The sequence below is a fragment of the Chiloscyllium plagiosum genome, unplaced genomic scaffold (genome assembly GCF_037043375.1).
Source record: "Chiloscyllium plagiosum isolate Xiang-an unplaced genomic scaffold, Cpla_swu_hap1 HiC_scaffold_53X, whole genome shotgun sequence".
In the NCBI taxonomy this organism is placed as follows: Eukaryota; Metazoa; Chordata; class Chondrichthyes; order Orectolobiformes; family Hemiscylliidae; genus Chiloscyllium; species Chiloscyllium plagiosum.
In genome coordinates, this window is record NW_028270191.1 from 15,521,803 (window position 1) to 15,665,981 (window position 144,179).

Consider the following 144,179-nt stretch of genomic DNA (forward strand, 5'->3'; position numbering starts at 1 on the left):
CACTTGGCCCATATCCCTCTAAACCTTCCAGATGCCTTTTAAATGTTGCAATTGTACCAGCCTACACCACTTCCTAATTAAGAAAAGTCTTGTAACAAAGGCAATACAATAATCATAGGGCACTTTAATCTTCACATAGGCTCAACAACAATAGTTAACAATGTAAATTTATGAAATATATTTAAAGAAGTTTCATAGAACTTCAAATGTATATTCTGTTAAGAAATAATGGCTCATGGGAAAAGGGATCCATTTGGAGTTAACTAAAAAGGTTAAGAATAATATTAGATTAAAAGAACAGACTTATATATTGCCCATAAGAGCTGAAAGCCTGAGAATTAGAAGAGCTTTAGAAACCAGCAAAGAATGACCAAAAAATTGATAGTGGGACAAAATAGAATAGAAAAGAAACCAGCAAAAGAAATATAAAGACATGTTGTAAGAATTTCCATAAGTATGCACAAAGGAAAAGAATAGTGAGAGTAAATACAAGACACATAAAGGTTGTGTTATAAAAAATTATTAAACATACATATGTATTTTACATTAAAAATCTTACATAGTACCTCTCTTCACAGTAGAAGACACAAAAAACATACCAGGAGAAAGTGAGGACTGCAGATGCTGGAGATCAGAGTCGAGGGTGTGGTGCTGGAAAAGCACAGTGGGTCAGGCAGCATCCAAGGAGCAGGAGTGTTGATGTTTTGGGCATAAGCCCTTCATCAAGAACATACTAGAAACAGTGGGGAACAAAGGGTCTAAGGAAAGTGAAGAACTGAAACCATTTAGCAGGTAGTTAGGTAATTAGCCATAATCCATGAGGGACTTCACTTTCATTGCATTATTGATACAGAAATTAATTTTTGTACCTTGCTTGTTCATTAGAAAGTTACATATAAGTAAATAATAACAATAGAGAAAAAAATGTTACTGTATCACAAAAATATAGTTTTAATTAAATATGTATTAAAACTATTCCGGTGCAATTAAAATAATCAGTCAATGACTCCACTCTGATTTTATATTCTCATCCATAAATTAGCTCCTATTAAAAGTCAATACGGAAAAAAAGCAAAATAAGGTCAGGAACATCTGAGAGATTGTAACCTTTCCCCTGAATGCATACAAAAGTAATATTGACATAAGGGCTGATCTGCATTGCTCATGAGATTCTACTTTTGCAAAAAATGCTTCAAGAACAGCAGATTTCATCAAGGACGATTAGTTCATCAAATACCCTTCTATAAATATCTATTAGAGAGAGACAATTAACTATATCGCTTGAAGGCACCATTCAGCAACAAGCTTGTGGCAAGATGAGGTGGCAGGTCCCAAGCCTACCTCAGTCAGAACAGATATTGAACCCTTGTTGTTGGCAGTATTCATAATCACACGCTACCCATCTAGCCACCTGAACTAATTGGCCAAAGTAATTAATGTTAGTGAAAAAAAAGTATGAGAGAAATTCATTTTCATTCCATGCGTACATTGCCTGAAGGTAGGTCCTGAGCTCATTATCTACATGTCAAGTTGTTTTCCTTGATAGTTTCTGTCAATTATGGTTTCCCATTGTCTTCCATTCTTAAGGACAGGGTGAGGAGACCGGCCTCAGGTCTATCTTAGCTGCAACAGGAATTGAAGTTGCAATATTGATATTATTCTGAACTACAGTGCTAGCCATCTAATCAACTGAGCTAATCAACTGGGTGGATGCCACAATATCATTTGTGTCAATTTTTCTGCATCTGACATATTTTTGTGCCAACTTTGTGATGATCAGATTCATGTTCTTTTTGTTTGACTCCAATGTCTTTTTTGAAAACAATTAAAATTTGTAGTTACTGAAGAAAATTTGCACTTCTTGCCAAAGCATCAAAATAATAAAGGTTTCACAAACTTCATTGTTTGGGCTTTGAAACTTTGTATTCCAAAAACAATTCTTATTTCTTTGATATTTTCTTATTCTTGATTTCTTTTCAACTGATTGGTGTGTCTTAGTCTGTTACTGACAGATTTTCTTAATTTGCTTGTTGATAAATTTTCTGAATAGATAAATAGTCTAAACCTGATAAAAGAAGTGCCAGAAATCTTAACTCTGCCTCCCAGCCTAGTTTTTTGTTGTTTTTCTATGAGGGATCAAATAGGCTCTGGATGTCTGGTAATCAAACTGTTCTTGTAGGGGTTCTATCTGGACATATACTCTTGCCTGCTATTGGTTTTTATTGCTCTCATTGTTTGTTCTTTTTCCTTAAATGTCTGTTACCCCTTTTATTGGCTGTAAAAGCCTATCTTTGAATGTCTTGGTGATTTTTCTGTCGGGGTTTTTGTTCAGAGATTGTTCCTTCACAGCATCTGTTCAGCTTTGTTGCTGTGCTGGCTGCTTTTTGGTCTTAAAGCTGTACTAATTACTTTCTGGAAAATTGATTTTGTTGAGTTCTTTTCTCTAGATGATTTTGGATTTGTTTCTTCATCTTTACTACTCTACAATGTTTTAGGCATTGTGGTGTATTGCTGCCACCATCTTTTGTTTTGTGGTTTTAGGACCACAGCTGAGAGTTTGAATTCAAGACAGAGGGGTCAAGGAGAAGGGAAGATTAAAAGTTGTTTTTAAACCTAAGCTTCTTAGACTCTATTTTAACCCGAAATACAATCATGCATGGTAATCTAAGATATACCAAGTTCAGACCTTATTAAGAGGTCTGAATCTTGCATTATTAAGAGACTGTGTTATCTACATTCTATTGAACTTCCATCTTCACTCTGCCCACACTGTGCTATTTATGTGCTGTTGGATGACATCATTATTTGGTTGTTTCAGGGTCCTAAAACCCTTCCATAGCTGTTAACTAATGGATGTGGCAAGAATCCATGCTGGATCCTCAGTTATAATCCATATTAATGACTTATATTATTCTTAGTCCCTTCATATATCTACCATATATACCTAAGTAATAGTTGATCTCATGTCAAAGTCAACCCCCTATTTTTGGCCCAAAAATCTGGAATTTTCATGTAAAAGTCGACCCTAGTTCTTCACAGATAACAGATCAACATTTATGATTTGGAGGTGCTGGTGTTGGACTGGGGTGTACAAAGTTAATGATCGCATGACACCAGGTTATAGTCCAACAGGTTTATTTGGAAACACTAGCTATTGGAGCGCTGCTCCTTCATCAGGTGGTTGTCCTGATGACCTGATGAAAGGGCAGCACTCTGAAAGCTCGTGTTTCCAATTAAATCTGTTGGACTATACCCAGGTGTTGTGTGATTTTCAACATTTATGAGTCAGTGCGCCAGCCATTGCACTTCACTCCGGGTTTTCAGAATGACCATGATCCATGATTTATTTTTTTTCCTTATTGGTTGAGACTTCAGTTGGCCTTCTGCTAATGATATGGTATGAATTTTGGCGGGCATGAATTTCAGCCCCTCCACAGTAGTATCCATGTAATAGTCAATTCTATAAATTTAACCTTAAAAAGTAGTCAAAATACTTTGACTATTACTTGAGTATATACAGTAACTTTTCTGATGATACAAAACTAGGCAGGAAAACTATGAGGAGGACACAAATGGTCCATAAGTGAATTTAGACAGTAAGTGGGCAAGAAGATTGCAGATGAAGTTTAATGTGGGAAAACATGAGGTTATTCACTTTGAAAGGAAGAATGAAAAGGCTGGATAGATTTTAAATGGTGAGGAGCTAGTAAAAGTTGGCGTGTAGAGGGATTCGGAAGTTCCTGTACACCAGACTCAAAGTTAACATACAGCTACACCAAACAATTAGGAAAGGAAAGGTTATTGGTCTTTTGGAATTGGAGTGCTGGTGTAATTAAGTCATTCAGCAATCATACATGGCTTGGTCAAGACCAAACAGGGAGTACTGTGCACAGTTTTGCATCCCCATACCTAAAGAAGAATATAACTTGCCTTTGAAGGGGTGTAGTGGAGATGCATGAGAAGGATTCCTGAAATGAGGGTCATTTAAAAGGAGAGATTGAGTAGAGTGGGCCTGTTTCTGGCATTTAAAAGAATGAGTGGTAAACTCTTGAAAGCTTCTGAGTGAGCTGACAAGATAGATGCTGAGACACTGTTTCCCCCTGGCTCGAGAGTCTCAAACTTGGAGTCAGTCTCAGAATAAGCGGTTGGTCATTTTGGACTCTGGTAAAGAGAAAATGTTTGGAATTTGGTATCCCGTGGAAGAGCGAATACACAATCATTAATATATTCAAAGTTGAGATTGCTTGACTTTTAAACTTTAAGGGAATCAAGAGATATGGGATCGGATAGGAAATTGGTTGAATATCAACACTGGTCTTATTGAACACCCGAGCAAGCTCAAGGGAAAGGATGGCATACTTCTGCTCTGATTTACTATATTCCCATGTATAATATAATCCAGCCTGTTGTTATTGTTTGTTTGCCACAGGCTTGTCTGGGTGATGTGTGACACTGGGAAGAAGGGGGCTTTCACAGGAGGCTAATATCGGAGTTAGAGAGAGTTTTATGAGTGGGGAGCGTGTTGGGCTTTTAGGGAAGGGGGTGTTGCAGAGCTAGGAAAGGGTAAGATCACTCTTCCCTGGGATACCGAATTCCAGAGATCTACAACCCTCTTGAGTGAAGAACTTTCTCTTCGGCAGAGTCCAAAATGACCAACCACTTACTCTGAGACTGTGACCCCCTAATTCTGGACTCTCCAGCCAGGGGGAAACAGTATCTCAGCATCTATCCTGTCATCCCATTCAGCAGCTTTCTAGAGTTCACCATTAATTCTTCTAAATGCCAGAAACAGACCCACTCTACTCAAGCCCTTCTTTTAGGATGACCTTCATTTCAGGAATCCATCTAGTTCAAAGGCAAGTTATATTCTTCTCTAGGTTTGGGTATGCAAGAATGTGCACAGAACTCACAGCCCAAGCTGTGTATGATTGCTGAATGACTTAATCACCCTAGCACTCCAGATCCAAAGGCTAAATCACCTTGTTTGGTGGAGCTGTATGTTAACTTTATTTATTTAAGCACGAGAAGATGATTTTTTAGCTAAGGCATTGAGGGTCCACAATCCAATCTAGATCATCAGGGCTGAGTGATGGATTAGCTGGCTGCAGTGTAGGATAGAATATAGGGAATGGATTGTACCGTTGTGCAAATGGAATTAGATGGTCTTTGTGATGAAGAGGATATAGGGTTGAAAGCCCAGCTAAGGGGGTTAGTGGGCAGCATGGTGGCTCAGTGGTTAGCACTGCTACCTCACAGCGCCAGGGACCTGCGTTTGATTCCACCCTCGGACGACTGTCTGTGTGGAGTTTGCATATTCTCCCCATGTCTGCGTGGGTTTATTCCTGTTTCCTCCCACAATCCAAAGATGTGCAGCTCAGGTGAATTGGTCATGCGAAATTGTCCATAGTGTTAGGTGCATTAGTCAAAGGTAAATATAGGGTACTGGAATGGATCTGGGTGGGTTACTCTTTGGAGGGTCAATGTGGACTTGTTGGGCCAAATGGCCTGTTTCCTCTGTAGGCAATCTAATCTAATCTAAAATTGTTTACTTCATATCCTGCACTCATTTTCACTATGAGGGAGAAGTGTTGGAAGGATTAGCTGGCTGTTTATTAATCTGTTGAGTCATGCCATGAGCAAACCTTCCATGGCCAACAAATCCTGGAGTGGACTTAAGTCTAGAACATCTTAGGCATAGATGCTATCAACTGAGCCATCTCATCTCCCTGGTGGGCGAATAGAAGGCTGAAATTGCAAACAGTCTGGTACAGCCTGAGTGTGTGCGAGTTATTAGCAAGAAAAAGAGCTTGTGGTCATGGTGCGCAATACTTCTGATCTTCCAGTTTCCTCCACTAAACATTGGGAAGGGAAGCCATTGCTTTGTTGTCATGGTTACGATGTATAAGTATAAATGCAGCTGCATAGGTAGGGGTAGTTCTCTGGAACAATAAAATGATGAGGTGTTTTTGGAGGAAAATGGTCAGGTCAACTGTTCCAAAGGCTGCATAGAATTTGAGACGGATAAGGAGAAATAATGTGCTATTGTCATAGAGACTTGTTTCTAACTGTAATTAGAGCAGCTTGAGCAGTTGATTAGCCAGTACGTCTTAGAAATATGCAGTAGAATGCTGTTCCTAACTGCAGAAATTTATTTGTAGACAGGCCCCAAGATGTCCAAATACCAAGGCTGAACAGTTGCAGGGGTCCTCAAGCTGACCCCTTTGGATGGCAGTTGGTGCTGCCTCAAATTCCACCTACAGTTGCAATTCTTCATTCATGCCATGTACCTAAATGTGTTCCTTTCTGTGATCCATCATAGTTCCTATTATTTTAAATTCAATCTTGAATCTACTGATTACCACTATAAACTAAAAGTATTGTGAGGTGCTTGGTTAAGGTTGACCATTGTATTCTGGCACTAACACCTCTTGAACACCTAGAGGAAAAGAACAAAAGCATATTTATGAGTGTTGGCAATAAGATATCAGTAAAACTCGAGTAAAATATAGCTTTACATGGCAAAGCAACATTATGATTTTTGATGCATTGCGTGCCTTTGAGTGAATGCATGCATGCAAAATGTCCTGATATAATTGTAATACTGTGACGTTAAAGCTAAGTCACTGATTTGCACCTTTGTTAATCTCCTCTTATCTTCATTCAGCCGTGCTGGTTAAGTGCATCATTCTCCTGTAAGCAGATGGAACAGGGACAGATGCTAGGATAAGAAGAACCTGTTCTTATGTGACAGTCATGCCCTCCAGATAACCCAAAACACTTCACAGGCAATGGATTACTTTTGTAGTAAACAATGTTCTTTTGTAAGCAATATGCACCAAGCAAGAATCCAGCTCCAGCAAATGAGTAAATGACCAGTTAATCTGTTTTTGGGGCATTTGGTTGAAGGAGAATGTTGGACAAGACACAAAGGGCACTCTTTGTTCTTCTTCAAATAGTAAAGTGGACTCTTTTGCACCTGCATAGTTGGATATCTGACATCACATTTGAAATATAGAACCCCTGAAAAATCAATGTGTTAATATCGTTAGAATATTAATCATATAAACAATAACATTTATATATCTGCTGAGTTTCTCCAGCATTTACTGTGTTTATTGTTAATATCGTTGATATTCAGGTTGTACGTTTGCTCGCTGAGCTGGAAGATTTATTCTCAGACGTTTTGCCACCATGCTAGGTAACATCATCAGTGAGCCTTGGTTGAAGCGCTGGTGTACTGTCCTGCTTTTTATTCATGTATCTGGTCTGTTGTGGTGGGTGATATCACTTCCAGTTCTTTTTCTGAGAGATTGGTAAATAAGGTCCAAATCCATGTGTTTATTGATGGAGTTCCGGTTTGAATGCCAGGCCTGTATGCATAGACTCCCCTTCTTAGATGTCACAGTAGAATGAAAAGCCAATGGAGAGCTGCAGACCAGCGTCGACAGGAAAGTGACACACACTGACCAGGTACTCAACTACAGGAGCAATCACCCCAACATCCACAAATGGAGCTGCATCAGGACGTTATTTAAACGAGCTACAACACACTGCAGCACCCAGGAACTACGTGATGCCAAAGAAAAACACCTATACAACGTATTCAAGAACATCGGGTGCCTGATAAGCACAGTCTGCCAATTCCTACATAACTAACCTAAACAGGAAGACACAACACACCTAAACATCGATTCTCCTGCTCCTTGGATGCTGCCTGACCTGCTGCGCTTTTCCAGCAACACATTTTTCAGCTCTGATCTCCAGCATCTGCAGTCCTCACTTTCTCCTAGAGACTCTAGCCACACTATCATACATTAAAGGCATCACGGAGATGACAACCAGACTACTCCAGCCCCTCGGCATCATGGTAGCCCACAAACCTACCAACACACTGAAGCAATTCTTGATGAATCTAAAGGACCCTGTACCAACAACCCGTAGAATGAATGTCAAGTACAAAATACCCCACAGGACTGCATCAAACATTACATTGGAGAGACTAGCAGGAAACTAGTCACCAGCATATACAAGTACCAACTAGTCATCAAAAGACATGATCAACTATCACTAGTATCCTTACACACAGACAATGAGGGACACCAGTTCGACTGGGACAATACATCCATCCTGGGACAGGCTAAACAAAGACATGCATGGGAATTCCTAGAGGCCTGGCATTCAAACTGGAACACCATCAATAAACACAATGATTTGGACCCCATTTACCAAAATCTCAGAAAAAGAACTGGAAGTGATATCACCCACCACAACAGACCAGATACATAAATAGAAAGCGGGACAGTACACCAGCACTTCAACAAAGGCTCACTGATGATGTTACCTAGCATGGTGACGAAACATCTGAGAACAAATCTTTTGGCTCAGCAAGCAAACTTACAACCTGAACCTCAACCTGAGCTACAAATCTTCACAAAAAACTCAAATAGTTGATATTCTTAAATCAAGGAAACATAATGTGTGTGTGACCCAAGTGTTCAGAGGCAACACTTTCTTGTGAGTGGAATCTTTAGAGTTTGTGGGTGTCTTGTGTGCTGCCCGAAAAAGTGGTGAGACGCCCACACTGACTTTCAGGATGTAGGCTCAGCACATCTTTTGCCGATTAAGCTCTTAAGATGTTAGAAATGAGAATTTTCTTGGTGATGCTTACAGTGAAATTTTATTAACATGCTTGGAAGACAATTATTTTTTCTTTGCAAATTGTCAGCAAACTTTGGCAGCCTTGCATATACCAAATACTACCTTGTGTTGGGCCACAGTTCAGATAGCAGTGACTCACTTAGTGATCTTCATCCAGACTACCCTGGCAGGATTCTTGACTGAGAATATCTTTTTTCACCAAAAAGATTTGTCCTTATAATTAGTACTTATAAAGCACCATTTTTGAATAGTATTGTACTGCCTTTGTGCTTTGCTTTTGCCATGTTTTAAATTTGCAGCCAGTTCCCTTTTAAAGATCAGCAGTCTTTTAAGAGCTGTTGCTGAATAGCCTGCAACCCCTACCCATGCATGTTTCAGGCATACCATGTGCTATGTGCCAAGAGTACAGAACAACTGTATATAGAACTTAAATTAAGATTGCATAATGTCAGCACAGTGCAGCACAACATCTGAAGCCCGATAATCCCACCCACACCTGTTGCAACTAGTCCACAGAATAAGCCAGAAAAAACATTCATTTTGAGAAGCATTTTGATTTAAATGTACTTTATTGATGGAAATTTATTGATACATATAGCAAAGCTCCAGATCTCAGATATGAATAACTGCCCTTCAATGATCAACCTTTAGTGATGACCTGAAAAATAAAACATGATTTACGTGATTATTAAAGACATGTTCATTGTTTCTGCAACCTTTGTCCTTTCAACTGTGTTTGATTAAATTGACTGCCACTCATAACTTTGCCTCACATTGGCTTTAATGATATGTGCAATGTGATTAATTTAAATACAATTTCTGCAGGCCCTCTACCCATTTGCTTCTGACTTGTCAGTTTTGAATTATCAGGCCTGCTTCACTTTTGGAAACAGTCTCTAACCTATAAATTTTATGTGACTTTTAGAAATTCATGAAATAAGTTTAAATTATGCTGATTTTACCCATTTGATCTCATTATCAGAATACCATCCATTATGGTTCCCTACTACTACAGCCCATTTGTAAATTAGCCCATTGCCCTGGCCTTAACACTCTTTCTTGTATCCCCACTCTGGCTGTTTATTGATCTCTGTGTGACCGTAAGCTTTTTTATAAATAGTAATGTGGCAGGCACTGTCATTAGGACTGCACACTATTAAGTGCTCCCCATTGTTGAACTGTTCGAGATAGTGGTCCATTGAAGTGAGTCTAGCCTCCAGAAAATTGTCTGGGTTTGCTAATTCACTCCTGCCTAGCATTGCTGTGTGGTCCAAATAGTTTTAAAGTGTAATGGAGATAAAAAAGAATCGACTGATTTTAACTGAATAGTGATAGATATTGGTGACTTAAATCTCAATTGGATAATTTTTAAAGCAAATCTATATATTTAGAGAGTATTGTTGTATGTTGATATATTATTACAAGAATTAAAAATCTTAACTCACCTCATTGATCCAATCTATCTCAGCTGAGACACGGGTCCAGACTGTTGGTTTCATGTAGAACCTGCATCCTCCTGCATAGATGAAGCTGGTCACTCCATGAACATAGAACTTCCCATCTTTCTCACAGTTCAGAGGACCACCAGAATCTCCCTGTGTGAGAAAGAAGAGAAATTCCGTTGCCATTCTATTCTTCTAAATTCTATTCTCGCTGTTCAAATATAGGGAGAGAAAGCATGGTACAGCTTGAGTCAATGAATCATCGAATCCACATGGTATGTGTAATTTATCCGGACAGAAGTTGTATCCTGCCCATTTCATTTCCTGAGAGAAGCTTCTCTTGAACTACTCCCTCAATCTGTGGAGAATGCAACAGTGTTAACTTTTCAGGTCAATGATCTTTACAATGATGATATTCAGACAGAGTTACAGCCCTGAAATGTTTCTCTCGCAATAGATGTTGCCACCTACTGAGTATTTTCAGCATTGTTTGTTTTCATTGTTGAGTTCAGGTTTAGCAACAATACAGATTAGCATTAGTCAGGATGTGCAGGCTTCTGTTTGTTTATCCGCTTTTGCTCAGTGCTTAATATACCGTTTTTGTTGTGCTCAGATAGCGCCTGAGTATTCCAAAAATATATTTTTGTATTTATAGTTATATGGAGCTTGTGCGTATGAGCAGCAATGCGACCAGATGATTCTTGCACTGTATCTCAAGCCATTTGATGCATCAAACAAGTATTGGCAAAGGAACCATTGTCCCAGTATTTTAACAGTTGAACAGTTGAACCAGCTTTTTGAGCAAGGCAGAGTTAGCGACAGTTGTTTTTAAAAAAAATGTGCAGCAAGTTTCCCAACAGGCCACCATCAGCAATTCACACTGAGAGCTTTTATTTATTTAGGCTACATATTAGCGCTTACCGACACATAACATGCCTGCGAGTCATTGCCCCAAGGCCATCCCCTTGAATGCAGCAGAAATATCACTGCACACCGTATAGTATTTATGCAGCTGTGTAAATTTTGTGCTTGCCTATTTGGCAATTCTGTGTGGACAGCACCTGTGTTAACGTGCGTTGAAGTCTGTTACCCAAAGGTATGCAAGTGCTTCAATTCTTTAGATGGGATAATCTACCATCACCCACCATAGAAATTATGCATGTTAATTGAACTGTATATATACAGAGTACTAGATACTGAAAATTATAAAATCAAATCAAGCAAGGATATGCAACAAACTTGTATACTGGAGGGACTAATGCAAAAATACTGGAGAAAATGATGCAAATTGTGAGACAGTCATATAAAATGTACATTCCAGAAGACATTGCATCAGATACCACTGTCAGTGTTTGACTTCTGCACTACAGAGGCAGTGGGGATGGTTGGGAGAGGGGAGGTTATTGCAGATTAGCAAGGAGAACAGTACCAAGCTCTCCTTTCCTAAGATTGATGAGTAGGATTTAGTTTCAGTCACATAGACTCTCAGAGTTCCAGAGTGCCGTTGCAGTCTTTATCCTGGCAAGAGGAATATGTGTGAGCCCCAAAGCTCCTAGAATCTTATGTAGCTTTTACTTTTATCACAATATACATATGAGAAACTCTAGAGGTCCATAGAGTAGGGAGATGAGAAGGAATTTCTTCTCTCAGAGAGTAGTGAATCTGTGGAATTCTTTACCACAGAGGGCTGTTGAGGCTGGATCATTACATTCAAAGTAGACAAACAGGAGGCTGGAAGAACACAGCAAGTCAGGCAGCATCAGGAGGTGGAGAAGTCAGCGTTTCAGGCAAAACACTTCTTCACACATCTGTCTCTAACTCCTGTTAAGGATATTCAGGATGAGATAGACAGATGTTTATTCATTAAGGGAATCAAGGGTTATATGGAAAAGATAGGAAAGTGAAATTGAGGATTATCAGATCAGACATGACTTCATTGAATGGCAGAGCAGACTCGATGACCGTAAGACCATAATCTCTAGGAGAGAATTAGGCCATTCAGCACATGGAGTCTGCTCCAGCATTTGATCATGGCGGATATGTTTCTCAACCCCATTCTCCTTCCTTCTCCCCATAAACTTTAATCCACTTACTAATCAAGAGACAATGGCCTAGTGGTATTTTTACTGGACTGTTAATCCAGAGACTCAGGTAATGTTTGGTTAAATTCCTGCCTTGGCAGATGGTGGAATTTGAATTCAATAAAAATCTGAATTAATGATGACCGTGAAACCATTATTGATTGTTGGGAAAAAAATTTGGCTCCCACAGCAGATGACTCTTAACTGCCCTCTGGGCAATTAGGGATAGCCTAGCCAGTGACACCCTCATCCCATTATTGGATTAAGAAAAAAGAACCTATCACTCAATGACTTGGCCTCCACAGCCTTCTGCAACAATGAGTTCCACTGTCTTTCCGGTGAGGTTCCCCTTCAAATCAACTCTGGCCAGTGCTCCCTCATGCCCTTGTAGTCATTGCATCTGATTACAATTTCTTCCTCTCAAATTGCAGGGTGAATTCCAACATATCATGGTCACTGCCCCCAAGGGGTTCCTTCACCTTTAGCTCCCTAATCAAGTCTGCCACATTACACATTACCAATCCAGAATTGCCTGTTCCCTAATGGGCTCTACCACAAGCTGCTCCAGAAAACCATCTCATATACATTCTTTTTCTTGGGATCCACGACCAAACTGATATTCTCAGTCCACCGAAATATTGAAGTCCCTTATGATTATTGTAACAGTACCTTTCTCACATGTCTTTACTATTTCCTGATTGATTTTCTGCCCTACATCCTGACTACAGTTAGGAGGCCTGTGCACAACTCCCATCAGAGTCTAAAAACCAAAAGAACTGTGGATGCTGTAAATCAGAAACAAAAACAGAAATTGCTGGAAAAGCTCAGCTGATCTGGCAGCATCTGTGGAGAGAAATCGGAGCTAATATTTCGGGTTGACTGACCCTTCCTCATAACTTCCCATCAGGGTCTTTTTTCCTTTGCGATTCCTCAACCCTACCCACACAGATTCTATGCCTTCCAACTCTTTATCATTTTTTGCTATTGATTTTAATTTCATATCTTATAAACAAGGCAACTGCACCCCGCTGCCTGTTTCTTCAATAGGACGTGTATCGTCAGATATTTAGTTGCCAGTCCTGATCCCCATGCAGCCACATCTTTGTGGTGACATCACTGGGCTGAATGGCCTACTTGTGCTCCAGTGTTGATAGGCAATAGAGATAGAGACTCCCTGCGCCTAGCTTTTGCCTATAGAAAATTCAGCTCAGGTTGTCTGTTGTGTCACACCCCAGGTGGTCCTAGAATGCCTTTACTGTGCATTTCTGAAAATATTGTAGCACATCTTTTTTCAATTTAAATTGCATTATTGCTGGACTCACTGTGGGATCTAGTATACTGAATTCACCATTTTTTGGCTGCAATAGCAGAACTATAGAGTCTTTAAAATGCTGGAAAATGCGCCAAAGAAATATTTTAAAATATAGTATTTATCAGGAAGAGCCAAGGAAATAAATCTCCATCTTCAGTTCTCACATTTCCCATCAGAAATTTCCAGGTCTGTCATTCCAAACAGTCCTTTTTTGTATACTAATGGCTCCCCCATCACACCCTCCAATACATACAAGTGAACCTTGCATTTATACCTGCTGTTTACATTGCAAGTTCATGTTCCACTGCACCCTCATTTGAACTTTTCATCTGTCAGAGATGCCTACATTAGGTTTTGGTTTTCTGCAAAAGGCAAATCAAATTTCATAAAGTGATTCTGAAAATATTGGGAAATGACCAAATCCTGTGCAGCAGAATGACGTTTAATTAATCCAATTTCAGTAAAGCACTAGCATTGGTCACAGGGGTCTATATTCAGAGCTGTTTATGAGCTATCAGTAGTTTTATCTACTGTGTCTGTTGCTCCCGATGTGGTCTCCTCTACATTGGGGCGACAGGACGCCAACTTGCGGAATGGTTCAGGGAACATTTCCGGGACACACGCACCCAACAGCCCCACCGCCTTGTGGCCGACCACTTCAACTCCCCCTTCCACTCCTCCAAGGACATGCAAGTCCTGGGCCTCCTCCACAACCAAATCCAAGCCATCCAATGCCTGGAGGAGAAACATCTCATCTTCTGCCTTGGGAGCCTTGAACCCCAGGGCATCAATGTCGATTTCACCAGTTTCCTCATCTCCCCTCCCCCCACCTTATTCCAGATCCAACTCTCCAACTCGGCACCGCCCTCTTGAACTGTCCTACCTGTCCATCTTCCTTCCCACCTATCTGCTCCAGCCTCTGCTCCGATCTATCACATCTTCATCTACATATTGCCTTCCCAGCTACCTTTCCCCCAGCCCCACCCCTTCCTCCCATTTATCTCAGTCCCCTTGTCTCCCCCTCTCCCCCCGCCATTAAGAGCTTATGCCCGAAATGTCAACTCTCCTGCTCCTTGGATGTTGTCTGACCTGCTGTGCTTTTCTAGCACCACACCTTTTGACTATGATCTCCAGCATCTGCAGTCCTCACTTTCTCCTTATTTTGAAGTGTGTCAGTTTTTTTGTCTCGTGTTTTAGATTGGTAGATATGGGTGTTGTTAAAACCAGATTCCTGAATTATCTTAATGTGCCTTTCAATAAACTTCAAAATAGCCACAAGAGTACTACTGAACATTTGTTTGTCACAGTAGTCTGAGTGAGACAGGTCATTTAGTTCAGACCACCCAAATGTCTTTCTCATTTACACTTTTATAACAGGCACACAGAAAGAAGAACTTTTCCATGTAGATCAGGGCTGGATTCAAATCCAGGTTCTTGGTGTGAACGGCCAGCCTACAGATTAATTTCACCATATCATCTCCTTACAACTTTTATTTGTGATTTGTGAATGAATGATGATCGGAAATCCAAAAATGCTGGTTGACATTTTCACTACTGTTTTCCCCATTGCATTCTCATAACCAGCTGACAATATAGCTCTGGGTTCTGTGAGTCAGTTGTACTGATCAAGCATTTATTTCACATTTACTGCAGTTTCCTCTGGCATTGTCTATAAAAGGCTGTATACCTTAATATCAACTGTTATAGATTACTATTTTGTCCTGTGGAAGGAAAACATCCGACACCATTACCTGACAGCCTGAGACGAAACCATCTCCGCCTGCACACACCATGATGTCATTGACATAGTAGCCCCAAAGGTCAGGTCTGGAACAGGTTTTGTAGTCCACAATCCGAATGGGAACCTGCTGAAGAGTAGAACTAACTTCCCCACCATCTATATCAGAGAAAAAACATCCAATGAATCCTATGTTTCCTCTTTTCAATTTATCTTGGTTTAGTCTATATTTTTCTCTGATCATCTCACTCTGAATTTGTCATTCTTGTTTTCTCTGAGCTTCATACATTATCCTAAGCTCCCTTGCCTGAACCTGCAACCTCTTGGTGTTGATTCAACAAACAGATCAACGGGCATTTGCTGGGGTTCAGCTGCTGGATCTGCATCTGAATTTCTGGATCATATTGATGACCTGTGAATGTTGGTTAGTCTGAAATAGGGCAGTTTTGTGATGTGAAATGATCAACATTGCCTCAATATCATTTTATTTATGACCCTTATAACCAGGGTTAATTTTGATGCAAAGTCATAGGGAGGAAAGGAGAAAGTAGAAATCTATTGCAGCAACTGGCAATTATTTATTTTAATCTTTTGCTCAACTTTGGTTCAACACGAAGTATGTTAAAAATAAGATCCTGTTTGCTTTGTTTTCTTGTTTCTTTCCAATTCCCAGATGAGTAATAAATTTAAGAATTTTATCCAGGCAAAATACTGTTGCTTTTCTTCAATTGAGCATTTTTATGAAGCTCATGTTTTGCCAGCGAGCTAACACAATTAGCTCAATTTAAAGAGCCAATCTCCAATACAAATGAAAGATAAATTATCTCCTTATAATTTCTATAATAGAATAATATTCAAGCATAAATCCAAAAGCACTTACTAAATTTGTAACCCCATCCAGTGGCAAAGCACAGGTAGTCATTTGGCAGAATCTCTCCCTTTTGTGGCAGTAATGCAAGCTGGACTTTGTCATTGAGAATTGCCTCTTCAGCAAGGCGAACCATTGCAATGTCATGTCTACATGGCATAAAATAGTTTTTCAGTGTTTTAATTAATTACAGAATTTGACATATCTCATTATCTAGCTAATGAAACACGCCATTAGGTGCTCTATAAAGTAAACCAAGAATGCTGAGCTTTTTGTTGTGTCAATCATTTCCTTTTTAAGATCAGCATATGTAACTGGAGTAAAATGCACAATTACTCTGTTGTGATGATCTTGTTTGTGGCCTGATATTATACTTAACTGCCTTTATTCTGCTTCAGATTGAACAAAGCTGTGTCCACCTATATTATTTTTGATATAACTGCACAACAAGATGGATACCTATGGCTATTGACTACACTTCACTTGTGACTTAAATTATCAGATTAATGAGGAGGCATTTCCTAATTCCGAAGCAGAACTATTGTATATCTTCAGTCTCCATGAGACATTTTAAATATTATTCCATTGCTCAAAGATAAATAATTTGCCTTATGTTGTACTTACCCAACAGAAAGGTCTCCAGTCCACTTCTTATTCAGCACAACTTTATCAACTAATATGTACTGTTCAGGGCCTTCTGTCTCATAAATGTTGTGGTCACCCAATGCAACACGGTATACCAAACCTGGCCTGTTTATGAACAAAAGAAATTGACTGTATTATTTTAAAATGGATCACAATGAAGGGTGAGATTCTAACTCACTCAAAACTGATTTGTTTAGCATCACAAACTGGAACCCCTTGGTTAGTGGCCATACATTTCCAAATAATTTTGAGATCTTCATCATGATAAACAAAGACAAAAAAAAAATGAGATTTGCACAAAGGACAATAATATAAAAGACTAAGCAGATACAGTACACAATGATTGATATTTTCCATCTTGTAAAATCAGAGCGCATGAAAGAAATATGACCCTGCTATTGGAAGGATATTATTAAATTGGAGGGGGTTTAGAAATGATTTACCAGGATGTTGCTGGGAATGGAGGGTTTGAGTTATAAAAATAGGTTGGATAGGCTGGGACCTTTTTCACTAGAGCGGAGTAAGTTGAGGGGTGACTTTATAGAAATTTATAAAATCATGAGGGACATGATAAGGTAAGTAGTAAGGGTCTTTTCCCTAGGGTGGAGGACTTCAAAACTAAGGGAAATCTTTTTAAGGTGAGAGGAGAAAGTTTTAAAAAGGACATGATGGACAGCATTATAAACACAGAGAGTGGTTCAAGTGTGGAATGAACTGCCAGAGGAAGTGGTGGATGCAGGTACAGTTACAATGTTGAAAAGACATTTCGATAAGTACATGAATAGGAAAGGTTTGGACGGATATGGGCTCAACACAGGCAAGTGGGACGATTTGGGAACATGGTCAGTGTGGACTAGTTGGACTGAAGGGTCTGTTTCCATGCTGTATGACTCTGTGACTCCATGAGCCCCACCAAGGTGATGGGAAGGCAAGCAAAGCATACCTAGTGATAACTACTGTTCGGTTATTCTTTGCATCAAATTATTTTCTGAGTAATTGGCTATGTGAATGAGTGGATTGACAATTTTCTTTCAGGGTTTTGTCAGATCTGTGTACCCAGAGATGCAATAAAGTGACCCAGGGTTGACTGGCTCACTGATCTTTGCTCTTCGTGGGGAAATAGCTTCCCTATGCTTAGTGTATTTCCATGATATCACAAGGACATTGGGTATGTCCTTGGGCAACTCTTGAGCTAGATAACGCACCTTATACCATTCCAGGCTTTAAGCAATGAAGATTCATGCAACTCCCTTTCATTTATTTTATACAGCCGCCTATCATCTGTGCAAATTTAAAATGTTTCTAATGGACAGATTCAGTCTGAAGAGAGAAAACAATAAGTAAGGTCCACAAAGCCCTAAAAAGACATTACAAATCTTGTTTGAGTTCCAATAAAATTCCATTAGACTTTTGGTAAAAGATAGATACAGCAAATGCTCAGGAAGGAGAAAGAATATGAAGTAAAGGTGACAGAACAGAGTTATAGAAAAGAGAAAGGAAATAGGCCTCAAAAGGACGGCAGGGAGTTTGTAAATGTTGCAGTAGGATTCACAAATGATGTGGGGCAGGCTATAAGCTACAACACTTGTAAGAGTCAAAGAGTGAAATGAGAATTAAAATAATTACATGTCTACACAGTGACCGGCAGTCATCACCCATCTGGGATGAACCAGACTGCCTCCGCATGTATGATACCAGTAACTAGATAAGCCTTGAAGTGAAACCTGTTTAAAAAAAAATGGATTATTAGTCTAGCACATTTAATTTTGAAATATTTCTTTCATGTTCATTGAGAAAATACTTAAAAAGATCTGAAAATTATTTCATAAAAATATAAGAAATAGTTCTTTAATTGATATAAGCTTGTGACACACAGATTCCTATTTGTCTGACAGAATTGGCTTCCTCTTCTAAATCAAGTAATTCAGAGAATCATACAGTGCAGATATTGTTAAATTATTAGTTGTTAAATGTCATTATTGCAGAAAGAAAAAAAACAGTAAACATTTCATACCTGCCATGGCCAAGCATTGGGCTGAGATTCAACTCCTCCAATGATACGTGGCGTTTCAAAGCACTGCCCTACATTATAAAATTAAAACACCATTTTATGAATAAATCTGTTGTGCATGTGTCAAATCTTGCCACTTCATCTAAAGTGTATGTCACTCATACAGTGACTAAGGATGGATTATATTCTTGAGAGTCAGTCATTGCTCAGTGGAGTTTAAATTTTTATGCAACTGAATAATGAGACAGTGGAATATGTAGTTATGTGCTCGACAATGAGTATTTCAGGAATAACACTAAAATATAGGATATGGTAATATTGGTCTTGAGTACGCTTCACTGCCTTCAGGTGGGACACATGCACAGTTGAGTCACTTAACTGTTGACAGCTGTTCTGGTGTGCATTATTTCCCCATTTGATAAAAAGTCAAAACTTGTATTTAAATCATGCCTTTCACACCCTCAGGATGTTCAAAAACACCTCACAGCAAATGAAATACTGTACTTCTGAAATGTAGTCACTGTTAATTTGTAGGTAAATATGACAGCTAATGTGTGCATAACACATTCCCACAAACAGCGTTGAGATAACAATCCAATTCATCTATGCTTTAGCTATGTTGGTTGAAGAATAAATGTTGGTCAGGACTCTGGAAAATCTCCCTTCTCAGTTTCCAATAGTGGAGTGGATCTTTAAATCTCCACCCGAAAGGGCCTCGGTTTAACAACTCATCTGAAAGATGGGCAACTTTGGCAATAAAGTATTCCCCCAACTATTCCACTGTAATGACAGTGTGCATCATGTGCTCATGTCTGAGGAGGGGTGCTTCAGATCATTATTCCCAAAAGGTTTTCTCTATTAGATAATGAGAGAAAATACAATCTTTTGGTCTGACTGGACCAGCTATATCCCTGCATAGCAGGGAAGTGATCTATACAATACCTTCTCTTGGAGTTACTTCATAGGATATTCTCTGAAGTGGAAAGAAAACCTCCATGTCCTCAATGTGAACATAGAAGTGATTGTAAAGTTCATATAAAATGAAGCTGAGGAATCTCAATCACACTGAACCAATTTCGGCCCATGTTGACCAAATTAATGTTACTCAACATCAGTTATACTGTAAGATGCAAATGTTTCTACTCACCAAGCAAGGCAAGGCTCACCAAGATTACCAATCTCAACATTTTGGTAGCTCTGCTGGCTGTGTGCAGCGACTGATCTCGCACTGTGCCTTCGCTTTAATACTGTTTTCTAATCTAAAGAATTGGCAGTAGTGTGTCAATTAATCTATTAATTGTGGGAAAGGTAGTGACTGTAGTGAGATACATTTGTAATATGCATCATTAGTTTTTGTAATATCACTGTTAATATGTGAAGGATTCCAGCTGATTTCAATTCAAACAACAAATAAATTAATAATTTATTTTATCTCCCCTAGCACTTCTTGCTTGGGTACAAGTTTAAAGCTGCCTGTCACCATCTTGTACATTGTTCAGGTGGCTGTTATTTACATGTGAATCTGTACACCTAATGGCATAAACTATTTGATGCAGGGTGCATTACAATTTTGTCCAGACCTTCCACCCAGTACTGGATAATACAGGGGAGTGGGATGATGGGATGGGGAATGATGCCTAGATGACTTTCCCTTCCTCAGGGCCATTGAAGTCATTACAGTGCTGCTATTCTGATTAACGTGACCCAATTAGCGGGTCAGCCATGGTTTTGTGGTAGCATTTTTATCCCTTACAAGGCACACTTGAGGAGTTGAATATATAGTCTAAGCCAACAGTCCAGTGCAATATTGAGGGAGTGCAGTCCTTTCACAGGTGCTACCTTTTGGATGTAAACTCCTCTGTGCCTTTTTAGATGGCATCATTTCAAATAAATTGGATCATTGTCCCAATTTTCTGAGTAACATTTATCTTGCAACCAATATCACTAAAAACAGACAATCTGGTCAATTATCTTATTTCTGTTCTGAGGGGTTCTCATGCGCAAATTGGCATTTTTGTCCACAGGACGTAAACAGTGCTATACAATTGGAAGTTCCTTCTTTCTGATAATGTGTACATAGTTTCCCTGTTAATTGCAATTTTTTAGTTGATGCAAATTGCAAATAGAATCATGTTGTTTAGCTTGCTAAACTGTGAAATGAATACAGCATTTTAAAAAATGAGAGCAACTGAAATGAGCAATAAAGCAAGGAGCTATTAACACTGCTAACATACAATACAATTAATAAGGGAAAGGGCTCTTGTGGTGCAGTGGCAATGTCCTTACCTTTGGATCAAAAGGCCTGGATTCAAATCCCACCTGCTGCAGAGGTGTGTCATAGCATCTCTGAGCAGATTGATTAAATAAAATCTCCAAATAACAAGATCCCTCCTTTTCGAGTACATTGATGATTGTATTGGCACCATTTCAAACTGTTACCCCAGACTGCAAGATTTAATTAGCTTTACTTTTAATTTCCACCCTTTCAATGGTCCACCTCAGACTTTGTTGTTCCTTCACCCTCTAGTTCCATTTTCGTTAGTAGCCTATCAACCAATATCCATTATCTCCTACAACTATGTTGACTCTACCTTCTCCCACCTGTTGCCTGCAAGGGTTCTATTTCACTCTGTCTGTTTCTTTGTCTGTCACAGGTGTTCTGACAATATCACTATTCTTTTCCTCTACCCACCATCTCATCTTCAATCACATTTGTTCCATTTTATACTCTTCTGCTCTTAACTCTTTCCTCTCCTTCTCAGAATCACAACAAAATTCCCCTTGTCCTTATTTTCACCCGACCAGCCTCCACATTCAACAGATCATACTCTGCCGCCTCAACTTGACATCGCTACCAAACACATCCTTGTATTCCCTTTCAGCATTCCAGAGACCATTCCCTACATGGCGACCTCGGCCATTCTTCTTCATTCTTAATGGCTCTCCCCTTCCAGTACCATCTACCCATTAAAATGCACAAGCTGCAACACCTACCTTTCCTCTTTCTCCCTTCCCACTGTCCAAGTCTCTAGACACTGCTTTCAGATGGAATGATTTACTCGTACTTTCAATTTAGTACACCGGTAGTCACAATGAAGTCTCTCCACATTGAGGAGACCAAATAGAGATTGGATGATCACTTTGTAGAACATCTTGGTTTAAATCACGAGTCAAGCTTCCGGTTGCCTGTTATTTTCACTCTCCACTCTGCTTTGCTGAACTTGCTTGTTGAGATTCAATACACCAGCACCCAGGTTTGGAGGTGGAGACGTTCAGTGGTGACAGAAAGCTCCCCAAATTGAGCTCCAATCACCTAGTCATGAGATAATTAGTGAGATTTGGGTCTTGATATTGATGTTCTGCCTTATCAGAAGTTGTCAGAAGCTGGCAACATCTTAGTTCTAGAGATGATTGCTCGAGGCTTAGTTTCCAAGGGGTCACTTGAGGATATCCAACAGTGAGAAGCTAGATATTTTTCTTTCAGGTCTTGCAAGGTAAAGTTCATTGGGAGAGGAGAATTTTTTTTGGGTTGGGGGCAAACAGTTTGGAGGCAAGGGCAGGGTGATGACTTTAAGTAGCCACCCCCTTGCCTACCCCTCCCTGTCCCAATTGCCAGGAAACCTGGTAGTTGAGCTGGTGCCAAGTGGAGGCTCTTGAAAGGCCACAAATTGACTACTAAAGGGTCTTAACTATTGGAGGAGTTAAATGTCCCAAATGGACCTGCTCACCTGGCATCTAATTGTTGATGTGGAAAGAATGGGACATATAACTCTCCAAGGCCAAATTGCCTAATTATTTGCCCTTCTTCACTACCTCAAGGAAGGAGAAATATTGCACTGTCTCTCCTTAACATCCTGCAGTAATCTAATGAAGCCTAAGGAACAGCACGTCATCTTTCAGTTGGACACGTTACAGCCTTCTGTAGTTCAACAACTTTAACTCATAATGACCATTCTCATTTTTTCCCTAATGGTAATTGTTGATTGAGCTTTTTTATTCACATCTCTTGTAAATCCAACTTTTGTTTCATAATTTGCAATATTGGCATTTCATTTTTCCTTGCACTTTTTTTTTGTCATTTACTCACTCCTGCCTTTCACCTTTCACAGGCCTTCCCTTTTGCTTATTCTCCTTCCTCACTTTGTTTACTCAAAACCTGTTTTTTTTTAAACATTTCCTCTATTTTGATGAACACTGATCTTGAAACATCAAGTGTTTCTCTGTAATAACTCAGGAAACCCGACTGGAAAGGAACAGCATTTATTGTTGAACATCAAAATAGAGCGACTACTTGTGGCATGCATAGGCTAGTTCCAGCCCAGAACAGAGTTCTGCCGACTCATCCCTGGGTCTGCTCTATAAAGGACTTAGGTGATGAGTTCTGGCTAGGCAGACCATTGCCTGTTATCAAAGGAACTCAGACACAAAGAGCTCCAGAGGGAGATTAATTAGTGGCTCCCATGGGCCTTAAAAAGCGTTATCACACTCTCTTGCTCTCTCTTTCACGTATACTATGACACCCGCTAAGCTTTTCCAGCGTTTTGTTGTTATTTCAAATGACACGCATGACAGGGTATTTGTGATAATGGAGAAACCCTGAAAATGCCTGCAAAAAGTGTTTTAACTTCCGTCAATGATCTCGTTGTATTACAGCCTGAGAAGAGTTCTTCATTCTATTCACATTCAATGGAGTAATTCAGGATGGCACGGTGGTTCAGTGATTAGCACTGCTGTCTCACAGCACCAGGGACCCGGCTTCAATTCCAGCTTCGGGTGACTATCTGTGTGGAGTTTGTATGTTCTCCCTGTGTCTGTGTGGGTTTCCTCTGGGGTGCTCCGGTTTCCTCCCACAATCCAAAGATGCGCGTTAGGTGAATTGGCCATGCTAAATTGCCCATAGTGTTCAGAGATGTGTAGACTAGGTGAACAGGTCTGGTTGGGATACTCTTCAGAGGGTCAGTGTGGACTTGTTGGGCCAGATTTCCTGTTTCCGCACGGTTAGGAATTCTATGAAACATAATGCACAAACCTATAACTTGTTTGTGTCCATGCTCTGATATCCATACTATTCATTCCTGTATTTTATAGGAAAAGAGTCATATGTATTGGATATTAGAGGCAGCTAAGCTAAATCAGCAAGGTTTTGAGGTTGTTTTTTCCAATGAGCTTCACAATGAGTGCCTCACATGGAATTCAAAAGGAAAAACAAAGCTAGGGATACAACTCAGAGAAGAAATTGGCAAAGCACACAAGTTGTAAACAGTGCTTTAACACTTTAAAAGTCAAATAAAGATTTTATTATCTGATGAGCATCTGTGTGTAGGTCAACATAGCCATAAGATCCGCAATTTACAGAACAACTGCAGGAACAGACTGTAGGTTTAAAAAAATGACCTAGGAACACCATGTAGATTACACATGGCCCTTTTTCTATAATTTCCATCTGTTTTGACTAATGTTGAAGGAAAACTCATGGGAGATGCTGTTCGCGCCTTGTTAAAGTGCCATATCTTGCTGGGGTACAGTTCTACAGCACCTGCTGCATCCTAGGAGCTCACCAAGTGATACTTCATGGTGAGGCCAGACAGTGAGTGTGAGAGCAGGTTGCTGAGTACATTGTGTCAGAGACCAATCCGGTATTTGTTTGACACCCGTCAGCTTTGTGGCAACAGTTACAGAATAACACTCAGAAGAGGAATCTTATTGATTTTTTTAACCCCTTCAGTAACCTAATACAGAGGAACCTCAATTATCTGAACGAAATGGGCAGGCCCTATTTCATTCGGATAATTGATTATTTGGTTAACTGATTCAATGCCTTTCCTCTGGGGGCTCAGTTTTCTGTTAGGCCCGCTCCCTGTCCAGGAGATGAGACAGCAGCACACCGTGCGCAGCTCTCCACCCCTGATCACTCCCCCTCCCGCACCAGGGCAGCCGGACCAGACATCAACAGTAAGACTGCTGCTGCCTTTTTTTTGGGGGGGGGGGGGCGGTCGGAAAGAGTCTCCAAATAGTGCGCACACAAAGTTTTACTGCAACTTTTTGACAGGTTTTACCTTTACCCTGTACAGGACAATGTTGGAGAGATTATCTGGGGAAGGGAGGTTTAGGGTACACCCCTGTGTTGAACTCCAGGGAAAGTGTGTGGGTGGAGAGAGAGAGTGAGAGTGAGAGCGTGGGAGGTCAGTCACTTGGAGACGGCGTCTGGGCTCCCATCGATGTCCAGGACTGTTCTCAGTAACATTTCAGTAAGCAGAGTTCACTTTTAATCACTGTAAACAAAAGACACGATCAGTGTTGGAAACATGTCTTTGATGTAATGTTTCTACCGGGACCTCGAGATCTCCTTCGGATAATCCAAAATTCAGATAATTGATATTCAGATAATCGATGTTCCTCTGTACAAAAACATGTAGCATCCAATCACACCCATTAAGATTAGCATAGATAGGTGATCAAATGTGTAATCTTCTGGATGATATGCAGTATTTACATACTATATCATCTGATGAGCTCCACCAGGACATTCTATATCCAACGTATGCAATAATCTATTCCCTTTCCCCAAATTATCCCAAAGACTAGCTACAAGTTGTTAGACGGTGCCTGTTCCTCAACTCACTTTGCCCTAATGTATTTATTCCTCAGCAAGAGCAGGTTTGATAGCAAAACACTTTTGGCTTTGGAAGAGGCCAGGAAGCTCTCAAGTACTTATTTTGCTCCACATTTAAGCACATCTGTGAGAGTCATTGCACCATTTGTATCAAACTAATAGATTAAGAAAAGGGAATAATCAACAACACTCCCACAATTAGAACATTGATTTTATTATACAGTAAGTTTTGTTCAAAATTAGATAAGACAAAAACAATATTCAGAGGTGCTGGATAGTAGGAAACAGCATTTATTAGAAAGAGTTTCAACTGCTAGTAAAGAAGCCTTTAGGGAAAGTTCAGTGCCAGCTCAGTGTGACTTCTTCATCCAGTTTTTTCCCCTTAGCTCATTAATAACTGATCCAAATTCCAGCATCGAAAAAAAACAGAAATTGCTGGAGAATCTCAGCAGGTCTGGCAGCAGCTGTAGAGAGAAATTAGAGTTAACGTTTCGTATCCAGTGACCCTTCAGAACGCTTTTTGTTTCAGATTTCCAGCATCTGTAGTGATTTCAGTTTTTTTGTCTGGAATTTGGATCAATGGATGCCAATGGGCATACTTGCTCTGGACCAAGTACCTTTTGTTCTCTTCAATGTAGCATCTTTCACGGTGTCAGGGCATTGCAACATGCTTTACTGTCAATTAAATTTTTTTTTACTTTGGACTATTGTTGGAATTTAGGAAATGCACACAGCAAGGTCCCACTAGCCACAATGTGGTGTATGACCACAGTATCTATTTTTGATGTTACAAGCAGTAAGTATTTGTCAGAACATCAGGCATCCTGACTAATTTTCCCTCCTTTTCCCCATCAAAACTGATCATAGTACCCTGGCTGTTGCTCAGCTAATGAAGCACAAGATGGAAATGAACTTAAGCCTTCCCTGACCTTCATGACTTAGTAGTGCAGAGGAAGGTGTACTTATTCACTGAGCTAACAGGGAGTAACCCTGCATCTTTAAAGAGGGATTTCTTAACACAGCAAGTTGCACTGGCAATATTCACTGGTAGTTACTCAATTTTCCAATTATTTTACCAGATTCCCTGCATTTCTGAAAGAACAGTCTAGCCTTGCTGCAGATAGTAGTCTGTATAACAGACATACAATAGGAAACACGTACACAACATAGCAGCCTTCAGATCTACAAACATTGAGGGTGAAGTTCTTCAGAATTAGACATCACATTTAAAAATTATTATAACACCCTGAAAGTCAATTTTCAAAAATAAAAATCAGTATTCAATTGAAAATCAGCATAGTGATGATAGTAGTTGGGGAAGAGGAGAGGTGAAGATTGCAATAGCAACATTCTACCCTTTGGAGATCATTCTAGTTTCTAAGTCAGTCTCTAGTAATGAATACAACTGGCACCTAACACCAGTTACAATTATGTTGTATGAAACAAGCTCAAAGTCCAAAACAGAATAACAACAACCCATTAGGCAGATGAATGTTGAATTGTTTGCAGCCTTGTTGGCTAAATTATAAATTTATCTGGGAAGAGCAAGTTTAGGCTCACTGTAGTACAGGATGATCACCCCCATGATTTATTATCAGAATGATGTTGTGAGGAGAAGATAGAGGTTCTTTGGTGCTTGCTTACCAGTGGGATTTCAATTCCACATTTGCAGAAGTGCAATCACAAATCAGAGCATTTTACAAGTCAATATTCTAAAAAGATTAGAAAAATATAGTTTTCATTTCAATTAAAATATGAAACATTAAATTAGGAAATCACTAACCCACAGTCAAAATAGCCTCATGCAGTTCAGTGGGCTCAGCACGGCTACCTCTGTGAAGCAATTGTTTAGGGATTTAGATTAGCCAAAATGACCTGAAACCCTTTTCAACTGTGCTGTTAATACACACATACATATCGAACAATGTGCAAATTGGTTTGTAAGCATTTAAATTAACACAAGTTATACAACTCTCATATACAGATTCCACTTTTTCTGATCGCGCTCATCTCTAGAAATGCAGCTGTGTGCATTCTACCTAAAGGGGAAAAAAAAAGTGTCCATGTTTACCCGTAAAGTTGGTTCAGATGCTTTCTCCCGCAGATAGAACAGTTTTGACAATTCCAGAACTCTGCTCAGTGATCGAATGGCTGGACAGTCCAGAGCAGTATTGCAGCTTACAAACAAGCCACTGTTTGTAATATACCTACTATGATTTAATGTGATAGCTTCTTCACACCTGGGTTATATTCATGGTACAATGTCAACTTCACTTAAGCACAAATCCAAACCCAATTGCAACAGCAATTGCTCATGCTCCATTCTGCTCATTTGTTGGTTACTCCATTGTCACTGAGCAGAAATTTTAAATGCACACTTTTGATTTTAATTTTCCCTTGTCAATTTCTTCTTCTGTCCTTCTGTGGGTTTTCCTTGCTGACATGGTTCCACAGGCACCAGCCTCACTGTTATCTAAGTGGGAATAATGCCTAAGCCTGCATGGTGAGTGTTAGCAGACCATTTCAGTGTTAATCCTGATTCTGCATATCACTTTGTAAGAATTAGAAGAGGGAATTGCAGCCAACTATTTCAACTCAGAGACATTCAACTCAATTGTAGTGCTCCATTGCCATCTCAACTGGAACCAGCTAATTCCATACTAATGAGCTGCAAACCTGGAACTGTTCACTGACTCAGCAAGTGAATCCAAACAGTGCGGGAAACACACATCCTACAGTTTGGTGAGAACAAGGCACAGGTGCATCAGTTTAATCTTCCTGATGTGGTGATGTAAACATGGGCTACAATTGTGTGTTACAAGCATTTTAGGTTAACTACACAATGGAAAAGGTACTGGACTAAGAAAGCTCCCTCCAGGATGGAATCTCCCTTCAGGAAGGAATATAGTACTTCGGAATAACAATAATGCAGCTTGCATAGTTTAAGGGCAGCAGTGATCTACAGGCGAATTTCCACACCAGCAACATTACCAGTGCCAGTACCAGAGGAAGCTTCACATTTGCAGAGCTTGGAATAGGAATGACTCAACCATTGATTAGGGTTACACTTTCCCTTTAATATTAGTTTCCCATTTGATACAATATTCTTTTGGAGATTCGTAATTTGTACTAATTGAAGAATATCAAAAACCAGAACACATTTGTCCCCAGATTTCTGCTGGAAAAGTCTCACTTGAATGATTCAAGGAGCTTCAGTGGTTTTTTTTCTGGTCCATTTCAACATGATCCTTGTGCTGTCTCCAGCCCACGTACCCTTCTCTTATTTAAAATGTTAACTTTGAGGTAACACACTTTACCATCCCACTACCTTCAGGAGAAATGTCTTTCCTATCTACATCTTTCCCTGGTGAATAGTTGAGAGGGGGTTTATAACTTCATAGGAAAACAACTATCTCTTGCCATCTCTGACTAGAGCCCTGATACATGGTGTGCCAAAATATACAATAACTTATATTAAGACATTGATGACTCATCATAGTTAAACTCCAAACTGAGTTAACAAACCTGCATTTATGTACCATGGGAGCAGATGGAGTTATAGTTCAACATCTCATCCAAAGAAACAATCCTATTGAATGAGTGCTGTACTGTCAAAGTAGATGGCAGGGTTGAATCCACAACCTTTTCAGCCGAACTGGTTTTAAATTCAGCACTGTTTCAATTGAGAAAGTGTATCATTCTAAACCAAGGATAGAGAGACTGGACCAAGATCCAAGCCCAAACTTTTCAGTAAGTACTATGTTCCAACATGCAATAACATTATTGCAGATTTTCTGAATAGACTTGTCCTCCCATTTTTTTTTTCTCTGTTGAAAAATCCCTTCCTTGCATTTGTCATTTTGACAGCCTGGCTTAGGTTGAGCATTTACCATTCAGAGAACTGCCTTGTCTGTTTCCCAATTACCGGCTTAATTAACAGCTTGCAACAGGAATCCCATATAATTGTATTTCTGGTGCTGCACCTAGGGTTTCATGGTGTTTAAGGAATTTGTTGAGATGCTAGACTGCATGGAATGGTGGAGACTATCAAAGCGAATGTCATCAAATTTGAAATGATTTGTTTCCCAACCCAAAATTTGAGGAATTTCAACAGGAATTCTCAGCCACATTTGGACAAAGAAAATATCAAAACACTAGTTCAGACAACAATCTCCCCACTCCCTTTCTTCCATTAACAGGAAGTAAACGACAGCACAATTCATTCCCATTTACTTCCTGCTGCATAATGCATGAAATGCATAAGATGGTATCACATTTTGTTACTGCCTTGCTTTGGGTCACAGTGCTGAATTGATATACCTGTAAATTGAATCTAATCCAAATCCACCTAAATCTGACACATAAATCTTCTGGAACATGCAGAGGTTCCTAAAAACAAATGTATTCTCTTTCTCAGTGCAAATCATATTCATTTTTAAATGTGGAATATTCAATGATGGGGAGGTGGGGTAAGATAACATTAAATATATAAAATAATTAGAAGGGGATAACTTCAATTCCAGAGCAAATGGGACACAGAAAAAATATTGTGGAAATCCACAATCCACGAGATTTCTTTGCTCTCCATGCTTAGAGGCAAAATCCACAGTCACGAAAAGGTTCAATGGTGAAAGGCTGGCTTTTAAATCAGGCCACTTCAATGTTGTCCACTTTTAATCCAATTCTGATGCTTCCTTGGAGCAGCTCCTCCCTCTGGCTAGATAAAAGACCACTGCTGATACGGGTCTGCAGAGTTGCACGAGGCCATGGTTGGGTTCTGTCCTGATGCAGTCAAGCACTGATTTGTGGCAGAATTTTTTAGGTTGTCCTGGGAAAAAAAAAGTACAAGTTAATAACCTGTGCTTCACCCCCACCTGTCTCCCCAGTTTGGGGATTTGCTATCGCCTTTATATAAAGCTTATTGCTTATAAGCCAATGAATCTGGCAATACAATGTCAAGTCCAGAATATGTAGTATTTTAAAATTAATATTTTCAATGTCACAGGTCTGGATATGAATAAAGGATGATACACTAAGGGGGTGGTCTATCAGACTATAGATAACATAGCTGAAAATGTGTTGCTGGAAAAGCGCAGCAGGTCAGGCAGCATCCAGGGAACAGGAGAATCGACGTTTCGGGCATAAGCCCTTCTTCTTATAGATAACATACCAGAGTGATTCAACTCACATCAGGTTACTACATCTCTTTATTTGGAATTCGAAGGTTTCTCCCATCTATTTTCACCGAAATTCACTCTCCTCATTTCCTGGGACATGTGCTTACAATTTGCCCTGCATCATTTCAATGCTCATTTGTGAGGTATAATCACAGACAATGAGTGAGTCTGAGCATTCTGTTCAATATTATGCCATGGTGGACAGGAGTTTGGGCAGAGGAAATTTAAAAAAAAATCAAGATCACAGCAAGTCAATTACTGGGTACAAACAGAATAAATCTGGCTGATCTTGCCCTTTCCTAGTGCAGAGACAGAGATCAAATGCAAGAACTATGGCATTTATATAACACCTTTATAGAGCTCAGGGTGTCCCAAAGCACACTACAGCCAATTAAGTACTGCTGGAGGGTAGCAGACAATTTGCAAAAATTCAGGCTGTTTTCTCTTGAGCATTGGAGGCTGAGGGGAGACTTGATAGAAGTCTATAAAATTATGAGATGCATTAATAGGGTTGACGGTTCAAATCTTTTTCCCAGAGGTGAAATGTCTAAAACTAGGGGCAATGTATTTAAGGGGGTGGGGGTTGCAGAAGGAGAGTTCAAGTGAGACATGAGAGGCAAGTTTTTTTTTTAAAAAACAAGCAGAGTGGTAGGTGTCTGGAACCCACTGCCAGGCATAGTGGTGTCAGCAGACTTGACAAGGGCATTTATGGGACTCTTAGATAAGCACATGAATATGCAAGGAATGGAGGGCTCTGGACGGAGGGCACGCAGAAGGGATTAGTTTCATTTGGCGTCATCGTGGGCCGAAGGGCTATTCCTATGCTGTACTGTTCTATGTTGTATGACAAGATGATCTGTTAATACAATAAAATGTAATCTCCCCATCTCTTTCCTGTCCAAAATCAACACACTTTGTTTTATAAATGAGAAGCAAGGTTATTGATCAAGACCTGCAAAACAGGACACGATCAAAGCTGAAAAATACAATACGATGGGAAGGGAACCTAAGTAGTTGAGGTTCAGCAGCGTCATGCTTAGCTTTCAAAATCCTAAGGATCACAGGACAATGGGAAATAGAGAATGATAAAGAATTCTATAGTTCTGGACTCTGGAAAAGAATAAACTTGAGTCAGAACCTATTGAGCGAGTCTCGCTAATCAATCTAGCGAAGACACAGGTCAATACATTTGTAGTTTAAAGGAGTAAGAGAAGGTTAAGAGAGCAACTATCAATAGAGAAAGATTAGTTACAGAAATGGCTACTAAGTCAAAAAAAAAACTGATTTTTAAAAATCAGCCAGTTCAGACATGTCATGCTGCACTCTGAGTTAATTGGGATGCTGCTATAAGCTACAAGATCCCTTGGCTATTTGGTTAATGTTTACAAGTTTCCCTTATTTCAGGTGCAATCCATTTCAAGTTCTTTGATGGGTCTGTAGGTTTTATTCAGTGAACAGCAAAACCAGTTGGGAAAGCCCTAGGTTTGATTCTCTGTATGTGGCAAGTTAACAGATATTAATCCCAGGTGCCAGAGGAAGACAGTACAATCAATCTTGCTACTTTTGGGCTACAGAAAGAAAAGTAAACCCATCTCCCCATTCTGTATTTTAGTCAGTAGATTCCAGGTACAGGTTTGTTTGCAAAGATTTGGATGAGTAAAGGATCAGTAGTGGATACCAAAACTCTCAATCAAGAATTGCATTAAGAATGATCACGAGTAAAAGCAAAGGCAGAGTAGCCAAACTCTCACCCGCTCCCACAGAACACTCTTCCCATCTATATGCAACACTTACGTGTAAAATTTCCCAGCGTTCCTCTCCTGGCACTCTTGTATCCTTTCCTTTGTATTTACATAGCTCTAATCGAACTGGGCCGTACACAGCATGAAGACACAGTTGCTTCCCGATGTTGTGGCGGATTTCAGACCGAGATGTGTATTCGAAATACTGAAAATTTCAATGGAAAATGGGTGTTAAATTGAAACATCAGACATGTCAGATATCTCTCTGCCTCTCCAAGGCCAAAACAGTAGCGTTTATTACAAGCCAGCTTATATAAAAAGGGAGACTTTTGTCTCGTGAACATACAAGATAGCAGATGTAGACTTTTTGTCCCTTCAAGCCTGCTGTGCCATTTAATAACTTCATTGCTATTCAGATGGGAAGTTGGAATTCAGAACAGAAACTATCTATATTAACCTTAGATTCTTGTTAGACAAGGGAATCGACCAGCTTGTGTCTTAAAAATGACCCACCTCCACCACCTTCTGAGGCAGGGAGTTCCAATATCTCATAACCCCAAGAGTAAATATTTCTCCTCGTCTGTCCTAAAAGAGCAAAACCCCAATTTTCAAACAGTACCCCCTAGATGTGGACAGACCCACAAGAGGAGACATTCTTTTCACATACACTTTGTGATGACCATTCATGATCATATTCAATTTGAAAAATGAGCTGGATCGAGAGTTGATCAATTTCTTGGACCAGATGAGCTTCATCCCAAAATATTGAAGGAAGTAGTTTAGAGATAGTGGGTGCATTGGTGGCTATCTTTTGAAATTCTATATATTCTGGGAAACTTTCTACTGATTGGAAGGTAGCTAATATAATGCCACTATTTAAGAATGGAAGAAGAGGGAGAATGGTTAGCTACAAACCAGTTGAATTATAACATTTTCCTGCTGATGACATCAAGCTATTTTAGAAATGATGTGATAACTAAACAATTAAACAAAAATGCAAACATTGAGTAGAGTTAACATGGATTTATGATAGGGAAGTCATGTTTAACAGACAATTCTTTTTTGAGGATCTTAGTTTTAGCATAGATAAGGGAAAACCAGTGGATGTGGTACATTTGGATTTTCAGGAAGCTTTTGATACAGTCTCACAGAGGCTAAGTAAACAATACGACAGCACAAGGATTGGGGAGATTATGCTAGTATGGGTTGAGAATTGATCAACAGACAGAGAGTAGGGATAAATGGATAATTTTTAGGATGGCAGACTACTCGTGAGGTACCACAAAAGTCAGAACTAGATCCTCAGCTGTTCACAATTTACAAAAGGACTTGGCTGTGGGAATCAATTGTAATATTTCCACATTTGCAGGTAACATCAAACTCGGTGGGAATGGAATGCAAGTTGTGAGAAGGCTGCATGGAGACTTCAAAATGACTTAGACAGGCTGTATAAATGGGCAAAAACATGGCAGATGGAATAAAGTTATCCACTTTGATAGAAAAAAAAACAAAAAGACAGCATATTTCTTAAATGATGAGAAGTTAGGGAATATGCATGACCAAAGGGACTTGGGTGTCCTTATTCATAGTCACGAAAGCTGGCATGCAGATGTAGCAAACAGTTTGGAGAGCAAATAGTCTGCTCGCAGTCAGTTCAAGGGGATTTGAGGACAAAAATAAAGTTGTCTTGCTGCATTTGTGTAGAGCCGTGGTGAGACAGTACTGTGTACAGTTTTGGTGTCCGAAGGAAGAATACACTTGCCATAGAGAGAATTCATCACATGTTCACCAGATTAGTCCCTTGGAGGGCAGCATTTTCTTATGAGCAGAGATTGAGGAAACTGGATCTGTATTCCCTGGAGTTTCAAACAATGAGAGGTGATCTCATTGAAACTTAAAAAAATTCTTCCAGGACATGGCAGGGTGGATGTAGGTAAGATGTTTCCACTGGCTGGTAACTCTAGAACCATGGACATAGTCTTAAAAGCTCACACTTTTTCCTGAGATTGAGATGAAGAGGAATGACTTTACTCAGAGGGTGTTGAATCTTTGGGATTCTCTGTTCCAGGAGACCGTGGAAGTTCAATCACTGAACATGTTCAAGACAGAAATCAATAGGTTTCTGGAAACTAATGACATGAAGGGATGCAGAGGTAGTGTGAGAAAATGGCATTGAGCTAGAAAATCAAATTTAGTTGAATAGCGGGGTAGACTTGATAGACTGAACAATCTACTCCAGGTCTTATGTTTCCATTACGCTAAAGAGGAAAAAACGTCATATTCAAGCCCAAGACTGGACCCACACTTAATTCTAAGGGGATCATATGATAAGAAACAGACTCTGATTTTCCTAAAAAGAGGTTAAATTTAGCAATTTCCTGGTCTGTATGACTCATCTACTCCCTCTCGAGAGTGGGATGCTGCAAAAGCACAGCAGGTCAGGCAGCATCTGAGGAGCAGGAGAATCGACGTTTCAGAAATTCCTGATGCAGGGCTCTTGCCCAAAACATCGATTCTCCTGCTCCTCAGATGCTGCCTGACCTGCTGTGTTTTTCCAGCACCACATTCTCGACTCTGATCTCCAGCATCTGCAGTCCTCACTTTCTCCTCATCTACTCCCTGGTTTATTCAGATGAATCATACAGGAAGCAGTCATTGCATTTTCAATTTACCCTCTCCCTCCTATCAACTTGAACTAATTTTTAATTTCGCGACATCTCGGTCTTTCTAACTCAGTTGCAAAGAATAAAAAAAAAACCTTTCCTGCATCACTTGCAGGCCTGGGAAGTTATCTGTGTCTCTTAGTAACTACAGTTGGAAACCATTCCCAAGGTTAGATCATGACTTCCTTCGAATTATTCTCCATTGTATGGGTTAGAAAAGTTCAGCTTTCTATTTGCTTTGTTGATAGCTGTTCTTAAACATTAATAATCTAGCCACCAATTATGCAGCAACCTGTCAAGGTTGTTCTCAAACATTAATCATTTACTGATTAAACATGCAACAGCACAACATGACTTCAACAGTACCTTTCAAGCTACAAACAGTACCACCCACAAAGACAATGGTAGCAAACATGTGGGAACATTATTACCTGCAATTTCCCCACCATACTGTTACAATGCTGTCGTCCATTTACCAAGGCAGAAGTCATTCTGTCTTCCATAAATGCTTACTTGTATTTTGTACAAAGTTAAAAATCACACAACACCAGGTTATAGTCCAACAGGTTTAATTGGAAGCATACTAGCTTTTGGAGCGACGCTCCTTCATCAGGTGATTGTGGAGGGCTCGATCGTAACACAGAATTTATAGCAAAAATTTGCAGTGTGATGTAACTGAAATTATACATTGAAAAATTGATCGTTAAGCCTTTCATCTGTTAGAATACAGTGATGGTTTCACTTCTTTCATGTGTAAATCACAAAACCCTTTTTTTTAAAGTTGCATTCTCGGGTTAGCTGTTAACAATGGTGATAGCTAGACAATATGTTGAAGGTGTTAGCCCCCTGTGTTCTCTGTCTATGACCTGATGTTTAGATTGATTCTCCAAATCATTGTATTTTGTAGTTCAATACAACTCCATACTGCCTCTTTCCTGTTCCTGACCTACTCCCTTAAGAGAAAATTTGCCTTTTTTTTCCCCCTCTGTAAACCCATCATCAAATCACCCAGTTGGAAAACCAGCCTGTTTTGGTGAAAATCCACCACCAAATTAAAACAACTAAACAGTAACAATTAACAAGCACAAGCGGTACAGCAACAATAACTGAAGTGAAGGAAGGGTGTGATAAACAAGAGAAGGACTAAATCAAAATGGAGAGCCTGCCCTGTTTTTTTTTAAAAATTAGGCTGACACCAAATTGTAGTGATTGTAACGAGGTCAGACAGGTGGACCTCAGAATGAGTTCCCTGATTGGACCAGGTTAACAGCACCAATCAGGGAGTCCTGGTTGATAGATATGAGCAGGAGTGTCTCCAACTCTATTCTGATTTAGTCCCCTTCTCCTCTCCCTACTTCTCTCCCTCCCCCCCCCCCACATTCAGTTTTTTCCATCCTCATGGGTGTTTTCTTGGTGGTGGAAAGTACAGAACAAAGCTTTAGCACAACGGTGTCACTACACATACACACATGGCCACATGTAATTTGGGCTGGGCCCCCTTTGGGTGCAGAGGGGGAATTATGAAAGAAAAAAAACAGGGGTGTCAGAGGTTCTGTCCACTCTGGGAACTGGCTCTGAGGAAGCCAGACCAGTGTCAAGTACTATGCACATGTCAATAAAGGGTGACTTGGTGATGGGAAGCTGGCCTCTGTGGGGTTAGTTCACAAATCAATCGTGCCTCTAAGTAACAATTTACAAGCACTGCAACAATAATAGAAAGAGAAATTTAGGGAATGGAGGGGGGAGAGAAAGAGTCCAAAATTAGAGGGCATTCGTTTAAGGTGAGTGGGGAAAGATTTAAAAGGACTTGAGGATTAAACATTTTCACACAGAGGGTGGTGTGTGTATGGAACAAGCTGCCAGAGGAAGTGATAGAAGCTGCTCTAATTACAACATTTAAAAGGCATCTGGATGGATACACAAATAGAAAGAATTTAGAGGGATACGGGCCAAATGCTGGAAAACAGGACTAGGTCAGATTATAATGTCTGGTCAGCACGGGTGAGTTGGACCAAAGGGTCTGTTTCTGTGCTGTATGACTATGACCCTGGAGTTGGATGGGGAATAAAGCCAGCCCTTTTTCTTCCTTTCCTTTCTTTTTTTAGTCTTATATCAGGAAGTGTTATCTCACACAACCAAATGGATTTATCCCACCACCAAATCACCCTGAGTTATTTTTCTACAACCACTAAATAACCTGTGTTCCAAGTGATTAATTTACTTGCAATGTCCATTAAGAGCAATGCAATAACACCAAACGTGAGGGAAATCAAGCTGTAGCTGGAAGCAAGGTAACTTTTAAATATTTTCTAATAAACCTGGTCAGAGATGCTATTCCACACCTCTGCAGCAGGTAGGACTGGAACCTGGGCCTGCTGGGTGTTTACCCCCCATCACCTTCTGGTATTTTCACATCTAATAATCACCGTCAGTAATTCACCTGTTTTTTTCCCCAACTGATTAATCTACATGCAAAGCCTCTTAAGGGTAAAGTCCCCAGCCTCTTTTTTTTCCCCCTAAAGTCCACGGGCCCTTTTCCTATTTAACCTATTTTTTAAAAATCAACCTATTCAGAGATGTTATTACACATGTCTGGAGCAGGTGGGACGTGAACCTGGGCCTCCTAGGCCAGAGGTAAGGGCAATACCACTGTGCCAGAAGAGCAATCGTGCCTCAGCACTTTATTTTTAATTCATTCAAATTTATCCTAATTTTCTAATCAACCTATTCAAAGATGTTATTACATACCTCTGGAGCAGGTGGCACTTGAACATGGGTCTCCTGGTCCAGAGTAGGGACATAAACACTGCTCCACAAGACGGCCCCAGGGGAAACCATTTATATATATTTTCCCCCAACCACCTGAGGGGAAACTTTGTTTTATTAACCTATTTTTCTAATCATCCTGATCAGAGGTGTAAATACACACCTTTGCAGCAGGTGGGACATGAACCCGGGCCTTCTGGTGCAGGAGTAGGGACACTACCACTGCACCACAAGAGGGCCCAGCAGTAATGCTCATGTCTTTCCCAAATCACCTATGTCTGTGTATATTTTTTTTAAAAAACAGTGACACAATAAAAACACACCATTATGTATATATTTTGTTTATTTTTTCACCACTGGGAAAATACCCATGTGGCCAGTTGAACATTTACAAGCAAAGCCTGTTAGCAGCAATTCGGTCATTAAAATGTGAAGTGGGTTAGGGAGGGAAGAAGGGGACTAAATCAAAATGGAGTCAGAGGGGGAAATAAAACAGTCCATCCCCTGCGGTGCCCACCTCTTCCTGAAGGCATCATTGGTGGACACTGGTTGCTCCTTCTCAAATGCCTGCGAGAAGTGCACCCAACTCCAGCTCCTCACAGACTGCGTTAGAGAACTGGAGCTGGAGCTAAGTGAACTTCAAATCATTCGGGAGGCTGACGGGGTGATAGAGAGGAGTTATAGGGAGGTAGTCACACTTAAGTTACAGGATAAAGGTAGCTGGGTGACAGTCAGGAGAGGGAAAGGGGAATAGGCAGACCGTGCAAGGAGCCTCTGTGGCAGGGGAACACCTACTGGGGAAAGCCACAGCGGCCAGGTCTCTGGCACTGAGCCTGGCTCTGTGGCTCAGAAGGGAAGAGGGGAGAATAGGAGAGTGACAGTGATAGGAGATTCAATGGTTACAGGAACGGACAGGAGATTCTATGATCGTGAGCGAGACTCCCAGATGACGTGTTGCCTCTCGGGTGCCAGGATCAGGGATGTCTCTGATTGAGTCTACAGGATTCTTAAGGGGGAGGGAGAGCAGCCAGAAGCCGTGGTAGACATCGGGACCAACAACATAGGTAGGTAAAGGGAGGAGGACCTGAAAAAAGAATATAGGGAGTTAGGTTGGAAGCTAGAAGGCAGAGTAGTAATCTCAGGATTGTTACCGGTGCCATGTGCGAGTGTGGCTAGGAATAGAGAGCGATTGCAGACGAACACGTGGCTGCAGGGCTGGTGGAGGAGGGAGGGCTTCAGATATGTGGATCATTGGGATACCTTCTGCGGAAAAGGTGGGAGCTGTACAAGGAGGACTGGTTGCCCCTGAACTGGAGGAGCACCAATATGGTGGGTGGACTGGTTTGCTAGAGCTCTTCGGGAGGATTTCAACTAGTTTGGCGGGTGGGTGGGAACCTGAGCTACGGATCAGATGATGGAGTAGGTAATGACTAGCCAGATACAGCGTGCAGAGAGTTTGCAAGGAGGGATAGGCTCTTGATAGGGCTAAGGTGCAGTCAGTGTGATGGGTTGAAGTGTGTCTATTTTAATGCAAGAAGTATCAGGAATAAGGGGGACAATCTCAGAGCATGGATCAGTACTTGGAACTATGATGTTGTCGTCATTACAGAGGCTTGGATATCACAGGGGCAGGAATGGTTGTTGGATGTATCAGAGTTTAGATGTTTCAAAAGGAATGGGGGTGGAGGGGGTAAAATAGGTGGGGAATTGGCATTGCTAATCAGGGATAGTATCACAGCTGCAGAAAGGGAGGTCGTCGAGGAGAGTTTGTCTACAGAGTTAGTATGTGTAGAAATCATAAACAGGAAAGGGGCAGTCACTTTGTTGGGAATTTTCTGTAGACCCCCCAGTAGCAACAGAGACATGGAGGAGCAGATTGGGAGGCAGATTTTGGAAATGTGTAGAAGTAACAGGGTTGATGTCATGGGTGACTTTAACTTCCCTAATATTGATTGGAACCTACTTAGTTCAAATAGTTTGGATGAAGCATTTTTTGGCAGGTGTGTCCAAGAAGGGTTCCTGATGCAATATGTAGATAGGCTGACTAGAGGGGAGGCCATATTGGATTTGATGCTTGGCAACAAACCAGGTCAGGTGTCAGATCTCTTGGTGGGAGAGCATTTAGGTGATAGTGATCATAACTTCATGACCTTTACTATACTCATGGAGAGGGATAGGAGCAGATGGTATGGGAAAGTATTTAATTGGGGGAGGTGGGGAAATTACAATTACAATGCTATTAGACAGGAACTGGGGCACCTAAATTAGAAACAGATGTTCTCAGGGAAATGCACGACAGATTTGTGAAGGTTGTTTAGGAAGCATCTGCTGATAGGTTTGTCCTACTGAGGCAAGGGAGGGTTGGTAGGTTGAAAGAACCGTGGGTGACAAGGGATGTGGAACATCTAGTCAAGAGGAAGAAGGAAGCTTACTAAAGATTAAGGCGACAAGGATCAGACAGGGCTCTAGAGGATTACAAGGTAGCCAGGAAGGAACTGAAGAACGGACTTAGGAAAGCTAGAAGGGGGCATGAAAAAGCTTTAGCGGGTAGGATTGAGGAAAACCTTCAGACATTTATGTGAGGAACAAGAGGATGGCCAGAGTGAGGGTAGGGACAATCAGGGATAGTGGAGGGAACTTGTGCCTGGAGTCGGAGGAAGTACGGGAGGTCCCAAATGAATACTTTGCTTCAGTATTCACTACTGAGAGTGACCTTGACGTTTCTGAGGACAGCATGAAACAGACTGATTTGCTCGAACAGGTTGATGTTAGGAAGGAGGATGTGTTGAAAATTTTGAAAAACATAAGGATAGATAAATACCCTGGGCCAGAGAGGATATACCTTAGGTTACTACAGGAAGAGATCCCTGTGCCTTTGACGATGATCTTTGTGTCCTCACTGTCCACTGGAGTAGTGCCGGATGATTGGAGTGTGGCAAATATTATTCCCTTGTTCAAAAAAGGAAATAGGGATAATCCTGGGAACTACATGCCAGTCAATATTATATGAGTAGTGAGCAAAGTATTGGAGAGGATTCTGAAAGACAGGATTTATGATTACTTGGAAAACCATAGTTTGATTAGAGATAGTCAGCATGGCTTTGAGACGGGCAGGTCATATCTCACAAATCTTACTGAATTCTTTGAGGATGTGACAAAACACATTGATGAAGGTAAAGCAGTGGATGTCATGTATATGGATTTTAGCAAGGCTTTTGACAAGGTTCCCCACGATAGACTCATTCAGAAAGTAAGGGGCATGGGATACAGGGAAATTTGTCTTTCTGGATACAGAATTGACTGGCCCATAGAAGACAGAGGGTGATGGTAGATGGAAAGCATTTAGCCTGGAGCTCGGTGACCAATGGTGTTCCACAGGGATTGCTTCTGAGACCTCTGCGTTTAGTGATTTTTATAAATGACTTGGATGAGGAAGTGGAAGGTTGGGTTAGTAAGTTTGCTGATAACACGAAGATTGATGGAGTGGTGGATAGTGTGGAGGGCTGTTGTAGGTTGGAACGGGACATTGACAGGATGCAGAACTGGGCAGATGAGTGGCAAATGGTGTTCAACCCGGAAAAAGTGTGAAGTCATTCACCTTGGAAGGTTGACTTTGAATGCAGAATTCAGGGTTAAAGGCAGGATTCTTGGCCGTGTGGAGGAACAGAGGAATCTTGGGGTCCATGTCTATAGATCCCTCAAAGTTGCCACCCAAGTTGATAGGGTTGTTCGGTAGGTGTGTGGTGTGTTGGCTTTCATTAGCAGGTGGATTGAGTTTAAGAGCCATGAGGATATGCTGCAACGTTATAGAGCCCTGGTTAGACCACACTTGGAATACAGTGTTCTGTTCTGGTCACCTCATTATAGATAGGATGTGGAAGCTTTAGAGAGGGCAAAGGACATTTACCAGGATGCTGCCTGGACTGGAGGGCATATCTTATGAGGTAAGGTTGAGGGAGCTAGGGCTTTTCTCATTGGAGTGAAGGAGGATGAGAGGTGTCCAAGATGATGAGAGGCATAGATAGAGTGGATAGCCAGAGACTTTTTTCCCCAGGGCGGAAATGGCTATCACAAGGGGCACAATTTTAACGTAATTGGAGGAAGGTTTAGGGGAGATGTCAGAGGTGGGTTCTTTACACAAGGAGTGGTGAGTGTGTGGAATGCACTGCCAGCAGTGATAGTAGAATCAGATACATTAGGAACATTTAAGTGACACTTGGATAGGCACATGGATGACAGTACAACGAAGGGTCTGTAGGTTAGTCTGAGCTTAGAGTCGGATAAAAGGCTGGCACAACATAAAGGGCCGAAAGAACAGTATAGCATAGTACATAGTATAGCATATGACACCCAGGCTCGAACATAGCCTGCCCCTCTTCCGCGGTTATCAGCAGAGACAGCTCCCTCCACAGCCCGCTGCCTGGCCCTGTTCATAGCCAGCCTGGCCAAGCCCAGGAACAGACCCAGACAGAGGAGCTCTGATCTGACCACACCCCTCTGCACCAGGTGCCCATGGGAGTGTGGGGCTGAAGTGCAACCAAGAGCACAATGAAAGGTTTTTCAAATAACTAAAAAGGGAGTGCAGCCATCCACAATCAATATATACATGGTTCACGGACTCCACAGCACCCAACTGCAGTCTGTGAACCATCGCAATCTGCAGCTATTAGAGACTGCTATGTGGAACACCCTCCACCCTAGATCCCAGAGGGAAAGAGGAAGGACTCCCGAGGAGAGAGCTGTCCACTGGGAATCCCCATTACCTGGCAGCTAGTAAGCATGCCATGGCGGGTCCGAGTGGCAGACGTAAGAGTTGAGATAGATGTTGTGCAGCAGCAGCATGTGCTGTTTTGCCTCCTTGAAACAACACACAACACATACTAAGGAGGCGGCGCAGGTTTCTGAGGGAGGTTCAGGACCTTGGGGCCTTTGTGGAATTCCATCTGAGCAGGGGTACGTGCAGATGGGATTCCACCGCACACCTGAGCATCCTCCAACTGGTGCACAATGTCGCGTCTGAGCGCCACAGTTTTAAGGCACTGGATGGCAGTGGTTGATAGCTGACAATAACTGCCACTCCTGATGGAAGGTAGGCCCAACGTGAGTCGACCACGTCCCAGACAGTGATCAGGTCCTGGTAAAAGACAGGCACCATCCAGAGGGCGACCTGCAAACCCTCAGGTGATAAACAGGAGCTGCATGTCATAATTGAAGTTACGCACCTGGCAGAAAATAATAAGTCACCAGGGCACACCACCCAAAAGGAGGCTCAATGTAAAAGGTATCGCTGGAAGGCCTGAAGACGGAAAGTCACCATCTGGGTGTGACACACACCAGCGACTGACTACGCTCCTCAATAGGGAGACTGAAAACCTGTGCCAACCCAGTGCATCTTTTTGTCCCAGAAGAAATGAACCAGGAGGAGTGGTCAAAGGGACTAGCCGGTACCACAGCATGGCGGCCACCAGCTGGTTTATGACCAGCACTTAACTCCTGTAAGACAGCACTTGGAGTGGTCCTGCCCAGCTCCTGCCAATTCACTGGCCAAGATTCCTCAGCCAGACTAAGGTAGACTTGCAGATAGAGGAGATGGGTGGTATTCCAGCTGAACCCCTGTCACTCCTCTGGCAAGGAATCCGCCACCACAGACCAAACAAGAGACTGGAACATTTGGCCCAGTTGATGGAAGACATGGCCGAATACACCGTCTGGCATTTGCACATCCTCCCAGGTCAGCTGGGTTGGTGAACATGAGGAGCATGCTGTCTATGTACGCTGAAAGAACCACTGCGGAGCCAACCCCTACAGGCTCAGAGAGGCTCCACACACAGGGAAAAAGTCTACCCTAGCAGGTAGAATACCTTTTCTGTTTTGTGTTTACACCCATTTTTCGAATCAACTTGTTCAGAGAGATGTTATTACACACCTCTAGAGCAGGTGAGTCTTGAACCTGAGCCTCTCAGTCCAGTGGTAGGAACACCACCACTGCATCACAAGGTGGCATCCTAGGTAGTTAAGAGGCAGACATCTGGAAGGCTACATCACGTGAATAAAGCTACTATTTGGAAAATAATTGTGTCTTGTTTTGTACTTCACCATCTGACTCAGAACAATTTAGCACACAGATGAGTGGTTGATAAACACAGCTGGCATATTCAAATGACCATTCTTAGTACCTGGTTGCCTCCCATTCCATGGCATGGATACATTATCAGAGGTTTCCCACCATGATTGTTTTCCCCAACGTCCAGGCAGCTTCCTGTTCCCTGGTTTTTAATCTGTAAAATAACATGTAGCTGATGAAAAGTTCAGTTATTTTAGTGGCCTGCAACAATCAGATTGCAAAATTGTTGAATGGGAAGAAATATGCAGTGAAAAGTGATTAACAATGCACTAACCACCTTTCTAACAAAATAAAATCTGCACTGCCTGGAAGCTGGGTTCAAATACAGCCCATATTGATAGGATGAAGGATCTTATGGTATGTCAAACACTCTGCCTGAGACTGTAAGAAACTACAGCCCAGTCCATTATGCAAGCCAACCTTCCATCCATTGACTCCATGTACACTTTTCGCTGCCTCGGGAAGGCAGCCAACATCAAAAACCCCCTTCCCACCCCATTATAGTCTCTTCTGACCTCTTCCTTCAGGCAGAAGATACAAAAGCTTAAAATACACGTGTACCAACAGGTTCAAGAACAGCTTCTTTCCTGCTGTTATTAGACTGCTAAATGGACTTCTCAAATTTTAAATTTAATGCTAATCTCACTCTTTATGTGCCTTCTCTGCAGCCCTAACATTGTATTCCTCACTCTGTTCTATTACCCTAATGCAGTTTGTATGGTATGATCTGCCTGTACTGCATACAAAACCTTTCACTATGCATTTGATAATAAGAAATCAAATGTGGCATCAGTTGGGCAGTCTGTAATCCTGTGTTGAAGTAAATCTGGAGCAATTTGAAAAAGTAACAATGGGAGAATAGGACTGTGCCTATGCCACATTTAGGAATGCAAACAAAACATTCAGTCCCTCAAGCTTGTTCCACCATTCAGTTAGATCATAGCTGACATGGACCTCAACTCCATATACTCATCTTAAACTCCATTTCCCTCATTACCACCGCCCATCAAAAATCTAACAATTCTTAAATACCCCAATTATCCCAGCAACCACTATCTTCTTGGGGAGAGGAAAATAATTTTAGCATTCCATTACCCTGGTGTTAAAAATAGAAACCTTTGGTGACACAGTAGTAAAAATATAAAGGTAAAGTCACAGGGGACTTGGGACCTTGGGGCCCAACTACTGACAATCTCTATATTAATAACTTGGATGCAGGGATAGAAAGTACTAAAGTGCTTTCTCATTAGAGAGAGGGGACTGGTGGTGGTTTAACTGAAGGGTTACCACACCTTCAGCAAGGGGAGAGGTCGAGAAGGACAGTCCTTCATGGTAACCTCAGCCAGTGCAGTTATGGGGTGTAGTTAGCTCCGTTGGCTTGATGCCTGGTTTGCAATGCAGAATGACACCATCAGTGTGGGTTTGATTCCTGCACCAGCTGAGGTTACCATGAAGGACACTCCTTTTCAATGTTGCTGCTCACCGGAGGTGTGGTGACCCTCAGGTACTGGTGACCATCACCAGTCATCTCTTTCTCTGATATAGAAGTATACTAACTGCAACACCTGATCTGGATTTTATATGTTACTATCGTTATCACAATATTTCTAACCTTGAATCTCAAACTCGATAATTGAAAGTACATTTCTATAGCATTCATTACATAGAGAGAGGCACTTAAATGTTTTATAAGGCAGCTGTTAGCAAAATAGGCATGAAGGAGGAGGCAGAAAGTAATAAAAGGGGTAAACAAATGAAATATTGGGGGAGACTTTAGAACACTGGCAAAGAGGGCTGCTAAAAGAAGAAATTCAAAAAGGATGGAGTTTGAACAATCGCAACATTTATAGTGAACACTAATTTACTAAGGAGTCCAAAAAAATTAAAATAAATGCAACTATAAATAATTTATTATAGTTAAAAGGGGTTGAAGAGGAAAACACCCACCAGTAATTATAGACACATATGCTTCTCCCAAGACGTTTATTCCATAGATTTTAAAAGTAGTGTAGGGGAAATTATTATTGGGTTCAGAAAATGACAATTTGAGAAGTGTACCGAACAGATTAGGTAACCCTCCAATTTGTAGTCTCCCAAATTTGACCTTTTTGATGCTGTAGAACTTCAGAATGTGTAGGGATTAGGAACATTGTTAAAATTTGAATGGAATTTTGACATTGCTATGGGTTACTTGCATATGAATGCTTATTGCAGAGATAGGTCTTCAGACACTGCTAGCTGAAATGAATTAATATCTCTGCTAAAGGAGAGAGAGGAATGTTAAGCTATGTAGTAAAGCATCCGTGTAATAGTGCCCTGTGGCATAATTTCAACTGAGCATATGTTCCCAAAGCAGGAAAGGGACACTGCAATGTGTAGTTGGACCTGTGAAGTGAGTCATCATCTTGTTGGCAAGCTGTAACTAGTGGGGTGTCACAGGGTTTGGACCTCTGGGCCCAACTACTGACAATCTCAGTCTTAATAACTTGGAAGAAGGGACAGAAAGTACTATCGCTAAATTTGTGGATGACACGAAATAAGGGTGGGAAAGGAATAGACAATAGATGCAGGAGTAGGCCATTCTGCCCTTCGAGCCTGCACCGCCATTCAATATGATCATTCCTAATCAGTATCCTCTTCCTGCCTTATCTCCATAACCCTTGATTCCACTATCTTTGAGAGCTCTATCCAACTCTTTCTTAAATGAATCCAGAGACTGGGCCTCCACTGCCCTCTGGGGCAGAGCATTCCACACAGCCACCACTCTCTGGGTGAAGAAGTTTCTCCTGAGCTCTGTCCTAAATGGTCTACCCTGTATTTTTAAGCTGTGTCCTCTGGTTCGGCACTCACCCATCAGCGGAAACATGTTTCCTGCTGCCAGAGTGTCCAATCCTTTCATAATCTCATACGTCTCAATCAGGTCCCCTCTCAGTCTTCTAAACTCAAGGGTATACAAGCCCAGTCGCTTCAGTCTTTCAGTGTAAGGTAATCCTGCCATTCCAGGAATTGACCTCGTGAACCTATGCTGCACTCCCTCAATAACCAGAATGTCTTTCCTCAAATTTGGAGACCAGAACTGCACACAGTACTCCAGGTGTGGTCTCACCAGGGCCCTGTACAGCTGCAGAAGCACCTCTTTGCTTCTATACTCAATTCCTCTTGTTATGAAGGCCAGCATGCTATTAACCTTCTTCACTATCTGCTGTACCTGCATGCTTGCCTTCACTGACTGGTGTACAAGAACACCCAGATCTCTCTGTACTGCCCCTTTACCTAAATTGATTCCATTGAGGTAGTAATCTGCCTTCCTGTTCTTGCCACCAAAGTGGATAACCATACATTTATCCACATTAAACTGCATCTGCCATGCATCTGCCCACTCACCTAACTTGTCCAGGTCACCCTGTAATCTCCTAACATCCTCATCACATTTCACTCTGCCACCCAGCTTTGTATCATCAGCAAATTTGCTAATGTTATTGCTGATACCATCTTCGATATCATTAACATATATTGTAAAAAGCTGTGGTCCCAGCACGGATCCCTGCGGTACCCCACTGGTCACTGCCTGCCATTCCGAAATGGAGCCGTTTATCACTACCCTTTGTTTCCTATCAGCCAACCAATTTTCAATCCAATCTAGTACTTTGCCCCCAATACCATGCGCCCTAATTTTACTCACTAACCTCCTGTGTGGGACTTTATCAAAAGCTTTCTGAAAGTCCAGGTACACTACATCTACTGGATCTCCCTCGTCCATCTTCAGAGTTACATCCTCAAAAAATTCAAGAAGATTAGTCAAGCATGATTTCCCCATCATAAATCCATGCTGACTCTGTCCTATCCTGTTACTACGATCCAGATGTGCTGTAATTTCATCCTTTATAATAGACTCCAGCATCTTTCCCACCACTGAGGTCAGACTAACTGGTCTATAATTTCCTGCTTTCTCTCTTTCTTAAAAAGTGGTATAACATTAGCCACCCTCCAATCCTCAGGAACCGACCCCGAATCTATCGAACTCTGGAAAATAATCACCAACGCATCCATGATTTCTAGAGCCACCTCCTTCAGTACCCTGGGATGTAGACCATCAGGCCCCAGGGACTTATCAACCTTCAGACCTAACAGTCTCTCCAACACCAAATCCTGGCAAATATAAATTCCCTTCAGTTCAGGTCCTTTAGCCACTGTTATCTCAGGGAGATTGCTTGTGTCTTCCCCAGTGAACACAGATCTGAAGTACCCATTTAATTCTTCTGCCATTTCTTTGTTCCCCATAATATATTCCCCTGTTTCTGTCTTCAAGGGCCCAATTTTAGTCCTAACCATTTTTTTGCCCTGCACATACCTAAAAAAGCTTTTACTATCCTCCTTTATATTATTGGCCAGTTTACCTTCGTACCTCATTTTTCCTCTGCGTATTTCCTTCTTAGTAATCCTCTGTTGCTCTTTAAAAGCTTCCCAGTCCTCAGTTTTCCCACTTATCTTTGCTATGTTATACTTTTTCTCTTTTAACTTTATATGTTTCTTAACTTCCCTTGTCAGCCATGGCCGCCCATGCCTCCTCCTGGGATCTTTCTTCCTTTTAGGAATGAACTGATCCTGCAACTTTTGCATTATACACAGAAATATCCGCCATTGTTCCTCCACAGTCATCCCTGCTAAGGTATTGCACCATTGAACTTTGGCTAGCTCCTCCCTCATAGCTCCATAGTTCCCTTTATTCAGCAGAAGTACTGTCACTTCCGACTGTACCCTCTCCCTCTCAAATTGCAGATTGAAGCTTAATGTATTATGGTCACTACTTCCCAATGGCTCTTTCACTTCGAGGTCTCTGACCAATTCTGGATCATTACACAATACCAGATCTAGAATTGCCTTCTCCCTGGTCGGCTCCAGCACCAGCTGCAGTAAGAATCCATCTCTGAGGCACTCCACAAAGTCTCTTGAGGTCAAATACCATCCTGATTCTCCCAGTCTACCTGCATGTTGAAATTCCCCATAACAACTGTAGTAACATCTTTGTGACAGGCCAATTTCAGCTCCTGATGCAACTTACATCCGACATCCAGACTACTGTTTGGGGGCCTGTAGATGACTCCCATGAGGGTCTTTTTACCCTTAGTATTTCGCAGCTCTATCCACACTGACTCTACATCCCCTGACTCTAGGTCCCCCCCGCGTAAGGGACTGAATATCCTCCCTTACCAACAAGGCTACCCCACCCCCTCTGCCCGTCAGTCTGTCCTTACGATAGCACGTGTAGCCTTGAATATTCATTTCCCAGGCCCTATCCACTTGAAGCCACGTCTCAGTTATCCCCACAATATCGTATCTGCCAATTTCCAAAAGAGCCTCAAGCTCATCCATCTTTTGTCTAATGCTTCGTGCATTCATGTATAGTATTTTTAATTTGTTACTGCTCTCACCCTTCCCATCAATCCCTATTTCACTCAACCTTACAGCATGATCCCTTTCTGAGTTTTCTTCCTCATTGATACAGTTGTCTTTCTTGACTTCTCTTGTTCTAACTTTCCCTTCAATTTCCTTTTTAAACATCCAGTTTGTCCCCTCCCCCCCGCTACTTAGTTTAAACGCAGCTGTGTTGCAGTAGCAAACCTGCCTGCCAGAATGCTGGTCCCTAACCTATTAAGGTGCAAACCGTCTCTCTTGTAGAATTTATGCTTACCACAAAATATACCCCAGTGATCCAAGAACTTAAATCCTTGCTTCCTGCACCAGTTCCCCAGCCACACGTTCAAGTCCATTATCTCCCTGTTTCTGGCCACACCAGCACGAGGAACTGGAAGCAAACCGGAGATAACCACCTTGGACGTCCTGCTTTTCAGCCTTCTTCCTAGTTCTCCGAAGTCCCACTGTAGTATGTTCCTCCTCTTCTTCCCGACATCATTTGTGCCGACATGTACCACCACCTCTGGCTCTTCACCCTTGTCCTTGAGGATTTCCTGCACTCTGTCCGCGATGTCTTTCACCCTGGCACCAGGAAGGCAACACACCATCCTTAAATCCCGTCTGCTGCCACAAAAACCCCGGTCAGTTCCTCTCACGATGGAGTCCCCTATTACCACGGCTCTGTGCGATGTCCGACTCTTCCGCTCTGCCTCTGCGCCAACATTTGATTGACAGACCTGGCCGCCTTGCGAACTGGCAGTGTCATCAGTCTCTACGGTTTCCAAAAGCTTCAACTTGTTCCTGGCAGGTACTTCTCCCAGGGTCTCTTGCACCTGTCTCCTCTCTGCCTGCCTCATCGTCTGCTCTTTTCTGCTCTCTTCTGGCATGATTGGTGTAATAACCTTGCTGAAGGTCTTGTCCAGAAAGATCTCATTCTCTCGGATAAGCCTAAGGCCCTCGAGTTCTTTCATTAGCACTGCAATATGCTCGGTCAATAGCTGAATGTGCACACACTTTCCACACATATACGAGCCAGACACACCAGAGTCGTTGACCTCCCACATCAAGCACATAGCGCACTGAAGTCGCAATGAAGAAAGAAACTTGGAAATGAATATGGATAGTTTAATTGCATGGGTCATAATTTGGCAGAGGATGTTTAATGTGGATAAGTGAAAAATTATCCATTATGATCAGAAGAATAAAAAGGCAAGTTATCTAAATGGAGAGGAACATCAAAATACTTCCATGCAGAGGAACCTGAGTGTCCTTGTGCATGAATCACAGAAAGCTAGTCTGCAGGTACAGCAGGTAATGAGGAGGGCAAATGAAATTTTGGCATTTATTGCTAAAGGGATGGAGTATAAAAGTAGGCAAGTGTTGTTATAACCGTACGGTTGTATTGTTGAGACTACATCTGGAGTACTGTGTACAGCTTTGGTCCCTTTGCTGGAGGAAGGATATAATTGAATTAGAGGTGGTAGAGAGAAGATTCACTAGATTAATTTCAGAGATGAAAGACATATCTTACGAGGAGAGACTGAGCAGCTTCGGCCTGTACTCGCTGGAGTTAAGAATAAGAGGAGAATAAATTGAAGTAAAGACGACACTAAAGGGGATTGACCAAGCAGGTATAAAGCGGATGTTTTCCCTTGCGGGCCAATCTAAAATGAGAGGTCATAGTTCATGACAGGGATAGCAAATTTAAAACAGAGATGATGAGGAGAGATTACATCTCTCAAAAGAGTTATGAATCTGTGGAATTTACTCCCCAGAGTGCAGTGAACGCTAGGACACTGAATAAATTTGAGGACGGGATTGAGAGATTATTTAAAGGGTTATGGTCAGGAAAGTGCAGTCGAGGCAGAGATGAGATCAACCATGATCTTACTGAATGGTGGAGCAGGTTTCAAGGGCTGAATTGCCTACTCCTGTTACCAGTTCTTATCTTCTAATGTCACACTATTCATGGGAGAGAAAAAGAATACCTTGAGGATAGAAGGCAGACATGACATCTGTTGCATATTTTACATTATTCTGAAGCAATTTTGGCTTCACTATGTAATGTAGGCTGTATACCATGATTGAACCTAGATGAGTAGCAGTTTGGATTCACCTTTCTGTTGTGAAGCTAACTGAAGGAGGTTTTATCTATGTCACGAACTCCAAGACATTTGACATATAATTGCAACTGGAACAAAGCAAGGACAATCTCCTGGGTCACCATAAGCTTTTCAATGTTAGTGAACAGTCTTCTGTTTTATTAGTGTCACATCAATTTTGCACAAACAAGTGTGGTGCTCCCCCTCGTGGTGGCATTGGCTACAAACGCAACCTAATTTCAAGGTCCATTAACATTTTGCAAAGTGAATTTCAAAACAGGTTAGAAAGCATCACTGAGCTTCAAGTCAATTTTGCTTTAAACAGTCAAACACATGTTATTTAAATGCAGAATTTTACTTACTGCCCCATAACGCACTGGAGAGAAATCAGGTATAAAGATTTCAGGATACACGTTTTGCAGGTACCAGGTAAAGTTCTTGCATTTTATATGCTCCTTCAACTGAAACCTTTCTGAAAGATCGCCATAACTTTTCTAAAAAAAAGCCAGAGCAACAGATTGTTACTACTGAGGCTGGAGGAGAGCACCATTGGTCTAGTTCCACTACTCCACAAGTCATAATGTAAAGTTACTTCTTTCAATCATCTAGATGACGAGGTGCGTCAGATAACAAGATCTACTGATCAGGTTTCTCACTAAATATGTGATTTTCAAACCAAAACTTATTCAATAAAACTAAACTACTTTGTTAATGTACAATCAGTAATATAAAAGTATTAATGCTCATTCCTCTAAATATCCACACAATATATATTCAAACACTCTCTTAAGGAAAATAGGAAAGAAAACAAGGAGGAAAGAAAGCTCTTTTACTTTCTGAAAATGAAAGTCATTTTGGCCAATGGGTTATTCTTGAAGGCAAAAGGATAAAGCATAGAATGTTCTGAGACTTGTCCATAGCAGGCTTTCCTCCAACTCAACCACATAAAACAAGATCCTATTCAACCACTCACTGTTCCAAACAACCCAAGCTGGCGTCTACAAGAAAGCAGTTATCACCCATCATATGATATACAGGAAGCCTTGTTTAAAAAAAAGACTTTCGATGTCCAGTGAATTTTAAATAACCTGTTTTAAAAGAAGCCACACCAGGTATGTTCACAAAACCTGGGGGAGAAAATCCTTTTTCCACTATCCTTCAAAACCTAAATGCTCCAAACAATACTAAATATAAAACACCCTCAGCCATTTTCTGAGAGATGCCATGCTTCATCAAGAAAAAAAAATTGTGTTGAGATTTCAACTGGATTTTTATTTTACCCACTTTACACTATATTTTGGTCATAATACTCTGGTCTTGCTAAATTCTACTCCCACATAGTGGTTACCTTGGTGTATTACATGGAATGTATGCCATTATCATTGTGTACTGGAAGTGCGTCAAGTCAGATTGTCTGACATGGCAAGAAATGATAAGATAGTTGATCAGTCTAACAGATAAAGGGTGGTGGAGGCGAAGGATGGATGAGAGTGTGTGACAGAACAGAAGAAGATTATAACCATGTAAATGTTATAATTGCATTTGTAATTAAAGATGATCATTTTGATTCTATAATTGTTACATCCTTCTGATCAATTGATGAAAACATCTCTCTTCTAACATTATGTAAACTCCATCCATCCCCATAGCTGCCCTGCTATTGTATATTTGAACATAATGTTGTATTACATCTTTCAAGTGAACAAAGTCCTCAAACAGTTGTCATTTTTCTTCAAAATTCTATGGTCAAAGAAATATTTCTCACTCTGCTTTAATGGTTTTGTTGAATGCACCTGAAATTGTCCCTTGTTAAATTAAATTTTCCTCAGGATTTGCTCTGTCAACCTTCAGAAACAGTTGTTTCCTTAGTTACTTTGACTAAAGAACAATAGAATGCATTTTGGACTTTCACCTGTTTATGTTAATATAGTGAGCATTTGTTGGACTTTGTACTTTCTTTATTCATAGTAAATATATTACTATAGTTGTCAGTGTTTACCTGTGTCGAATATTCAGAAAAGGTATCTAGTAGTGTAATGCAAGACCATGTCAACTTCAGTAAGTTGCAATTGAGGATGATTAACCCAAGAAATACATAATGAGGATTCTAAGAGAGAAACTGGAACATAGGGGGCATGGTTTTGCTCACCTTAACCAAACACTTGCATTATTTGGTGGGGAAAAATTAAAATGATTACAATTGATGGTTTAAAAAAAATTCCAGTTGTATCACCCACCTCCTGTGCCATCTTTGCTGCTTGCTGATTTCTCCTGTAAAACAGCTCCTTGTAGTGATCCATCCAGACTTCAGCCAGGCGCACTTGGTTGCGGGCAATTACCTGCACACCTTTTGGGAAGCTGTGAGGGCTCTTGGTACGGAACACATGGCCCACCACCGAGCAAGGAATGATTTCCAACTGCCCACCACATTGCCAGACCTAAAACAAAGCAGTCAGACAATATGCCATTAGCCAATGCCAAAAATCAGTTAAAAAATTAATACAGAATTATCTTTGTTTGGACATATAGCCAATTGCCAGTTATTTTGGTTTATCAACCTTTTTCACACGGAATAAAACATGGAACAAAATAATAGATTTTATTTTCCCATTTGAAGAGAAAGACCCTTGGTTCTGGAACTTTTAAATAAAAATTGACCTCATTAAGATTGTAGCCATCTAACATACTGTTTAAATATATATTTTTGTTTGACATGATTTGGAGTTGCCGGTGTTGGACTGCGATGTACAAAGTTAAAAATCACACAACTCTGAAAGCTAGTGCTTCCGAATAAGCCTGTTGGACCATAACCTGGTGTTGTGTGATTTTTAACTTTATTTTTCTTTGAATAGTGGCTGAAGACAGCGTGATCAGAGGGAACAGACTGTGAGGGGTTATGGACTCAGACAGTGTGAATCATCAGTACAGGTACGGAGTTTGTTAATTAGTTGTAAAATGTATCTTCATCTTTTTCATGCTTGCATGCTCAATCAAGTTAGCTTCTCCAAGACTGTTGAGTAGTCTCAATTTAAAATCTATACTATTTCTTCCCACATCTCATACACCAACACTTCATCCAAACATATATGGTTTCACAGAAAGCAGCTTTCTGACTTTGGTGCCTTGATAAAGGAGCCAAATTTAGCATAAATTTCAGTAAACCTGCTCATCTCTTCCTATGCACCCTGCCAAAGCCACCCTACAAGCACATGTTAAGCATCCCTAAAAGAGCTTTCCCTACGTTATATTTCTTTACATTCTGTGTCTTCCCAACTTGATTGTGTTCCCATGAGAAACTATGCTGTACATTTTAAAAAAAACCTGTCTTCAGTTGTTAAACCATTTATAAAATCAGCACAGTTAAGGAAGGCCATTTAATTCATTTTACTCTAATTTAAAGAGAATCCATTTTCTACCACAACCCATTCATCGCACAGTTGAGTGTTTTCTTTTCAAAATGGTAGATAGAAAGAGTTTGCATTTAAATCGTACTTTTCACAATGTTATAGCAAATTAAGTACTTTAAGTGGATCACTGTTGTAATGTAGGAACTACAGAAGTCAATTTGCAGAGCAAAATGCCCACTGACATCAATGTAATAATTAGTTCAGGGATGAATACTGTCCAGAGCACTGTGGAGAAGTTCTCTCTCTTTGCAAAAGTGCTGTGACATCTTTTCTATCCACTGGAGGGGGAGGTAAGGTCCTAAGGCTAATGTTTCAGCTGAAATACAGCTCTTCATGTTCCAGAATTCCTTAAGTATTCAGGTATCAGACCCCATACTATTTTACAGAATGGATACTGATCCAGTCCATCAGCCAGTCTCAATGTCAAAAAGCTGACAAGCAGTAAAACAGTTGAGTTTTTAAAAAAAAATCTTTGGAATGAATCACTGTGACGTGCATGACAGTTCTATTTTGTCACCTTCTGATAGATTTTGCCTTAGCTCCACAAACATCTAACTCTAAGGCATCAGTTTTGTCAATTAACTTGGACATTCCATGTAGGTTTAAGTGGATAGAAGTGCTGCCTTCCAAAATGAATTATTTTTCACAGCCAACTAATAGGGAGCAGTTTTTATATAATGCTTAATTACGTTAAAGCATGTTCTATATTCACAAGCTTAGAGGAACAACATTTCAAGTGAACAAACCTGGCCCTTCCATTGTCCAAACAAAATGACTGCAAACGTGGCTTCATTTCCCTTTACTTGCAACTCCCTCAGCCAAGATCACCTTTACATTACTACTTTTGTAATTTTCAATTTTCATTCCAAATGAGACAACGATCCAGTTCCACTTCAAAGTATTAATCAATGCAGAATTAAACACCTCTTCCTTTAGATACCTCCTCTCTATATCTCATTAAAAAAAGGGGCTTCGTAATTTAGACAACAATCTGGGAGGGAACACTGATTTATGTTGCACAATTACCAAACATTCATGAATCTTCCCAAAAATAAAGCCAGGGCCATTTTTTGCATGGTTAAATTATATTGCTCATTGAATATAAATATTGCATTAGATGTGATTGATGGAGGATGTTTCAAGAACAGAATAAACTGATTCAGTGAGGAAACGGCTAGGATTGCAGTACCAGAGTCCAGCACACCCAACAAATACCCAAATTACTCAGTACCTTTAGCAGAGAAGATCAAAAGCAATTCTCAAAAGTGTCATTAGACAGAACAAAGAGACAAAGAAGAGGAGTGACCAAAGCTTGGTAAGGTAGGTCACTTTAAAAGAGGGCTTCCTCGAGTGTGGAGCTTAAATGGCTGAACACGTGGCCACCAAGGGGGACACAAATGAGTGAAGGAGGCTATGGAGAATAGGAGGCTGCATATAAAATGACAGCCTTCTGCCGAGTAGCCATACTGTCTGATCTGCCAGGTTAACAGGAGACTTGCTCTTAAAAATATTAGTAATAATTTCATTTTCCTATGACAGGCATTTACAAAGCACCTTTCACAACCTTCGGACCTCTCAAAATGCTTTACAACCAATTAAGTCATTCTGAAATGTAATCAGTGTTATAATGTAAGCAACAAAATAGTCAATTTGCGCACAGCAATATTCCGTAAGCAGCAATGAAATAAATGACCAGATTGGATGACAGATGTCACTTTATTTAGATGTTCATTGAGGGATAAATGTTGGCTTGGACACAAAGCCAATTTGGCTGTTTGTTTTCAAATAATGCTGTGGGATATTTTATGTCTACCCAAGTGGGTGTACAATGTCTCAACAAAAAGGTGGCACTTACAGTGTAGCACTCTGTCAGTACTGCACTGGAGTGCCAACCTTGATTATGAGCTCAAATCCTGAAGTGGCGCTTGAACCAAGAAGCTGTTGACTTGGGTATTACTATGGAGTCACAGCTGATGCCTGTCAGTTTTTGGCTGCAACAGTAGTAGACTCGCCAATTTTAAGGGCACTTAAATGGTCATTGGATAAACATATGGATGATAATGGAATAGTGTAGGTTAGGTGGGCTTCAGATTGCTTTCACAGGTCGGTGAGGGCCTGTACTACGATATGCATTATGACAGACCTGAACTTTCCATTGGCTAGACAGACAGTCATTATTCCAGCAGAGATAATAATGAGGACTTTGCAGAATCCTCATCTTAACAGACTCCAAAGGCATAGCCAGGAAATTCACTCCAGAACCCAAATGCTGAAATGGTACCAGTGAGACTTACTAACGAGGTCAAGAGAACTTCTGTCAGCTGCTTAAGAGTAATATCAAAATTAATAATTATAATTTGCAAGAACAAAGCAAATATTTTCATGTAAAATGCTCCAATCCATTAAACTTGATAAAACAAAAATACTTAGATGTTTTTTTCGCCAATGACAAATACTTATGATAGGAGATAGCCATTCTTTATGCGCAGTCCTGGGTTTTGTCCTGTAAGCATCAGAGCCACATTGGATTCTGTTCTCATCAAACATCCACACACTTTCCAGCTGAGCTCATAGGACAGTGATCAACAGCAGGAACAGTGTCTGAGGTGTTTGTTCCCCCACCCACCACACTATAACAACAGACAGCACCTTCGTACATTAGGCCAAAGGACCTCACTCATACTTAAATCTCAACAGACACAACCAAGGGGTCAGCATTATAAACATAAGCATTTGCGTTTACCCTGAATGACATTTCCACATTCTCTCCTCCCCATATTTCCATCTGGTTGTCGTATGTTCCAATCAGCTCAAAGTAAGCTTTGGAGATCGCAAAGAGGCCACCGGCAAACGTAGGAGTCCTGAAAATAAACTAAATATCAACTGTATTGGCCGGAGAGAAATTGCATAGTTTAATTTTGTGCCGAGTTGAAACTCACCCACATGATCAGTGAGACATTGTCTCGCTCTCTCTCTGTCTCGACAGAGAAGACCCACAATATTTGCATTGCTTTCAAACAGTTTATAAACTGGTTTCAAATGAAGTAAAATTTATCTTATTTTTTCAGCAATTTAAAACTCATGGACAACATATTTTAATACATATTTATCTTGCTTGCGCTGATAGTATTTTTTGTCATTTGTTCTCAGGATGTGGGTACTCCTAGCAAGACCCCATTTATTTCCCATTCACAGTTGTTGAAAAAGTGGTGATGGACCTTGACTATGAACCACTGCAGTGAGAGGAGTGATATTGTTTCCACAATAGATACTGTCATGCTTTTGAAATTCCTTTGGTACAATACACATTTTTCTTGTTCTCAGTTACATGAAAGCAGTTGTACATTACCATAAGTAGCACAACCTTGGGAGCCCACTGATATAAGCAGCATGAAGACAAGACAGGGACATCTCCAAGATCTTAAACATCTATATTCTCTGCCATATCCCTCGAAATAGTGATATTGACAGTTCAAGGCAAGTGCCCATTACTTAATGTTTTCCCATGAGCTGACTCCTGAAGCAGTAAATGGGGTTATGCAGGAATCGCCACTCCTTAGGAATTTAATTCTTCAATTCTTCTGGAGTCAAGTTATAGAACGGAGCTATTCAACATGGCCAGAAACATGGTGAGAGCATAAAACAGATGCAGTGATGAAAATAACAATACTCAGCCTATATTAGTGTTTTAATTAAGTAAACATAGGCTGACCTTGAACATTTCAGATTCTAGTAGCATTATATTGTTGAATGATCTGAGACCATTCAAAAACGCCACACATCTCAACATTTCCTTATAGAGGTTTACAAAATTACGAGGGACATGGATAGGGTAAATAGGCAAAGTCTTATTCCTGGGGTCGGGGAGTCCAGAACTAGAGGGGAAAGATATATAAGAGACCTAAGGGGCAACTTTTTCACGCAGAGGGTGGTACGTGTATGGAATGAGCTGCCAGAGGAAGTGGTGGAGGCTGGTACAATTGCAACATTTTAACAGGCATTTGGATGGGTATATGAATAGGAAGGGTTTGGAGGGATATGGGCCGGGTGCTGGCAGGTGGGACTAGATTGGGGTGGGATATCTTGTCAGCATGGGTGGGTTGGACTGACGGGTCTGTTTCCATGCTGTACATCTCTATGACTCTATTTGTTCAATTGAACTAGATTTGGTTTTAAATTTGTACTTTTATTTCAAAAGTGAAAATAATCTTGTTCTGCTTTGCATGCAGTGGCATTCTCAAGCACTCGAGAGTCAGGTACACGTTGGAATTCTCTAAACCCGTGCACTTCACCTCTACTGTCAGACATTGCAACCCAATATTGCATCAGCCTGATATTTCCAATAATCCTCGCCCATCGACAAATGTGATGCATTAGTACTGATTGGAGTCTGAGTATCACTTTGCAGTTTGGTTTCAGAATTCTATGAATTGTTCTACCCAGTATTAGATCCAGCCAGATGTCTAAAAGCAGATTGACATGCCAATCATTTATCAGAGGAGATTGAAACAATGTCCAAATCAAACAATCCAACAAACAATCTCTAAAGAGATAGGCACAGTATTGCTGTTTGATGATTCAAGTCATGAGTGCCTTTAAGAAATTACACATGTCAGGGATAGACCAGTTAGCCAACAGGTTTATTTGACTCTATTTCAAAACTGGACTCCTGACACATGCAATGTGGGAGTTTTACTGGACTTTAGATTCAAAAGCTTAGATTTAATGACCACTAATTGCTATAATCATCAGCCATCTGCATTTCCAAACACAAAATGACTCCAATTCTTTAATCAAGTTAACAGAAAATTTTAGCATCCTTTCAAAGGAAAAGAAATAATATTGGACCTGGGTTTGCTGCAAGTATATGACAACTCATACTATTAGATGGCAAGCACAAATGTGCTGTCACATTGTACTTATACTGTAATTTGCTTAAAAAAAAATCAACCTACACCATGACAAAGTCAATGACAAATCAGGGAACTTACACATGCTTACCTTGCAGATCAACTACATAGCACTATAAAAAGCAGTGAGTAGATATTAGCTCAGATTGAGGGGAGAGGTGATGGGAGATAAACAATCTAACTTCTGAAATCACTTTTAAAACATGTATTTCTTGCAGCCTTTCTTTCTCTAAAGTTTTAAAATGTTGTTTGTGTTCTCTTTCCTTTTTCCAGAAATGTTGAGGTAAACTTAAAGAGAAAGATCACAAGACATTTTGTCCCCCAGCATTCAACCACCTAGCCCCTATTACTAAATAATTCATGGTGGAATGATAAAGGACAAAGGTGTCCTGAATAGTTCTTGAATGGTCGGATCCTAAGTTGCACATTACAGACATTTAGCGCATTTAATGAGTGCTAACCCTTCCCATTAGTAATAAAAACAGTGTCCAAATCAAACATCTTATAAAATAGACAGACACAATACTGATATTTGACTATTGGAGTCACTAGTGCATTTAGTAATAACACCATGCATACAGGCAAACAGTGCGATGACTATATCTTTCATGCACAGCAAGTTGGTTCCATTGATTGCCCCTGCATTCTGAAGAAGCCAGAAATCTTGTGGAAACTGATCAATGAGTCTCTTTTCCATGCGGGGGATAGACCGGATTGAATGAAGTCGGATGCCCTATGGAAGAGGGCATCTGTCATCTGTTGAATGCAAAAGCTTGGCTTTTGTTCAAGCTCTCCAGTGTCAGACTGTTAGGAGTTGGACCCAATGACATTGAATGTGGTTGTCACCTTCATTATCATTGGCAAGTTCCTATGGGAAATGAACTTTAGTTTTAGGAATTGCTGCCCTGGCGAAACATAGTCTATGCACACACAACTCCAAAAGCGCCTAAAAGGGATTTGTTCCCTGTACACACTCTGGTGGAAGCATGGTGGGGGCAAAAAAAGAATGGAGTGGTAAAAATGGTTCAGGTGATAGTGTCTCAAATATCATATTCACGTCCAGTTCATCAATGAAGCCTCCGAAGGTAGGCCATTGCAATGCTTTCTCCTTCCTAACACAAACAAATGGAGGGCTTCTGCAATTACTTACCTTTAAACGCTAACAAGTGTAAGTGTAAAAATTGCGAAGAAAACAGATTACAATAAAGCATCAGCAGACAATACGCCCAGAACCTGCCTCAAGGCAGAACACAAATGATGACGATGATGATGATAAGACACCAAAAGGACTCTCTGCATGGCAAAACTGGCAAGAAACGATGCAAATTGAAAAGAATTAGAAAAAGAGAACAAGAACAATTTTCAGGCTGCTGGGGTGAAACTCCAAAGCTTAAAAAGGCTCTCTGTTGGCTTCTCAGACTGAGGGCCATAAACCATGTAAATACCAGGACATTCACACCATTATCTTTCAGTCAGTTGCAACACAAAAATTGGCATCCACCATTGACTGCCTGGATGTGCACAGCAATAAGAAACTTATAGTAGCTTGTTGACAGAGGAATGATGCAAATATCCCATCAAGTTATGGTACAGAGCAACTTATGGCATATTTCACCTACTCCATTAATTCCTGGCACTTTCACAAAGTAATAGCACCTGCTGTTAATGCATAACTTCCATGGTGCGTTTTAGTCACAAGTTCAGACTCAGTGAAAACCTTTAATTAACTAATAAAAAAGAATTACCCCGATCACAAATTTTAGGGTAAGAAACACTGAGTACAATGTTGCTGTTGCTTGGACTCGTACAGATCTGGGAAATGACAGGAATGGAAGTGTACCCTTGGTCTCATAATGCAAGCAGATTATGCGCAGATGGAAACATTGAGGCTTCCAGTCAATTGCACAGTCATCATTACTTAAGCCAGTCATAGGTGTCACAAGGCCTCACTAATTAGTTTGCGGCTCTGCCAGCTTCTCGGCAGTTGTCTGATCATCTTGTCCTCCATTAAGATCTATCAATACATTCTTGCACCATCTCAGCATTCAACTTTACAATTCATATCCACTCCATCAATTGTGTCACGCTTTATCTACGTACTGCAATCTTCCGGTGATAACAGAATTTTTGCTTGGTGGTTATACATTCTCAAATGTTTATATTATGTGCCCTTTTGACCAGTCCATTGACCTTCTGCAGATCTCACTCCAAAACCATACAGCTTCTGCTTTTGTGCTTCCAGCTCTGATGCTTTAATAATCAAATTAAATAATCCACCAAGATGGAGATGATGTCCTTTTTGGATTACTTACAGTTCCAATAAAGATGGTTGTCTCATAGCCAAGAGAGAAAAGATAGGTTATGCACAAAAATATATAATTACAATATTTAATACGAGCAAGGGACTGTAAAAGGGTGTAATTTTATCCTAGCAACGTCGCAGCTGCACTTCTTCAGTACAGCAATGATTCTGATAATTATAGTCTGTAACCTATGGGTGGGGAAGAAATGTCAATACTCTATCTATTTTGTTACAAACTGAAAAACCCACACAGAAGTTTAACATCAGGCAAGTTTCAACCACAAACCCATTTTAGCAGTCAAATTCTTGAGTACCTTAGCTGCCATATTGTACTGTAAATTATCTGGAAACAAAAGCCTGGGAGTATTTATGACCTTTATCCTCTTATTTCTTTGTTAATTTCTCCAGTTTGGATCTTTGGAAGACCTGGGCTTTGGTTGGATATGGTTAAATACTCCTTCCACCCTACCCAGCACTCTACCACAATAACCAGCCTTAATGCACATGTCAAAACACAATATTGACAGCCTATTTCACTATGGGAGATATAAACTTGACACGTTATTACTTCAAATAGTAGGTAATCCCTTCCTTTTATGCCCCAATCAGCCCAGGCACCTGCTACCATCCTGTCTGAGTTCAACAATTTGAGCAAAGACCAGAGGTTAAAGGCAAGACTTTCTAAACTCTCATGATCAGCTACTGACTGCTTCAACCAGCTGTTACATTTGTCAGGGTGTAAGGGTAAGAAGAAAGAGTCCCTAAACCCACATAATATATCTGCAAATGTGATTTTGTAATGAATTGTTATTAAAGAATGGATAGTGATTGATATAAGATGTTATTTTAGCCTCAAGTCTGCAGTTAAATAGGACATTCAAAATTAATTTGCTGTTTGTCAGACTATGTTGACTGTATAAGCCCCAAGTGAGATCTATCAGTATCCTGGAGTGTATTGGAAGTAGGTGGAGCAGCTTCAGCTAGATGAGAGCATTGGCCCATGCTTTAGGAATTTTTTAAAAAGCATCAAATGACAGGACAGCACTACACAGGAGCTTTCAAAACTCAAGAATACTATTATACCATATCCTTCTGCTGCATTTAACAGTTGGGATCATTTCTGCAAGGACCCAGCAGCATCTGTGACAGTGAGAGTTATTAGTGCAAGAGGAAACCCGCTGATCTGGTCAATCACAAAACCTAATGCTATTTGGGTTATTTAAAAATGAACTTTAAAAATAACTTCATCCTGGTGAATTAGGGAAGAGGATTTTGTTTTGACATTGGGTGAAACAATTGGGCATTGACTCAACCTGTGTCTCTAACAGACATTCCCCCAATGAACATTCTCAATATTTTATATAGATATATTAAAGTATCGACGACAGTTGTTCAGGTACCAACCCACAAATCACCACATTGTGCATTCAGCTTCACAACTGCAAGCATCCTACATGAAAAGGGGTTAGCCAACCTCAACCCAGTTTACAGAGTAAAATTATCTCATCAATTTGCCACCCAAGCAATTCTTTAGGCTTGAGATTGTCTGGGTGGAAATGCAAATAATTAGGTAAATCTTACTAATTCACCATGATGCTGGGTGTGCTATAACTTATACAAGAGTGTATCTCTTAGGTATTCAAACCTTGGTTGTCCCATTACATTTCTCAGCCAGTGTTGTTGAGTATACATTTACTAAAGTCACCACATGTACAAGGCACTCACTTGATTGGATAGGTTTCATCTTTTCTTCTTTCTATCTCATGAGGTGGAATTGCCTCCCAGCCAAATGACAAACTCCAGTCAAAGTTACCTCGATTGTGCTGCCTTCCATACTGGACAGGTTTGGATACCTCAAAGGTATTGAGGTCAATGGTAGTGATGTCAGGGCTTACCACAGCTGTGTAATTTTCAGCTATTCTTCCCAGCAAAGGTTCCAGCCAGCCATTGAAGCACTCACCTAAATATTTAAGAGAATAGAAAAAGCCAAGGTTTCTGTTAGAGCTTGAGAAAAAAATAATGTTCCAATCTTCATTCCCAACAAGCAGTGGTTCAATTTGCCTCATCCCGCGGGGGTAGAGTAGTACAGAAACAGGCAATCTGGACAACCAGCCTACTTTGCCATCTTTGTTTAAACACAGGAACTCTCATCTCCATAACCTTAATCCCTAGTCTTTACTTACAATCACTTCACTTCTGAGGTAGGTTTGCAGTTTCCTTTTAAACACCTCAATAGCTTTTGCCCTTTTAAGACAATTAGTTCCACATTTTGACCACCCTGAACTTTCAATTCTTCGGTTCAATTCTGATAAAAGTCAAGCTCAGCTATAACACACAGTGATGCTGGAGGTCTTGGAGAAGGTTTGTAGCTCATGTCGCTGAGCTGGTGGGTTTGTTCTCAGACGTTCCATCACCATGCTAGGTGACATCATCAGTGAGTCTCCAGTGAAGCATTGGTGTTCTGTCCCGCCTGCTATGTGTGTGTCTTGGCTTGTTCTAGTGGGTGATATAATTTCTGGTTCTGTTTCTGAGAGGTTGGTAAATGGGCTCCAGATCTATATGTTTGTTAATGGAGTTTGAATGCCAGGCCTCTAGTTATTCCCACACATGTCTTCTTTGTTTGGCCTGTTCCAGAATGGATGTATTGTCCCAGTCCAATTGGTGTCCCTCAGAGCCACAACACATTGCAGCACCCCGGAACCATGAGAAGCCAAGGAGAAACACCTATACAACATATTCAGGAATAACGGTTACCCGATATGCGCAGTCCACCGATTCCTGCACAACATACCAAAACAGGAAGACAACACGCCCAGAGACTCTAGCCACCTTACCGTATATCAAAGACATTTCAGAAATGACCACCAGACTACTCTGGCCCCTAGGCATCATGGTAGCTCACAAACCTACCACCACACTGAAACAGCTACTGATGAATTTGAAGGACCCCGTACCCACAGCCAGCAGAACAAACATAATATACAAAATACTCTGCAATGACTGCAACTAACATTATATTGGACAAACGGACAGAAAACTAGCCACCAGGATACATGAGCACCACCTAGCCACCAAAAGACATGATCAACTATCACTACTATCCATACAGACAGGCGAAGAGGGACACCAGTTCAATGGGACAATGCAACCATCTTTGGACAAGCCAAAAAAGACACACACAGGAATTCCTAGAGTCCTGGCATTCAAACCAGAACTCCATATATAAATCTGCACCCCAATCACCAACCTCTCGGAAACAGTACCGGAAATTATATCACCCACTACAACAAACTGAGACACATAAATAGCAAGCGGGACAGAACATCGACGCTTCACCGGAGGATGATGATGTTACCTAGCACGGTGACAAAACGCAGTGAGCAATCTGACAACTTGAAACACAAAGTGAGACAATACATGGGCAAATGGCTCTGTGATGATCACTGTTCAGGCTCATTTATATATCTTTTTAAAAACTGGCTATTTGAATGAGGTAATGAAATGCTGAAAGCAATCACGGATCTGTATTCCACTACAAATCCCTGTATTCCCTTTAGGACAAAGGGAAAAATATTAGCAGAATGTTTTCGCAGTGGGGCCACAAAACAGCAAGGACATTTCTAGAATGCGTTACATGGAGAAAACAACTGAAAGGAAATAAATCAAACCAGTTTGGCCACAATACACTAGTGTGAAATTCAGTTGTTTGACTAACTGATGTAAATTTTAAAGAAGGATGTAAATTGACTATATTGACAGATACATAGATCACACATCAAATTTGAGACCTCTTCAGGAAAGAAATGTAAACTTCACATAGGCTGGACTCCCAAAACTAAATCCGTTTTTTTTTAAACTTGAAAGAAGTGTATGAAATTCAGTAATGGGTTGTGTCTGTTAACAAGTGTTCATTTGTTCAGCTTGAAATAAATTGCAGCTGGTATTTTGAACAAATTCAGAATTCTATTTCTATTTAAGTAACAAAACAGCCACACTTCAGAGAAATTGGAATGAACTAAAATTAAACTGGAATTTAGTTACAGTTTTCCAATTATGAAGTAGTTTTCTCACGCTCCTTAAGCCAGTGGGGTAGGCTGGTAACTTACTCCCAGGCCTTGGCAAATCCACCCTCCCTGGAAGATTGTTTCTTACAGCTATTCAGCTCATTCCTCCTTCCAGTTATTACCTTCCCAAAGCTATTAGGAATTTACCACGAATTAAAGATTGGGATCGATACCAATTTAAACTCAGCCTTTGTGGAAATTCCTAGTCAGCGAGGGGAGAGAGACAAGAAAGGGGGAAGAAATATTTTTAATTTACATAATATCTTTCACAACATTCAAGACGTTATTTTACACAGTAGATCATGTGTGGAATGAACTTCTAGAGCAAGTGGTGGATGTGGACACAGTTACAACATTTAAAAAGACATTTAGATCAGTACATGAATAAGAAAGGTTTGGAGGGATATTGGCCAAGTGCAGGCAGGTGGGACTAGTTCAGTTTGGGATTATGGTCGGCATGGACTGTTTGGATCGAAGGGTCTGTTTCCATGCTGTATAACTCTCTGTCCCAAAGTGCTTCACAAATGGTCTCCAAATTGTTGGCTTGTCCTGATGTGCAAAAATTGTTCGATTTCAATCCACTATTACTTGCTACTTCACTCACCAGTTTTGCTAAGAAAGTCCTCAACTCTTCTCAGGTGGGCCCTAGTGATTGGCTGGTAATTACAAGGATTTATCCAGCATTAGCTTACTTTCAATTGCAGAATGGCTTTCATACAGAACTGACAAACAGCTGATCCCAGACAGACTACAGTGTACCATCTTCCTTGAAATGCTCCATGTACTACTGTTATGTACCATTTTCAGTTGCTTTCACTGACAGCATATGCTTCTTGACCTCCACAATGTTTTGAAAATTATCGACCATTCTGTTTCAAACTTTAGAACTGATGATCAAATTCATGTTCCAGGTCTTTGCTTTGAAGAAGCAAATGTATAGAACTGACACTGGTTTATTCAAACTTTACGATGTGGAAGTAGTAGACGGTGAGGATTGCAGATGCTGGAGATTAGAGTTGAGAGTGTGGCGCTGGAAAAGCACAGCAGGTCAGGCAGCATCCGAGGGGAAGGAGAATCGATGTTTCGGGCATAAGCCCTTCATCAGGAATGTGAGAGGAGAACTTCTTCAAGGTCGGCATCCTTGGAAGAGGCTTCGTAGTAAGGCTAAAAGGAACTAGGAGAAGGTGAGGACTGCAGATACTGGAGATCAGATGGTGTAGAAATCTATCTTGCTATCTATTTGTGATGTAGAAATCTATCTTGCTTCCCAAGCTCTATTCTTTTGTGTCATATTTCTGTCTGATCTGATGTTGATAATGTTGGAGTGTTATGTCAAGCTTTATGAGAATCAGGAGTTATATTAGGGCAGCAGAGGAGCTTTGATTGGCCTTTCTTCATTAACCTTTCTCTCATGTAGAGAGATTGGGTCAGGGATTGAATATATCAACTTGATAGTTTGTAAAAAATGGCTTCCAGAAGGCAGGACCACAATTACAAATTATGCTGGCATGCGACTAGATTACTTACCTCAGGAGCAAATCAGAGATACTTTTTGAAATTCAAATGAACATATTCAAGGGTTAACAGAAACCCCTATTAACAGTGGCTCCCATGGAGATGTGAATAGCACTTTCTAGCTCATCACAATCTGACAATGAGAGCCACCTAAACTTAGGGCTGAGACAGTTAAAATTTAATCACGATGGCTAAAAGACAATGATTATGCCCCAGGCCTAGGCAACCCAGTATTTAACATGGAAGATATGATTCACAAGTATTGGGACAACAACCGTTTTATGTTTTGATCTGTGCAAGGCAGGCTGTGAGTGACCATTTTGTATGCAGAAATCATGACAGAGACGTCTCAATAGGGAAATGAGGAAGGCAAATTAGCCAAAGGACTGCTGCACTGAACCTACTTTTATCCTTCCTTACTTCAAATCTGTGACTGCATTTTAACTAATAACTTTACCATCCTTTACTTGGATAACTGTCAGCAATAGTGAAATAATAAATTAACCTTTTATCTTGTTTAAAAAGAATAAATGTGTGCTGCTTGTTATTTTAAAACTGAAACACTGAAAAACTTAAAAAAGGGGCTCTAAATGAGCTTATACAATTCACAGTTCATGGATCACTCCAAGGACACGATTGGCAGAATTGTGATTTTGATCATTTATGTCATTGGTGTTTGTGGGAACTTCCTCCACGTGAATTAGCTGCTACAATTTCCTACAATACAAAGTAATTACACTTCAAACAACATGCATTGACTGTGAAGCATTTGGGTCATCCGATGGATGTAAATGGGACAGTATAAATGGCTAGTTTTAATAAAACCAATCACAAAATTCAGGATGCAGGACTTTTTTTTAAAAAAAGTAAGAATAGCATCCTTTTTAGCCAGAAGACAACTTGCAAGGGTTTATATTCATTTTCTAGTTTGTCTAGGCAGAAAAACTGCTTATGTTTCATTGCACGATTACCCATTTGATACATGAGAGAAACGTATGAATATACTTAACAGTGAGCATCAAGAAAAGTCAGCACTTCTCCAGTGGCGACACTAGCCCCCAGGAGCCTCGCAGTTATCAATCCCTTCCTTTCCACTTGTCGGACAACCTTCACTATCCGGAACTGCTTTACATATTCATCCAGTTGTTCTTTTAAATAGTCTGGAAAAATTAGAATCTAGATTAGAGTGGTGCTGGATAATCACAGCAGGTCAGGCAGCATCTGAGGAGCAGGAAAATCGACTTTTTGGGCAGGAGCCCTTCATAGACTCCAGTACATTCAAGACAGACATTATTCAAAATAATAGCTACGACATTCTGGTTATTGAGCATCACAATTAAAATAAAAAAAGAGTGGATAGCAGATGGTTATGTGTAAACTTCACCACTTCTTGAATTGTAGCTACTTCAACATGCAATGGCAATCAGGCACATAACTGAGACGAAAGAAAGAGGCCGTTAATTTTCAATGCAACATTAAAACCAAGCACTGTGGCACATCAATATGATCATAAGTAATTTTTCTATATTTTTGCAACCAAGAGTTGCCAAATCCATCAATGGCCCAGTGAATACAGTACCATGCACCACAGTGCAGAGCTATGCAGACTAGATGTTCCACAATTCAAGCCTTGCTCTGCTATTGACTGAATTTACTTTGATACAGCAGTTAGAGCGCAGCAATTGGCCTCAGAGTCCAGGATCCCTGAGCTGGGGATACTGGCTGGGAACTTGCGGGAGTTTGGGGGGGGGTTTGGAATAAATTTCTCATCACTGCGCAAGAATTCAAATTGGAACGTGTCTTTATACTGACAGAGAGTGAACTGATTTGAGCATAATGCTGTCCACCGTAGAACAGCCCATCAACAGTCACAAGAGTACACGTTGGGTAAGATACCAGAGAGGATTTTATCGAGCTGGAGAGAGAGTTCAGTAAAGACCTATTAGGATGTTGCCAGAAATGGAAGGTTTGAGTTATAAGGAGAGGCTGGGACTTTTTCGACTGGAGTGTCGGAGGTTGAGGGGTGACCTTAAAGAGATTTATAAAATCATGAGGAGCATAGATAGGGTGGAGGATTTCAAGATGAGGGAACATATTTTTAGGATGAGAAGAGAAAGATTTAAAAAGACCTTTTTACACAGAGAGTGGCTCGTGTGTGGAGTGAACTTCCAGAGGAAGTCGTGAATGCGGGTACAGTTACAACACTTGGATAAGTACGAGTAAGTAGTGTTTGGAGGGATAGGGCCAAGCGCAAGCAAGTGAGACTAGTTTAGGATTATGGTCAGCATGGACAGGTTGGACCGAAGGGTCTGTTTCCATACTGTATGAGGCTGTTAAAGCATAGCTATCAGTAGTTGGGCTTTGTTGGGGTGTGTTTATTGAAAATTTCAAGGCTACTAGTTTATAAGCATGAAAAAGTTGTGACAGAATATAATCTGATCAAAACATACAAAAGCTTTATAGGTTAGCCACCTGAAGCCCGTCTAATAACCAGGCTGCCTTTAACTACCCAGTCAGGGGCTGCTTAACCTGATTTTGATTGTTTTAAAAGAGTTTTAAATTATAAAATGGTAGTTCAGTTAAACTCTCAGCAGTTGGATTACTGAAGCATATTGACAACAAAATATTTTAAATTCTCTTTGGGGCAGTGTTTATATTCTCTTAACAGGGATCAGTTATATCATCAACAAAGCTGAGCTCATTTAGCAGTTTCAAATTTTGGTTAAATTGTCATAAGGTTTTAAAACATCACTCCAGTCAGTGATAAAGACGCATCCCTATTTCACTTATCCATCTGCCCACTTTCCCATCCAAATTATAAGTTTGAGATTGGAGCTGGGCTGTGGAGAAGCAGGACCAAATACAGCTGGGATGGGAGTTTCAAAGAGTGTGGTGCTGGAAAAGCACAGCCGGTCAGGCAGCATCCGAGAAGCAGGGGAATCGATGTTTTGGGTATAAGCCCTTCATCAGGAGTTGTTTACTGATTGTGCAAAAAGATGCAACATGGTGATCAGCAATGACTTTTCAAAAACAACAATAGTATGCAAGCTTGAAAACCACAGAAGAAGAATTCAGACAAGACTTGAAAGTGTTACATCTGCAATGAGACTCCAGAAAAGAAAAAGAACAATACAGGAACAATGAGTCCCTGATTTGAGCACCTTTTCAAGCATAGAATTCGATAAAGACAACCTCAGGTGTGCTTGTGCAAAAAGGAAAATAAAGCACACAATATGAAAAAAGCTCAGAAAAAACAATTTGAAAACTCAAGGCAGAATTTTTAAAATATTAAATGAAATACAGTAGCTGTATTGCTGAATCTCTGCACAGCGTATCAGTGAGACTACTACAAATCTCCCAGACATTAATAGCATTTGCTAAAGAAAAGGTAAATCAGAAATATGACCAAATTCTCTTACATAAATTGGAAAACCATAAAAGGTCTTATTTAAATTTCAGTTCTCTACATAAAGGATGGGGCTTTGCTTTTTAGATTGAGTTGTTGCAGAATTAGAGAAGAAAGCAGTGAAAATAAATATAGCCATTGGAAACAAGGGACTACACAGCGTCAACACTTCAGGTTCATCTTAAGAGGATCACTGAGATCCTGGTAAACAATGGAAAATACTGGAAAATCAGTGTGAAACTAAACTTCAGAATTCGCTATCCAGAGCTGATCTCTCGTTTGATAACAGCCACCATAATCAATTAGTCAGTTTGTTAGTAGTGCCATGGCAAGGGCAATCACTGTCTCAGTGGATAATGGTTACAGCTTATCAAAAATTTTCCAAAACTACCTCTTAAAGAAAAAGGACATAACACACTGCTTAAAGATGACAGAAAACATGAAGCCAATGCAACCTGACAACATCAACTGCAAGTAACCAGTATTGGCAAGTAGCCAGAATGCAGAAAGCAAGCAGCTCATGTGGGAAGTGTGATCTGTTGCTGTCTCTGTGAAGCTGTCCTGCATTTCGAGGTCTTTGCACATCATGTGGTGAAAAGGACACTGGGCTTGCCTATGCCAGAACTCTGGTTCCAAAGATACAGCCAGAAGTCATAATAGGATACAAGCAAACAAAAAGACGTGCACCTTGCAGGCAACAACAACAGGGAGTATCTCAGAGATCTGCAGAAGTTCAAGCACAAAGCAGAAAGACAGACCAGGGTGAAGATTCAGAACGGAAGACAAACACGTTGTGAATGTCACACATTACAAGGACAAAGTCAAACAATAAGAAGGTTGTGCCACGATTAACATCATACACTCTCAGAAAATGTGTGTGGGGCAAAAAAAGTCAGTAATAAAATAGACACCGGAGCAAATGCAAACATCCGACCAGTCAGAATCCTGACGAATATGGACCTGTATGGATGGAAATCAATGATAAACCTCTGACAGCAAAATCAACTGTATATAATGGCACACCCATCCCTTGCACTGGTGCATTGTTGATGAAATGAGGTTATGACAATTTTACATGGAAGCGATAAGCATACTGACTGGTGGACATGAGTGAACCAACAATAGCAGGATTACACGTTTGCATGAATCTCAATATTGTGACCATTCATAAAATCATAAAAGTAAAAATTATAACAGAAGAGAACAAGAATAATAGCATGGAATCAGCCCAGGACTTGCAACTATTGTACTCGGACTGAATTTAATGTTGTAGGAAATTTCAAAGGAAATACTACATTGCATCTCGGAAAGATGCGATTTTATCAATTAACTTTCTCAAAAATACAGCATTCATATATAAGAGAAGCTCAAGCATGAACTGGACAATATAGGTCATAATGGCATTACTTGGCTTGTACAGCAGCACACAGACTAGTGCAGTTCTGTTACATGTATGCTAAAGAAAGATAGTACAATCAGAGTATGTTTTGCCCAAGATATCGAAATCTTTTTCTGAAGGGATGCCCATACAAATTTCCAACATGAGAGAAATTTGTTTTTAAGAACACATTTTGTATAGAGGGCATCACTGGCTGGATCAGCTTTATGTGCACATGATTGCACATAAAGCTGCCTTTAAGGAGGTGGTGGTGAATAACTGCAGTCCACTTGGTGAAGGTGTACCCATGGTTAGGGCAAGCATTCCAGCATTTTAACCTAGTGACACTGAAGGAACTAAGACATATTTCCAAGTCACATGGTGAGTAGCTTCGAGCGGACCTTGCAGGTGGTGGTGTTCCCAAGCATCTGCTGTCCTTGTTGTTTGAGATGGAAGCGGTCATGGGTTTGGAAGGCTGTCTAAGGAGCCTTAGTGAATTTCTGCAACATATCTTGTAGATCAGACACAATGCTAACATTGAATATTGGTAGTGGAGGGAATGGATGTGGTGCCAATCAATCAAGTGGGCTGCTTTGCCCTACATGATGTCAAGGTTCTTGAGCTGGAGATGTACTCATCCAGACAAGTGGAGAGTATTCCATCATATGCCTGCCTTGTAGATGGTGGCCAGTCTTTGGGGGAGTCACCTGCTACAGAACTCTGAGACTCTGACCTGCTGTTGTAGCTACTATATTTATATGGCCATCCAGGTCAGTTTCTGATAGCTCGATACTCTTTTGTTGGAGATGGACTGAAAGTAAGCATGTAGTGAAGTCGGCAAATGGTATGTTGGCCTTCATAGCGAGAGGATTCAAGTACAGGAGGGGGAATGTCTTGCTGCAATTATTTAGGGGGTTTGTGAGACCACATCTGGAGTATTGTGTGCAGTTTTGGTCTCCTTATCAGAGGAAGGGTGTTCTGTTGATGGAGGGAGTACATCAAAGAATTTATCAGACTGATTCCTGGACAACAGGACTAATGTATGAAGAGAGACTGGATTGGTGAGGACTATAATTGGGGCACCTGAATGTTCGCAGACTGAAGCATAGACTTTGTGGCTTTATTTAGCTGGCAGGGAGGACCATGGCAGAGGTGGGGAAGGTGATCTGGACATTTCCTTTTCTTTTGGCTGTTTCTTGTATTTCTGGTTCTGTTTTAATTCGGTCTTTTATACACTAAGGCAGCACCGGAGAATGACAACTTCGTACACTTTTCAGTGTACTCCTACACTTGAGTATGTGACAATAAAAATCTAAGAAAAATCTATATTCTCTGAAGTTTAGAAGAATGAGGAGGATTTCATAGACACCTATAAAATTCCACCAGGACAAGACAGGGAAAGTGCAGGAAGGACGTTCCCAATGACTAGAGAGTCCAGAACCAGGGCTCATAGTCTAAAGGATATGGGATAGGCCATTTACAATTGAGGGCATGAGAAATGTCTTCACCCAGAGTGGTGAGCCTGATGAAATCTCTACCACAGGAAACAGTGGAGGCCAAAACACCAAATGGTGTCAAGAGACAGTTAGGTATAGTTCTTAGGGCTAAAGGGATCAAAGGGTATGGGGAGTAAGTGGGAAAACAGTTGGATAATCAGCCATGACCACATCAAATGGCATACTCCTGTTCCTATTTTCTAGGTTTCTGTGTAATTGCCTGGCATTTGTGAGACATGAATTTATTTGCCAATGGTCAGCTCAAACCAGGATATTTTTCAGGTCTTGCTGCCTTTGAACAAGAACTGTCTCAGTAACTTAGGAGTCGTGAATGGTGCTGAACATTGCTGAATCATTGGCGAACGTTCCCATTTTTAAGATCATTGATGAAGCAGCCGAAGATGCTTGGGTCTAGGATGCTACTGAGGAACTCATGTAGCAATGTCCTGGAGCTGAGATGATGGACCTTCAACAGCCACAACAACAATGTTCTTACATGCCAAGCATGACTCCAACCAGTGGAGAGGTTCCTCCTCCACTAGATTGCTGCTGATTCCAGTTTTGTTAGGGCTCCTTGATGCCACATTCAATCAGATGTGGCCTTGATGTCAAGGGCTGTCACTCTCCCCTCCCCTCTGGAATTCAGTTCTTTTGTCCATGTTTGAACCAAGGCTGTAATGAGGAACTGAGTGGACCTGGCAGAACCCAATCTGGGTGTTGAGCAGGTGCTGCTTGATGATACCTTCCATCACTTTACTGATGATTGAGAGTAGACTGGATGGATTTGTCCTGTGGTGTATAGAGGACACACCTGGGCAATTTCCCATAGAGATAGATGATAGTACTGTAGCTGTAATGGAACAGCTTGGCTCAAGACTTGGCTTGTTCCGGAGCATAAGTCTTCAATACTATCACCAAATGTTATCAGGGTCCATAGCCTTTACATTGTCCACTGCGTTCAATCACTTTTTGCTATCACATGGAGTGAATCAAATTGATTGAAGAGTGATATCTGAGATGCAGAGGATCTCAAGAGGACATTGAGATGGATCATGTACTCAGCACTACTGGCTAAAGATGGATGCAAATGTTTCAGTCTCAGCTTTTGGACTGATGTACTGGTTGTCCCCTCCCCATCATTGAGGATGTGGATATTTGTGGAGTCTCCTTCTTCAGTGTGTTGTTTAATATTCCACCACTGTGCATGACTGGATGTAGCAGGACTGTAGAGTTTAGATCCATTCTGTTGGTTGTGGAATCCCTTAGCCCTGTCGATTGCATGCTGCTCCCATTATTTCATGCAAGTACCCAGTGTTGTTACTTCACCAGGTTGCCCCTTCATTTTTAGCTATGACACATGCTGCTCCTCAGAAGGACTTTGCAGGGTCGGTTTGTTGTTGTCATTTCTAGTGTCTAGGTCAATATTGGGTGGCCCGTCCATTCCTTTTTTGCCAGTTGTTTGATATAGCTGTGTGGTTTGCTAGGCCATTTCAGAGGGCAGTTAAAATTCAACTGCAGTGCTTTGGTTCTGAAATCACATGTAGGCCCAACCAGGAAAGAACAGATTTCCTTCCCCAGAGGTTTATTTATGGAACCATAGAAATGATACAGCACAGAAGGGGGCCATTCGGTCTGTCTTGTCCATGCTGACCCAAAGACACCCAGATGTCCTTTCTCATCCCACCTTCCTGCACACAGCCCATAGCCCTGCAGCGTACAGCACTTACATAATACCTGGATCTGCAACTTAAGAGCTTAGGGCCTTTGCCTCCACCACCAACTCAGGCAGCACGAATTCCAGATACCGCCCACCCTCTGAGTAAAAACGTTATTCCTCATATTCTTTCTAATCCTTCTGCCACATAGATTCAAGCAAGGACTCCTGGTTTTTGAACTCTTTGCTGAGGGAAACAGATACCTCCTGTCTACTCTTATCTCTACCCCTCCTGATTTTGTATACTTCAATCATGTCACCCCCTCAGCCTTCTCAGTTCCAGGGAAAACAACCCCAACCTCTCCTCATAGCTACAAGTCTTCAGCCCTGGCAACATTCTAGTAAAGTCTTCTCCACATTCTTTCCAGAGCAAATTATGTCCTTCCTGTAATGTTGTAACCAGAACAACAATAGAGAATGGTTATGTCATTGGCATTAGGCCAGCTTTTAATTCCAGATTTTTATTGAGTTTGAATTTCACCATCTGCCATGATAGGATTGAAATCAGTGTGCCTGGAGCATTTTCCTAAGACTCTGGATTTCTTGTTGGTGAGATTAACACTACATCCCTTCAGACCCATATTGATTAGGCCAAGGCAAGAATGGGTGATTTGCTTTCCTAAAGGACATTTAGTGAATCAGATTTCACCAGCCTAAATTTAAATTCCTCAGATGCAAAATTTGAATTAACATTACCAGAAAAGGAAGGAACAGAAGTAGGCCATTCAGCCCATCAGATCTTTTCTTCCATGACATCATGGCCGATCTGATAACCCTCGACTCCACTTTCCCACCTTTACCCCACAACCCGCAATTCCCTTTCTGATTAAAAATCAGTCTACCTCAGCCATCAATATATTTAATGGCCCAGGCTTTGACAGCTCTCCGCGGCAAATAATTCTACCAATTCACTACCCGAAGAGAAGAAATTCCTTCTCATCTGCCTTTCACGTGCGACCCTTTATTCTGAGATTCTGCCCTCTGATCCTAGACTCTCCCACAAGGAACAATAACCTCTCCACATCTCTCCTGTCAAGTCACCAAAGAACCTTGTATGTTTCAATCAGGTCACCTCTCATTCTTCTAAACTCCATGAATACAGGCCCAACATACTCAACCTCTCCTCATAAGACTGTCTCTCCATAGCCGGGATCAGCTGAGTGAACTTTCTCTGAACTGCCTCCAGTGCCACGATTGTAATGAGGTCAACCAAGTCGACCTCATAGAATGTGAGTTCCCTGATTGGGGCTGTTAATCTGGTCCAATCAGGGAGCCCTGGCTGACAGATAGAAACAGGAGCGTCTATATAAAAAAAAAGAAACAGGAGCGTCAGAGGTTCTGTTCACTGAGAACTGGATCAGTGTTAAGGACTTTCTATGTGTAAATGGAGGATGTCTTGGTGACAGATACCATCCTCTGTGGAGTTAGTTCAGAGGCCAAAACTGTTAACATCATTTCAGCTGTGTTCTAACCAGAGCCTGGCATAGTTTTAACAAGACTTCCCTATTTTTATACAATCATATAGATATACAGCATGGATACAGATCCTTCAGTCCAACCCGTCCATGCCAACCAGATATCCCAACCCAATCTAGTTCCCACCTGCCAGCACCCACTCCATATCCCTCCAAACCCTTCCTATTCATATATCCATCCAGGTGCCTTTTAAATGCTGTAATTGTACCAGCCTCCACCACTTCCTCTGGCATCTCATTCCATACACTCACCACCCTCTGCATGAAAAAGTTGCCTCTTAGGTCTCTTTTGTATCTTTCCCCTCTCACCCTAAACCTATACCCTTGAGTTCTAGACTCCCCCACCCCAGGGAAGATACTTTGTCTATTTATCCTATCCTTGCCCCTCATGATTTTATAAACCACTATAAGGTCACCCCTCAGCCTCCGACGCTCCATGGAAAACAGCCCCAGCCTATTCAACCTCTCCCTGTAGCTCAAATCCTCCAACCCTGGCAATATCCTTGTAAATCTTTTCTGAGCCCTTTCAGGTTTCATAATATCCTTCCGATTGGAAGGAAACCAGAATTGCACGCAATTTTCCAAAAGTGGCCTAGCCAATGTCCTGTAGAGCCGCAACATGACCTCCCAACTCCTGTACTCAACACTCTGACCAATAAAGGAAAGCAGACCAAATGCCTTCTTCACTATCCTATCTACATAAAACTCCACTTTCAAGGAGCTATGAACCTGCACTCCAAGGTCTCTTTGTTCAGCAACACTCCTGAGGACCTTACCATTCAGTGTATCAGTCCTGCTAAGATTTGCTTTCCCAAAATGCAGCACCTCACATTTATCTAAATTAAACTCCGTCTGCCACTCCTCAGCCCACTGGCCCATCTGATCAAGATGCCGTTGTAATCTGAGGTAACCTTCTTCGCTGTCCATTACACCTCCAATTTTGGTGTCATTTGCAAACTTACTAGCTATACCTCTTATGTTCACGTCCAAATCATTTATATAAATGACGAAATGTAGTGGACCCAGCACCGATCCTTGTGGCACTCCACTGGTCACAGGCCTCCAGTCTGAAAAACAACCCTCCACTACCATCCTCTGTCTTCTACCTTTGATCCAGTTCTGTAATTCCCTTTGATATAAAAGCCAACATTCAATTTGCCTTCTCTATTACCAGCTGAACTTTGTTAGCATTTTGTGATTTGTGCACCAGGAGTACCAAATCTCTGCTCTGTAGCTTTCTACAATCTTTCTCTATTAAAAATAATATTCCATGCCTCTGTTCTTCCTGCTAAAATGTACAAACTCACTTTCTCACATTATATTTCATCTGCCAAATTTTCGCCCGCTCAGTCAATCTGTCTACATTCTCTATCGACTCTTTGCATCACCCTCACCACTTGCTTTCTCACCTATTTTTGTGTCATCTGCAAACCTGGCTATAGTACATTCACCTTCCTCATCCAAGTCATTAGTATATATTAAAAATAATTGTGGCCCCTGCATTGACCTTTGTGACACTCCACTAGTTACAGGTTGCCTGAAAATGCCCCCTTATCCCAAATCTCTTCTATTAGCTAGATAATCCTCTATCCATATTACCATCTTACTTCCAACACCTCAGACTACTTACTAAGAGCCTGTGGGACCTTATCAAGCACCTTCTGAAAATCTAAATCTATTACATCCACTGCTTCCTATTTATGCATATTGCTTGTTACCTCCTCAAAGAATTCTAATAAATTTGTCACGCATGTTTACCCTTCACAAAGCCGTGCTGATTCAGCTTGATCATATTACGTTTTTCTAAATGCTCTGTTATTACATCTATAACAGACCAGCATTTTCCCAATAACAGACATTAAACTTACCGGCCTATAGTTATGTGTTTTCTGTCTCCTTTCCTTTTTAAATAAAAGCTGACATTTTCCAATCCTCTGGGATATTTCCAGAATCTAAGAATTCCTGAAAGATTACTACCTGTGCATCCACTATCTCAGAGCTACTTCCTTCAATATCTCAGGATGTATCCTATTAGATCCAGGGGACTGAACATTAACATTAGTTTCCCTCAGATTTTTTCTCTTGTGATAGTTTGTATTTATTTCCTCTGCTCCCTTTGCCTCTTGATCATTTAGTAATTTCGGAATGCTTTTATTGTCTTCTACTGTGAAGATCAATGCAAAGCATGTATTCAAATCAGCCAGTTCCTCATTCCCTGTTCTTATTTCCCCAGCCTTATTTCCTAAGGGGTCTATGCTCACTTTGGCTGCTGTCTTCCTTTTAGATATTTAAAGATACTCTTGCTGTACATCTTGATATTCTTTTCAGTTTACATTCAAAGTTTATCTTCTATATCTTTGTTTTTTGGTCATCTTTTGATGGCTATAAACTATGCCCAATTCTCTGTCTTGCAATTTGACATGGTTAGTGGTATGTCTTTTTTCTTTAAATTTAATGCTGGCCTTTACTTCCCTCGTTAACCATGGTTGGTTTATCCTTTTCGTAGGATCCTTCTTTCTTACTGGGATATATATCTTTGCTGTGAGCCTTGAACTGTTTTCTTAAAACATCTGCCATTGTTCCTCAACCATTTTTGCTGTTAAACTCCTTTCCCAGTCCTTTCCAGTCATCTCTGCTCTCATTCTTTTGTAATTACCCTTATTTAAGATTAGCAGAGTTATTTCCAACCCACATTCCTTCCTCTCAACCTGAATGCTAAATTCTACCATGTTCTGGTCAATGTTTCCTGAGGGACGTTTTGCTCTTTAAAAAGGGAGGTAGACAAAAGATGAGAATTTTAGCTTAACTTCCATAGTGGGGAAAATGCTGGAGTCTATTATCAAGGAAGAAATAGCAAGGCAGCTAGATAGAAATTGTTCCATTGGGCAAACACAGCATGGGTTCATGAAGGGCAGGTCAGTCTTTTGAAATTCTGTGAAGACATTACAAACATGGGGAACAATGGGGACCCAGTAGATGTGCTGTATCTAGATTTCCAAAAGGCATTCAACAAGGCACCACACAAAAGGCTGCTATGTAAGATAAAGATGCAAGGCATTACGGGCAATGTATTAGCATGGATAGAGGATTAGTTAACCATCAGGAAGCAAAGCGTGGGGATAAATTAGTGCTTTTCTGGTTGGCAATCAGTGATTAGTGGTGTGCCTCAGGGATCAGTGTTGGGACCGCAATTATTCACAATTTACATAGATGATTTGGAGTTGAGGACCACATGTAATGTGTCAAAGTTTGCGGACGACACACAGGTGAGTGGCAGAGCAAAGCGTGCAGAGGACTGTGAAACTTTGCAAAGGGACGCAGATAGTTTAAGTGAGTGGGTGAAGGTCTGGCAGATGGAGTACAATGTTAATAAATGTGAAGTCATCCATTTCAGTAGGAATAACAGTAAAAAGGACTATTATTTGAATGGTAAAAAATGGCAGCAGAGGGACCAGGGTGTCCTTGTGCATGAATTACAGAAGGTTGGTCTGCAGGTGCAACAAGTAATTAAGAAGGCACATGGAATTTTGTCCTTGGTTGCTCAAGGGATTGACTTTAAAAGCAGGGAGGTTATGTTGCAGCTGTATAGGATGCTGGTGAGGCCACACCTGGAGTACTGCGTGCAGTTTTGGTCTCCTTACTTGAGAAAGGATGTACTGGCACTGGAGGGGGTGCAGGGGAGGTTCATTCGGTTCATTCCGGAGTTGAGGGGGTTGCCTTATGATGAGAGACTGAGTAGACTGAGATTATATTCATTGGAATTTAGAAGAATGAGGGGGGAATCTTACAGGAGTATATAAAATCATGAAGGGAATAGATAAGATAGAAGTAGAGAGGATGTTTCCATTGGCGGGTGATGCTAAGACAAGAGGGCATAGCCTCAAAATTAGGGGGAGCAGATTTAGGACCAAATTGAGAAGAAACGTCTTCACCCAGAGGGTTGTGAATCTGTGGAATTCCCTGCCCAGTGAAGTGGTTGAGGCTTCCTCAGTAAATGGTTTTAAAGTTAAGATAGATAATTATTTGAACAGTAAAGGAATTAAGGGTTATGATGAGAGGGTGGGTATGTGGAGCTGAGGCCATGAAAGGATCAGCCATGATCTTATTGAATGGTGGAGCGGGCTCAAAGGGCCAGATGGCTACTCCTGCTCCTAGTTCTTGTGTTCTTACATGCTCCGAGATCATTGGTGAAACCTGCCTCATTACATTTTACCAGATCCAAAACAGCCTGATCCCTGGTTGGATCCACAACATATTGTTCCAGGAAACTATCTCGAATACACTCTATAAATTCTTCCTCATGGCGACCTCTACCAATCTGACTATCCCAATCTATAAAGAAGATTAAAGTCACCCATTATCTGCCTTTGTTACATGCCCTCATTACCTCCTGATTAATTCTGTCCCACCATTCAGCTTCTGTTAGGGAGCCTATTGACTATTCCTACCAGTGTCTTTTTATTTCTTACCTTCGCCCTTCTGGATTCTATGTCTTCCAATCCAAGGTTATTTCTCACAATCATATGTCAAACTCATCCATGCCAACCAGATATCCTAACCTAATCCAGTCCCATTTGCCAGCACGTGGCCCATATCCCTCTAAACCCTTCCTATTCATATACCTATCCAGATGCCTTTTAAATGCTGTAATTGGCAGCTCATTCCACACATGCACCACCCTCTGTGTAGAAAAGTTGCCCCTCAAGTCGCTTTTAAATTTTTTCCCTCTCACCCTAAACCTATTCCCTCTCGTTCTGGACTCCTCTACCCCAGGGAAAAGACCTTGTCTGTTTATCCTATCTGTGCTCCTCATGATTTTATAAACCTCTATAAGGTCACACCTCAGCCTCCGACACTCCGGGGAAAACAGCCCCAGCCCACTCAGCTTTTCCCTATAGCTCAAATCCTCCAATCCTCGTAAATCTTTTCTGAACCCTTTCAAGTTTCACAACATCCATGAAACATCATAGGAGGGACACCAGAATTGCACACAATATTAATCGAGAGACAGTTCTCAATAAAACATATAATCAAGAAAGAACCCCCTGTCCTCACTATTGTAGATTTATAGCAAGATTATACTTAAAACTATGCACTTATCTGTTCCTGTGCTGTGAGCTTTCCCACATAGTTTCCTCCAAGGTCAGCTGTGAATTTTGCTGTTTGTTCATTTTCCCTAGACGCACTGTGATGTCCAGAGATACTTGAACTCAAACAGCAAAGGTAGTAATAGTGTAGATTCACTGCTGTGCCAGACAGTAGCATAGGTTTCTTTCTCTCACCATGTGGCCACTGCCTTTATCTGTCTTCCTTTTTAAAGTGCTGCTGTTTTGATCTTTTTCCTCCCAAAGTTGCAAAGCAATGCAACTGTATATAAAACAGTAATTGCTGCACCTGGAATTCGAGGAAATCACCTCCAACACCTAAAATATCTCAAAAAAAAGAACAGCTCTTACAGCCACAATTTTTTCCTGTACTCCATCTTTGATTACCCAGAATCCTTGATCCTTTGGACAATATTTAGTTTTGATCTATCTTTGATTTCTTTGTAATTACGTCTCCATTGTGCTATTAGTTCACACCTGCTAACCTGTATTTGTGTCATTAATTAATCTATTTTGTTCAAAATACTATGTGCATTGAAGAGCCATTAATTTTGATGTTTTAACCCACTTTTTCCCCTTTTGTTCCTATATATAGGTGTTTGCAATGTTTGTATGTTCTGACCCTTCCTGTCCCACTCATTATCATTATCCAAGTAGCTGCCCTGTAATCCTCCGGTACCTCTTGCTTTGTAAGCCTACATTTCTCCTCTCCCAAACCCTTCCCCCACCCCCACTGTCCAGATCATTTATTCAAACTTCTGGATCAGTATTCCAGTATGTTATCATACTGGTGACAGAAATTTGCAAAAATATATTCCTGCAAATATATTTTGGTTAAAAGAAATGAATTTAAAATAGGTTCCAAAAAGAACATTAGGGGAATTTACGATTTTTTTTTAAATGCCAAAGTTTCTCAACACACAGGAAGCTCCGCGATAAACATGGCACAAGCAGAATTTGTTTGTGTTGGGGAAAGGGACAAAGTTGATCAGTCTTTCAGGAAGCAGGCACAGGCATAATGAGCTGAATGACCTCCTTCTGCTACCTGTACCCAACTGTAGTGGGATCCTTGTTATATTTAAAACTCATGTTGGACCTGCCCTGAGAGGTTTAATCCAGATTCTGATTGTTAGAAACAGAGGTTTCATTCCCTAGCACAAATACTCCTTTGATTAACACATTAAAAAAATTCACTGCATGCTGTTCATGACATAAAAAACAGAAGCTTAAAATGAGACTACCAAGAACCTTGTAATCTCTCCTTCCCTCCTCAATCACCCAACAGGAAATAGGGTATACTTGCACGATGATCTGAGCAAAATCGTCTTGGGCACAGCAACAAGTCTCAACCAACCACAGTACTTTGTGCTGCTATATTTGGAACCCAAAGACAGATTTAACTGACAAGACGTTACGTTATTTCTACAAGAGAACAGGAAAGCAGCTGGGCTGGGGGAGGAGCAGGATATCAGTGGGACATTAACAAACCAACAGCAATCACTTCCCCTATTCACTCTAGAGATCAAAGTGCAGTTTGAAGAGTGAGCCAGAACAACAGCTTCTAAACTCTGCACTAGAATGGAAATCTGGCCTTTATTGCTCAAACTGTCAAGTTACTCAAGCTTTTCTGGCTGCCCACGATATTTGCTTAACAACTAAGGATGTGAGAGACATTACCTCTGAGGTCCAAGCATGCGGTTTGCTGAAAAGTGGAATAGAGGGGGGTGTGGTGGGAAAGGTTTAGTTATTGCTCCTTGCTTCTGTATAAAACTTATGTTCTCCATCCACTACTAACTGAGCACAATACCCGGAGGGTGGGGGATCATCAGTAGAATCAGTTTGAAGCAGATTTTCTGTCATTGAAAATACCTGATATCTGGAACTCCTTTATCAAGCATTTTGACCCATTGCAGTGCCAACTACGTGGAAGATTCTATGTATGTCAAGAACAGTGATGTCAATGCTAGGGAATAGAATGCTGTTCCACTTTTTCCAGCTGCCATTACTAATGGCAATTCAATAAAAATGCGAAGTAAAAGACTGTTTGGCCCAAAATGCTCCTTTGAGCAGACAGACATTTCACTAAAAGAAAAAAAAGGTCCAAGGATATTTTTGAAAAAAAAGAATAAGGGAAGGAAGCAAACTTTACATGTTGAGACTTTAAATGGAAGAGAAGAGCAGATGTACAAGTTTTTTCGAAGGAGTCAGCAGAAGTAAATGAAGAAATAAAATAGGAAACCAAGGAGTCTCCTTTCCTATGTAAAAATATCAAGCATGGAGACATTTGACAGACAGGAAAAGACCTCGTGGTCCATCCACACTGTCATAGATAGAAAAAAGAAAAAAAAAAGTAGATATATTCAACTTGTACAAGACCAAAGTCAAACTGCAGTTGAAGTATTGGGTGTAGTGTTTGGTACCCTTATAAGAAGACTATAAAAGAGGGGGTGCAGAAGTGGTTTGCTAGGCTGATGCCAGAGGTAACAAGTCTGTCATATGAGGAGAGGTTGGTTCAATTGGGCCTGTGTTCACTAGTGTTTTGAATGACAGAGGATCTGATTGAAACATAGAAATTTCTAACAGGGTTGGACTGACTAGACACAAGGAGGATATTTTCCCTGATTGGGAAGCCTAGCACCAGAGGTCACAGTCTCAGAATACAAGGTAGGCCATTTAGGACTGAGAAAAGGAAAGATTTCTTCACTCAAAAGGATAGTGAATCTGTGGAGTTTTCTACCACAGCTGTGGAGATCAAGTCACTGAACATATTAAAGAAAGGAGATCTTTCTTTGGGCATTAAAGGCAACAATGGATATGGAGCTCAAGTGGGAATATGGTATTGGGATAGAAGATCAACCATGATCCTATTGAAAGATGGACCAGGCTTAAAGGGCTGAATGGCCTGCTCCATGTTTCCGAATGCACAGTAGGTACAATGTAGATTCACTTGGATGTTTATCAGAGATGAGGGATTCAATTATAAGCAGAGACTTGGGAATGCTTTCACCTGTTGACCCACTGGGAATGCTGCCGGTGCCATGGTCTGAAAAAAGAAGGCTTTAAGTGTCTGTTATTAAATTTTTGCTACATAGAACAAATACGATTAGCAATTATAAAATATTATAATTCCATTTTCATAAAAAAAGTTTCTGTTTTGACTTTAAGCACAAGGCATTTTAAATGCAGTGTTGTTGAATTGCTAAAACTCACCATCTGTGCTGGCATCATCCACTAACAAGATTTCCTTGAGGAGTATGGCTGGAGAGGTATGCATCACACTGTAGACTGTCCTCAGCAAGGTGGACCAGGCCTCATTGTGGAACACTATAATCACACTGGTTGAAGGTAGAGGAGGGCAACGCTTGAATCTCTGTTCAATGCACCTATACAAGACAATCCAGATTTGAAAGACTGTCAATATTTTACAAGAGATTATTTTCCTTGTAAATTTTATGTTCTAGGGTGAGAGATGAGTGTGCTGGGAAACGGTGCCCTTTCCATCTTGTGTGCAACCTTCTAGATTTTCCAAATTGGTGAAATTGAACTTGTGTTAATCTATTCATTTGCACCAGCATTAAAATAACACCAATTGGAAAATCTACTGTCAATATCAGTCAGGCAGAGTACATTTGAAAGCAGAACTTTACTTTCACAGTGCCACTGTGATATACACACACACACCCCACCCACGGAGACAGATGATTGCTTGCCTTTGTGTCTTATCCTCAGGATGGAACGTTACTTACATAAAGAGTCAGACCCCTTGATCAAGCGCTTCAGTCCTGGTGTGGGACTTAACCACAATGTAATGACCTGAAGGTGAATGCACTATCAATGGACCAAATCCGAGCATGAAATATCCTGCAACATTATTTTGTAGGGGTTGGCCAGATGTTTTTAGACTGATTGAAGTCTGTTTCTTTTCCCTCTTTCCATCACCCCCAACCGCCAAAAGGAAACTAATTTGCTCAGACACCGATTATTCTTATACACAATGTTTCCAGAAGGAATCTGAGGAGGTACAACTGTGAATCTAGAGTTTATTTTTAAAGCAGCATTAAAGGATTCTACCCACATTTTAAAGGGATAAATGTAAAATTAACAAGTTGTGGCAACGTCCACTGTGACTGAGCAGACTAAAATGTACAGAATTCAATGGACTGATTACGATCCCATTTTGATTACCAGAGCGGCTTTTATCTTTTCCCAGTATAACAGAGTGAAATAATGAATTTCCTCTTGCTTTGAGCTTGTGTCAATCCACCACTGTCTGTGAAGCACAAGAATTTAATCACATTAAAGCATATAGCAGATGTAAAGGATGTACTGAGACGTATTCTGGCTTCACACCAGTGATAGGAAACAGGCCACCTTCTGGAAAGGGGGCTGCCCAAGCATTTCCATTAAGAAAAGGGTCACTTGGGCTCTACACGCAGAAACTCTTGTGGACAGGGGTTATAGGTTAAAGCCACCTGCTGACTACAAGAGACCAACAGAAGAAGAGTTTGGACAATCTGAAGCCCTTTTTCCGTATGTATCAACAGTAGTAAACCTACCCTGTTTGATAGTGAAATAGGAACTTCATTTCAAGGGTTTGAATGATAGGTCAGTATTTTGCTAATACAGATCACTTAAAATGCCCAGATATTCTAGAGGGAGTCCTTATATCTCCAAATGTTTAAAACAAAGTTTAGGTGTCCAAAATCAGAACAATTTTCATTTCCTGGTTCTACCAGTCTTCACATTAGTGATGCCAAACATCAACAAAATCCCGAGTCCCAACCCTGACAATTGGATCAAATGGAAATGTTGGATCTCTTACTCTGGAGGCCGTGTGTCTGGTCCGAGGGCCCTGTGTAAGGAGATGCGATCACTGGCATAAGCATTGAAACAATGTTTGTCAAGGCCGCGCGTTTTCTCCTCCTGTTGCTCTGGTGAGAGATTGTCTGTGTGAAATGCCTTTGCATCAGCACCAGGTGCATTAGGATCCTCGGGAGGGCGAGGAAGGAAGGTCTTCAGTTCTGCCCCAGTGTAAAACCCCGGTAAGCAGGACTTGCTATCATCAACAATCTCTTGTCCTCGATCTGGAGCAATGATCTGAAACTTGGGCATCGAATCTCGGATATTGTTCACCGCTCCGAACATAATTCCCAGCATGCGGTCTTTCCCGCCTGACAAGTCTTTAAACCAAGAGTCATCCTTTGGGCTTCGTTTGACAATATCTCTTTGAAGTATGAAAATAAAGATCATAAATATTACGCTAACCATGGCAAGTTTGACTGGACCAAATCGTTTCCTAAAAAACAGCCTCATGATTGCTGGTTAAATATGTTACTCAACGGTAGCAGTATGAATTTCCTTTAGAGCTGATCAGTTTTATTCACAGTGAAGCTTGCACAGTTGAAGGCCACTCCATGATTTGGTTTTCAAAATTCTGATGTAGGAATCTGGAAAAAAAGAATGATAATTTTTTTCAGACTAACCACAGTTTCCCGATCTCCATTACCTCCTCTCTTGCCCTGATGGAATGAACGCTTGGTGGAATACAATTCCCTCAATATCAGTGTTTACACAGAAACAAAAACACATGGAAACATAGCAAAGTGTAGACAGTCTATTCCATACATCGGTGTCCCAATAAAATCTTTTCCATCCTATCCCAAAATCAGGATATCTATTATTCCAAAAATGCCCAACCATTTCAATAAGATGAATTTCAGGCTGCTGTCTTTCTGGAAGAGGTCACTGGTCAAATCCCATTGTGAGGTGATGGGATGAATAGACAGGGGGGGGGGGGGGGGGGGGGCTGATCGTTGCTCTCCTGAGTGAGATTGATCATAAGGAGTCCTTCCGTTTTGCCTGGCTCCATGTAAAATAGCTGCTGACTTGACTCCATCCATAACAGAAAATAAATCAATTATTTACTTTGCATACTGTACTCCTTGCCTGAAAAAGTTTACATTTTACAGGAAATAGTGAATTGTAAATAGAAACGGTAGTGACAGTAGCTGCACCAATGCCCTGGCTTATCGATTAGCAACAGTTTAAAACCCAAGACTTTATATGGTTTATGACACAACAGCCAGGACGTGCACACTTCAAAGCAGATGTCTAATGTTTTAGTTGTACTTGCAGTTTACTTAGGTTCTTCGCTCGAGCATATTTGACCTAATCTAAACACACTCTTTCTACTTGGGATCACTGCATAACTAAATAAAAGGTGGAAGCTGCAAAATTTCTCCCCAGTTCCTGAACTTAGAACAAGAGGTCAATCTCTGTCTGTGTTAGTCAGAGATCAGCTAACTCAACTAAAAATTGACACGTATTCACCATATGAATCATTTTCATAAATATTTACAGTAAACATAACTCAAGCAGAGATTAAAGTGACTGAAGGTTAAACAACATGACTTCCATTCACTAAGAATGAGAATCCTTCCTCCTTTTCAATCAAGAAACTCACAGTTGACCAAGAAGGGATTTAACTCAGTCCATCCATTTGGACTGAAATTGAATGAAGGTTACAAACTATGAAGGGTCACAATTGATTTGTAAAACATGTAATGTAGTGCAGTGCAAATTCATAAGCAGATGAGATTTTTCTTGATCTTAAAGCTTACATACTTATGAATGTTGAGAGTGGAAAGATATTTCAGAAAACTATATTTCCCCTTTTATCATATTGCACGCCAGAAACCACAGGGAGTTGTCCACCAGGGTTTCTTACCCATTCCAATCACCATTACATCAAGGCTAAAACCAAAAACCATCAAAGTCAAAGCCACTACAGAAAGGAATTCTAAGGAATAGTTCATCTACAGTGCGATGTACATCACCCCCTTACAAGGTCTAACGCAGTGCATATTTGAACTGCAGCTGTTATACATCCTGATATACATTTTAGGAGCAAATTATTGCAGATGCTGGAATCTGTACTGAAAACAAAAAGTGCTGGAAATCACAGCAGGTCAGGCAGTATATATGGAGAGAGATAGCAAGCTACGTTGAGTTTAGATGACACTTCATCAGAGCTCTTGACTATTTTCATCAGTATGCAAACATTTACATTTTAAAAAGAAATCAAGTAATTTTATGGACACAACTGGCCTCTAAATTTAGGCAATGGCAAACAACAGAAATCAGCTACAGATGATCAGTGGAAACGTAAATATAGGCAGGCAGATTTGGATAGTAGCTAAGTAAAAACAATGATTGCAGATGCTGGAAACCAGATTCTGGATTAGTGGTGCTGGAAGAGCACAGCAGTTCAGGCAGCATCCAAGGAGCTTCGAAATCGACGTTTCGGGCAAAAGCCCTTCATCAGGAATAAAGGCAGTGAGCCTGAAGCGTGGAGAGATAAGCTAGAGGAGGGTGGGGGTGGGGAGAAAGTAGCATAGAGTACAATGGGTGAGTGGGGGAGGGGATGAAGGTGGTAGGTCAGGGAGGAGAGGGTGGAGTGGATAGGTGGAAAAGGAGATAGGCAGGTAGGACAAGTTCGGACAAGTCATGGGGACATTGCTGAGCTGGAAATTTGGAACTAGGGTGAGTTGGGGGAAGGGGAAGTGAGGAAACTGTTGAAGTCCACATTGATGCCCTGGGGTTGAAGTGTTCCGAGGCGGAAGATGAAGCGTTCTTCCTCCAGGTGTCTGGTGGTGAGGGAGCGGCAGTGAAGAAGGCCCAGGACCTCCATGTCCTCGGCAGAGTGGGAGGGGGAGTCGAAATGTTGGGCCACGGGGCGGTGTGGTTGATTGGTGCGGGTGTCCCGGAGATGTTCCCTAAAGCACTCTGCTAGGAGGCGCCCAGTCTCCCCAATGTAGAGGAGACCGCATCGGGAGCAACAAATACAATAAATGATATTAGTGGATGTGCAAGTAAAACTTTGATGGATGTGGGTCTGTACTGTTTGTCCTGTTCGGGTCTGAACTCTGCTGGTGTCTGTACTGTTTGTCGTGTACGGTTTGTACTGGATATTAGCTAGCCCAGTTACAAACGCTAATAAACTTCCCAAAGCCAAACTGAATCCATGGACTTGATTTTCCTAACTTTAGGCTGTGTTATGTTTGGGGAGTTTCACAGCACAAGGCAATTTTTCTCATGCAATCTTCTGTTTCTCACCTCATTGATTATGTAACTTTTGGCATTCTGCTTGTGCAGTCAAGTGGTAGGAGAGGTGATATTCCCGCCAGTGCTGGGATTTTCTGGTCTACAAGTCACTGCGGCTATATTTAAAGTTCAGCTGCACTCCATTTCAGATACCCTGAGCCAGGAGCTACCTTGGAGTAATTTCCTCTTAGAAAACCAAAATGTCTCAACAACTACTATTTCTGCACGTGAAGAATGGTGACTGAATATGAGAGGACTGTTTGCATCTGTGTAAATTTATAGCACTGGAGTATCAGTAACTTCAGGGGAGAATGGGATTAAAATGTGCTTTAGAAATGTACATTACCAAGAGAACAAGGGCAACAGATGCATAGGAGCACATCATATTCAGATCTCCCACTATCTCGACTTAGATATCCAATACAGATCCCTCCTAGCCACTGTCAAAATTCTGCAATTCTCTACCCAATGGCAAAGTAGTGAACATGCTTAATGGACAGTAGTAGTTCAAAGCGACAGGGAAACTGGGTATGGGCAATATATGCAAGCAATGTTCACATCCTGTAAATTATTTTTTAAAAGCCCAAAATAATTTGGCAGCTTTACAAATGGATAGGTTTTTGATCAACCCATTCTCCACCCTCAGTGGGATGAATCAGCACAGTCTCATAAAAGCTGGGATTACACTGCGGCAAAAAGCAGATGAAGTGAAACAGAGGTTTACAAAATTATGAGGGGCATGGATAGGATAAACATACAAAGTCTTTTCCCTCAGGTGGGGGAGTCCAGAACTAGAGGGCATAGGTTTAGGGTGAGAGGGGAAAGATATAAAATAGACCAAAAGGGCAACTTTTTCACACACAGGGTTGTACAATTGTAACATTTAAAAGACATCTGGATGGGTACATGAATAGGAACAGTTTGGAGGAATATGGGCCGGGTGCTGGCAAGTGGGACTAGATTAAATTGAAATATCTGGTCGACATGGACGAGTTGGACCAAAGGGTCTGTTTCCATTGCTGTACATCTCTATGACTGTATGGTCTATTAATGCTTAGCGTGCTTGTGTGACATTTCTCATTTAGCAGAAGTATCAGCATACCTTGGGTTAAATGCTTTCAGTTCAAATAGACAGTGGTATACTAAAGGTCTGCAAACTAGCATTTGGGAGTCAGTGCCAACTTTTGCAAATAACAGATCCGTTTCGCACCTGGCTGATACCCTCCCAATACAGCTGCTCCTCTTTGAGGAAAAGAGAGAGTGGGCACAAAGAGATAAATTCTGTCAAATGCTATGGGCTAGAACTCAACCAGCTTTGTTTGATTAGCAGTTTCCACCTGTAATGTGTAGAGTGAGTCAAGTAAGGAAGAGGGAATAGAAAGCAGAGGACCACTGGCATCAACATTGGAGATGAAAAATACCTCTGAAGTTTGGGGTGGTTGATGGTTTGAGGATCTTTAGTAAAGGATTTTTATATATCTGATGGATTGTTGGAGTTTACCCAAGGATTACATTCATGGCCCAAATGCACTCTCTGAGTGGTTACATAACAGGCCCATTTCAGGGAGCTGGCAGCTTTGTTCCTTGAAGCTGTCAGTTAGCTTTTGCTTGTTTTCTACATGGTCTGAATGGAATATCAGTGACAGAGACCAGAGAACACATCATCAATATGATGTGGGAATGATTTCCCCTTCAAAAAAAAACAAGGGGAGGGAGTGTGCAAGAAGAATGAAAACTGCAGAATCATGACTTTATCACACTTCTCTCAGTAGGGTTAATCGAACCCAAAAGGAGGAAATTAGAAGGACTGGATTTTTCTGTTTTTGCAGTTTATATTTTTAGATAATTAAAACAGCAAACTGCTCCTCAGAAAGAACAAGTCTGAACTGTGACTAGTGAGCTTTAGAATTAAGGAATGTGAGCCTTTTATATGAAAAAAACTCAGTGAAGTGTTAAGCAGAACAGAAATGAAAAGAATTCTTTCTGCAAAAACATTCTACACAGCTCCTCTTCCTGCTTTCTTGCACGATAGCCAAGATGGTTCAGAAATAGGAGCCATTGTGACATCATTTACTGATCTACAATGAATAACTCATTACAGCATCACTGCAGCAAAAAGCTGCATTGAGTATCGCAAGACGAGTCTCCAGTTTTGGCAACAAGACTCCCTGAAATCAAGACAACAGCAGTCCCAATAATATTGACTGAGGAACATAACCATAAAAAGGGCTGGAGATTGAGGCATTGACAGAGTTAGGAATCAAATAAGTTTGAGCAGTGTGAGGTCTTGTGAAGTTTGACTCTAAACATTAACTCTTCACTAAGACTGCCAGACTTGCTTGAGTATTTCCAGCACTTCGTTTTTATTTCAGATCTCCAACATCTGTGGTATTTTACCGTCATTACTGCTCTTATAATTTGACTCCAACAGAATATTTCACTGAAATATCACTGATTCCTACCCTAGGCACATGCCTGACAAGGAAGTCCACTTCCTATAGACATGGAACAATACTAGTTTAGGTATTCTGATTTTTCTAAGGGACAAAAACTTTACAAAATCTCAAGAAATGCAAAGGTTGGTAGTTTTCATACTGAATACCATGAATTAAAAGGATTAATTTATATATTTGGTTCCTTTGATTTAATGCAAATACACACTTAGTATCATCTACTGCAAAGCCGTTGCCACTTTCCAACAGAACACTGGAGGGAAATACTATGGATGGGATGATGCAACATTCAACACCATTTCAAACAGTGTGACATTTTTCACCATAATCGGATGCAGCATACTCAGCACACAAAACTCTGGCTAATAGTTTTCCCTCAGCCTTGGTATAAGTTCCAATATGCCCTACCTTTAGGTAATGAAGATCACCACCTATAATAGCAAATTTGTGACATGATAACAATTCTGATCTGGAGTGCAGTAACAGCTTTGTAACTTGCTGTCAAGGAGCACCACTTGTACCAATAATTCTGATCACCCTTACGGTCTTTTAACTTTTCACTTTTCTTGCTGTCCAAAGGGTGCCACCGCATGCTATGGAAACCTACCTGATGTGTGTGTGTGTGTGTCATTCAGTATCACATCACAAGCAAATATTGACATGAACTGGATGCAGCAGACACTCCTTTTCCAGGTTTGAAACACCTACAATACCAACAGGGGACAATACAACTGAGCCCAAAGATTCTGTTCTGAAGTACTAACAACACTTGACTGAAAACCCAGTGAGCTGCATGTCTCTGCAATGATCAGAGGTACCATGTTGCTGCATCAGGAACTAAACATTGACATGCTCAAGATAGTTATACTGAAACCAAAAAGCATATATTTAAAGAATTGAGCAAGCAGGGAAGAATATTCTGGAAGAGTTTCTGCTCAATGTTTCTAGTCAGTTCCTGCTGCTAAGTACTAGTTGTGTACAAGCTGAAATATATAGTATACATCTCTTAGGGGGAAAAAAAAGTGCTTCTGCTGTGCCTCTACATAAGCAGAAAATAAAATAATCCCTTTTTATCCTGTTTGATAACTGCATTGGAATTGTACAGTGCAAAAGAAGCCGCCTGAACAAGAAAACCAACCATTTTCCACCATATACTTGACCTTGAAAAGGTGAAATAAAGTCTCCAAAGCAAAATGAAATCACTTTATGTAACACAGTGAATGCCTCAGTTTGCCTGTTATACAATTAATCAGACATTAAAGGGAGGTCTGAATACAATTTGTCTTGGGGATTAAAAAAAGGTCCAGGATAATTGGCATAGAAAACACAAGTTAACCTATCATAGGCTTTAGCTATCATGGTTTGCATACAATACCTATACAACATAACATACCATGCAATATACAGGCAACTTCATCCAGATGATACTGTAATGTGATGGCAAGTTCCCTTTAAGTACTCCCTTCTTCCCAGAGTGTTGTTGTCAAAAGGCATGGAACTGATCATATTAACATGAAGGTGTGGTGGTATTTGAATACTTCAGTTAAATATTTGCAAATCTAACAATAAAAAGGAGATTAAAAAGTGTCTGAGTCCAACTGATCTTTTGGTCAATCAGCCACCTGATCTGTAACTTAATTATAAAAAGACATATGTGTAAATCAAAAAGAATTCTTGTCCGATCCAATTTTCACATGTGCGAGGTAGTTGTCAGACATGTCAGCATGCATAAATTGCCCTGGACTTTACGTACAACCCCCTGCCACCCAACACTAACAGTCATATTTTCCTTTCTAATTCGGTCCGTACTATTTAAAAAATCCTTAAGCAACACATTCACCTTTTCCATGAGTAATGTTTGCATCCTTGGGCAAGGATTGGAATAATTTTTTTTTGCAAGATGCAAAAGCCGGAACACAGACCTGCAGAAAATTTTCAGTATGTTAATAATTTAAAGCCAGCAGCTTCTCCGCATCAATATACAAATGGTACAAAATCAGGAACAGGGTCAAATAGTGAGCTGGTGCTTGTTACCTGCTCTCCGAGACCAAGGCTTAACTTCAGCCTAAAGTGGACAAGCAGGAGGCTGGAAGAACACAGCAAGCCAGGCTGTATCAGGAGGTGGAGAAGTCAACATTTTGGGTACTAACCCTTCTTCAGTCCTCCTGATGCTGCCTGGCTTGTGGTGTTCTTCCAGCCTCCTGCTTGTCTACTTTGGATTCCAGCACCTGCAGGTTTTTTTTGTCTTTAACTTCAGCCCAAATTGATTGGATTAAAGTTGTCACTTCCTATTGGCTGAGACAGGTGCTGGGCAGCCCGACTCAGTTTCCTAGCAGGTTAAATCCACAGCCATTCACCAAGCCTTCCATACCAATGACCTCGACCATGTAGAAGGACAAGGTAGCAGATGCATGAGAACACCACCATCGAGTTTCCCCTTCAAGCCATTCACCATCCTGGCTTGGAAATATAATTGCTGTTCCTGGGTGTCGAAATCCTGCAATTCCCTCCCTAATACACAGCATAGACTGCAGCGGTTTTAGGGCAATTAGGGACAGGCAATCAATTATTCACATCCTGATGATAAAAATTCAAAGCTATCACTGAATAATACTAAGTCAGCAATCTCACTCAGAGGTCACAGTATTGAGCTGGTATTGGAAATGGAAACAATACAGTTGCATTGATGCAGTGCCTTTAAAATAACAGAAATTTGAAACAAAGCCACTGGGGAATATTTGGATAAAAGCTTGGTCAAATGTATGTTTTAATGAGTGCCTTAAAGGCGAAAGAGTAGCAGCAAGATTCAGAGACAGAATTCCAGTCCTGATGGCCTATAAAGAAAGTGGGGCAGGCAGAGGAGCCAAGATTGGGGAAATGAGAGAATTTCTTTTAAGGGACATGTGCGTTGAAGACGCTACAGAGATACACAGAGGAAAGGCTTTTGGAGATATTTGGACAGAAGAACAATAATTTTAAATTTGCGGGCGTCAGGTCTGCTCCTCCAAATTGGGACGTGGAATACTTTAGATCTTCATTTAAAATGGTGCTTTTTATATTGAGGGCAGAGTCTGAGGTGAATTATATGCACCATTGTTCTGCATTAATGCACTGCAATAGATGCCAGTTCCTAAATTCAACGCTTCCCGACCCAATTAAAATGTTCTACTCATGTGGTACTCAGCAGCATCTATCAGCTACATAAAACATTAGCGATGCCATAGTACACATATTCATGTAAAACACAGAACTGAGCACAAAGATTCAGACTGTAAGTCTTTTTTTTGATGACCTTGGAGTGCAGGTTCATACTTCCTTGAAAGTAGATTTGCAGGTAGACAGGATAGCGATGGTGGTAGTGAGGAATGCATATGCTGGAGACCAGAGTTGAAAAATGTGGTGCTGGAAAAACACAGCAGGCCAGGCAGCATCCGAGGAGCAGGAGAATCGACGTTTCAGGCATAAGCCCTTCTTCAGGAGTCCAGAACTAGAGGGCATAGGTTTAGGGTGAGAGGGGAAAGATATAAAAGAGACCTAAGGGGCAACTTTTTCACACAGAGGGTGGTGCGTGTATGGAGTGAGCTGCCAGAGGAAGTGGTGGAGGCTGGTACAATTGTAACATTTAAAAGGCATCTGGATGGTTTTACGAATAGGAAGGGTTTGGAGGGATATGGGCCAGGTGCTGGCAGGTGGGACTAGATTGGGTTAGGGTATCTGGCCAGCATGGACGAGTTGGACCGAAGAATCTGTTTCCATGCTGTATATCTCTATGACTCTATAAATGTGTCACTACGGCCACACCTCTCATTAGTCTGGCAATACCTTGATATAAAATGGGTCCTTAAAGCAGATGACTAAGTTTCATAGCCATATATGTTCCACCTTAAATAGAAGAAAACTGGGGTGTGGCTTGTTTGTCAGTATTTCCCAATCTGAGAACACTTAACGAATAATTTTATTCCCAGTGCAGCCTTTATTACTTTATGTATACAATTGAAGACCAGTTTCAAAGTAGATTATCTGATGAGATTTTCAGGTGACATGAGCCTTCATATGTAGTGATGGTGGTGTTCGGTATGCTTTCCTTTATTGGTTAGTGCATCGAGTATAGGAGTTGGGTGGTCATATTGCAGCTGCACAGGACATTGGTTAGGCCAGTTTTATAAAGCGGTATTCAATTTTGGTCTCCCTGCTACAGGGAGGGTATTGTGAAACTTGAAAAGGTTCAGAAAAGATTTACAAGGATGTTGCGAAGGTTGGAGGATTTGATCTATAAAGGAGAGGCTGAATAGGCTGGGGCTGTTTTCTCTGGAGCAGCGGGGGCTGAGGGGTGACATTATAGAGGTTTATAAAATTATTAAGGGGATGGATAGGATAAATAGAGAAAGTCTTTTCCCTCGAATGTGGGGGTCCAAAACTAGAGGGTATAGGTTTAGGGTGAGAGGGGAAAGATATAAAAGGGATCTAAGAAGCAAACTTTTCACAAAGAGTGTGGTGCGTGCATGGAATGAACTGCCAGAGGAAGTGGTGGAGGCTGGTACAGTTACAGTATTTAAAAGGCATCTGGATGGATATATGAATAGGAAGGGTTTGGAGGGATATGGGCCAAATGGGATGAGATTAATTTAGGATATCTGGTCAGCATGGACGAGTTGGACCGAAGGGTCTGTACAACTCTATGATTTGAATTGGAGGAGAGCAGGCTGTAAATGGCTCTCTGGCCACCTCAGGACAATGCTTGTTGTTGAATGGAATAATTGCAGTGGCATCCAATTCATCCACTCTCCCTCCTTCATGACAAAAAAACTTAGAAGCATGGGAATGGGAGTGGAAGATCAGAAGGAAATTAAATAACAAAGACAAGGATTTGGTTTTGAAAAAAGGAATTCAGGTAAATTTATATCAAACATTACATTAGCTAGCTCTATTCTGAGATGTGTGTGCAAGATGTCTTTTGTTTTGTGGCAAATAAAACAGAGTCTGGACAGTGAATACACATTCTAGCACACTGCAATTAACCTTCATCAACTCACCCATGGTTAGTTTTCAGCTTTGCATGCAGCTATCACAGCCCATTCTTTGTTTTTAAAGGCTTTTACATGCAAATTCATTTGAGAGATCCAGGATTGAACCCAATATAATGCAAACACAAATTTCACAGTAAACAGCAAGTCATCTTAAATAAACAGGATTTGAACACCAACAGGATTTGAACCGCCTCCAACACACCCCATCCACCTGGACACCCCGTGCTGGCCTCTTACCCGCCCTCGATCTCTTCATAGCCAACTGCCGCCGCGACATTAACCGCCTCAACTTCTCCACCCCTCTCACCCACTCCAACCTCTCACCCTCGGAACGTGCAGCCCTCCACTCCCTCCGTTCCAACCCCAACCTCACTATCAAACCAGCAGACAAGGGAGGCGCGGTAGTAGTTTGGCGCACCGACCTTTACACCGCTGAGGCTAAACGCCAGCTCGTGGACACCGCCTCCTACTGCCCCCTTGACCATGACCCCACCCCCCACCACCAAACCATCATCTCCCAGAGCATCCAGAACCTCATCACCTCAGGGGATCTCCCATCCACCGCCTCCAACCGCATAGTCCCACTACCCCGCACCGCCCGTTTCTACCTCCTGCCCAAAATCCATAAACCTGACTGTCCCGGCCGACCCATTGTCTCCGCCTGCTCCTGCCCCACCGAACTCATCTCTGCATACCTCGACACGGTCCTGTCCCCCTTAGTCCAAGAACTCCCCACCTACGTTCGGGACACCACCCACGCCCTCCACCTCCTCCATGATTTTCGCTTCCCCGGTCCCCAACGCCTTATCTTCACCATGAACATCCAATCCCTGTACACCTCCATCCCCCATCACGAAGGACTTAAAGCCCTCCGCTTCTTCCTTTCCCGCCGTACCAACCAGTACCCTTCTACTGACACCCTCCTTCGACTGACTGAACTGGTCCTCACCCTGAACAACTTCTCTTTCCAATCCTCCCACTTCCTCCAAACCAAAGGAGTAGCCATGGGCACCCGCATGGGCCCCAGCTATGCCTGCCTCTTCGTAGGATATGTGGAACAGTCCATCTTCCGCAGCTACACTGGCACCACCCCCCACCTTTTCCTCCGCTACATCGTGCTCCCATGAGGAGGTTGAACAGTTCATCCACTTTACCAAACCTTCCACCCCGACCTCAAATTCACCTGGACCGTCTCAGACTCCTCCCTCCCCTTCCTAGACCTTTCCATTTCTATCTCGGGTGACCAAATCGACACGGACATCTACTATAAACCGACCGACTCCCACAGCTACCTAGACTACACCTTCTCCCACCCTGCCCCCTGTAAAAACGCCATCCCATATTCCCAATTCCTTCGTCTCCGCCGCATCTGCTCCCAGGAGGACCAGTTCCAAAACCGTACAACCCAGATGGCCTCCTTCTTCAAGGATCGCAATTTCCCGCCAGATGTAGTCGACGATGCCCTCCACCGCATCTCTTCCACTTCCCGCTCCTCCGCCCTTGAGCCCCGCCCCCCAACCGCCACCAGGACAGAACCCCACTGGTCCTCACCTACCACCCCACCAACTTCCGTGTACAACGTATCATCCGCCGTCATTTCCGCCACCTCCAAACGGACCCCACCACCAGTGATATTTCCCTCCCCTCCCCTATCAGCGTTCCAAAAAGACCACTCCCTCCGTGACTCCCTCGTCAGGTCCACACCCCCCACCAACCCAACCTCCACTCCCGGCACCTTCCCCTGCAACCGCAAGAAATGCAAAACTTGTGCCCACACCTCCCCCTTTACTTCCCTCCAAGGCCCCAAGGGACACTTCCATATCCGCCACAAATTCACCTGCACCTCCACACACATCATCTATTGCATCCGCTGCACCCGATGTGGCCTCCTCTATATTGGGGAGACAGGCTGCCTACTTGCGGAACGTTTCAGAGAACACCTCTGGGACACCCGGACCAACCAACCCAACACCCCGTAGCCCAACACTTCAACTCCCCCTCCCACTCCACCAAGGACATGCAGGTCCTTGGACTCCTCCATCGCCAGACCATGGCAACACGACGGTTGGAGGAAGAGCGCCTCATCTTCTGCCTGGGAACCCTCCAACCACAAGGGAAGAACTCAGATTTCTCCAGTTTCCTCATTTCCCCTCCCCCCACCCTGTCTCAGTCAAATCCCTCGAACTCAGCACCGCCTTCATAACCTGCAATCATCTCCCTGACCTCTCCGCCCCCACCCCACTCCGGCCTATCACCCTCACCTTGACCTCCCTCCACCTATCGCATTTCCAAAACCCCTCCCCCAAGTCCCTCCTCCCTACCTTTTATCTTAGCCTGCTGGACACACTTTCCTCATTCCTGAAGAAGGGCTTATGCTTGAAATGTCGATTCTCCTGTTCCTTGGATGCTGCCTGACCTGCTGCGCTTTTCCAGCAACACATTTTCAGCTCTGATCTCCAGCATCTGCAGCCCTCACTTTCTCTCAAGGATTTGAACACCCCATTGAAAAGAAATTACTCCTGCAAAGTGATCTGACAGGGCCTCACTCTTTCGCAAGAGAACTCGAATTCAAGAACCACTTGCACATTTTCAGTGCAGTACTGCAGCTGTGCTACAGAGGCATCTTTCCTCACTTGCCTACTCTTATGAGTCAGGTGAACAATAAAAATTCATTTACTTTATCATGGGATGTGGGCATTGCCAGAAAAGCCAGTGTTTGTTGCCTGTCCCCAGTTATCTTTGATTTAAATTTGGGTGGCACGGTGGCTCAGTAGTGAGCACTGCTGCCTCACAGCATCATGATCCTAGGTTCAATTCCAGCCTCGGGTGACTGTCTGTGTGGAGTTTGCACATTCTCCCAGTGTCTGCATAGGTTTTCTCCGGGTGCTCCGGTTTCCCCCCACAGTCAAAATATGTGCAGGTCAGGTGAATTGGCCATGCTAAATTGCCCATAGTGTTAGGTGCATTAGTCAGAGGGAAATGGGTCTGGGTGGGTTACTCTTCGGAGGGTCGGTGTGGACTGGTTGGGCCGAAGGGCCTGTTTCCGCACTGTAGGGAATCTAATCTAAATCAGCTTGCTTGGCCATTGCAGAGGGCAGTTAAAAGTGCTGTTTATCTGGAATCATGTACTGGCCAGACTAGGTAAGGATGGCAGATTTCCTTCCTTAAGGAGGACATTTAGGGAAACAGATGGGTTTTTAATCACAATTCATTAAAGTTTCATGAATTTAAATTTGACTGGTTGCTGTGATGAGACTTGAACTAATGCTCCCACAGCATTAGCCTGAGCCTCCAAATGATTAATCCAGTGACATTACCTCCATGCTACGATGTCCCACACTAACTCCAGTATGATTTGAAGAGATGCAAAGATTTTGTTTTGGCAAATATTCCTTTGTGAATGGCCAATACCAAATACTGTACAGGTTAACCAGCCAACATCTCAGTACTCCTTCTAGGACGCGTTAAGGACCAAAATGGCTGCTAAATTTGCCTATATAACAAGTTACAATTCATAGAATAACAAAATGATAACAAGCATGAATGATTCGACATCCAAACCAAAGTCATTCACAAACATCAGTTATAGTGTACTGTACCAAGCAATAACAGGATAGAGATTTTAAAAAAAGGCAGTACTGGTGATGTTTGAGACAGTTTTCCAAGTTTCAAACTGAAGGGCAGGGGAGGGGGGAAAATAGTATCTGGTGGAGCTGAATAGGATTGCTTCGGTTTTGCCAACACGAATTATAAGCAAACTTAGATCATCCACTGTCTGACAGTGTCGCAAAGGACATGGAACAAAGACCTGCTGTAATATAAGAAATTATTTATTTTCTTTTTTAGGGACTGTAAACTCAATTGGAATTTGGACTGTTATAACTGAAATGCCAGGAGAGTTTTACAACTTTAGGGAGGCAAAGGTCTTATCACTAGACTGTTAATCCAGACACCCAAGTAATGTTCGGAGGTCCCAGGCTTGAATCCTGCCACACAGATGGTGGAATTTGAAGTCAATAAAAATCTGGAATTAAGAGTCTAACAATGACCATGAATCCATTGTTGATTGTCAGGAAAAATCCAGCTGGCTCACTAATGCTCTTTAAGGAAGGAAACTGCCATCCTTACCTGGTCTGGCCTACATGTGACTCTAGGCTCTCAGCATTGGGGTTAACCTAGGGATGGGAAATAAGTGCTGGACTCGCTAGCAATGCCCATAGCCCGGGAATGAATTTAAAAAAAAAACTTCTAAATAATCAAGTGTTACATATATTATTGAGCTGTGAGATAGTGTTGCTTTTGAAGCAGTAAGAAGGAGAACTCAAGACTGAGCAACATCGGAGAATCAAGTCAAAAAAATTTGGCCTGTCAACAGTCTGATTGGTTGAGCTGCAGGTTACAAAAAAACTGCAAGTGCCAAGATCAGCAGAGGGAGAAGAATCATCTCGAGCCTGCAGATAGAAAGTATCCACCTCTCCTTTTGTGGGGGGGGGGAAGAAAAGACAGATAAATCAAGAATGCTTAAACAAATGAATTCTAACAAAAGGAAGTCCACCTGATCAATGACTGTTGTCATTGTACAGATAGCAGCAGGTCATTAAATTAAAAAGGACTGTGAGAAACTAACGTCCCATGTAAGGTCTGGACTTCTGCTTTTCACAATTTTGCTTACTTTGTTTATGTTCTTTTTCAACCCATAGCACGTGTCAAACCATTTCTCTTTTGTCCATCTTAATCTTGATTGTGTGTGTCTGTGTAGGGTAGGGGATTTGAAGGGGTACAGCTCAAGTTGTATTGTAGTAGATTTTGTTTATTTAAGTTAGGTGTTACAATTTATTGTTACTGATAATACCTGGTGTCGCTTGCTTTTCTCCTGAGTAGTCGTCTGTCAGGCAAATTGATTATTTTGGATGGTTTTGTTGGGATTTTATACATTTTATGATGGCATGTGAAATGGTGAAGCATAAGTATCAACACACTCTTCCCAGTTAAGTCAGAACAGTAATGAGTTAAATCTGACGGTGTAAATATGGCAACATAACAAATCAATAAGGAATAGGAGATGGGAAAGAATGGAGTCTTGGGGCACACTGGAGGTGACCATATAAGTTGAAGAGGAGAAGGCATTGGAAGGTGTGTGCTGACAATGTTGGAGCAGGCAGAAGTGGAAAGAAGAGGAGAGATTAATTTATTACATTGTAAAACAACTATTAACTTGGCGCCTCTTGCACAAGTTCATTATGCTTCTCTCAGTTGCAAAATTATTTTCGCTGTTCATTAAGGTTCAATGTACACCTGAACATGATTTTTTTTTTCCCCCCAAAACAATTCCTCAGTACTATGCACTCACTCATCCAAGGCATTGAAATCAGCAGCCAAAGCACAAAGCATTCATCTGAAATTATAGAGAGTCATAGACTCAGATGTGCAGCATGGAAACAGACCCTTCGGTCCAACCAGTCCATGCCAACCAGATATCCCAACCCAATCTAGTCCCACCTGCCAGCACCCGGCCCATATCCCCCCAAACCCTTCCTATTCATATACCCATCCAGATACCTTTTAAATGTTGCAATTGTACCAGCCTCCCCCACTTCCTCTGGCAGCTCATTCCATACACGTACCACCCTCTGCGTGAAAACGTTGCCCCTTAGGTCTCTTTTATATCTTTTCCCTCTCACCCTAAACCTACGCCCTCTAGTTCTGGACTCCCTGACCCCAGGGAAAAGACTTTGTCTATTTATTCTATCCTTGCCCCTCATAATTTTGTAAACCTTTATAAGGTCACCCCTAAGCTTCTGACGCTCCAGGGAAAACAGCCCCAGCCTGTTCAGCCTCTCCCTATAGCTCAAATCCTCCAACCCTGGCAACATCCTTGTAAATCTTTCCTGAACCCTTTCAAGTTTCACAACATCTTTCCGATAGGAAGGAGACCAGAATTGCAAGCAATATTCCAACAGTGGCCTAACCAATGTCCTGTACAGCCATAACACGATCTCCCAACTCCTATACTCAATACTCTGACCAATAAAGGAAAGCATACCAAACACCTTCTTCACTATCCTATCTACCTGCGACTCCACTTTCAAGGAGCTATGAACCTGTTCTCCAAGGTCTTTATGTTCAGCAACGCTCCCTAGGACCTTACCATTTAGTGTATAAGTCCTGCTAAGATTTGCTGTCCCAAAATGCAGCACCTCGCATTTATCAGAATTAAACTCCATCTGCCACTTCTCAGCCCATTGGCCCATCTGGTCAAGATCCTGTTGTACTCTGAGGTAACCCTCTTCGCTGTCCACTACACCTCCAACTTTGGTGTCAGCTGCAAACTTACTAACTGTACCTCTTATGCTCGCATCCAAATCATTTATGTAAATTACAAAAAGTAGTGGACCCAGCACCAATCCTAGTGGCACTCCACTGGTCACAGGCCTCCAGTCTGAAAAACAACCCTCCACCACCACCCTCTGTCTTCTACCTTTCAGCCATTTCTGTATCCAAATGGCTAGTTCTCTCTTTATTCCGTGAGATCTAACCTTGCTAATCAGTCTCCCATGGGGAACCTTGTCGAACGCCTTACTGAAGTCCATATAGATCGCATCTGCCCTCATCAATCTTCTTTGTTACTTCTTCAAAAAACTCAGTCAAGTTTGTGAGACATGATTTCCCACTCACAAAGCCATGTTGACTATCCCTGATCAGTCCTTGCCTTTCCAAATACATGTACATCCTGTCCCTCAGGATTCCTTCCAACAACTTGCCCACCACCGACATCAGGCTCACTGGTCCAAAGTTGCCTGGCTTGTCTTTACCACCCTTCTTAAACAATAGCACTACGTTAGCCAACCTCCAGTCTTCCGGCACCTCACCTATGACTATCGATGATACAAATCTCTCAGCAAGAGGCTCAGCAATCACTTCTCTAGCTTCCCACAGAGTTCTAGGGTACACCTGATCAGGTCCTGGGGATTTATCCACCTTTACCTGTTTCAAGACATCCAGCACTTCCTCCTCTGTAATATGGACATTTTGCAAGACGTCACCATCTATTTCCCTATAGTCTATATCTTCCATCTCCTTTTCCACAGTAAATACTGATGCAAAATACTTGTTTAATATCTCCCCCATTTTCTGCGGCTCCACACAAAGGCCGCCTTGCTGATCTTTGAGGGGCTCTATTCTCTCCCTAGTTACCCTTTTGTCCTTAATGTAGTTGTAAAAGCTCTTTGGATTCTGCTTAATTCTATTTGCCAAAGCTATCTCATGTCCCCTTTTTGCCCTCCTGATTTCCCTCATAAGTATACGGCACGGTGGCACAGTGGTCAGCACTGCTGCCTGACAGCGCCAGAGACCTGGGTTCAATTCCCGCCTCAGGTGACTGTCTGTGTGGAGTTTGCACATTCTCCCCGTGTCTGCACGGGTTTCCTCCGGGTGCTCCGGTTTCCTCCCACAGTCCAAAAATGTGCATGTTAGGTGAATTGGCCACGCTAAATTGCCTGTAGTGTTAGGTGAAGGGGTAAATGTAGGGGAATGGGTCTGGGTGTGTTGCGCTTCGGCGGGTCGGTGTGGGCTTGTTGGGCCGAAGTAATCTAATCTACTTCCATTATACGCTTCTAAGGATTCACTCGATCTATCTTGTCTACACCTTACATAGGCTTCCTTATTTTTCTTAACTGAACCCTCAATTTCTTTAGTCATCCAGCATTCCCTACACCTACCAGCCTTTTCTTTCACCCTAACAGGATGCAACAACCTGCTGTATCCCAGGGGTAAATCATGAACTCATGCCAATTCTTTTACACACCAAAATGACTGTCTTGCCCATACTGTTGAGGACAAGAAATGCAGAGGAGGCTGATTATGTTAACTCTTGTGGGAAAAACAAAAAGAGGTTGGCTGTTAAACTTGGAGCAGTTCATTCCAAACTCTTTCCCCAAAACATATCAAGGGGATCAAGGGTTATGGGGAGAAAACAGGAGAATTGGGTTGAGAAACTTATCAGCCATGATTGAATGGCATAGCAGACTCAATGGGCTGAATGGCCTAATTTCTACTCCTATGTCTTATTTAAGAGAATACAATGAAATACCAGACTGGTGCTTCATATTCCTCAGACTTTCTTGTCCAGCGTCCTGCTATATTGTTTTTTATGGAATGGGGGAGCGGGGGCAAGGAAGGCAACACCAAGGGCTTCTTTGGGTCACTTGTATTCTTCCACACCATGCACGCCTGCCCCAAACACCTAAACATATACATACACATGTTAAAAATATAAATTCTATTCCATGCCTTTCAGACAGCATTTTTGAACACCAACATATTTTGATCCAGAGTATCAATATTTTATGCATTATGGCGAGTTTTACTCGAACTTCCACATTTGTGTGGGGCCTGTCATTGGTGCCATAGGCCCATGTATCACTTATCCCAAATTAAATTGACGTACATGTGACAACTCCTTTATTCAAAGGAGTACAACATTGAAAACCTATTTAAATAGACCATGTTTCACTTCATTTGTTAGTAGTTTAGCCTGATCTAAACTAACTATCAGCATACTGTCTTTCTGCTAATTGTCAAATTCAGACATACAGTGGCATCATGTCCCATTTCCTGATAACATTAAGAAAGGTTCTTTGTTCAGCTTATGGCACGCTTTTTCAGCTATTCAATATATCAGATCGAGGTTTACTTTAGAGGAAACATGAGTCTCTAGGAAAGCTAAGTTTCACAGAGTGTGAAAAAACGTACCGGAAAGTACCTTGAATTATAATGCGACATCAACTCCATCCATATCCTGTACATGATGGGATAGAGAAAATATTGAGAGAGAGGATTTACTGCAGAAGTATTCAGATTCAAAATGAAAACACTGGAATCTTGCCAAAAGTAGCATAGTGCAGTGTATACTGGCATAACATATTGTACACAGTCATGTGGCAAAAAAAAAAATTCTGACCCATATTTCTCCACATAACAAACTTTCACCCAAGAGATTAAGGGTATTAGGGCAATACTGAAACTACTGCAAGGGTAATGACAGGACCTACATACAGAAAGCATCTTACAATAGATTCATACCAAATTTCTTCAACTGCTCCAGTAATTTTCCAAAAGGTTTTGATGACAACAATAGCTGCATTTTGGATTATTTGTGGTTGAATCAGTTTGACCTAACTTGATGTGCCTTGCTCATTTCAGGAACTACTTAAAATATTGCATCAGATATTCCAGTTTCCCAGTTCATACAGATAATTGTTTTAAACTAATACATAAGTTCCTTGTTTGCTTAATAACTTAATTACTTTGGCTTTTACACAAAAGCCAATGCCACACCTGTTCTGAACAAACAAGACTAACTGGTTGGCTTGCATCAAACCTAAACTGGCCATTCCTGGTATAACAATAAAGAACCCATCAATAATAATTCTTGCCATTGGATGATCAAAGGAGTTCACTTTCAGAAGCACATCCACTGAGATGGACCAAGTTACCAGTCTTTGAAATGGAGATGGTAATCGGATAGAACAGAATACAGATATTCTGAAACAGCCTGTTTCACCAGTGACAGAGAAAAGATTTGGAATTGGTAGTGATGATCCAGAATTGGTGGCGGGGCAAAAGACAATGGCCCCTGTCTTCCTAATGTTTAAGTGGAGGAAACTGCAAGGCATCCAAGACAATGTGGGACTAATTGTCAGCAATGGAGGGGTTGAAAGGTCAAGCTGAGAGGCATTAATACACACATGGATTCTTAGCTCATATCTTAAGATGACAATGCTAAAGAGCAACCTGTAAAACAAGGAAAAAAGGACGGACTACATGAATATTTGGGAGACTGCAGGACAAAGGAAGAGAAGCTATTGCTGATGATCCTGTGGTTATGCTTAGATAAGAAGGGCAATCCCATTCAGTTTGATGACGCAGTTAATTCAATTCAAAATAGCTTGTCCTCATGTAAACAAAGTGCTTAGGAAAGCTACTGAACTAACATACAGTGCACTACATTCTTCAGAGTGCTTAGCACCCCACTGGAGAAGATAGTTTGACACTGGCTGCGGTCTAAATGGGAACCAGTGTAAGGTGACATTTACAAAACAAATTGAAGTCTAATTAAAGATTAGTGAGCCTGCCGACTATCCCATCAACTATTGGCTGGCTAAGTTTAAAATTAAATTAAACTCGCACTTAAAGCTCAGAAACAGGACATTCAGACTCTTAGCTCATGGCAGGATTTATGCTCGACAAAATCTTCAGCCATCCATCTGGATGCCTTTTCCAACTAGAAAGGAACTCAAGTTGGAGGTAGAATTGAATTGGCCGGCTCCGTCCTCTCTATACTGATACCAGCACTCATTTTGCGAATGGCATTGTTCCAACAAATTTAATAGTTTGCTTCCTCCAATCCAATTTAGAAGTGCAAGTTTATCAAGACATTAGTGGCAGATGCTGAGGAAATAAGATTGCACTGAAACCTTGTTCCATTACTTCTCCCTTAAAGCATTCAGAGAAGGTTAACAAGGCTAATTCTTGAGATGAAGGGGATTCCTGATGAAGAAAGGCTGAGCAAATCAGATCAAAATTACTAGGCAAAAGTGAGGACTGCTGATGCTGGAAATCAGACCACATTGGGTGCAACATATACAGTAGATGACATTAGTGGTGGTGCAGGTAAATTTCTGTTGGATGTGGAAGGGTGTAGACGCAGGTTTTGCACTTCCTTTGGTGGCAGGGGAAGGTGCCGGGAGTGGGATATGTGGGCTGGATTTGGGGTGGGGGGGGGGAATCTTAACAAGGGAGTTGCGGATGGAATGATCTCTCCAAAATGCTGATAGCTGTGGGGAAGGAAATCCTGGTTGTGGGGGGGGGGGGGGGGGGGGGATCTGATTGTAGGCAGCATTCTACCACAGAAGGCTGAGGCCAAATCACTGAATATATCTAAAAAGGAGAACTTTTTTTACATTTTCAAAAAGTATCAAGGGATATGGTACTGAGATGGAGGATTACCGATGGTCACACTGAATGGTGGAATTGGCTCGAAGGGCCAAATACTTCTAGTTCTGTGTCTCTATATAGTATGGCCAGTATGCATGAATGGCCAGTGACATCACCTGGCCACTACAAAAACCATCCGCAGGAAGCATCTGCACACATGTAGGGAGATCACAGCCATCATCTGTACATACACTACCAAAGGGTGAGCAAGTCAGAGTAGGATATAGACTGGGAGTGAGAGTGAGGCTTCCATAGTGAGGATGCCTTGATATCTGTTACTGTATTCCTGGACAAGAAGGTAGTGCAGCATAGAATCTGGGAAGGACTGCACAGCAGCTAGAGAGGACCAGGCAACAATATCTTTACTTTTGAAAGGCAAGGCCGTGGCCCCATGCACCCTTCTGCTCCTGTTTGAACAAACATGATGAACAAACATTAGTCATTAACAACCAGGGTGTTTCAGTAAGATGTTAGTTTCATTGACATATGTCAGTTCACCACCCCAATATATAAATGGACTCCCATTCAGTTCCTGACACTGCCACAGCTAGAGAGTTCAAAAATAATAACACAAAATGAAAGGCATTAACCTAGCACAAATTTCATCTCAGCCCACAGAATAGCTGGTGTGGGCAACAAAAAAAAGCCACCATGCTGCAACATGGACTTACGTAAAACAAAATAATTTGCAGATAGTGTGGGATGATTTAACCTGTGCTGGAAGTGTTTCTATTTCCAAGCTCTAATACCTTGAGCAAAATGTTCACCAACTATAAAAAGTTTCCATATAAAAAAAATGCTTTAAAATGACTCAGAACTGGCTTTGAATGTGTCTTTTGAGAAGACATACGGTATCTTTTTTTTTTAAAGCATCTGTGGGAGCACAGTGGGTGTTGTGAAAGCTTAGCTGAAGAATGAGATCATGGACTGAATCCTACAATCAAGCTGCCTCTCAATTACAACCCACGAAATAACCACACAAACATTACAGCTACACAATCCTGCCGTGAGTTGTCATTCACATGCTAAATTGCTTTTTTACAAAAACATTTTTTAAAAAACCCAAAAGTTCTTAGAATTGTCTCCAATCCACCTTTGTTTGCAGTGGCTGAATCCAGTGTGAAATTCTGTTCCAGCTCAGCTTCCAGATTTATCGCAACTTGAATGTTTTACCCTCATGCTATCTTCAGAGGAAACCAGTCTCCACCCCTTGGCACCAATTCCAGGACATTATTACTTCTGTCCACTGGCTGGTTACAATCTCTGGTCTTTCAGTTCAGTGATAATAAAAAGGAACCCACACTTGGGTAAGGAAGTGCCACAGATAGGTGGAAGACTAGCTTTCAATGTGTGATTGACTTTAATGTAATGCAGATCCACTTTCAAGTTCTAATTGTTGACAGTTGATTTACCCGAACAAGAGAAGTATAACTGGCTTATTTGTAGGCACTGGACTATAATAGTTCAGTGAGTTTTCTTTTGCTTTAATGAGGCTAAGTGTTACATCCAGTCACATTGAACATGAACACTCTAATTTCCTACCTCGAAGGAAATCTGCCATCCTTACCTGGTCTGGTGCACATGACTCTGAACCCACAGCAATATGATTGATTCTTAACTGCACTTTGAAATGGCCTAGAAAGGCATTTGGTTCACAGGAAATTTGGGATGAACAATAAACATTGGCCCAACCAATGATGTCCACATCCCATGAATGTATAAATGGTAATTTTCCTTTGTAAACTCAACTTATAAATCAGAAATTACCTGCACAGAAAAGTCAGCATCAATAGAGTGGAAGTCTATACTGTAGAAAATACATTAATTGAAAAAAATGTCCCAATACACCAAAGATTTTTGAATTACTATCAATTAGACAATTATTTATATTGTTGTATTTCTGATGGTTTTCATTCCTCTACAATTGCACTCGTGTTTTTGCCAAGGTGATTTTGAATCCTTCTGTCTCCTCTCTGACTGCAATATCCCACATATATCCATTTTCTTTTACTTGTTTTTCTGATAACTATTTTTGGTCAATGTTTTCTGCTCAAAAGTGAAGTTTTAAGGGTTACACCACAGTTTCCACTTTCTTAATCCAGCACATAAGGCAGGGCCTCCCAAAATGAGGGTCAGGACCCCAAGTGGGTTTGCAAGCACTGAGGCAGCAATGGTAACCATGGAACCTTGACAGAGTCATAACAGCTGTATCCCTGCTCTCAGTTCTTCCTAAAAGGCGTCATAACAATTTTCAATTTGAAATGGAGTCACAATGGGAAAAAGAGTGGGAAACACTGATTTAAGGCAAGTTAGGCACAATCAACTGTCTAGTAACACTCCATAGAGTCATGGAGATGTACAGTATGGAATCAGACTGTTTGGTCCAACTCGTCCATGCCGACCAGATATCCCAACCTAATCTAGTACCATTTGCCAGCACTTGGCCCATATCCCTCTGAACCCTTCCTATTCATATATCCCATCTGATCAAGATCCTGTTGTACTCTGAGGTAACCTTCTTTGCTGTCTACTACATCTCCAATTTTGATGTCATCTGCAAACTCACTAACTCTACCTCCAATGTTCACATCCAAATCAGTGTCACACCACTGGTTACAGGCCTCCAGTCTGAAAGGCTGTATTCCAGGTGATCTAACCTTGCTAACTAGTCTCCCATGAGGAACCTTGTCAAACATCTTACTGAAGTTCATATAGGTCACATCCATCGATCTGCCCTCATCAATCCTCTTCATTACTTCTTAAAAAAAAATCAATAAAGCTTGTGAACAATGCTTCATTAGATGGAGGACAGGAAAAGCACAAACGTCCACCAAATCCACACCAGTGAACTGTACAGATTCTCCAAATAAAATTCCTAATTTACTCCCAAGTAACAGATCATTGTGGGCTGTGGGCATGTTCAGAAGAAAAAATGACTTGAGACTGCAAACCTTCTGCCAGTAAAGTCCATTAAAGAAAAAAATTTGAAAACAAAGTGATTTAAACAAATTCAAACAATTAGCACCACAATATTTTGCACCATCCAGAAACACAAAATTGCCTTGTGTAATTAATTACCATGGTGAAACACCACCAGATCCCATGTGAAAAAATATATCTTCAGTTTCTTAAAAATAAGAATTCCATAAAAAGTCAGTTACTGCTGAAAATAAGTAAAATTATAATATATTGTGTCAAATTGACAAGTGTAGCATTAGTTTTTTTTAAAAATAGGTGTCTAAGCAGTTACAAATGGATATGATGTGTCACATATGTAGAATATGGAATTTGTTCCACACTCCAAGAAAACAGCTTGACTGAGCCAAATAGTTTATAGTATTAATAAGCATACAATTGGAACCACTAACTAGTTATCTGCATACTTCATAATACTTTGTGTAATGGGAAGAGAAAACAAGTATCAAGTAACTTTAGTTGGTGGTAACATCACCTAAAAAGATAGTTGGCTCAAATCCATTTCTGGATGCAACAGTACCTCTGACAACACACTGCCATTGAAGACAGGTGTGTCAGAGTTTGCTGGCTTGCTCAGGTGGATATTAAAGATCCCATTACCTTGTTTGAATAACAGGGTGTTGTCCTGGTGAATATTCCCCCTTCAAGTAAACTGAATTATATTATTTAAAGATCTAACCCAACAGCGAGGTTAAGTTATATTGAACGTGTCTGACTATGCATTTCTTGACCATGAATCTGGTTTATTTCCCCCTCAATTCTTACCATAAGGAAAGGGAAATGCTAGTGTTGTTTCTGTAACACATGAAACTTGATTCTCCTTGCTAAGTTCTCGTTGTGACTTTCACAAAACACCAGTGAAAACAATTATTTGTATAACCTTACAATGCACAGAATGACTACTCTTCCTACACAATTCAGTATCTGAGATACTTTGACATAAGTTTTGAGTACATCTTAACTGCAACCAAGTTTTATTGCTGCATATACTTTCGTCTGTTTCACACCGAAACCTGATCTAATCCTCATTTGATGCCCACAGATACTGGACAGTCATTGGGAGTAAGGATTTCACATAATTTTTCCCTCTTTAACCCAAAGGCAATGTTGGCTACTCCAGAGGATCTCAGCTAATTTATCAGAGACTTGGAATCAGATCAGAGGCCAGCCTGCTTTGCACACCTCAGCTGCATAATAGCCATTGTACCCACCAATTCAATCATTTATAACAATTCATCTGTTAAAACCATCATTTTTATTCAATAAAATTTGGAATCCACACCTTCCGAGACAAGTACCCATTATTAGTTTAAATTTTAAAAGATAAGAGCATACCTACAGGGTAGGTCTTCCCTTGAAAAAGAGAAAAGCCAAGAATTTGCAGCAAAACTTTTTTTTAAAATAGAGAGTTTACTCACCTGAAATAATTTAAAGTGGCTTAACATATTCTACAACAGTGAAATTGTTCAAAAGAATAATTTGAGCGCCTCAAGCTAATCCCACAGCCTCACACACAAAAAAACTTCGAACATTGAATTCCCATTGCATCAAAATGTGTTCTTTATCCACACGTGTGGAATCATCATTTACCAGAAACAAAACAGCAGCTTCAAGACCGTAACTTTTTTCTTACAGCCAGCGTGTTGGGAGGTTCCGGAAAATGTCACTCAGGAAACTTCAAGAAAATGACTTACCAACGGAGAATAAGTGTCACCCGTCACGGAAACGACACAGGTACTTCACTTTTACATATTTACTTCCCCTTCCTGAAAATAAGATGGGGGGGGAGGGAAATTTCAAAAAAATACGTATAAATCCAGGCATAAGGCGATTTCTCGAATCAATCACAATTCGGTTTCAGTTTCTTCCCGGGTTAGAACTTCTCTAACATAATTCAGTCTGATTTCCCGAAAGATCCCAAAAGAGAATTGAAATACAGTCCAGACATAACCTTAAGTGAAAAAAAGGATAGGATTGGGCAGAACGTAAAGCGAGCAACTCAAGTACCTCTCTGATCGAGCGGAAGAAAGGGAAAGCAGCAAGTGTAGGAAGTGCAGAAAACTTCAGGCTTGCAACCGTGACAGAAACAATTCACCAGACTAGCACTTAGTGAATGGGAAAGGGCGGGCACTCAAGGATAATCTTGAATTTCCAAAGTGATGTGGGTGAGCCCCTGCTGACTACTAATATGGAGAGAGACACACAGCCAGACTGCGGCGGTCCCGAACCGTTGCAGCAGGTGGAGAGCTACTCCAAGGCTTGGAGATTCCGTTGGGTCCTAGCGCCCATGAACAGCAGTACTCGTTTCTGGAAAGAGGCAACTCTAATGATTTCAAAAGCATTTGTTTGTTCGCACAAAGAGAACTTGCTTCCTTCAACCATACGCATAGTAATGGAGAACTTTTTCAGTAGTTTGTGAACTGATGAGTTTCTGCTTTTCTAACAGATAGCACCCAGGGGAAGTTTTCAACAAGTGGTGCCTATGATGTATGACTTTCTTTATTCATTCATGGGATGTGGGCATTGCTGGCTGGGCCAGCCTTTATTGCCCATCCTGAATTGTCCTTGAGAATGTGGTATCGAGCTGTGTTCTTGGACTGCTGTACACCTACAATGCTGTTAGAGACGGAGTTCCAGGATTTTGATCCAGCAACACTGAAGGAACAGCAATATATTTCCAAGTCAGGATGGACTTGGAGAGAAACTTGCAAGTGGTGGTGTTCCCATGGATCTGCTGCCGTTGTCTTTCTAGATGGAAGTGGTTGTGGGTTTGGAATGTCTCAGAAGCCTTGATGCATCTTGTAGATATTACACACTGCTGCTACTTAGCATTGGTGATGGAGGAAGTGAATGCTTGTGGAAGTGGTGCCTAACAATTGGGGTGCTTTGACCTGGATGGTGTCAAACTTCACTGAGTGTTGTTGGAACTGCATTCATTCAGACAAGTGGGGAGTATTCCATCACACTCCTGACCTATCCCTTGTAGATGGTGGACAGGCTTCGTGGGGTCAGCGGGTGAGTTACTTGCTGCAGTATTCCTAGCTTTGGTATTTATATGGCTGGTCCAGTTGAGTTTCTGGTCAATAGTAGCTCTCAAGGTCTTCATAGTGGGGGATTCAGTGATGGCAAAACATTCAATATCAAGGGGCATCTCTCGTTGGATATCATTATTACCTGGCACTTTTGTGGCATGAATGTTTTTTGGCACTTGTCAACTGTACCATGGATATTGTCCAGGTCTTCCTGCATTTGGGCATGATCTGCTTCAGTGTCTGAGGAGCCATGAATGATGCTAAACATTGTGCAGTCTGAGTGGACACTGCCACTTTTGACCTTACGTTGGAGGGAAATCATGATTTGGGAACGCTGGTATTGGACTGGGGTGTACAAAGTTAAAAATCACATAACACCAGGTTTTAGTCCAACAGGTTTATTTGGAAGCACTAGCTTTCAGAGCACTGCTCCTTCATCAGGTGGTTGTGGAGAATAAGATTGTAAAACATAGAATTTATAGCAAAATTTACAGTGTGATGCAACTGAAATTATATATTGAAAAAGACCTGAATTGTTTGTTAATCTCTCATCTTTTAGAATGACCATGTTGGTTTCAGTTCTTTCATATGTAAATTGCAAAACTTTTTTTAAAAGTTACATTGTCAAGTGATCTTAAAAAAGTTTTGCAATTTACATATGAAAGAACTGAAACCAACATGGTCATTCTAAAAGATGAGAGATTAACAAACAATCCCAGTCTTTTTTCAATATATAATTTCAGTTACATCACACTGTAAATTTTTGCTATAAATTCTGAGTCTTACAGTCTTATTCTCCACAACCACCTGATGAAGGAGCAGCGCTCCAAAAGCTAGTGCTTCCAATAAACCTGTTGGACTATAACCTGGTGTTGTGTGATTTTTAACTTTGAGGGAAGATCATTGATGGAGGAGCTGAAGATGGTCGGGCCTAGGACACTATCCTGAGGAACTACCACAGCAATGTCCTGGAGCTGAGGTGACTGACCTCCAACAGCCACAACCATCTTCCTTTGTGCAGGTCATTGCTCAGCAGGTGCTGCTGGATAGCACTGTTGATGACAGTTTCCATCACTTTACTGATGATCGAGAGCAGACTATTGGGGAGACTGGAAGCTTCCTCGCAGAGCGCTTTAGGGAACGTCTCCGGGACACCCGCACCAATCAACCAAACCGCCCTGTGGCCCAACATTTCAACTCCCCCTCCCACTCTGCCGAGGACATGGAGGTCCTGGGCCTCCTTCACCGCCGCTTCCTCACCACCTGACGCCTGGAGGAAGAACACCTCATCTTCTGCCTCGGAACACTTCAACCCCAGGGCATCAATGTGGACTTCAACAGTTTCCTCATTTCCCCTTGCCCCACCTCACCTCAGTTCCAAACTTCCAGCTCAGCACTGTCCCCATGACTTGTCCTACCTGCCTATCTTCTTTTCCACCTATCCACTCCACCCTCCTCCCTGACCTATCACCTTCATCCCCTCCCCCACTCACCTATTGTACTCTATGCTACTTTCTCCCCACCCCCACCCTCCTCTCATTTATCTCTCCACCCTTCAGGCACTCTGCCTGTATTCCTGATGAAGGGCTTTTGCCCGAAACGTTGATTTTCCTGCTCCTCGGATGCTGCCTGAACTGCTGTGCTTTTCCAGCACCACTAATCCAGAATCTGGTTTCCAGCATCTGCAGTCGTTGTTTTTACCTAATTTGTATACAGGATATACTGGGCAATTTTCCACATTGTCGGGTAGATTCCAGTGTTGTAACTACGCTAGAGCAGCTTGGCGAAGGGATGAGTAAACTTCAGGAACACAAGTCTTCAGATCCCATGCCGGAATGTTGTAAGGGTCCATAACCATTGCAGTATCCAGTGCCTCCAACCATTTCTTGATATCACGGGAAGTGATTCAAATTGCCTGAAGACTGGTATCTCTGATGCTGGGGATCTCTGAAGGAGGCTGAAATGGATCATTCACTTGGAACTTCTAGCTGAAGGTTGCTGTGAGTCCCTTAGCCTTAACTTTTGCACTGATATGCTGGGCTCCCCCATCATTTACGATGGGGATATTTATGGAGCTTCCTTCCTCCAGTGAGCTATTTAATTGTCCACCACCATTCACGACTGAATGCAGCAGGACTGCAGAGCTTAAGTCTGATTGGCTGGTGTGGAATCACTTAGCTTTGTCTGTCATTTGATACTTATATTGTTTGTCATGCAAACAATCCTGTTTGATAGATTCACCAGGTTGACACTTTATTTTTACATAAGCCTGGTGCTGCTCCTGGCATATCCTCCTGCACTGTTTCTTAATCAGGGTTGATCTCTTGGCTTGAGCGGAGGATATGCCAGGCCATGTGGTTGCAGATTGTTTTGGAGTACAGCACTGCTGCTGCTGATGCCCCACACCACTTTATGAATGCTCTGTCTTAAGATGCAAAATTTGTCTGAAGTCTATCCCATTTGGCACAGTCATAGTGCCATACAATTCACCAAGGCTCCTTCGACAGCACCTTCCAAATCCATGACCACTTCCATCTGTAAGGACAAGGGCAGCAGATACATGGAACCACCACTAATTACAAGGTCCCCTCCAAGCCCCTCACCATCCTGATATGGAAATAGATTGTTGTTCCTTCAGAAGAAGAAGAGGTTCTCAAGAAGGGTCACTGGATCTGAAATGTTCACTCTGCACAGATGCTGCCAGATCTGCTGGATTTTACACCAAACATCCAGAAGTAGAATAATGAATGTGATGTAGGGAACTATTAAATAGGATACACTTGTTATATTTATTGGGTAAAGTTATTAATGAATTGACTCTTCCAGTTGTAGTTTTGGAAAGATTTAAATATATGCAAATGTGGGAAGTTGAACTATCAGAATGTTTACCTTGATCTGAAGGGCCTGGGAAAAGAGGGCATAGGTACAACATTAAATAATTTAGCAGAGAGTAGATTTTATTTTCTTCATTGGATTCTGAGGCTGTAAAATGCATTGCCAGCATTAGTGATTTGAAGTAAGAATCATGTCAATGTTTATGACTAAGTTAGCTTAGTGGCTGTAGGAAAAGGGAATAAAAGGATATGGGAATGGAGCAGATAAATGGAATGAGGAGACTCCCATATCAGGGTGAGCACCAACATGAACTAGTTGATACAGATAGAAACTGCAGCTTGGAAACAGACTGTGTTATAGTTGCTTTACTTTGAAGCTGTTCACTGTATGTGAAGTGCTCTCTCTGAAGTCTTGGCAATGGTAACATATAAATGCAAGTCATTCTTGAATATTCAATTTTGTGAATGCAAAAGTTCAGAAAATACTATATATTGTAACAATTCTCACTGATTCTCATTCAGAAAGTACTGTGTACTGTGACAATTCTCACTGATTCTCTGTCTCAGTTTGCTAAGGAGATGAGATGGGACTGTCACAAAAGGACAAGAGACAGGTTGGCATCCACAGTACCTTTTAGACCAAGGCCCAGGCACAAATATTACTGCTGGACATGGTAGGAGGCAAAGATCAGGGGATGTTTTAGGAAGAAATAGCCTTTACTTAGGTGAGAAACTGGCATTTCTACCACTTCTAGGGCTTTTATGCAAGATTCTAGCACGTATTCTGGCATCAACGTGTGGTACACATAATGTGGATATTTGTGCGATATTCATTTGATCTTCTAATTATTAGAAAAGCAAATTGACAAAGGTTTTGTCTATGAAAAAGTATTACTGAATAAAGACACATTTTGTCAAAGCTTTTTGTCTTGTATTCATCAGTACAATTCACAAGAATACCAATAAAAGAGAACACCAACATTTATACGGTATTACAGGAGAGTGTTGATTGATTGGAAGAAACATTGCCATGGAGAATGCAACAGTTCATGATGATTGAATGTTAACTGACAGGTTTTGTTTAGATTCCAAACCAGACAAGATGACAGTGATTGGCCAGGGCATCAATCTGAGTGGAAACAAGCGCTGTGCATGCACATTCTTTTTCTGTCCACATTTGAGCTATAGGGAGAGGCTGAATAGTCTGGGGATATTTTCCCATGAGTGTTGGATGCTGAGGGATGACCTTATAGAGGTTTATAAAGCCATGAGAGGCATGAATAGGATGAATAGTGAAGGTATTTTGCCCAGGGTAGGGAAGTCCAAAACTAGAGGGCATAGGTTTAGGGTGAGAGGGAAAGATTTAAGAGACCCAAAGGGCACCTTTTTCACACAGAGGGTGGCACGTGTATGGAATGAGCTGCCAACAGAAGTGGTGGAGGTTGGTACAAATACAACATTTAAAAAACATCTGGATGGGAATATAAATAGGAAGGGTTTAGAGGAATATGGGCCAACTACTGGTAAGTGGGACTCAACTAGGTTAGGATATCTGGTCGGCATGGATGAGTTGGACCAAAGGGAATGTTTCCATGCTGTACATCTCTATGACTCTATAACAAGGTCTTGTACATGTTTGTGGACAAAAAGAACATATGCATGTACTGTGCCTTTTTTCAGCTGAGTCAAATAGGTGACAATCATATTATGCTACAATTTGCTTTGCACAAATGGCATTTTGCCCTTGCCAACTGTTAAGCCTTTGAAAAACCTGCACATTATTGTCCATTGAACTTGCTGCAAAAAGTTGGGACTCATAATTTAATTTGTTTAATTTGGATAAATGTGAGGTATTGCATTTTGGTAATACAATCAAGGAAAGGACTTATACAATTAATGTTAATCAAACAGAGAGACCTAGGGATTCAGGTACATAATGCTTTGAAATTTGCATTACAGGTTGACAGGGTGGTTAAGAAGGCATTTAGCACACTTGCCTTCATTACTCAGACCATTGCTTATAGGAGTTGGGCTATCATGTTGAGGTTATACAGGACGTTGATGAGGCTTCTCTTGGAGTACTGTATGCTGTTCTGATCGCCCTATTATAGGAAGGATGTTATTAAATTGGAGAGGATTCAGAAGATATTTACCAGAAAGTTGCTGGGAATGGAGTGTTTGAGTTATAAAAATTGATTGGAAAGGCTGGTACATTTTTTTGCTGGAGTGTAGGAGGTTGAGGGATGACCTTATTAACATTTATAAAATCATGAGGGGCATTGACAAGGGTCTTTTCCCTAGGGTGGGAGAGTTCAAAAGTAGGGGGCATATTTTTATGGTGAGAGGAGAAAGATTGAAAAAGGACATGATGTGGAATGTGTGGAATGAACTGCCAGAGAAAGTGGTGGGTACAGGTACAGTTAAAACATTTAAAAGACATTTGAATAAGTTCATGCAAAGGAACGGTTTGGAGGCATATGGGCCATGCACAGACAGGTAGGACGAGTATAGTTTGGGAACATGGTCGGCATGGACTAGTTGGATTGAAGGGTCTATTTTCATGCTGTATGACTCTATAATTAATTGCATAAGCCACTCTTTATGTGCACAATTCTCACTTCATTTAATATTAATTTTTCGGACCAAATAGAGAACAGTTTAAGCTTTGTCATTTCTCCCTGTAATACATTGTTGTTAGATATTTTAATGTCTATTCTTATGACTTAAAACTTTCTTCTTACTGTTATTTCTCTTTCCTCTCTGTAAATCCAGTCTTTCATTCCCTCCATTGCTCTTTGTGTATCTGATTTGACTTAATTCGTCTTTCTTCATTCATCATTCCTCTGCTTCTCACTGATTCTTGAGACAGACTGTGACCTTGATTATCAATGGGACCAACAATGTCCCATTGCCTATTATAAACTCGCCCTTTTAAAAAGTTTAAAATATTTTGAACTGAAGGGTGCAAGTGTCAAGCTTCAAGATTAGTCCCAATATGCTTCTGTCTGGATGATGGAAAAAAACAAACACAGCATTTCAATGAGTTAGCAATCTGTTTCTGTGTTAAAAAAAACTCATCTATTTATTTCAATGGCGTTCAATCTGTTGCATTGTTTTTGCCAGCAAAATGGTGCAATTGGCAATGGTTTATATTGGATCCATATCTTGAACAAATACTTACCTGGTTTCTGTGATAATGTTACTACCATTCATCTATTACATTCAAGTTTGTATTATAAGACAGGTTTTGTTTTTCAAACTTAAGATCCAAGCCATTACTGTGCAAATATGCCCTGAATTTGACATTTTTCCAGTTAGTGTTTGTTGCACCAAATAACAGCCATATGGACTCTCAGTTTATTTATATTCAGCACTGATAGATCATTTGTTAAGAATATACAATTCTCCTACACTGCCAGAACAGGCTGGGGTTTCATTTCCTTTGCCTAACTAATGATTTGTTTTTAAAAAAATATTATGTGCTATTTTAAAACAGTTGTTAATCCAGCAGATTAAAGTCTTAAAAAGTGAATTGAGTTGTTTTAAATATTGACATTTCATCGAGAGCCAAATTCAGCCCAGAATGCTGGGATGCAAGTCTCTTATGTCTTCTGAATGTAAGAGTACCCAGAATGCTGGGATGCAAGTCTCTTATGTCTTCTGAATGTCAGAGTACCAATTGAAATGACTTTGTACATCTCAAATCTTTTTCTTATGGATAACTACAAAAGTACAAAACTGCCCTTAATTCATATGAATTCACAGGATACAAAAATATTCTGCTGGTTGACAGTTTTTTAAAATTCATTCACAGGATGTGAATATTGCTGGCTAGGCCAGCATTTGTTACCTGTCCCTAGTTTCCCTTGAGAAGGTGGTGGTGAGTCATCTTCACGAACTAGTACATTTTTGTTAGTGTGTACACCACCATAATGCTGCTAGGGAGGGAATTGCAGGATCTTCCACTGACAGTGAAAAAACAACAACATATTTCCAAGTCATGATGGTGTGTGGCTTGTGGGGGAAGACATTTGGGTGGTTGTGATCCCAAGTATCTGTGCTCTTGTCATTCTATCTGGTCGTGATTGTGGGTTAGAAGATGCTGCCTCAGGAGCCTTTCTGCAGTGCATCTTGTAGATGGTACACTGCTACTACTGAGGAGTTAATGTTGAAGGTGATGAATGTAGTGCCAATTAAGTGGGCTGCTTTGTCCTGAATAGCATCAAGCCTCTTGAATGTTGTAGGAGCTGCACCCATCCAGACAAGTGGAAAGTATTCTACCACACTTCTGGCTTGTGTCTTGTAGCTGGTCCACAGACGTTGGGAAGCAGTTTTGTGGCAATCAGCAGAAGAGCTACAAGGACCGCTTAAAGGCAACAATGAAACATTGGGGTATTGATAGTCATTGGCTGAAGATGAGAAAGCACATTGAAAACCCATTGATGAATGCATCTTTTACTATGAAGCCTGTCGCATTGCTGTTACCAAATGTGAACATTGACTGAGGGGGCCTAGTCTGAAAACTCAAACTCCCTAACTCAGGATTCATTGCTGACTCTGCATATAGTCATTCCCAGAAAAACTAGGTGTCATTGGTCATGAAAACACTCTCTGTGAAAACTGACATGATATTCTGGCTCCCTCACCTCCTCCCTCACCTCTATCCAAGGCCCTAAAGGAGCCTTCCATATCCATCAAAATTTTACCTGCACATCCACTAATATCATTTATTGTATCCGTTGCTCCCGTTGCGGTCTCCTCTACATCGGGGAGACTGGGCGCCTCCTAGCAGAGCGCTTTAGGGAACATCTCCGAGACACCCGCACCAATCAACCAAACCGCCCCGTGGCCCAACATTTCAACTCTCCCTCCCACTCTGCCGAGGATATGGAGGTGCTGGGCCTCCTCCACCGCCACTCCCTCACCACCAGACGCCTGGAGGAAGAACGCCTCATCTTCCGCCTCGGAACACTTCAACCCCAGGGCATCAATGTGACTTCAACAGCTTCCTAATTTCCCCTTCCCCCACCTCATCCTAGTTTCAAACCTCCAGCTCAACACTGTCCCCTTGTCTTGTCCGGACTTGTCCGACCTGCTCAGCTCCTTTTCCACCTATCCACTCCACCCTCTCCTCCCTGAACTATCACCTTCATCCCCTCCCCCACTGACCTATTGTACTCTATGCTACTCTCTCCCCACCCCCACCCTCCTCTAGCTTATCTCTCCACGCTTCAGGCTCTCTGCCTTTATTCCTGATGAAGGGCTATTGCCCGAAACGTCGATTTTGCTGAAGCTCCTTGGATGCTGCCTGAACTGCTGTGCTCTTCCAGCACCATTGATCCAGAATGATATTCTGGCTGTCGAGTTTGATATCAAAGGAAGAAAAGTGACAGTTTGATCTGAGAATGCTTGACAATGTTTTTGGATGCCTGAAATGGGAAATCTGATTTTGACAATTCGTAAATTTTATTTAGGTGTTACTTAGGGGCTAACAACATAAATCCCTGCTTATTTTGCCTCCTCCTAATTCTATATGTTATTCTGATGTGGGCGCTCCAGAGAGTTGGTTGTGAATATTTCAGGAAATTTTGTTGCTGGCACTGCAGAAAGTCCTGCCTGAGTCAGAAGGGATTACTCACAGTAGAACAGAGTGTTATTTCCCTTGTCACATTGTCAATCAGCCAATTCCTGTTACTTATATCTGTGAAGTAAAATGAGGGATTTAGTTTCAGCTACTGTGCAGGGGCAGTGTGAATAATCCAATATAAAAGGCCTCGAAGCTCCAGCTAATCAATTTGCACGTTACCCTGGTTTGAGAAATGAGTTTCGATATAATATGTAGCCATTTAAAATCATGACTGAAATGCTCTGATTTTTGGCTTACTCGCATTTCTTTTTAACAACTCCAAGCCCTTTTACATGTCTTGAATCAGAGTACTCTGCTCATATCTTGCACTTGGATTGTGGCACGAGTTGTTGACTAATGTTGATGAGGTTTGTCAGTTTGGGACAAATCCACCCAAAAGTCTTTATTATTTCAGCCATGTTTTGGGACAGCAAGGTGTGTATAAGATTTTTGTATTATCCAGAATTCTTTAATGGAAAAGAGCAAGTCCTTGGACTATGTAATTAGAAAGTTTTCTGATCAGAGGGGCATGGATCAGCTGCAAATGTTCATAGCAAGTAAGAAGTGAAGTGATGTTATATCAGGGATATATTTATTTATGTTCATTATTTTTTGAGTTCCTGCTTTTGAGACCATAAGGTATAGGAGCAGAAATTAGGCCACTCAGTCCATCGAATCTGTTCTGCCATTCAATCATGGTTGATTTTAGACTTGTACATTCCACTTTACTGGAAAGTTATGGATTACAATTGGTAACAATACAATTCTGACAGGAGGACCAACATAGACATTCCACTACTACTTTGAAAACCTTGTATCATTAAACATCCAAAGTTTGTTGCTTTTGTTGAAAAAAAAAGTGTTCAATAAACTGATTACGTGACCATGTATAAGAATTTCAATTTCCAGTATCTGTAGCAAAGTGAAGGACAAGTTCAAGTTCAAAGGCAAGGTCCAAGCACACTCAGTTGAATCACAATGTTCTTTTTTGTATCTAACACTGTTGTTTTTGATTTTCTTCTGTGTTTTCTCATAATTTCCTCCCCAACTCTGCTGAAGAGGCTGGCACATGCTCACAACAGCCCTGCCCCCACCAGACAAGCTGCTCCAAAGATCCATTCCCCAGTATAGATATCTCTCTCAGTGATCTGCACAGATTCAAGTAAAGGTAGATCTCTGTATGACACAGGGATGAATCTTACTTTTTTTGGCGAAGTGTCAGTTTTGTCAAATTCTTTAGAGTGTTTCTCATCATGAGGGCTTGCAAGATAACATGTTGTATCTTGCCAAACATGCCTCATTACCTACCCATCTTATCCCGTGGCACCCTTCTCAACCAATTCTAGCCCCACCTTACCACACACCATTCTCAGAAGAACACTGCACTTGGTGCGGCGGAACAGCCAGCAGTCAGAATTGGTCAGTGACCCTCTCTGCTGCACCAGGGGAAGTGCCACACTCCTCTCTGCTATCTCACACTCCTCCTCCTCTTTTTTCTTTACTAGAGCATCCACCTTCCACGCAGGGTCATGCTTAGCCATTCTCTCTGTTGCCTGCAACATCTTCCCACACTTGCTCTCATCCTCCAACCTCCCACACCATTAACCCCACATGCCCTCTATACTGTCTACTCACTCGCCTGGGACACCTCAGCAGCTTTCACTCACCAGCACTAACAGCCATGCCACCCACTTATAACTTACTCAGTATCTTCCTTTATTTTTTTTCAACAGAAAACAGCTCCCAGAAGGGCAGAAAGACCCAGCTGGGTGGAGGGGTGCCAAGAGGATGCTGTCCCTTGGAGCTGAAGACTGGGACTGCTCCTGTTGGGATGCTGAGACATCTGTGTTCCCACTCTTCATCCACTGTGACTCTCTGACCACCTCCTACTGTCAGTGTCATTCATTGCACACCATTTCTGACTGTTGCTTGCAATGCCATTTCTCCCTTGTTTCCTGCAGGTGGGATGTCCATTTCACCCAGCACTAGCTTCTCTTTGAATTCTGAAGAGGAAATACCTGAAACCTCAGCAAGTATCAGGGAGGCTGCTTGCTGCACCCACCTCCAGCTCCGACATGAACCTGTCGGTGGGAAATGCACACTTAACATTTGGGAGCACCTCACAGCAACAGTTCCACATCTGTCTGAGAAACAGCCCAGGGTCACTGGCACTGGAGACCAGGTACCTGCTTGGTCCCAAGCAGGAGAGGAGCTGGGGGGTGTCAGCAATCAGGGACTTTGTCTGCATGCACAGGGAGGAACAGGAGCGGCAGACAGGTATGTATGACATGGTCCTCCATGTCCAGAGACTGCAGTAGTGCAGTTGAGCTATGGGTAACCCAGCTGCCTGGAGCATGAGACTGTCCAGCTGGAGAGGTTGGTGGTTGCCATGGAGAGGCAGGTCGGGCAGCCCCAGGATCTGCTGGAGTGGGGCGCACACCTACATTCCATCACCTTCGCCATTGGTCCTCGGGACCGAAGACATGGTGGCAGGGGCTGGTGAATGTGACAAGGACTCCAGTTGCCCTTCCTCACCATGAGACCAGGTGGTGCCAGGAAGTACCCAGATAAAGGAGGAACCACAGGGCCAGGCCCTGCAGAAGTCTCCTCTCATGACACCCCAGAGGTGGCTGAGCCCACTATCTCCACCCTGACTGTGTCCCTCTGACCGTTTGGAAGTTCAAGCTGAAGAGGATCCACTTGCTTCTGGTAAGAAGACCCTCAGTTGTCAGGGACATCCAAATACAGAAGCCTCTGGGATGATCCAACTGATCCTCCAAGGCCAATGGGCTGCACTACCCAGGAAGCTCCCTCCGACCCAGCTGCAGACCTTGGGTGTACACTGACATGAAGTGGGAAGGAGAGGAGAAAGAAAGTGCCTTTTGAGGGCACTTTGGTGACAGTGCACTGCATATAAAGTATCACATTTGTATTAACATGCTTGTTGCTGTGTCCTATCTGTTTGTTTGAATTTTTGTGTAGCCCAGAATGCAACTGTACCAGCATCACACCCAACATAGAGTCATAGAGATGTACAGCATGGAAACAGACCCTTCGGTCCAACCCGTCCATGCCGACCAGATATCCCAACCCAATCTAGTCCCACCTGCCAGCACCCGGCCCATATCCCTCCAAACCCTTCCTATTCATATACCCATCCAAATGCCTCTTAAATGTTGCAATTGTACCAGCCTCCACCACATCCTCTGGCAGCTCATTCCATACACATACCACCCTCTGCACATCTTGGCCACACTGGACAAATCAAGGATCATGTCTGTGTTGAGCATCTGCTGCAGTATCCAGATACTCTGAAGGTGAGTGAGAGCTAAGAGAGCAAGCAAGCAGCTCTGAAATGCAGCTTGGTCCATTCTGTGAGCTGAGTGCCCATCCCTGTGCACCACATGTACTTGCAGCAGTCCTTTCAATGCTAGTTGCTGGTGCATCCTGCAATGCAAGTCAGCACATCATACATGAGGTCCAGAGAGGTGCCATGAGCAAAGAGTTGGCAAATATCAGATGCCAGTGTCTGTGGACATGGGGTGCATGTGGCCGGTGCTCATGGAGAATGCCATGAGGTGTTTGTGACCAGTGTCCAACATGGAGTGGATAGTGTCGAAGATTGTCAAGGGATACAGCAGGATATATACCAGTTACAGATTTGGGTGGAGAAATGGCAGATAGAGTTTAATCTGGATAAGTGTGAGATGCTTCACTTTGGGAGATCAAATGTTAAGGAAAAGTACACAGTTAATGGCAGGACCATGAACAGTATTGATGGACAGAGGGATCTTGGGGTTCAAGCTCCCTGAAAGTGACCATCCAAGTAGATAGAGTGGTAAACAAAAGTGTATAGCTTGCCTTTATTGGTCAGGGAATTGAGTACAAGAGTCAGGACATCATATTGCAGCTTTATAAGATTTTGGTAACATTGAGTAATGTGTTCAGTTCTGGTCGCCACATTACAGGAAGGATGTAGAGGCTTTGGACAGGGTGCAGAACAGGTTAACCGGGATACTGCCTTGATTAGAGGGTATGAGCTATAAGGAGAGACTAGATAAACTCTGGTTGTTTTCTCTGGAATGGCAGAGGCTGAGGGGAGACTTGATAGAAGCCTATAAAATTATGAGATATATAGATAGGGTTGATGGTCAGAATCTTTTTCCCAGACATTCTCTGTATTATGAGGTTTTAGTTCAATAAGCATCAAGATTGAATGATTGGCTGGAATAGAGACAACTTTGTAAGCATACATTGCATGGAGGAGAGCATCAGTCAGATTAGACTGCTAATTTCTTTTGTTTAGTATCACTTCATCCATGAAGACTTTATAAATAACATGATTAATAAACAATAGTGACACATGGGACACCATTATGTTAATACTATAATTAGTGTGAACTAGTGTCATTCCAGAACCAGTGTCTCGTTACGGACATTTTCAATTAGATACAAATGTAATCCTTTTGATAATTAATTAATAATTACAATCCTATAAGCAATTAATGAAGAGCTTCACCATGTATAGTGATCCAGGGATTGGAGATGGAAACTTCCACCTTCTTAGTTTTTTTTCTTGACTTGGGACACTTTTTGATATTGAAGTGCTTTAAAAGTGCACATTATTGTATCCGTTGTGTTAAAAAATAGGCACAAGTAACTTTTTAATAAGTAGATACAAAGGTCAGTATTGCAGCTAAAGGATTGTTGCATTTTCCATTTACAGTTTTGTTATTTTCTTGAATATTAGCACTGGTTCTGTCTATGCTTTCTTCCCTATGTCTTGAATGTTCTGTCTCCCATTAGGATACAGTTCGATGGCTGGTATGTGGTCTCCAGTAACTCACAGCCATTTTTTTGGTTCTTTGAGAATATATAGTGGTTTTGTTGCTGAACTAGTAATCAAGCAGACAGGACTAATGATCTGCAGATACAAATTCAGATCCCACCACTGGGCAATTGGCGAATTTAAATTCAGTTAATAAAATAAAATCTGCCTGCAGAACACCAGTATCAATAAAGATAACCATAAAATTAGCCAATTGTTGTAAAAACCCACTTAGTTCATTAATATGCTTTATGGAAGGAAATCTGTTATCCACATCCTGTGAATGAATTATAAAAAAGAAAGCTTGAGCCAACATAGTGAATACCAGTGTATTATCCTACCCTGAGGAGGTATTCATTCCAAACCCAATCGAGTCCACACAGAGGGCTCACTAGGGTGGAACCAAGCTGATTTTTGTTCCTTTCCTCTGCCTGAAGTTAATGATAGTTCTACTAAAATGACCCAGACTCGGAACATCAAGTGTAAAACAAAGATTGAGTGAATTTTCAGAGTTGCAAGAGAGCCAGCTACTCCAAGAAAAAGAAAACATTAAAAACAGCAATTTGCACCTTTGAAATGCTGGGTGAGATAGAATGGCAGTGATTTTTCCATTTCCTTAATACTATTGTAATAAAAGGAGATATGAGACAGAATTGCAATTTGCTCTGGTCTCAGTGGCAAACCTGTGAAATAACTACATAATTAAACAAAATAAGTGCAATAACATAAGACAAGACTAAGTAAATAAGAACTGCAAACTTGTTATCAATGTTGGCAAAAGCATGCTACAAGCTGTGTTGCATCCTTGACCTCACTCAGGAGCAGAAATTTTGCAGGCTTTGAAGACATACTTTGAGCTTCATATTAATATTTCCTTATGAATAGTATGTGTTCAATGCCAGAGTTCTGAGGGAACATGGGACTATTGATCAATATATGATTGCACCGAATTTTCTAACTGAGTCCTATAAGTTTGGACAACTGAAAGATGATTTCATCAGAGATCAGATTATCTTGGGCATGCAAGATCCTACCATGAGGACATGTCTGCTGAGAGAGGAGAAACTTATCTCAGGAAGGCTATCGGTATGTGCAGAAGCTCGGAGGTTGTCAACCATCTGCTAGAGTGTACTAATGGGAGATCAGACAAGGCTTTGCATTTTGCAGATAGATGTTCTACACCAAATGGAACAAAGGGAGAAATACTTGCAGAAGAAACAGCAGAAAGATTAAGGCCAGAGGATAGAATGTAAATATTGCAGAGAATACCACACAAGAGAAAAAGAAGCATGTCCAGTGTGGAGAAAGTGGTCGTCTAAATGCAAGAAGCTGAATCATGCAAGTGTTTAGCTAAAATGAAACAAAGCCTTGACTGCTGGGGAGATGTCAGCTGATGATTCTGATTTTCCATCATACAGGTTGGCATCATTCGAAAATACTTGCAGAAATATATTTGTACAGTGGGAGTTTGCTATAATGATGTTACTGTTACCTCTGTTGTAACTTGCTTTCACTTTAGAATGAGAAACCGTTAAAACACATTACTTGAAACAATTGCAGTAAGACAACAGAGTACATCAGAGATACTGGGCTGAATCTTATGTTTTATTTGGTAGCGTATGAGTCACTTCAAGTTCGATAGAGTGATTCTTGCCACAAAGCCGTGTGTGTTTTCTCACTGTATCTTCCCAAACTCATTGCATGAATTGCTGTTTGAGCCCTTGTGAGAGAGATGTGTTTGATTTTCACCCCATCTTATCATGTGTCATTCCTGGAGCTATTTCCCATTCCTTGGGTCCTCAGGAGATCCTCCCTTGTGGCCATGTCAGCATCCAAGGCCTGTTGTGCACATGCAGGAGTGCTCCCAATTAGATGTAGCACAGGTCAGCTGTGGAAGGGTGAGGAGAACTGAGTGAGAAGGGGAAGTTAGCATCATGTTTCTTTAAGAGGGAGCTGGAGGTCCTTGTGGACAGGGTAGTGGAGAGGAGAGGAGCCATGACCAATCAGTTACCCCAAAGCCTTTTGTCTCTTCAGCCACCCTCCCAAACACCAGCCTGCCTCCCAAACACCACTAGATGAGAGCGTTTTGACCCTCTTGGATGACAGTACATTGAAGGAATCATTATCTACACTACTCCTGGATTCTCCCATCCCCGCACCCTCATCATGGATGCAGGCATCTCTGTGGGCTCTATAAGGGCCCACAGTGAGTTCAGAGAATCACAGCTCTGCACATGGGTGAGGGATAAATGCCCAGGTCATTCGGAGGATTGCCAGAGAGCAGGCAGCTGCTGAGCCTCTGGCAGGAGGTAACCCTGTGGTCTTGGCAATGAGGGATTTCATCTCAATGTGCAGAGAGGAGCAGCAGTGGTAGGCAGGTGTACAGGAGTCACTGGCCTTCATAGCAGAGATACTGGAGTGATGCAGTCAGTCCAACCACCCACTGCGTTTCATTGCTCAGACGCTGCAGTAGTGCAGGCAGCCCATCAACATGTTGTCTCTTATTGCTCTGCAACACTCCAACCCCTCCTGCGACTCCCTGCCTGGCCCCATGGAGAGGTTGGTGAGCAATGGAGAGCCAGGTCCAGCACCAATAGGGTTTGCTGGAGAGTCAACAACACCTGCACTCCATCACCATACCTATTGCTTTCAGGAGTGAAAGTGGGGTGAAAGTGGGATAGAGAACCTCAAACCTAGTCCAGGTGCCCTTGTCACCAGAAGATAGGGTGGGCCATGAGGCACCAGTTGAAGGAGCCCATCTACAATCTCCACTCAGGAAACTGCCAAGTTGGAGGGCACTCCACCTACCTGCCCCCACTCAGCTCTTGGAAATTCCATCCAAGGATGGTGAACATGTCTCTGGCAAGAAGATCCTCAGCATGTCAGGGCTGTCCAGACATGTACATCCCCAGGATTGCCTCCTGGAGGCAATGTGGTCCACAATGGACGAGGCTTACTCCATCCTGTGTCACAGTAGGAGAGAGAGGAGGAGAAATCTTAACAAAACCGTACGTGGACGACAGCTGGGAAATTCATAAGTAGTTTGTGCAGTATATGATGTGATGTAAATAGCTTTTGTTCGTCATCTGATGTCATGTGTCTAGTTTCTTTTCCCCAGTAATGCCATGTAAGTTTGTTTTTCATACAATCTTAGTTGAAGTTATTATATTTAATAAACTCTTGCATTTCACCATTTGTGTGGCTCTCACTGTAACTGTTTTGCCTGTCGGTGTTTCATAGTGTCTTGTGGCATCACTCCTTGGCCAGTAACAAGGCGCTATGGTTGGGGTTGTATGAAAAGCACCAAATACATCATGTGATAGCAGGAATATCAATGTGTATGAATGGCATTGACTGACTTCAGCACCTTAGGATCCCACCCCTCATCATTGCCTGCTATTAACTGGCTCCATGTGCTGGAATGTATATCTGAGGGAGTTCCCGCAGCAATGATGGTGAGAGGGAGGTGCAACCAAAATAGCAAGATTGGCCTCACAGAACATCTCGTCTGATTCAGGAGATCCTAAAGCGCTATCCAGCTATAGAAGTGCCTTTTGAAGTGTTAATACTGTTATAGAGTCATAGAGACGTGCAGCACGGAAACAGACCCTTCGGTCCAACCTGTCCATGCAGACCAAATATCCCAACCCAATCTAGTCCCACCTGCCAGCACCCGGCCCATATCCCTCCAAACCCTTGCTATTCATATACCCATCCAAATGCCTCTTAAATGTTGCAATTGTACCAGCCTCCACCACTTCCTCTGCTAGCTCATTCCATACACGTACCACCTTCTGTGTGAAAAAGTTGCCCCTTCGGTCTCTTTTATATCTTTCCCCTCTCACCCTAAACCTCTGCCCTCTAGTTCTGGACTCCCCCGCCCCAGGGAAAAGACTTTGGCTATTTACTCTATCCAAGCCCCTCATAATTTTGTAAACCTCTATAAGGTCACCCCTCAGCCTCCGATGCTCCAGGGAAAACAGCCCCAGCCTGTTCAACCTCTCCCTATAATTCAAATCCTCCAGCCCCGGCAACATCCTTATAAATCTTTCCTGAACCCTTTCAAGTTTCACAACATCTTTCCGATAGGAAGGAGACCAGAATTGCACGCAGTATTCCAACAGTGGCCTAACCAATGTCCTGTACAGCCGCAACATGATCTCTCAACTCCTGTACTCAATACTCTGACCAATAAAAGAAAGCATTCCAAACGCCTTCTTCACTATCCTATCTATTTGCGACTCCACTTTCAAGGAGCTATGAACCTGCGCTCCAAGGTTTCTTCCTTCAGCAACACTCCCTAGGACCTTACCATTTAGTGTATAAGTCCTGCTAAGATTTGCTTTCCCAAAATGCAGCACCTCGCATTTATCAGAATTAAACTCCATCTGCCACTTCTCAGCCCATTGGCCCATCTGGTCAAGATCCTGCTGTAATCTGAGGTAACCCTCTTCACTGTCCACTACACTTCCAATTTTGGTGTCATCTGCAAACTTACTAACTGTACCTCTTATGCTTGCATCCAAATAATTTATGTAAATGACAAAAAGTAGAGGACCCAGCACCGATCCTTGTGGCACTCCATTTGGTCACAGGCCTCCAGTCTGAAAAACAACCCTCCACCACCACCCTCTGTCTTCTACCTTTGAGCCAGTTCTGTATCCAAATGACTAGTTCTCCCTGTTCTCAGTGAGATCTAACCTTGCTAATCAATCTCCCGTGGGGAACCTTGTCGAACCTTACTGAAGTCCATATAGATCACATCGACTGCCCTGCCCTCATCAATCCTCTTTGATACTTCTTCAAAAAACTCAATCAAGTTTGTGAGACATGATTTTCCACGCACAAAGCCATGTTGACTATCCCTGATCAGTCCTTGCCTTTCCAAATACATGTAAATCCAGTCCCTCAGGATTCCCTCCAACAACTTGCCCACCACCGACGTCAGGCTCACTGGTCTATGGTTCCCTGGCTTGTCCTTACCACCCTTCTTAAACAGTGGCACCACGTTAGCCAACCTCCAGTCTTCTGGCACCTCACCTGTGACTATTGATAATACAAATATCTCAGCAAGAGGCCCAGCAATCACTTCTCTCGCTTCCCACAGAGTTCTAGGGTACACCTGATCAGGTCCTGGAGATTTATCCACCTTTACCCGTTTCAAGATATCCAGCAGTTCCTCCCCTGTGATATGGACATTTTGCAAGGTGTCACCATCTATTTCCCTAAATACTGATGCAAAATACTCGTTTAGTATCTCCCCCATTTTCTGCGGCTCCACACAAAGCCTGCCTTGCTGATCTTTGAGGGGCCCTATTCTCTCCCGAGTTACCCTTTTGTCCTTAATGTATTTGTAAAAACCCTTTGGATTCTCCTTAATTCTATTTGCCAAAACTATCACTTGACCCCTTTTTTGTCCTCCTGATTTCCCTCTTAAGTATACTCCTACTTCCTTTATACTCTTCTAAGGATTCACTCGATCTATCCTGTCTATATCTTACATATGCTTCCTGCTTTTTCTTAACCAAACCCTCAATTTCTTTAGTCATCCAGCATTCCCGATACCTACCAGCCTTTCCTTTCACCCAAACAGGAATATACTTTCTCTGGATTCTCGTTATCTCATTTCTGAAGGCTTCCCATTTTCCTGCCGTCCCTTTGCCGTGGGCAGCACGGTGGCACAGTGGTTAGCACTGCTGCCTCACAGCGCCAGAGACCCGGGTTCAATTCCCACCTCAGGCGACTGACTGTGTGGAGTTTGCACGTTCTCCCCGTGTCTGCGTGGGTTTCCTCCTGGTGCTCCGGTTTCCTCCCACAGTCCAAAGATGTGCAGGTCAGGTGAATTGGCCATGCTAAATTGCCTGTAGTATTAGGTAAGGGGTAAATGTAGGGGTATGGGTGGGTTGCGCTTCGGTGGGGCGGTGTGGACTTTTTGGGCCGAAGGGCCTGTTTCCACACTGTAAGTAATCTGTAAGTAATCTAATCTAATCTTTACCTGCGAACATCTGTCCCCAATCGAAAATTCTTGCCTAATACCATCAAAATTTGCCTTTCTCCAATTTAGAACTTCAACTTTTATATCTGGTCTATTCTTTTCCATGATTTTTAAAAATCTAATAGAATTATGGTCGCTGGCCCCAAAGTGCTCCCCAACTGACACCTCAGCCACCTGCCCTGCCTTATTTCCCAAGCGTAGGTCAAGTTTTGCACCTTCTCTAGTAGGTACATCCACATACTGGATCAGAAAGTTGTCTTGTACACACTTAAGAAATTCCTCTCCATCTAAACCTTTTACACTATGGCAGTCCCAGTCTATGTTTGGGAAGTTAAAATCCCCTACCATAACTACCCTATTATTCTTACAGATAGCTGAGATCTCCTCACAAGTTTGTTTCTCAATTTCCTGCTGACTATTGGGAGGTCTATAATACAATCCCAGTAAGGTGATCATCCCTTTCTTATTTCTCAGTTCCACCCAATAACTTCCCTGGATGTATTTCCGGGAATATCCTCCATCAGCACAGCTGTAATGCTATCCCTTATCAAAAATGCCACTCCCCCTCCTCTCTTGCCTCCCTTTCTATCCTTCCTGTAGCATTTGTATCCTGGAACATTAAGCTGCCAGTCCTACCCATCCCTGAGCCATGTTTCTGTAATTGACATGATATCCCAGTCCCATGTTCCTAACCATGCCCTGAGTTCATCTGCCTTCCCTGTTAGGCCCCTTGCATTGAAATAAATGCAGTTTAATTTATTAGTCCTACCTTGTCCCTATCTGTCCTGACTGTTTGATTCACTTCTGTTCTCAACTGTACCAGTCTCAGATTGATCTCTTTGCTCACTATCTCCCTGGGTCCCACCACCCCAGCCAGCCACCAACCCCTCACCCCCCCCACCCCACCTCACTAGTTTAAATCCTCCCAAACAGCTCTTGCAAATTTCCCTGCCAGTATATTAGTCCCCTTCCAATTTAGGTGCAATCCGGTCTTCTTGTACAGGTCACTGTTGTACAGAAGAAACATGACAGCCAGTTTGGACATAGTAAGGTAAAAATCTACAATTAAGGATCTAATGATGCCCATGAATCAATTGTTAGAAAAACCCATCTGGTTCACTAATGTCCTTTCGGGAAGGAAACTGCCATTCTCACCTGCTCTGACCTACATGTGACTCCAAACCCACAGCAATGTGGTTGACTCTTAACTACTCTCTGGACAATAAATACTGGCCTTGCCAATGATGCCCTCCTCCCGAGTGAATAAAAACAAAGTTACAAAGGAGCAAGAAAGCAGGAGTTAAATCAAACAATAATGGATGAGTGTGCAATGACATGACATGAGATATGAATTATATCAGAATGGGAGCATGAATCATTGTATGTCAGATTACCTTGTGATTAAAATAGGCAGCCAAAAAAAATGGATTAATAATGTAGTGATTATTTAAAACAAATCTTTCTTTCTGGTTAGTGCCACAGAAAGCAGCAGAATTTGCAAACTGATACTTTGCCAGAGACAGAGAACTGTTTGCTTTGCAGTCTTAATTTCCTCATGACAGCACAATTAAGAATGCAGGCTCACCATTATGAGCAATGGAAGTACTTCCAAAAGTCTAATTTCGTTCAATTTGATGCGACTATGTTGCATTATATTTTGTGTCTATAACACCCTATTTCTTCCTTCTGATTTGTTTAACGATGAACCAATTATTTGCTGCCTGGTGAAAGCATTCTCCACTGATAGTCATGGACATCGGATTCAACCTTCTATTGCTCCATTATTGGCTGCTGTGCATTCAAAGTAAACGGACCACATCCGTCATTTCTGCACATCATTCTGCTATAATGTACGTTTCGTCAGTGCAAATTGGCTATAACGCAATTGACCAATTATGGACATTGTTTGGATAACATGAACTTTCTCCTGAACGGGTTTTGCAATTTTTCTATAGCGGTTTTCCACAGAGCGTAGCGCGAGGTTGCAGAGGAACACAACTGGCGTGTTAAAGCAGAATGACCTGTACTTGCTTTGCATTTAGATTATATTTTCAAAGGGATGCATATTGCTATCTTCCAAATCAACAAATACAAGGAGTAAGAGACAGCGGTAAGAAATACAAGTAATTGAGTGAGTGCCTCCAAGCAAGCAGTAACCAAAATTACAATACGCAGCTATATCACATAATTATTTTAAATATAGCAGTCCCCATTATTTAAATTGTGCCAGAGCCCCTATCCACTGTAAGTCCGATCTAGGTTATGCCTTTTTGCAGGCATCCTTACATTAGTTCAACATTACAATACACGTGGCGTTTGTAAGGTTGTGTTGAAGAAAGAATTAGGAAAATGTGATCACTCAGTAACCTATCCAGAGGTAGATGACTGCTCTGCCAGCCTTGTAAGATGTAATTTGCTGATAACCTGTTTTTTAAATGAGAGAGAATTTGGGCATCTTTTAGGTAACTTGAATGGCAAAGTGTGAAGGCTTTTGATCTGAAGGGTAAGAAGCTGCCTGGACCACCTATTAAGTGATGCAACCTTCTGTTCTGTCTTGAATTCACTCAGTTCAGTCCTATTTCCAAGTTACTGCGCTGGGACAAAACTCTGAGCACTTACCTAAAACAAGTCATCAGAAGTCACAGATTATGTGACTGAGAAATTGAAGCAGTTCACCATGTTAGTTTTAAAAAAATGTTCTAAATGATTAGAAACTTAAATATTGCATCACACAAGTTACATTGAAGTGAGAGGACTGCATCTGCTAGTACCACTCAATAACTAATTCAGAGGATGTATGATAATTAAGTCCAAGTGTTATTCTCCCTCATGGTAGAGCATGGGTGACGTCAGCGACTCATTCTGTGGTGAACTTCATCAGTAGCCCTGTGGAGCACTTTGTGTCCAGGTTCCATCTGCCACTCACATGGCTGCAATGAACAAGATGCAATTTGTCCCTCATGAATCACTGCCACAAAGAAAAAGGAACTGCTTGTAACAATGGGAACAGAAGAACATTTCACTTTCCCTTTAATATAGTATTTCTACTAGTTTATGGTTCCATAATATAAACTGGAAAGCAACACATGGTAGGAAACTAAGTTGTGTTTACCTGCAGAAAACTAATAAATTGAAGTCACATTAGATGTAGGAGTGAAGGTAGGCCATTCTGCCCATCAAGTCTGCTCTGCACCAGGATCAAGGGATATCATCCCATTTTCACAGTAATAACATGCTTACTAATGCTCAGTTTGGATTCTGCCAGGGGCACTCGCCTCCTGACCTCATTACAGTCTTAGTCCAAACATGAACTCAAAAGGGAAAAAGAGTGTAACTTATTATCAAGGCAACATTCTTTCTTCTCCCAACCTCATCAGGGATCCGGCAAGGTGTCCTCTCAGCATGGCAGCCTCCCGGCCTGGCGTGGGGGTCTTTCAGTGACCTGTGGTGGTCTCTTGGTGGCCCATGGCGGTCTCTCGGCTCGGAGTGGGAGTCTTTTGGAGCCCAGGATAGTGTCTTATTCTGGTGTCCGAGGCAATCGTTGGTGAGAGTGGGACCCAGCGCGTACCCGGTGATCAGAGACTGCGAGTGGGTCCTGTCCGGACATATTCCAGAGGCAGCAAGAAGAGATCAGAGGCAACAGCTTCAGAAGCATTAGCAGCAGTGATGGCATTGCAGCCTGATGCAGGAAGAGCGAACAGTGAGGGCGGTCCCCTGGTATCTGCGGCAGTAATTTTGAGAACAGGCAGCTGAGGTCTCCTGGAGAGTGAGCTAAGCAGAGATGAGGCCCCAGCAAGCAGTCATCAGAAACTGTTGAACTTCTAACTTTATTCCTTTATTTTTCTCATTTATATTAAGATGGACTTTAATGTTAATTATTACCTTATTTCTTTATTTTTCTACTTATTCTATGAAGGTCTGTAATGCTTAACTTGTTAATTTTGTTTCTTTTACTACTTTGTCCCTGAGTTTTTTGCACTTAGGTACCTTCGAACCTAGGATAGTGCAGTGTGTGGCACCATTAGATACTTTCCACTATGCTCCTGTACTTCTATACTTGAGTACACATGGCAATAAAATCTAAATCTAAACATTTGACTGAATATGGCACCACAGAATGACAGAAGTGTTAGGATGCAGGAGATCACTCAGCCAGTTGTGCCAGCACTGATTCTTCAAATGACTTATTGCCATTTTCCTGTCCTTTCCCCATAACCCTGCATACTATGTCTATTCAAACAATCATCTAATACCTTCCATTTGTCTCAACTGAACCTGCTTCCACCACACTTCCATGCAGTACATGCCAGATCTGAACCACTTGCTTTTTTTTTCTCATGTCGCATTTACTTATTTTGCAAATCACTTGAAATCTGTGTCCTCTGGTTCTTGATCTGTTTACAAGCAGGAGCAGCTTCTCCCTGACTACTCTGACCAGATCTTTCACAATTTTGAAAATCTCAATCAGATCTTCTCTTAGCATTCTCCTCTTCAAGGAAAACAGACTCAACTTCTCCAATCTATCCTCAAACCTAAAGTTTTTCACCCTCGGAACCATTCTTGTAAACTCTCTTCATATCCTTCCTAAAATGTGGCAACCGGAACTGTACTCCATACTCCAGCTCAAAGAGCCATGGCAAAACCAAACTTGAGAGGAATGAGGGGGCAAATAATTGGACTCATACCTCGTAAAAAGAATATGGTTATAGTTGTTGGAGGCTGATCATCTCAGTCCCAGGACATTTCTGCAGGAGTTCCTCAGGGTAATTTCCCAGGCCCAATCATCTTCAACTGCTTCATCAATGACCTTCCTTCCATGATAAGGTCAGAAGTGGGGATGTTTGCTGATGACTGCACAATGTTCAGCACTATTCATAACTCCTCAGATATGGGAATGGTCTGTGTCCACATGCAGCAAGTCTTGGGCAATGTTCAGGCTTGGGTTGATAAATGGCAAGTTTTCCCCCATCCCTAACTCAGATATGAAGGGCAGTTGTAGTTCAGTGACATGGCAACAAGATTTCACAAAATGCAATGAGATGAGCTTATAGACAACCTGTTTTCGATGGCGTTGGTCAAGGGAAAGGAAAAGGAGAACTTCCATTTCTTTTTCTAATAATGCCATTATATGTTCCATCAGGGGGCTCAGCTTAATGCGACAAGGTGGTATCCCTGATGATACAACATTTCCTTAGTACTGTATATGAATAAAGAAACATATGGACAAGGAGCAGGAGTAGACCATTCAGCTCCTCAACCTACTCAGCCATTCACTAAGATCGTGGCTGATGTGGTTGTATCCTCAGAAACAAAAACAGAAGTTCCTGGAAAAGCTCAGGAGATCAGGCAGCATCTGTAAAGAGAAATCAGAGTTAACATTTTGTTTTTGTTTCTGATTTACAGTATCCCCAATTCTTTCAGCTTCTGATGTAACCTCAGATCTTCATCCCCATCTATCCAGATAACCTTTCACCCACTTGCTTAACAAGAATATATCTACCTGGCTCAAAATCTTGCAACTCTCTCCCTATTGGCATTGTGGGTGGAACAACACCAACTGGACTGTAGAAGTTCAAGAAGGTAGCTCACCACCACCTTCTCAAGAGCAACAAGGAATGGGCAATAAATGCTGGCCCAGCCAGCGATACTCACATCCCATGAGTGAATGGCATCCAAGTTCAACAGGAAACGCAAATGGAATGTTGGCCTTTAATTCAAAGTTAATGGAGTGTAAAAGTCAGGAAGCCTTGTTTAAAAGTTATGCAAGATACTAGTCAGACACAGTGGAATATAGTACTGAGAACAATCTTGGGTCCCTTATCTAAGGAAAGATATATTGGCATTAGAGAGATTCCAGATGAAGTTCACTCAGCCTATCTTGGGTTTGGAGGAGCTGTCTTATGAGGAGAGGTTCAGTAGGTTGGGCCTGTACTCATTGGAGTTTAGAAGAAAGAGAGGTGACCTTATTGAAACATACAAGATTCTTAGAGGACTTGACAGGATAGGTGCAGAATGGTTGTTTCCACCTGTGGGAGAGTTGAAAATGGCGAAAATAGAGTTGAGGATTATTGGATCAGCCATGATCTCAGTGAATTGTGTAACAGGCTCGATGGACTGGATGGCCTGCTTCAGTTCCTATCTCATGTGGTCTTGCGTGAACCCAGAAAATGAGTAATGTTCAACTCCAGAAAGTATCTGCAGTGATTGTGACGAGGTTAACCAGGTGGATCTCAAAGAATATGAGTTCCCTGATTGGGGCTGTTAATCTGGTCCAGTCAGGGAGCCCTGGCTGACAGATACAAACTGGAGTATCTTTCTGTGCAGTTATTTCAGGGCTCTTGTGTAACTAATAGAAGAACACCCACATATTTTCCACTGTCCCTTTGATTATATGGTTCATTCTCCACATTGGAGCAGTCCATTCCTTCATTTTACCATTTAAATTTCAAAATAGAATGATACATAGTCCTTGCAGATGAATTAATGAAATGCGATTGTCCCTTAAGAAGTCATGCCAGCTCACTCTAATGGATCTACATTTCTTCATGTGCCTGTTAGTCCAATTAACTGATCTGTAATTGCTAGGTTGAGCCCAGCAAAATGTTTTGAGCAAGGATGTAACGTGTTCAGATTCTGCAGTCAGGTGACATCACCTCTGAGACAAAGGAAGACTTAAAGTTTCTGGCCAGTACCTCTTCAATTTCCATTGTCACTTCCTAAAAAAGGGAAAGAAAAGAAATAAACAGGAATGTGCGGGGTTCTGTTCACTCTAGGAGCTGACTCTGTGCTAGCTGGGTCAGTGTCATGTACTGTGCACGTGTAGATAAAGGCTGACTTGGTGACAGGATATCGGCCTTCATGGAGGTATTTCCAGTGGCGATGAAAGGAATACATATCCCTGAAAACATTCGCTTCAACAATCATCTTGGAATTGGGGTAAGCATTTCTGGTATCATGCTGCTATTTGGGAAGCTTGACTTGTTTGATCCTGCTGTTGAAGACTGGGTCTAGTATGTGGAAAGAATGAGGTTTTCTCTGGGCAAATGACACTGAGGCAGATAAAAAGCAATTTAGTAATTCTCCTGACCACTTGTGGATCCACAGCTTTTGTGGTTGTTAGAAGCCTAACATTTCCCTGAGGCACGAGATACTAAAACCTTTCAAGAGTTGACTGATTTAGCTGAGGAATATTACCACCCCAAGCCTCCCCCAATTTTGAGACGTGATTGGTTTTATTTGGCACTTCGAGAACCAGGAGAATCCATCAGAATTTTTGATGAGGTTAAGACTACTGGCAAAGGCTTGTGATTTTGGTTTAACCCTTAATGAAGTGCTGAGAGACTGTTTGGTATGTGGGATTAATGATGTGCAATTGATAAAGCATGGAGCTGCAAAAAGTACAGCAGATCAAGCAGCTTCAGGGGAGCAGGGGAGTTAACGTTTCAGGTCTAGGTTTCTCTGATGCTGCTTGACTGGAGTGGCTGTTTCAGTGATTGCGGAACTTCACCAAAATTTACTCTGGACTCCAATTCTTCAGCATGTGCAAGACCTCAGACAAGCTGAAAAACCTATACCGGGGAACCTTTACAGATTAAGAGTACAAGTTCAGTTCTGGTCCCTTATGAGAAGCAGCTGGCTCAGTTCCCACTGATTGTAGTAAAAGGCTCAGGCCCAAGCTGGATGGGGCAGAATTGGTTGAGAAAGATTCACCTTGATTATCCCAACGTGTTTTGATTAGAAAATGTCTACCTGAGTGAATGCCTAACTAAATACCTGGAAATTTATCAGGAAGGTTGAGGGACTATCAAAGGAGCCAAGGCCACCTGGCATGTTGACCAGGAAGCAATTCCATGATTCTGCGAGACCTGCGCAGTGCCATCTGCCTTATGAAAGTAGAGGCAGAAATCAGGGGCTGGAAAGTGAAGGAATCATCCAACCAGTGTAGTTTGTGGAATGGGCAGCACCTGTCATACCGATTGTGAAGCCCCATTGGGTCGGTTCGCCTTTGTGAGGATTTTAAATAACAGGAAACTGCTTTTTGCAGTTGGATAAATACCCAATCCCTTGCATAGAGGACTTAACGCAAATCTGGCAGGGCAGCTGTCCTTCATAAAGCTGGACATGAGCCATGCATACTTGCAATTGCGATTAGATGAGGATTCCCAGAAGTATGCTACAATGAATACCCATAAGGGTTTGTACCAATATGTGAGACTGCCATTTGGGGTATCGTCATCCTGTGCCATTTTCCAGTGGACCATGGAGAACATCTTACAAGGTTTACCCCAGGTTGCCATTTATTGAGGTGACGTGCTGAAAACCAGGAAGACTAAAAAAGAACATTTAGAGAACTTGGACATAATGCTTCAACATTTCTCCAAGGTGGGTATACACCTCCGGAGGGAAAAAGGTGTGTTCCAAGCACCCCAAGAGACCTACTTGGGTTACAGAGTTGACAAGACCAGGTTACACCTGTTGGAGGATAAAATGAGTGTGATCAAAGGTGCCCTGGCCTCCACGTCTGTACCACAGCTTAGGTCTTTCCTTAGGTTGGTGAATTATTATAGAAAATTCATACATAAACTGATGTTCATCCTATTACCCTTACATCTGCTAATGAAAAAGGGTTAGCCTTTGAAACAATCTCGTAGCCCAAATGTAGCCTTTAGTGAAGAAGAAGCTATTGTCGTCGAAGATCTTGGCACACTATGATCCCAGGCAAGATCTGGTGATGACATGCAATGCTTCCCCGTACAATATCAGATAGTGTTAGCCCAGCGGAGAGGAACGCCCAATAGCTTATACTTCCCCGATTTTGGCTGTTGCCGAAAGAAGAGAAACAAGGTTTGGCAGTCATCATTGGTGTGAGAAAGTTCCACCAATATCTTTACAGATGTAAACTTGTAATGGCAACAGACCACAAACCACTGCTCGGGCTACTTTAGGAGTCTCATAGCTTGAAGATGAATTCAGCAGTGTGCTTTCATTCTAAGTGCATACAATGACATGTTGGAACACCATCTGGGAGGTCACGTAGCAAACGTGGATGCCTTGAGCCACCTCCCACTGGCAGATGCACAACCAGTGGTGCTGCCACTAGAATAGTCCGTTCAGGTTTTCAACTTTCTGCACACCCTTCCAGTCACCGATAAAAGTATCAGATGGTGGCTGCCTGGCAAAACAAAACTGCTGAAGGTGATGGGGGAAACAAAAGGGCCATCACAAGTAGAATTGAAACCTTTTTGGACCCAACGGGACGTATCACAGTGGAGGACAACATACTGGCTGAACTCTACCAGGGTTATCCAGTGAAGATATTAGCGAGAAGTTATGTCTGGTGGCCAGGATTGGATGCAGATGTAATCACATTGGTGGGGCAGTGCACAGAAGGCCAACAAGGACAAACATTACCATCAGCAGTTCCCCCATGTTCATGGGAATGGCTGGGTAAATCCTGGACTCGGTTACATGTTGCAGGTCCTTTCATGGACTCTATTATTTAGTCATTGTGGACACCCACTCAAAGTGGTTGGATGTGCATACAGTTCATTCATCAAACACAGAGGCAACACTTGAAAATTTGTGAGCATCTTTTTTAATACACAGACTCCCGGAGGTGTTGGTCACATATAAGAGGCCATCATTTATTAGCAGAGAATTTGAGTATTTCCTGAGGTTGAATGCCATTTAGCATGTAATGACACCTGTATACCATTCATTGTCCAATGGTCTGGTGGAAAGCACTGTCTGAACTTTGAAGGCTGGCTTAATGAAACAGCCTACAGCATCACATGTTACCAAACTGTTCTGGTTCCTATTTGATCGTAGGACCACCCCTCACGCAACTACAGGGATAGCTCCAGCAGGGTTGCTAATGGGGAGGTTAAATCTGATCGTCCTAGACTTGGTAGGGGAAGGTGAAATTGCATCAAGGATGTGATTATCAGACACAAGACACCACTAAGCGAGAGAAGTAGCCTACTTCAGGGGACGAAGTTTGGTATAGGAACCACAGGAATGGCCCTGCACAGGTAAGACACATGGCCAATGTGAGGTCCCGTGATGTACAAAGTTCAGGTAGGAGAGGTGTTCCTAAGTAAGCACATGGAACACATGAAAACTGCAAACCTGCAAATAGGGTGGGAGAAAAACATACCTGGCCCCGCGAACATCTGGCAAGG

At 41.7% G+C, this 144,179-nt stretch overlaps 2 protein-coding genes across 7 annotated transcripts; both read right to left on the bottom strand.

Annotated features, from left to right (window-relative positions):
• Positions 1 to 9,208: 9,208 nt before the first annotated feature.
• Positions 9,209 to 19,988, bottom strand: LOC122543357 (elastase-1-like). The gene is made up of 8 exons (XM_043681959.2): positions 19,903 to 19,988; positions 18,759 to 18,826; positions 18,371 to 18,468; positions 16,724 to 16,849; positions 16,112 to 16,248; positions 15,245 to 15,390; positions 10,104 to 10,253; positions 9,209 to 9,316 (listed from the first exon to the last, which is right to left on the bottom strand). Exons 1-8 carry the CDS (start codon positions 19,940 to 19,942, stop codon positions 9,299 to 9,301), a joined length of 783 nt encoding a protein of 260 aa, XP_043537894.1. The 5' UTR covers positions 19,943 to 19,988; the 3' UTR covers positions 9,209 to 9,298.
• Positions 19,989 to 25,561: 5,573 nt separating this feature from the next.
• LOC122543355 (polypeptide N-acetylgalactosaminyltransferase 6-like) lies at positions 25,562 to 113,878 on the bottom strand. Of its 6 annotated transcripts, XM_043681950.2 has the most exons (12): positions 113,691 to 113,878; positions 113,378 to 113,449; positions 86,952 to 87,576; positions 85,340 to 85,512; positions 68,566 to 68,715; positions 63,702 to 63,936; positions 57,508 to 57,625; positions 53,595 to 53,795; positions 51,720 to 51,851; positions 43,893 to 43,994; positions 32,340 to 32,492; positions 25,562 to 30,196 (listed from the first exon to the last, which is right to left on the bottom strand). In XM_043681950.2, exons 3-12 carry the CDS (start codon positions 87,440 to 87,442, stop codon positions 30,086 to 30,088), a joined length of 1,866 nt encoding a protein of 621 aa, XP_043537885.1. In that variant the 5' UTR covers positions 87,443 to 87,576; positions 113,378 to 113,449; positions 113,691 to 113,878; the 3' UTR covers positions 25,562 to 30,085. The 6 variants fall into 6 exon arrangements, with proteins under 6 accessions (XP_043537885.1, XP_043537889.1, XP_043537883.1 ...); XM_043681954.2 differs by lacking the exon at positions 113,378 to 113,449; XM_043681948.2 differs by having other exon boundaries at positions 113,378 to 113,878.
• Between the last annotated feature and the right edge of the window lie 30,301 nt (positions 113,879 to 144,179).

What these genes read in the sequence shown, in the direction of transcription:
- LOC122543357 (XM_043681959.2), bottom strand. Translation starts at nt 19,942, where the DNA reads ATGTTGAGATTGGTAATCTTGGTGAGCCTTGCCTTGCTTG. An exon ending in ACTGGAGACCTTTCTGTTGG is followed by an intron (nt 16,249 to 16,723) that starts GTAAGTACAACA and finishes TATGCCATGTAG; the next exon opens with ACATGACATTGCAATGGTTC. An exon ending in TGGATGGGGTTACAAATTTA is followed by an intron (nt 15,391 to 16,111) that starts GTAAGTGCTTTT and finishes TCTCTGATATAG; the next exon opens with ATGGTGGGGAAGTTAGTTCT.
- LOC122543355 (XM_043681954.2), bottom strand. Translation starts at nt 87,442, where the DNA reads ATGAGGCTGTTTTTTAGGAAACGATTTGGTCCAGTCAAACTTGCCATG. An exon ending in GGATGATGCCAGCACAGATG is followed by an intron (nt 68,716 to 85,339) that starts GTGAGTTTTAGC and finishes TAATTTTTCCAG; the next exon opens with ACTATTTAAAAGAACAACTG. An exon ending in CAGCAAAGATGGCACAGGAG is followed by an intron (nt 51,852 to 53,594) that starts GTGGGTGATACA and finishes GCTTTTTTTTAG; the next exon opens with AAAAGTTATGGCGATCTTTC.